The 144,179-nt window shown below is 38.2% G+C and overlaps 1 protein-coding gene across 11 annotated transcripts; it reads right to left on the bottom strand.

Moving 5' to 3' along the window:
- Nucleotides 1–67,097: 67,097 nt before the first annotated feature.
- On the bottom strand, nt 67,098–136,961 carry SNX13 (sorting nexin 13). Of its 11 annotated transcripts, none has more exons than XM_075143622.1 (26): nt 136,946–136,961; nt 114,708–114,820; nt 109,004–109,106; nt 103,882–103,971; nt 103,346–103,467; nt 100,786–100,907; nt 100,528–100,629; nt 99,837–99,925; nt 99,334–99,417; nt 96,716–96,854; nt 96,076–96,164; nt 94,844–94,943; nt 93,678–93,871; nt 91,976–92,080; nt 90,656–90,788; nt 89,866–89,903; nt 85,811–85,880; nt 82,961–83,133; nt 80,154–80,261; nt 79,198–79,308; nt 77,731–77,892; nt 76,426–76,497; nt 74,289–74,434; nt 72,420–72,488; nt 71,169–71,281; nt 67,098–70,681 (listed from the first exon to the last, which is right to left on the bottom strand). In XM_075143622.1, the coding sequence occupies exons 4-26, from the start codon at nt 103,957–103,959 to the stop codon at nt 70,434–70,436; spliced, it is 2,667 nt and encodes an 888-aa protein (XP_074999723.1). In that variant the 5' UTR covers nt 103,960–103,971; nt 109,004–109,106; nt 114,708–114,820; nt 136,946–136,961; the 3' UTR covers nt 67,098–70,433. The 11 variants fall into 11 exon arrangements, 10 of the variants coding, with proteins under 10 accessions (XP_074999723.1, XP_074999724.1, XP_074999725.1 ...); XM_075143623.1 differs by lacking the exon at nt 136,946–136,961 and adding an exon at nt 136,570–136,809; XM_075143624.1 differs by lacking the exon at nt 136,946–136,961 and adding an exon at nt 136,570–136,807 and having other exon boundaries at nt 82,961–83,100.
- Nucleotides 136,962–144,179: the final 7,218 nt, after the last annotated feature.

The raw sequence follows: 144,179 nt of genomic DNA, 5'->3' as shown, positions 1-144,179 counted from the left end.
GTAAGCAACAGTCCATCCTAGCATAAGATCACTGTAAAAATAAAATATAAAATCACTCCTCAGGACATAACTGTTCCAGAGAAATGCTGAAGATCTAAATTCCCCACTTACAGAAGTCAAAGGGTTCAATTTTTAAGCCATACAGTTCTACTTACTTAGAAATCAGCCTTAAAAACATAAAGATACTGCACAGATTTATAGAATGGCATGGACCAATTTTTAAGTTAAAGGAGACCATGCTGATTATCAAGTCCGATCTCCTGCAGGTTTTTTTGGAACAATGTTTTTTTAATAAAGGCATACTTCGAGCAATCTCAAGCAAATTCAACTTTTTGTTTCACACAGTGATATTAAAATCCAAAAATAAAGTTAAGAAAATTCATAGTTATAGTTTACATAATTGCAGCTTTCGGTTCACAGAAGACCAGAATGATGGCTCTCATGTAAGCTTTTTACATTTTTCTTAATTAAAATGGGTCTAGCTTTCTCATAACTCTCTGCTGGTGGTCTGGTTATGTGACCACAAACTCATTTTATTCTCTTACCTCATTGCTGTGAGTGCCAAGTAAAACTTGTTTGTAGGTCTTCTGGAATGCATATTACATTTACTGCTGGACTGCATAGTTTTTTAGTAATTAAATAGATCTCACAAAGCTCACTAAACCTGGCTTTGCAGCCAGAGGGAAAGTGAGTGGATGGCATGTAGCAGAAAATTAGAATGGCATGCAGCAGCCGAAGGAAAACTACGTAGAGCAGGAATGGGGGTAGGGCAAATGTTAGATAAGGAGAGAATATCAGAACATCAGCTAGGAAAGGGACTGATCCCAGAAGTCACAGAGCTGGCTGAAGATGGTAGAGAAACAAGTTCCCCTTGCTTTGAAGGATGTGTAAGCAGCAGATCAGACAGACCCAAAATGCCTCCTAGATCATTTCAGTAGGTATGTAAAAGGTGAAAGTTTAAAAGAAGTGGAGTAGCGAGATTTGTAAAAAGGACATAGAAAAGTTTAAGTCTAAAAGTTACTAGTTGTGACAGAAAGGAACAAGTCTGCTTCAGCTTACTGTCTGTAAACTCCCCAATACAATACAATATATAGAAGATTTATTATTGCCAATGTAATAAAAGATAGTTCCCTTCCCAATTTTGCTTTTTTTCCCCACCCACTTTCTTTTAAAGCCACAGGTTTGAAAACATGCAAAGTTCCAAAAACGAAAGACAAAAGCAAAAGTTAAAGATCATTAATATAATAATGATTATTAAGAAAATAAAGTACAATGTTAAATAAACATTAGGATCATAAAATGCAAACACACTTTCAGTAAAAAATTCAGATAGTTACTCTGACACAGAAGCAATGTAAAATGTTTTTTTTCTACGGGTCCATTCTTGCTTTTTTTTTTTTTTGCTTTCTTTTTTTAGTTTGAGTGATCTATGAAGACCCAGAGGAGCAATTATAAGATATAAAATAACTGCATGAAGGTGAAAACATTACATTTCTATGATTTAATATGTATTTGTAGACAGAACTGTTGAAACTTTTGGAGTTCATAGTGACAGGTTCAGATACCGTAAAAAGCTCTTTTAGGAGCTCATCAGCAAGAAATTTTTAGATTCAGCGGGTGAGATTCTGGTCAGCTTATTTCTGCCATCCAAGTCCAAGACACGGGTGAGCTGCTTTCCAAGGTTCTCTTTGCAGCTGAAAAGCGGCTGTATTAAAAATATTAACGTGACAGACATTCCTTCTCCTGCACTGCCACTAGTGACAGAAGTTTTTGCAGCCAGGCTGTGTAATGCCATCCAGCTAAGGAAATCCATAGCATTTTCATTTTTTTCAGTGGCTTCTATTCAATGTCATTGCCACTTCCAAGTGATTTTGGAGTTCTCACTTAAAGCAGAGCACCCTATTATAGAGAAATAATAGTTGTAAGTTCAGGCCAGGGCAATAAAGTAAATAACAGAGGACAAGAGCTACATTTAAGTCGCTGTGTTTTAGACCACGGTTGTTGCAGGGTTTAGCAGAAAATCCATACTTGTTTGACAACAGGATTAAAAATAACTACAAAATGCTGTGATACTGAGAAGAGATTGCAGGAAGGTATCTGATTTTTGAAAAGGCAGTTTGGGTCTTGTTAAATGTCGCCTCACATGTAAAGTTCTAAAACTGGCAAGGAGAAAGTTTTCACAATGTGGAAGCAAATGAATTCCCAGATCTGATCATCTCTGCTCCCTTACACTTTCTCAGATGACTCTTCTGCCAGTAGGCTCTCAACAAAATGCTCTCTGACACATATTTTAGTACTTCCAACAATCCCAGGATCTCTGCGCCTTAAAACTTGGTGCCCCTTTTTTACATTGGAAAGCGAGACATGGATATTCAATTAATTGTGTTTGCAGAAAGCTTCAATGGCAAAACCAGGAGAAAAATACAGACATAGGTATTTTTAGGCTTCTGCTACTGTTGCGCAAAACACAGCAGCGCAGCTTGCAGTACTTTGTGGGCCTGATCTCCTCGAGGGCTGCTGGCTGTTTCCTGCAGCTGGAGTTGTGGGTGCTCACCCTCTCCCAAAACCAGACCTATTTTTATGCCTGGAATAGAGAGTCCTCCAAATCAAAACCTTATCTCAGCTCTCTGTCTCCTGATCTCCTTCAATGCTTTGCATTGTCACCACTCCAGAAACGGCTTCTTGCTTTTGTGCTTAAAACCATTTAAACTTAATTGGGCTTTCATAGAGTGCCTTGACTGTGTGCTGACACTCTGGGCTCAGTTACCTCACGGACATATTAAAACCCAAACAAAAGCACAAATCTTATTCTCTTTAATTGCTAAACAAAACCACTCTCAGAGGAATTTTGAAGATGTTCACAGCCTTTGCAATTTGGGAAGGATGGACCGCCCATCAGCTTCTCTCAAGCCCGAATCTCTCTCTGACTTGAACACATGTGGGCCAGCTGGCTGTCCTCGACAGCAGGAGTTAGTTTTGCATCCACTTTCTATAATATTGGTTTAGATATTTGTCTGAAGGACATCTTGGCATCTGCAAATAAACATCACATTCAGGAAAGCTTGTGTGTACACAGTCTCAGTCGTTTATAGAAGAGCAGGATACTTCTGAAAAAAATGCTAAATTTAGACTGAAACTTCTCATTCACCAAAAAAAACCTATTCAAATTAAACTTTTTTTCCCCCAATCATTTTTAAATCTTTCCTTTTGAGCTTACCAAACCTATATGATTTTCTCCTTGGGCATAATAGCACAAATTTTTCATTCAGAATCAAAAAGAAGGTAAGCAGCAAATAAATATTCAAATTACTTTTTTTTCAGCCAAGATGTGTCTTCTATTAAGTACTTTTAACATTTCTATTGAATGCTAGGGTGCTTAGTGTTCTTTGAACTAACTTTGGTGTAGCTTTGAGAACAATTAAATGCTTACTCGCCAAACAGGTCATTCTAATGCCAGACTATAAAAATTAAGAAATAAGTCATTAAATGTACTACTAGATATGCATAGCTAACAAAGCAAAAAAGCTGCTTTCTTTGAAGGGAGGTTGTGTTTTTCATTTCTCTGCTGTACTGAAAATTTGTATTTTCTCACAAAAAGCTTTCCAGTTGATGTAGCACTATAACTGGATATTATTATGCTATGTGGTTATATTATTATAACTGGATATATTAGAGAATGTAAGCATAAACGAGGACAGATTTTGTGAGGAGAAACAGATGTTGGAGGAATAGGGAGAGGATGGGACCAGGTAGGTGGAAAGAACCTCTATATTATTTACGGAGAGAGTGCTTTTTGGAATCAGACTGTTCTGTCAGGAAAATTCACGTTGCAAAAGCATTGATTTTAAAATCATGCAAAATGTTAATATATGACATGCCATTGAAAATTTTGAAATCTTAGCCTCTATTATTAGGATGTAGCCCCACAGAAAGAAATTTTACATTTCTGTATGCAGTAATGAGTTCAAGAACATATGCATCTTGAAAAGCAGCAGAAGAGAAAGAGCTATGTGGTGCGTAGCATGGAAAATATCAGCCCTGAAGCTGTAATGGGGGAAGAACTATGTGCAACTGCTATGACCAGGTTGTGCTAATGCTACTGTACGATCTTCTCTTCATCTACTTGTCAGACAGAGCACGTCTTAATCCCTAACACAAAGTTCCTTCTTTGGGGTCTCTACACAAGCATGCAAAGCAGAATAAAATAAAGGTATTTGTTAGACCTGGAAACAGAAGGTACCAGTGCTGAGCGAGTTCTGAGAGAAGATTTTTTTTTTCATTCTGTTGCAGCTATCACTGGAAATTTTAAGTCCTTTATGTATTTATAAAGTTTCAGAATAACATAGTCCTTTTGATTCAATACATAGTACGGTGAAATGCAACACACTCTCCTTCCACTAGCTCACACAGATATAATCCAGTAAGTGAATGTCTTCTTTGCACTAATCACAGAAAAGGAAATGAATCAAGAATGTATTGCTGTTTCCATATTTGAAGGCTGAGACCAGTGAAGTTATGTAGCACTTCCGTCAAAAGTGGTCATTACAAAAATATAACCCCCCTACATATTTCTCATTACAAATAAGCCAAACAGTATAAATCTGCATTTCTGGAATGTATCATAGAGCAAGAGTCTATCAAGTCTGCCTCCAAAACAAGAAACCATAGTAGAAATTACAAATAATATTCCTCTGTTACTGCATGGCTTTTTTTAAAGAGAATTTGTTCTAAATATGTATAATAAGATCTCTCAGCAACTGACGTGGCATTTAACTTCTGAATAGTCAAGCCATCTCTATATTAATGCCCCAGGCAGCAGCTGTAATTTCATTAGGCAAAAAATAATTTTGTTTTACTGTCACTGATAACTGAGAATAATTCTAAAGAAGGTAAATGGACAAGCTGTCCTTTAATGAATGTATTTGTGTGATGAAGAGGGTAGAATTAAGTTGACAGATGACATGAAAAATACACTGATTCTTTTTGGCTAGGGCAAAACCTCTGCTACCCTGCCTATTCTTAGTTTAAAAGTTCTGAAAATTGTAAATAGTGACACGACATCTTCTGTAACAACATTCCTTGGAGTAAAATTTTGTGGTCTTGGTGGCGAGTGAATAGGTAGGATGGTGCCCACCTCTGCTTACAATGTGCAGACGTGTAGGCAATGGCATTGCATTGTGCCAGAGGGGTGAGGAGGAAAGGGCAGCAGCTGCACTTGCTCACTGTAGCTCAAGTCAAGGAGTGAAATAAATAGGTTTTTATCTACAGCTACACTGTGTTATTGGCTGGTGTGGTCATAGCTTGTTCAAATCTCCATGCCCTTATCTCAGAGGAGGGGTGCCAGGACTGCACTGGACCTGGCTTTGTGGAGTGATGGACTAGCGTAGAAGAATTCCGTTACGTTTGCCTTTCCATTTCCATTCCCATCTTGCACAGAGAGTCTAGAAATAATCTTCTTTCTTCCAGGTTTTGTTTCCTTGCTTATCCTAATCAGCCACCATAATGGAGATCTGCTGTTGTATTCTCGGAGATGATGAACAAAAATTTCCTCTCACTCAAGAAACCATTCACTTTCCCCATAACACCTCTAGAGTATCGGTAAGTTCTGATTAAAAATAACTCCATTTATTAAATCTAAGGTATAAAAATACAACGAAAAAAAGACTTGAACACAATTCTCTTGATGGTATTATTAATCATAATACAAATTTTCACAATGTTTTCTTCTTCTGGTGTGTGGGCATGATTCCAATCCTTGAAGAAATACTGCAGTTTGTAGTTAGGGATGCCAGACTTTTAGGAAAGCCATTGCATGCAGGGGAGTTTGCTTTCTGCTTTCATGTCTGTAATAGGAATTCAACTCTTGAGGCAGAAAGACTCGCTACAAGGCAGGCATCGCAATGCAAGATGACATTCTTGAGGAAAAAAGGATTCTCTCTGTCTTGTTTCACCACCTCTATCGTAAGTCCTGCCCTGTATATGCATAAAATAGATTGGGCTGAAATACCTATGCTCTGTATCTCTTGCAGTGGGAGAATGGGCCTTTAGGCCCTTTATAATCTGATGCTACTCAGAAAAGAAGGCCTAGTATAAAGTTTAATTGCTAGTAAAGCCTATAGTAAATATTTGCAATGTTCTTCAACTCCCTCCCCACAGTTCTGTACAACAAACAAAACTGTAGCAACCTCAAGATGCAGAAATACTGTCACTGAGTTAAATGCCAGATGTTATGGGTACCTGACATAGCGTCACCAGCGTGAAATTCCCTGTTTTAGAGAGAGATGGCAAACTTGCAGCTTAGTCCTCTGCTACCTGAAACACAATATGCTTTCCCAGTGACTTTGAAGGAAGAAGAATCTGGCTGTCATGACTTGATTCTGTATTATCTTAAGACCTGGCAACACTATTATCCTCAACATTTCATAGACATGCTTCAGACCTTGAAGAAACTGCTCAGCAGCTCTTAGCGTCAAACATGGCCATGTTTTTTGACAGCTAAACTGAGAAGCAACACATGTTAGGAACATATGGTCTTGACGGGTGCATATTCAGCCATTTTTACTTCCCAGAAGTATGAGATTGGCTCTAAGCTGGTAGAGCAGTGAGTTGTTCTCTTTCTTTTTTATTATGACAGACCAGGAGACATCCATGTTTTTTACTGTCTGGTGATAGTTGCAGTAACACCTAGAAGCCCCAGAAAGCACAGGAGCCTTATTCTTGTACAGCTATACAGATAGGTGTTGAAAAGGGTAGTCACATAATAATCAAGGCTTGCAATCCCACACCCCTAGTCTGAAAACTTTTATATGCACCTTGCCATACTGAACTTAATAAGACAGCTTACCTAAGCAATGTTATGGACATGCATGTGAACATGACTCACTCCTCTGATAGATATGTAGGTGGAAAAAAAATACCCTGAGTAAATAAGCCAAAAGGCTTAACAGTCAAAGGCTGTAGACCAGCCCATCCTCCAGGCCCTCCTTCTCTTTGAACAACTGTCATCATTAATTACAACGGAGCACATGGAACTCTGTTTGAACGGGCATGGTCACCAGCGTGGAGGGGGAATGACTGGTACCTGGCAGGGCAAAGCAGTGATGTCGTAACTGTGCCCATCATCAGGAATGAATCAGTAAATGGAAAAGAGAAGAGGCAGCATGAAGGCTTTTTATGCTGTGTGTTTTGGACATGTACATGACTCTTTCAGTACATCAGTTAAGGGTATGCTCAGATTGCAATGTCACCTTTATCACCTCAAATTCCTTTTAGGCTGAAACGTCATTAAATGCATTTCATTTAATAAAGTCACCAGTAAATATTCATTTCTCACTGTATTTTCACAAGCCTTCCCAAATACAAGGAATGTGCTTGAAAATGCTCACCAAAAAAAATGCTCACATTTGCACAAAAGAAGTCCAGAGAAAGCTTCCTTTGTTCATCAAATATGCCTAACTTTAAAAAGAAAAAAGCATGTTGTGTAAGATTTTTTTTTTTGCAGGAGAAGATGTTAAATGATTGTGAAATAGTCCATTTATGGAGCTTTAATTTTCCTTTAAGTAAAGAAACCCAATTTAAAGAGGCCTCTGTGTCAATTTATATACACCGTACAGGAGCCAGAGATTCCTGCGGTGGTGTGTGCTGAAGGGATTCTCATTTCGTGGGTGTTTGTGTGGACACAATGCAGAAAACAAAGCTGTGGTTATTTATTAAATGTTTCCTGGGTATGCAGGTCTCTCTTCTCTCCCTTCTTCTCCTTCCTCTGGCCAGGCAAAGGTCAGGAGGAAAACAGGCATGGAGTGGAAGAAGGAACTGTGGCAGTAGCAGCTGGATCCCCAAACAGGCAGAAACACTACAGTTTGCCTCAAAAGCCCAAAACTAAGGCAAAACCCCTTCAGGTCCACGCTAAGGGGGTGAGGAGGAGTGTTGTCCAGCCATGGTTTGCTGGGCAGGAAGGGCACTCAGTGAACAAGGAGTTTATTTGCTTCCAAGAGGAAAGCTACTGAAAACAAAAGCATCATTTTACTATGGAGACCGGGAGGCTGCGTCCTTCCCACACCCAGTTTACCCAGGTACTTACTCATACATGTGTACACTCACCTCTGTCCTGGAATATTACTAAAAGAAGGATGAAAAAAAAGACAGCCAAACAAGTCCCAGTTCAGCAAAGCAGCAAGCTCAGATGATTAAGCCTTCAAAGTAAAATGGGTGAGATGAACAGCCTTCGGCAAGGCACAGGCAAAAGGTTTTGGTGAAAACTATTAGTTTCAATTAAAAACCATATAATTCTTGGCATAAAAACAAACAGCAGACAGTGATCCTACCTTTGAGATATGGGAAATTAAAAAAAGAAAAACCAACCTGTAGGTAATCTTCCCTTTTGCCTTGTGGCAGTTCACAGGGAGCACAGCGTGTTGCTTTCCCACAGCAGCGAGCAGTCCCTCGCACGTTTGCTGTACTGGAAGGCCACACAGCGCTGCCGGAGGGGGAGGAAGCTGTGCTGAGATGTGGCAAGCTTTCAATGATGGACATTTTCCACACAACCCCGTCAGTGACTGTAGGGGGCTTAGGTTACTACGTGCTCATTTTGATGGGATACACGACACCATTCTTGCTTTAACTGATATGTTGCGTGTACCCACGCACTTGGAAGCTCTCCTGAGCTGTCAGATTGAAGAAAAATGGAAAGTTCATCAATGGTCCAAAAATGCTTTTTGTGGGCCATCGTTGTTTATGTTGGGCTGTTCACTCCAGGGGTTACTTTGGAATGTGCTTGCATTGGGGTTTGAGGTTTTTCAGAAGAAAAACCCTGGATTATATTTACGTTTAAAATACTCTTTTTTAGAAGAAAGGACAGAATCATTTGTTTTGTGTATATATATCCAAGATGCATTTTATTGTTATATTTTCAGTTCTTTATCCTGCTGTGCCATATCTTTTTGTTTAAGTCTTCGGTCTAAAACATATGGCATGGGCCACAGAGGGATTTTATTTGTCCTCCTTCTCCCACCTCACTCCTGCCTCCCCCCCCCCAAAAAAAATGGAAGTTGTATTGTCTTGAGTAAAGGTCCTGATCTCAAGGAAATGACAGAATAATGTGATATAGCCCCAGCCACCTACAGAATTATTTTTGGATCAGAAGACTTTAGAAAACAGTGAAATCAAGAATCAAAATAGTTTTCTTAGGAAAAATAAATTATTTTAAATACCATGAAAATGTTTGTAACATTTAAAATTATAATGCCATTTACCCAAGAGATTATACATCCCATTTCTTCACCAGTAAGGGACCTGTTTAACCTATGGACTGGAGTGGTATTATAGTTCTCTTGGTAAGTAGTAAGGAAGTCAGTGGGCTGTGATTCAATACAGACTTGTGGTCTTGTTTAGCAACAATAAATAAAAGACAACTTAGCCACTCTACAGCTTCTGATTCCCTGAGAAACAATTTTATGCATTAATAACTTTCATTTACCAATGGATACAATCTTTGAAGTCCAATATTCATGAGTTAATATATCTAACTACTGTAAGTAGAAACACAAATACGGATTTCAGGCAATCAGAATGATGCAAGTAGACTTAACAGTCATTGCTAAGTAATTACAGAAAACTTACGACTAAATAACATCCCTACTTGAAACCGAATGTTTCAAATTTTTACTTAAAAGATTAGAACTTAGAAAATGTGAGGGTTAAATCTGCTATACTACAGCTTCTCTAGCATTTCTGGTGCTGCAAAGAAACAAAACCCCAGAAAAATAGGAAGGAGCACAATATCTCTGTCTTGTCCACTTTGCAGCTCCAGTATAGAAGGCATGCAATGATCACGCTTGTGATAGATACAAAGTGTGAGGGGTATTCCTCTGTTTCAATGTCTTATGGAGAAGACACAGCTAAGCAAAATTTAGCAAAGCCCTGAATAAGGTTGTTCTTACCTATACTATGGGCAAAAAAAGGGGAGACTAAGAAGTAGACTAAAATATTCTTTTTCTACATTCTCCTCCGCTTGTAGACAGAAAATGACTTGGCCAGAGCAGAGGATCAGGGTCAGTGTATGCTTTTATTTTGACACAAAACACCATGGCCCATTTAAGCTTAGAGGAAAGACATCGCATTCAGATGGATTTTTAGCACAGACCACAGAAAGGCTATTCTGTACTTTAAATTAACAAGGACATGCATTCCAAATTGTGCTCTCATTTTGGTGTAGAGAAGAGATTTGTTGCTCCCACAACAAGGACTTATGAAACATTTTAATAAACAATAAGGCTTTGTCTGAAGAGAGAGCCTTGACAGCCAGTATGCAGAACTCAGATATATGCACAATACATTCAAACTGAATCGCCGTTGTATTCCGAGAAACCACGGCAGACTAGCGGATGAAATCCTTATTTGCACAATTGCGCACTTATTGAAGTGGCCTTTCCCATAGTACTTTCACAGGGGGTTTAATTCCATGCCAGTCATGTGTTCTCCTGTCTTCTATCCTGATGTGAGCATTTTTCACCCTTTAAGTAACAAGGGATCTTGTGTGGGAAAATGTTTTCTCATTTTACCTTGCAAAGAAAGGATCTCTCACTCTGAATGTTGTCATTAATTACTCTAATCCCAGGTTCTCTGTGTATGCTTATTCCAAGGAGTACTCCCAAAATTTTATGAACTGTAGTTTTTCTTTGTTCATGTTGCTGAAAAACTTCTTAGGAAAACATTTATAGTATAAAAACTGTAAAATTTTTTTCTAGCTCTTTTAATACAAGAGAGATACAATTTAGGCAACCATAAATTAATTTTACCAGACCTCTGCACCATTCTAGGTTTTGAATACCCACATCTCTGGCCATACTTGAGATACATCAGGCTCAAAAAGGCTGGAATGCAGAATCAGAGCTCTGGATACAACAGCATGGACATTTGCTTAATGGTTCACATATGGGGACGTACTGTGTCAGAAGACACTGCTCTCTATCTCGGCATTCTCCTAGAAAAGAAAAAAGTAAAAAATTTCTGCTTTTTACACTTAGATGGAGACTGAAGGACGTGGAGACTCCCTTGGAGTTTGATTCCAGATTTCATGACTCACTAATGGCGACTTTTTCATTTTGTTTTCCAAACTATCTCATTGTTTACTTCCACTGAAGTTGCAGGCAAAATTTCCATTGACTTCAGAGGAAGTCGGATGGCGCCAGTGAGGTTCTTACAGTTTAAGAAAGCTTTCCAAATTTGTCACTAGCTTTAAGAATTTGGTTTTAAAAGTCCTTTTATATGTGGGTTAATTACTGTGGTAATAAATACAGCCACTTGTATGTACCAAGATATTTTAGCTTCTCTTCATACCGTAATTATATGTATTATCTTACATCACTAATTAAGTTCAAATGCTCTCTTCTTAACTCTGTCATTAATAAACTGTAAAAAACCTGTCCAGAACAAAACTAAAGAAAAAATCCACTGTAAAGACCACTTGTAAGAGCATAATCTGGTTTTTTTTACTGTTGGCTTTCAGATACTGCCTCAGGGACTTCATTTGGGTGGTCAAGTAATTCTGCCTGATGAGTAATAAACAAATAATTCTACACCTAATTCTGTTTTATTCCCACTGAGTGGTAGCTCCTTATGCAAGAGGTTCCACTTCAGTATTTAGGCATGCAGTTAATCCTAGCTATTTATATGGCTAGATACCACTCCCTGAAACAAGGGATACAGTATTAGGCCATGTGTAAAAAAGTAGAAAATTGCCCAATAAACTGCAAAAAATCCTATGTTGAAAAGATAAACATTATATTCAGGACTCAGACACAAACTAATTACAATTTTCAGTTAAAAGTAAAACTTCTCAATATCATGTCTTAATGCACTTTTTTTTTTTCCTAAATTTGAGAGGGGCATTCGTAAAACTAAAAAACAGTTTTTTGAGTAACTTTTTTTTAATCGGCGGATTATCACTGCTGCCTCTTTCACATAGTCGGGTACTAATGTTAACAAGAGCTTTCTTTGGTGCTAAGAATATTTCACTGAATGTTAAGTGTTGTTTTATATTATCTTTGAGTAGTTCGCTTTACTTTTTTTTCTGGCAAAAATCACTCATCAAGAACTGTTTATGTTACTTCTGCTAGCAATATCAACCATAGGAGCCATAGGATACACAGAGCTTTGGGACACAGTGGTGTTGCAGGAACTGAATATCTTAAAGACCTGGCAGGCTTTGCAATTTCAACAAATTGGGAAAAAAAAAAAAAGACACCTTCTGGGCACTCTCTCCAAAACACTTTGGTGGAAAATCTAGAAAGAATTCCTTTATTAGTGGTTTAACTGAAAACAGAGTTTGGCAGCTGATGTTCTAAACATCTAAACATCATCAACTACTTTCCTCCTCCTTTGGAGCAAAATGTATGCCATACTTCAGAGAGCAAAATTCAGGATGTGAAATATGTATGTATACATTTTGATATATGCATACCCTGGCAAGGGTTTTTTAGAAAAATATCACTGCAGCTCAAATTCAATAAAAAACCAAACAGTACAGTCTAGAAGTTTTATCTGCTAGTCTTTAGGGGTGAGATTTGGACCCCTTTATTCAAGTTAATCCATCAGAATTAGCAGTGAGGTTTAGTCAGCATCAGAGAAAGCTGGAGCAGGCAACAGAGGCCCCTGGGTCAAAGCACCATGGAAAATGTATTGCTTGTTACCCTTGTAACCCGGCTGGGTTATAACTGCAGGTAGAAAACACAGTCAGCCTCACTTTACATAAATATTTAAGCATCACAAAAAGTGCTACATCTGAAGTTTGTTTCCAAACACTTCCCCATTTCATAGTGCATGCAGGCATACGCTTGTACACAGCTCCATGACAGTATACGCTGATACACAGCACAGCCTCAAAGGGTCCTGCTGCAAACTTCCTTTTGTTGGGAACACCTTTATTATTATTTTTTCAGATTTCAGGTCAAACCAAAGATAGTTTATTTAAGAAACAGAGATCCTTACTGCCACTTCTGGCAAATTAGAGAACAGCATCTTAACCTCTGATTTCACAATCAGCACAAGGAATTTTGGTTCAGGCAACTGCCTGTCTTGTTGAACTTCAGAGACTACATTCTCCTTTACCTATTCTCAAGCACTTTAAAAATTAAATTTGGAAAAGCTCATGCAGCTGTGCCTGGCACAGTTTTGGCTCTGCATTGTGAGACTGAGTGTTACCGTCTTGTCTTGGTTGCTTCTCATCAAAAAATTCCCAGAATAAATCTGAAGGACTGCCAGCAAGTATGATTTAAAAGCAAAATACGACAATATCAAAGGAAATAAGTATGTTTTATTGTCTTAAGATAACTTTCCGTCAGAGTAAATTTTTCAATATTCCTTTATGTTTCAGGGTAGCAGCAACTTTGAAAAATATACTATTCATACTCTTAATAGTTCATAATTATAATAATACAAAGATTAGGAATGAAGATTAGGAATAACAATTTTATGTCAAACATGATAAGGATAATTCCCAGGAAGAATATGCATTTGAGGACTACTGTAGTAACTGGCACCTCTGCATTAGCTCTAGAGACGCCATCCTCAGGCACAGAAAACACACATTAAAGAGACAGTGAACATCCTGTTTCATATTGCAATAATAAAGGAAGATAAAGTAAACCAATGACTCTCCACTGCTTCTGGAGACAACAAATTGTCTCAATGAAATGTCCTGAAGCTTTGGTAGTTTAGCTTATCCAGTGTGATTTCTATCCAATATTTTGAAAGTTTAAAGCACAGACTATGACCTATTTATGTGGCATTTTTTTCTCCCAAGTGTGAACTGGGGATGGGTGTGTAGAAAATCTTTCCTTCTCTAGTGCTCTCTTTTCTTGATGAATTCACTGGGAACAGCAGAAGTTCAGAAACTCTGAAAACAAGCCTCTGTTATTTAAGCCACTTAAACTGTTGCAACTCTGCGTCTTGTTGTCAAAGTACATTAATTCAAATTAGCATAATAAATTGTACATTTTGGGGTTTGGCCCAAGAGAGCCTTTAAAGTCTATTTTGCCTATGGATTCCTCAGATGCTAACTATTACAGTTTGTTTTCCTGTAATGTAGTCTATGAATAGAACAGGAATGAGGAGGGTTTGACAAGAAACAGAAGTATGTCATACAAAACACCAAAATGCTCACGTTCTCCCTCACCTCCACTAAGGGTTTCTTCTTTCTTTTTTTTCCCCACCCAAGAAATTAGAATTGTGGACCCAGCATCCACAGCCCTTTATAAGCTTGTCTATAAGGGTAGCAGTTGCTTCATTTAGGACAGAGAACAGAAAGACTTACTTTTTCCCAGATATACCCATAAATCTCAGTAGAAGGCATCAGTTCCATCTCACTGTGCCACAAGGCTGACTTTTGCATTTCGTTGGTTTCTTTGAAGTCATCTGAGCAGATGAGGGAAGTGATTTGGGACATAGCTGTGCCCTGTGATGAAACCCATTTTTTAAGAGCTCTGAAGGCATCCTCGCAAAGCGTGTGAACCAGTCACACCACTCTTCTGTTCATTTTAGATTGTGCTGCTTCTTTTAAAGACACTACTAACATCTTGAGTGATCTATTCTGACAATCTATTATTTTTCCTAAAGAAAAAGGTGCAAGGCATGAAATGATTTGAATTTTGATGTCCACACATATTACACAGTGCTGCTGTCAGCTCCAATGGGAGTAGAGCTGTTATAACCACACTGTTCTATGAAAGAAAGGCAACTCTGTTTTAAGGTCTATATGCAGAAATAAAAGCATGGCTGTACTACAGAAATAATGACATACAAACTAACCAAAACCACGTAGTTAAACGACAGGTATCATGCAGTAGTTTTATCTCCTGGAGATTCACTTGGGTGCTGTGGACACTAAAACATCACGTGATGTGGGTGCTAATGGAACAAAACAAATGAGACTGGGAGAGATGCACCCCACAACCAGGGTAAAATCCATAAATGAGCACCCAGCAAGCCAGATGCTATGTCCTAGCATCCTTTAATAAACAGCAAAAGGACAAGATGTAGCACATCATTACTAAGGACAATCCTGTTATATTGTCTGTCCTGGGAAGTGTACGATGTTAAAAGATCCATTTAACTACAAACACAGCTTTTTACCACAAGACATTATCCTCACAGAGAGACGTCCAAAAAGAAAGATGAAGGAAACATTTGCTCAGCTACTCAGTTTATCTGTATGCTTGATAAGGAAGAAAGCTCTGCCGTCCTGCACATAAATAAATAACAATCATAATCTGGTGCCTAAAATTCTGTCAAAATTATAAATATTTTATGTAAAAATGTTTCAAGGCAGGTGGTCCTTCATCTAAAAATATAAAATAAATGTGATTTTATTTCAGTGAGACACAAAAACGTAATTGAAGACATTAAAATGAAATGTAGAAAATAATTTGGGGAAGCTGGTTCAATTAGAATGACATCAAAGAGCCCATTACTGTATCTCGAGTTAAATAAGCATGCTGTCACTCTAACAGACTGGTTTTAATTTGTTCAAACCACTCTGTTGGGATGATTTATATTCCAGCATTTCTGGCAAACACATTTAGGAGAGTTAATTATCTTTCCTGAAAGGCACAACAGGTTTTCGTTGACTGAACTGAGGTGCAGAGTTATCTATATATATGTTCAATAACTTTGAACAGGCTATTTAAATGGGATATTCTAATTAAGCACCCCCAACCAAATCAGAATCTACCACTTTCAGTTTAAAAAAGGCCTTTTAACTTTCTTTTTTTCTGATCTTGCGTGTTCCATTCACTGCTTAGTTCTGGAGGAAATTTACGGGATGGAATTTATGGGATGCACTGAGAGCCATAGTTACCCCACAGGAACAAATACTCCGCGGTAGTTTGCTGCCCCTTCAACCACGCCAATGCAACCCTTTACGAGAAGGGGTTTTTTGCTTTGTTTGCTTTTTTTTTTAACTGTAGATCATTTCAGTAATTCAACTTACTGAGTAGCCCCACATGCTGCTGTTCTTGTGCAATGAGGATGAGGTTTCTCAACAGCTTAAACCAATCTAAACCGGCTTTGCCACCATCCTCCCTCCCTTTCTCTTGCGATCTCCACCCCTCTTACGCTGGCGCTGATGGTTCCCAGTGACTCGGAGCTGGTTCAAAGGGCTTTAGAGAAACCTATTAAGGCTTTCTGTAGGGTTTCCTGGTACTCTCAGTGCCAGGGGTAGTACAAGAGAGGCGGTGGGGGAGCCAGAGCAAAGTATTAAGATGAGACCATGGCTGTGCTGACTCAGATTGGTTTAATTTGTCACAGAAGTGCAACCTGAGGGTATGGTAAACGCTAGCATGGGGTATACAAGACGCCAGGGCAGAGAGGGGGACTGGAAACTTCTAAAGCCAGCTTTTCCAGCAATGTCAACATCTTGAGTAATTTCAGCCACAGGGCTAAGATTGGCATAGGTGGAGCTGCTCACAGTATCTCCTGTCACAGCTGGGCCCCCTGCATGTCCCCACGCTGCCTATTGCAGTAGGGGAGGCAGTGATGGGAGGCAGAGGACCGGCGGATTTGTCACCTAGCAGACTGTCCCCTAAAGAAAAACTCTATAGGCCACGTTCAGACAGTTTTTAGATCCTTTCCCTCTCTTAAGTTACAAACTTATTAAAGACACTGCCTGTTATATCACTTTACGAGTTGGGTTGCTGCTTGTCTTTCTACTCTTCCGCTCATTGCATCTGCAGTGTATTAACAAGTATTAACAGCTAACCCTATTACTTGGATTCTTTCTTCGGGTGATTTCTCACTGGGATCATTTTTGTGCCTTTTGCGAGCAAAACTGCAGATCAGAGTGAACATTCAGGACCCACATTCACCCAATAAAGGGTATTCGTTTTCAAGCAGAGAAAATACAATCAAGCCTGCAAGGGTAATGTCATGTCTGATCAGTGGAGCAGGACGACGGATTCCCTTTACAGACACAGCACTGTTAGAACTGATTCGCAATGAGGTTTTTAAACCCTCTTTTAAGCATTACATTTAAAAACAGGGATTGCTCCATACTGTAAATTTATTCCTTCGGGGATAGTGATTTGAGAAGCATTTCAGGATTGGAAGGGATTCTTGGAAATTTTCTAGACAATTCATCAGGGACAAAATCAACAGTATCATGGAGGAATTCAATTATGTTCCATACAAATTAATCTAAAAACATGGGGGGGGGGGGGGGGGAACACCAAAACCCGAAAAAATGGCACTTATATAAGTTGTTTGTTTCAGCAAGCATCCTGCTCTATGCAATTCCATAGGAGCTGCCAGAGAGTTTATGGAAGGTTCAACATTTTTATTTCAATCCTTTTGGCCCATTTCAGGGGACAGTGACTTGTGGGAAGTATTATGCATGCAGAAAAATGTCTGAAATACCACTGTACACTCTGGCTGTTCAAACGAGAAGGAAGAATGATTTAACTGCTGGCCATGACCAAACATGGATGACAATAGTTAATGTGGGATTCCCGTCCCAGTAGAAATTTACTTCAGCATCTACGACATTCAACAATAGAAGGAAATAGTGGAAACCAATAGCAGGATTTCCTTTGACAATTCACTTTTATTCTTTCTTCCCTTAAATCCCTTTATTCATGCCTAGTAAAAATTGTATATATCAGTAGCAGCTGCAGGGAATGTAACTTCAGGCCTGAAAACACTTCAATCCATCAGCAAAGAGGTGCGGCAGCTGGTCAGTCTGCTGTCACAGAGGAAGGAAGCCGTAGCCTTTGCTTTGAGTCACGAGAAGCAGCCAAGGAGGGAAACATCCATGCTTAGATGGTGGATACAGTAGGGTCAAGCTCTGGAGGAAAGTTGTGCATAGAAGATACCATCATGCAAAGCTGCTTTCCAGCAAACACCAATGTACATCTATGTTCACAACAAGAAACTGAGATACTGTCTGTACCTGCATTAGCAAGTGGTGGATTGTAATAGGAGCATAACATTAGAGAGAAAAAGTTGTTCCTGAGGACCCAGCTTTTCCACTTTGCTCATTACAGAGGATTTTACTGCAGACTAGTTCTAGTCTGGCCCAACAGGTCAGATGTGGTGTGAGCGCATGAGGAGCCTGGATGGATCTCATCTTCTGATTTGAAAGCTCTCCAGTTTGGTCCACATTGTAATGTGGTCCTGGAGTGAACAAACTGCAAAAAGTGGGCATAACAGGAGACTCATTTCAGAAGTTAACTCCTGATAAAAACTAAATAATGCTGGTGGTCCTATAGCAGCTGTTTTTCCCCTGCTTCACTAGTGAATGGGTTGTGAGATCAACATCCTGGTAACAGGGAGAAAGGAGATATGCTGACCTTGGAAAGGAATTACCAACGATGATCCTTGGAAGGATGGATTCTATCACTCCCCCTGGGGTCACATCAGAGAGGTGCCTTCTGGTGAGGAGTTGTGAGATCACAGCAAATCTACTGCTGAGTATACCCAAGCAACTACGGCACGACACAAGCTCTCCATTACAACCAAAACCACCTGTGTGAGAGGTTATGTAGTTTAACCACATAATACGTCTCCAGTGAAAGTCTCTCCTATCCATCACATTTACAAGCTTTTTGAAGTTTTTTAAGAATGAAAGCTAAAAGAAGTTTCACCAGACAAGAATATCATGTTCAGAGCTGCTGAAAATAAATACTCTCTCTTTGTTCCTTTTCTTGTCCAGAGCTTGTTGTGGTGCATCATAGTAGTACAGGCACAACCAACAACACCTGGTTGCCCAAGGAAGCCGAAGGATACTGGATCAGCTCTTGGTTGGCTGCCTGGCCTCCTCTGAGTTAGCAACAGGCTCCAAAGAAAACACTTTGAAGAGTTCAGAAAGACTACTGTGAAGAAAAAGATCACATGCAATAGTGTCTTCTACTCTTCGTCAAACAGTAATAAGCCCAAACCTTTGGAAATGCAAGTCATTTATCTTCAGAAGACTACAGGAGAAGCAGTGCTTTTTGGAGGAAACATGAAAAAGCAACGTGGCAAAACTCACACTGTGCCCATCCTGCTGACACACGCCATACAAGAAATAAAAAGGAAAAGAAATATCACACAAACAATGTTAGTCTTCTGGCTTTTATATAGATAGGCAGAGGAAATCACGAATTATGGCTGAAACTCCAGCCTCAACACATGCAGTGATACTCACTGAGTTCTTTTTTAAAAGACTTGGCATGCTTATATATTTAGGAATATGTGGGCCTAGTTAATTATAAGAAAACCATCCAAATCTGCATTTCCTGATTTAGCAAGCTCCTAAAGTCGTTGGGTATTTTTAATTTCATTTTTATGTAATTTTTTTTCCACACAGATAATCAGCTGACTACTCAACATCAGGGGGTTAGCTACTGTCATTATTTCTTCACTGAATGCATGCAAAGACACAGTTTTAAGTTCTTCATGCACCATACATTGGGGAAACAACAAAAAAAAATCCAAACCCCAAACCAGGGTCAACTGAATTTAGTACAAAACCCCACTGATTTTACTGGAGCTGAGATTTTCCTGTGGTCCAACAGCAGAACAGGGAATGAGACCAGGTCTTTCTTTTAGTCTTTTCTGTCTATCTTGCTGTGCCAATATCTTGATATTTGACTCTGTTACTAGTGTCTAATATGTTTCAACCAGCATGAGATTCATTATCATAAAAATTCTTATTTTAAGAGGAGCTGCTTATTGTTATTATATTATTATTTTAGTAAAAATCCATTTTGCAATGTCTATGAAATTGCGTCATGGTTCCCCGGCCCTTTAGAATTGAATGTTACTAAGACAATCCTTGAATGACCGTTCTCATTCATTTTAAACAAGAAATCTTTCTCTGTAATGCTACAGCTCTTGCTTTTGATCATTTCTATAACTGATGGCTTCTGAAAATTTCCAAAGTAAGATTAAGTAACTAAAACAGTGAACGTGTGGGTTCAATATCTGTTGAAAGAGACGTCTTCATGCCTTATCAACTTCAATCATCTTTCGAACAGAACATGGTGTTCTTGGTTTAGGAGGAAAAACGTGTGGAAAATTAGCACACTGACAGTGAATGAAGCCTGTGTACAAACATAAGCACACACTTCATTGTTAAGTCATCCTCTGCATTCTAAATTTGATTATTGAAAGCTGTTTTCTTCTATCAATGATCAGAGCTTCCATTAAAATTATATGACTTATGTAAAATTGGATGAAATCGCAATCCATAGCCTCAAAGAAAACCTCCAGAGGCGCGCGTGCGCGCACACACACACACTCACATGCACCACCACCTTCCAAAATGTTTCTAGCTGGCTGATCTCAGAGCAGATCTGTGGATATCTCAAACCTGATATGATTGTACTGAAATTGGACACTTCATAAAAGGGATTAGAATCAGCAAATGGGAACATGTGGCCCAACTCTCCTCTCACACTCGTATCAGTGCAAAATACTGGATTAATTTTTTTGACAAGCTGCAGAAGTTGTATGAAAGAATCCAGTTTCTGGGAAACCCAGGACTTTTGCAAATTTGTGTTTAGCCTGACAAAACATTTCAAACCGGAAAGCATTTCTGGCATTTTGCTCAGAAAGCATTTTCATTTTGAAACTAACTTTTTTAAACATTAAAAAAGTGTTAAATAAATCAAAAGTAAACACAAACTTTATGGATCATTTCTTTGTCCTTTCTGCAAATGGGAAAATCTTACATCAAGTTATCAGTTCCATTTCTGTGGTGAAAAATATAAAGGCAAACAGATAATTTAATGTAGTGCCCAAATCAGTTCAACACCGTCCTGACTGTACAAAAGCAATAATGCACTCTCTTTTCCATGGGTCAATTTTGCTTAAAACCTAAAATCAATTAATATTTTCAGTTTGTTTAATTTCACAGATCAGAAATGGCCTCCAGCAAATTTGATAAATTCCTTAAAGAGTTCTTGCATTTAAACAAAGGAAATTACAAGGAGCTTTACAGAAAATTCATTCTCATGAGCCCTGATTAAAGATAACAGATTCCCAGTTGCAATGAGTACACTTTTCATTGCTTGAACAGCACAAAGTAGTAATGTAAGGTATACTCAGTTCATTCCTATTTATCTTCACTTTAATTTTCCATCTCCCTCCTAGGAAGGGTCAAAGGGGTCTTAACATAAACTGTGAATCAAAACCTAAGTTATATTGCCATTTATGCTTGCAACAACCATTCAATAATATGGTAATGAATGTTTTGTTGCAAATAGAGCTCAGTGTACTCAGCCAGACCCTATTGGCCTGCATTTCCAGCTCTGACAGACTACCTAAAGTTTCACATCTGGCCAAAGGGGAGTTAAAAAGGCAATCCTTGAGTTAACTCCTTTTGAGTTGAATGACAATTTATTTTCTCTATTCGAGAACAGAAGCAGATGCCTCTACCGAAAACTGTGCTAGCTATGAGGGCAGATTTTGTGATGAGCCCATCTTTGCAACTACCTTACCACTGCAGACTCAGTTTATTTGCTCCATGTTGACAACTTTCAGACTTTTTCAGTCTAAGCCTGGTTTGAATTGGTAACAAAAAAGTGAACTGTTGGGTATGCAATTTTTTTCCAGCTGAGCTTTTTAAAATCTTCATAAGACTTTAAGATCTACTGAATTCTAGCCTCAAGATTTTTCTTCTTTAGCTTTAACTCCAGTTCTGGTAAGATACGATTTTCATACACTGACAGTTTTTTTACAGGAGGCTCACTGTGATGGCCTGGCCCTCTTAGTAATAATCATAATTTAAAAACTTCAAAAAGGAAAAATGTGTATGCCCAGAAGCTTACCAGGGAATCACACAACATTCTTGATTACTGAGGAGTTGTTAACATACAGGATTGATGTTGCTTGTACACATACACACCCACTTTGCCTTGTTCACTTGAGCAATCTTCAACACTATTATGACTATTTATCAGTATCACTTGACAGCCAAGATGATGTGGCCAGAAAGCTGATCCAGTGTCCTCTAAAGTCAACAGAAATCTTCCCACTCTTTGAAGGATTACTTCTTGATTTCTTTTTGTCTTCATAAAGTATTTGGAACTTTATCTTCTATGCTTAGTCTTCCCTGAAAGACAGACTTTTTAAGGGCTAAATAGCCCCATGAACTGTAGCATGGACTGCTCTCTGTGGTGTTTTAAAAGGTGGTAAAATAGCTCCTCCTACTGTGATTTCATTTTCTTAGTTATCTATCTAGCTAGGTTAGGCCAATAGATAGCTATCCAGATGAGACAAGGAGATATCTAGGACAGTGAGAGGGACAGAGTAAAAATATCAGTCCTAGATGGACAGGAGGAATTGATGGCGTTATTATTGGCTAAGTATTTGTTTAGTTTTGGCACAGGAAAAACACTTAAAAATCCTCTCTGTCTTTGGCGGAAAAGTTGAAGAATGACCACAGCTTTAAGATGCTAGTTGGCTTTTACCAGACAAATGTCTATAGAATATTGTCGTCACACAGATAAGTCACTGGGAAAAAGCAGGAATGAAGTCATAATGCTGAGTTATGTCTTGCCAGCTCTCGTAAGGAGAGAAAGGATATTGCCAGGCCACTGCCGTTAACAAGTTCTCAGACCTTTCCCGTACGCTGTGAAGGACTAGGTCATTGTGTTGGAGCTGCTGTGCATTTCCTTCCCAAACCTGAGGCAGGAAACAGGAGCACAAGGGAACAAAAGAAGAAAGAGAAGTCCAGAGATAGTTCCATTATAATCACATGTGACACTGCAAAATATTTCCCTTCTCTTCCTCCATAAAAACATCTAAATTAAACTAAGCTATGAACCTGGACAAGAAGTGGTCTTCAGTCCTCCTTGGAGTTGCCCTCTTTTACTCCATGTTCAAACTTTTGTCATATGGTTGGTATTACTTATTCTTTCCTTTCCTGCCCAGCAAAAAGCCTGAAGTGCTTGACTAGCCAGCCAGGAAAAAGACAGAGAGATTGGTAAGTTACCAGAAAACCTTCCTGATTAGCTCCCTCTCATTTTAAAGGGGATTCAATGGCTTTATTGCTTGAAAGTATAATTTTTTTAAAAATTGCTTTTCTTTTTCTCGTTTTCCCTGAGCAAAACATTAGTGCTCATTTTTTTCCTGGAAAGATATCCACCCTGGTCTAGCAACTGAAGATTAGTAAGTCGCTGTTATTGCTAAACCAAAGGCACTGGAAGAATGCTTGCACTGCAAGCCTCCATTGACTCCAGTAGGCTTTGTACTGGGACCTCTAGGGAAACATAATATGAGACTAAACAGGTTTTCCAGTAATAGCATTTATTCCTTCTTCCTGGTGCAATAAGACACTTCAAAGATCACTCATTATTAACCAAGATTTCCAAGTATATTTTTTTAGATTTCCAAATATATTTTTCCCCACTTAAATGCATATATAAACGGCTTGAGGGTACAGTTTAATAGTTCCCCTTGGTATTAATCATCAAAACACAAAAAAAATGAATTCACACTTACACTGAAATAATTAAATGCTGAAATTTAAAAAGGACCTTTCCATAACAGGATTGGGAGTATTACTTCTGGACTAATGCATACAGTAAAGGAAATTAAAAGAGGCTGCAAAGCAAAAGTAAAAGTAGAGCTGGCCTTTACTGAAGTCAATGGCAAAATTCCTTCAAATTGTAGTAAGACAAGATCAAGCCTCAGCAGCCTGGATTCACTGCAAAGCCAAGGGAGATTTTAAAACAGAAGTAATAAAAATAAGGAACAGCAAAACAATTATTAATACTGCAAAATTAGAAATCACACCTATTAATATTTAAAATACTCCTCCAAATGCACATTTTAGTTTGTTTTTAGGATTAGTATGCATGTTATTAATACAAAGCAAGGACCTATTTTCTTAGTCTAATTGTTTTTTTTTCTGCACAGCATACATGCAGCGTAAATGCATTTATATTTGTATATATCTTTACCATGTGTGCCTGCAGAGAGGGAAGGACCATAGTTACACAGGCAGGAAACAGAAAATGTTCCATTTTCCAAGCTTATCCTTGCCTTCAAATCATTACAATGCCAGATTTTATCAGGAACGCTGCTTTAAAAAAATTAAAGAGAATTTCAGTTCCAGATGGAGTCTACAGTGATGTTACAAAGATAATATAAGGAACAGAAAGTGGAAACAGATGTGTCATTTTTGCAGAGATGGATTACATTAGCTTAAAACTCTCCAAATGTTATGTGAGTTGTGACATCTGCAGCAATATTTTCAGACCTGGGTAGATCTCTTCCCCTCCCGCTGTGATTTCCTGGTTTGGATGGTCATTTCTTTCTTTACAGCTTCATAGATTGTAAGGGACCATCTAGCCTGACCCTCTCACAGACTGCAGGACTTCTCAGAATTAATTCCCAAAAACGGCTTGCCTTGAATTGCAGCAGTAGACAACCCATGACTATACCTGCTAGCCATACTAATGATTTTTTTGTTGCTATATTGAAAAGCCGAAACCAAACTCCTCAGAAGAGCCATCCTCAGAGCCCGCTCACAGGATTGTCACCACTTTTGCACAGTCATTAGCTCCTCTGTTGCATTGCTGCAACTTTTTATTCTTGGATGAATGACCTTCCTGTATGAAAATAAATTATTCTCTCTCTCTCTCTTTACATCAGTGCTCTGAGCCCTTTTTTTGGTATGGTTTCCTTCATACCCACTCTCAGTGTCCTCTGAAAACCCTATCAGAAATAATTTTCATATTTTCTTTCATATCAGTGATGAAAATGTTACCAATGTAAAGGCCAAGAACCACCTGTCCTCTTATTAATGACAACTCCCTGAGATGCTTACAATTTGAGACCTCAGGCTGAGGTTTTAATCTATGCTGTATTACTGATTGTCCCTTTCATGTCTTGACCAGAATGCCAAATGCCAAAACTATAGTGTCATTGCCTTTATCAACCAAACTTATCTCAATCTTTTAAAAATAAGATATCAAAAGCTGTTTTCTGTAAAACTATGTCAATTGATGCTGACACTAGGACCTTCCCTACATTTTTCATGTAAAAGTTCTTCAGCACCTTCCCACAATTCCTCCAGCTATTGGGGTCACCCTCTTGATCTTTTAAAATATTGGTACAGGATTAATGTTTCCCAACTCTAAACGAGAACAAATATTTAGAGGGAGGTTTATCAAGCTAGATGATTTTAAAATACGTAGTTTGAAAGGCATGTGTTCAATATCCTTCTTAAATACTGGATGACTGGTACGAATATCTCTCTTGGCTTTTTCTCTGTATTCAGGACATGACTACTTACTGAGCAGTTCTGCCCCTTTGTGTCATTATAGACAATTCTACCACTTTCTTTTAGCAATGAAGCAATACAATTGTAAGATTTCTTAGTATATTTTTAAACTTCCCTCTTTCACTCTAGAAGTAAACTGCAGTTCTCTCTTTATGTGCTTTTTTCCTTTTTTCCTTAACAAGTGTTGAATGATTGCTACCTTCTGACTCGTACTACTATCAAATTTGGCTTTCTTCCATTTTTATATAAATTTGTATTTTTCCTGTTTTGTTTTTTTTTTATGTGTTTCATATCTGCTTCCACTTTCCCTTTGAGTCAGGGTTTGGTTTTGTTTTGTTTGGGTGGTATTTTTTTTTAAAACCAATATGGCCTTCTCTCTCAATTGCGGCTTTTGGAGCGTTTGGTAAAATATTCCTAAGCAGCTCCCAATTATCATTCACAATTTTCTGTTTAAATGCTTTCTCCCAAATGATTTAGCTCTTAATTGTTTTCAGATTTATGAAACTGCTTTTTCAGAGCATTAAGAGAGGGGGTGTGTGAAAATTTTTTTTACAGTTTTTGCTAGTTTGAACACTGTTTTGCTTTCATATACCTAATATAATATTGCTGAAGATGTATAGCTACCATTAACTATAGTATTAACACTGGATTTGAATTTCCCTTTTACCTATCAAAGTAAAGTGCAATATTCCAGAAATATTTTCAGAATTAAGAAATGGGTAAAAAGAAAATCCTACAACTTTTATAATGTTGAAAATAAACATTTAAAACACCAGTCGTCATGGTCTGTCCTGTCACTTGGTGCTACAATATTCTTACGAGAAGAGCAAAATTAAAAACAGGGTTTGATTTGTAATTTGTTACCACATAAGTAGATAAATCTTCTTCCCGCAAGACTTGTCAGATCTTTTCAAGAGACATGCTCACCACTGCACTTCAGATTTCCACCATTCCTCTGAAATGTTCCTCAAGTATCATGATTTTTGCTGAATCTATTATCTTGACTTTTGCTGGATGCTTGGTGAAAAGACAAGTAGGCTTGGCTTTTCAGTAGAACAACCAATCTCTTTAGGGAGCAATCTTTTTGAGAGAGCGACGGTACATCAGTTTATATATTATATATTGTATATTTTTATTATATACATTTTATTATATATATTATATTATATATTCTATAAAAGCAATAAAGTTATATATTCAAAAGAAAAATACAATAAAAAGTTTGATTTTCAAATGCACTAATTGCTGCACTACATCTGATCAGCAGGTCAATAGTCAAGCTCTGTCATCAAGATGAGTTGACAGATGCTTCAGTTTGCTCAAAAGAATTACAGTTGGATGAGAATTTTTTTTTTTTAGAATCCATTCAATCCCAAATTTTTAAATCACTTCAGTGGTAACATGGGGAAAAATAAGAAACACTGACAAAGAATAATATCCTTCTTTGTGTTTGTAGTCAAAGTTAAATAAATTTGAAACTGATATTCATTGCTGACCCGCTGGAACAAGCACAGAAATTTCTCCAAGTATTACATAATTCAATTATGGGCTTTGTTTAATGATTCAGAGCACACTTTAGATCATTTTTCCAATGAGCTCCTTAACTAAATAATCACTATTCTCTTCTTAACAGGATTAAAAGATATGTAGTAACTCACATGAATTACAAGAGAATTAGTTGAAGTAGTGTCCTGGTTTTGGCTGGGATAGAGTTAATTTTCTTCCCAGTAGCTGGTATAGTGCTGTGTTTTGGATTTAGTATGAGAATAATGTTGATAACACACTGATGTTTTAGTTGTGGCTCAGTAGTCCTTACACTAGTCAAGGACTTTTCAGCTTCTCATGCCCTACCAGTGAGAAGCTGGGAGGGGACACAGCCAGGGCAGCTGACCCAAACTGGCCAGAGGGATATTCCATACCATATGACATCATGCTCAGTATAGAAACTGGGGTAGTTGGCTGGGGGGCAGCAACTGCTGCTCGGGAACCCAGCTGTTGGCTGGGCATCGGTCAGCAAGTAGTGAACAATTGCATTGTGCATCACTTATTTTGCATCATCATCATCATCATCATCATCATTTTTTTTTTTTTTCTTTTTTTTTTTTACCTTCCTTCTCTGTCCTATTAAATTGTATTTATCTCAACCCACAAATTTTAATTTTTTTTCCGATTCTCTCCCCCATCCCACTGTGGGGGGGAGCGAGCGAGTGGCTGTGTGGTGTTTAGCTGCCTGCCGGGTTAAACCACAACAGTCCTTTTTGGTGCCCAACATGGGGCAGGAAGGGTTGAGATAATGACAGGTCTGACCAGAACGTGTTAAAGGAAATTTGTTGTAAGCATTCATTATATTGCTTTAATAGTCGCTGGTCACAATGTTGATTTATTTGCTCTCAAAGTTGTCGTGCTAGCTCTCTTACTTGCAGTACATGTTCCCTGATGTGCTGTTTATCACCGCTCGGAGCTGGGTCAGGTTTATCATTTTGCTGCACTGTGTAACACCGGTTTATGATATGATAAAATTATTGGTCATGAGACTAATCTGGTATTTGTACTCAGCATTGCCACTATCTCTGTACCTCGGGAGCCACCTCTCAGAAACTGTTAATAATTACACTCTTTACCTTTTCTGCTCAGAGAACCAATCCATGGGAGAGATGGGGGAACACTTTCCCCCACTCCTTCACCTTCCCTTTCTCCTTCAGGTTATTTACAAAAGCTCTTGAATATCCTTGGGATGTTCAAACAAACATGTTCCTATTGCTATGTCTCCTGAATGTGGTTCAGGTGTTATTTAGGGTTAAACAACTATTTAAGAATACCATCCGGGGATCAACTGTGGCGACAGGCACTGCGGCTACTCAAACTCCAGCGACAGGCACTGCAGATACTCCAACCCCTGCGACAGGCACTGCGGATACTCAGATCCCGGCGACAGGCACTGCAGCTGAACCAGAGAACCAACCCATGTCGGTATCAGTCACCCCTATACGCAAGAAAATCAGCTCGTTTAGTAAGGGGTAAAGATGAATCAGGTCCATCACGAGAACAGGAGGAAGAAGAGGCAGAAGCCATAAATGGGATGGTAACAACCCAATCCCTATCCCTGAGTGAGCTGTGAGATATGTGAAAGGATTTCAGCTGTCGTTCAGGCGAACACATTATCACCTGGCTGCTCTGATGTTGGGATAACAGGGCCAGTAGCCTGGAATTAGAGGGTAGGGAATTCAAGCAGCTGGGATCCCTTTCTAGGAAAGGGGACATTGACAAAGCGATTGGACAAGGGGCACAAGTCCTCAGGAGGCAACTCCTGTCAGGCATGAAGGAAAGGTAGGTGAACCTTCAAGGAAGATGTTATATGTCACCCAGGCAAGTGGACCACCATGGAGAAAGGTATCCAGTACCTGAGGGAATTAACCATGCTGAAAAATGAGCAGTTATCCAAAGATCCAGATGAAGTCAAATGCAGACTTGCATTTGAAGTCAAATGCAGTCAACCCACGTGGCAGAAGTTTGTACGGAGCGCACCAGCGTCGTATGCAAACTCATTGGCAATAATGACCTGGAAAGATGGAAAGGGACAAACAGTGGATGAATTGGCTGGCCAACTCTGGCAATACGAAGAAAGTCTCTCTTTCTCCCTACAGGCCTGCATCTCTGCTATGGAGAAACTGTCCCAGAAGATCCAGCAACTTGAAAAGGATATGTCCTACTCCCCACCTATATGGACCAGTATCTCAGCCATTAGGAGTAAGCGTCCTTCTGCTCAAGAGAGAGGATACAGTGGGTACACATCACGGGCCATCCTGTGGTTTTACCTGCGTGACCACAGAGAGGACACGAGGAAGTGGGATGGAAAATCTGCCTCAATCCTAGAGGCATGGGTATGTGAGTTGCAAGGAAAAACAATCACAAAAGGGGGTTCTTCCAGGAAAATTGCTGCTCCAGTTTCCAGTGAGCAGTTCCATAGACAGAGTAGAAGGGCTGATTCCACTTCCGATCTTAATAAAAGGACTTTTGATTCACATCTACAAGAAGTGAGTAACGAATACTATGACCAGTGGAGCCCGAAGTCATGGACTAAATGAACTCAACGAACATTTTATAGGGATGGCCCATAGACTAAGGGAATTATATCTATGTGTATATATCAAAGGACTATTTTCTTCCCTTTCTCAAAAACTTCTTCTGCTGTGCTGCCCCATACAGTGATGTCATCAATGTATTGCAGGTGTTCCGGAACCTCACCCTGTTCCAGTGCGGTGTGGATCAGTCCATGGCAAATGGTAGGGCTGTGTTTCCACCCCTGGGGCAGTCAGTTCCAGGTGTACTGGACGCCCCTCCAAGTGAAAGCAAACTGTGGCCTGCACTCTGCTGCCAAAGGGATTGAGAAAAATGCATTAGCGATATCAATTGTGGTGTACCACTTGGCTGCCTTTGACTCCAATTCATATTGAATGGACAGGTTAAACCACAACAAGTAGTCACTTGAAGAGATCCAGTGTGGAATAGGCAGAAGTTATTTGGGTGCCAAGATCAATTTCCTTCTTATTGTACGGGAGATGATGCTTCTGAAACTAATGACACTGAATTGAAAGACTGTCAAGATTATACTGCCAAATAGTTTTAATAAATTAGTTGGAAGGGGTGAGGGATGGTCACTTATGGGAGACGTGCCAAAACAAGTAGCCTTCAGGTTTAGTGACATATCAAAAGTTCCAGACAACTCTTAGGTACATGGTTTGGATTCCCCTTTTGACATAATCAGCTACATCTCTCAGGGCTGACGTGTTTTGTCCGTGCCTGGTCAGTAATAAAGTTCATGAGGAGACCTGGGTGGTTGGGGGAGGGAAAATGTTTGTTTTACAGTGTAGGCATGGAGATATTTATCCTTCAGTGGCAAATACATTGACACATCAACCACTGTGCTGAATGTTCCCAGTCGAGACCTATTTCAAGAATAAGAGCAGACTTAGTCTGGTCAGCCACTTCCATTTCATGTACCAGAAGAAAGGCACAAAATTTTTCAAAGTGGTTAGTCTTCATTTCACTTATCATGGCAAGAAGTGAATGATTGAAACAGGTAAACAGAAAAGTTCAACTAATTGCTTTTCTCAGTTTGATGACTGATTTGAAGAAAACAAAACAGCACGGAGTAGTTAGAAATAAAAATGTTGTTCTGGCTGAAAGAAAAAAAAAATGTTTTAAAAAGAAGGTGTCACAGATTGAAAGGAAATTTTGATTTAGAGAGAGAGTACTTCCTTCAAAGTATGTGTAGTAAGTGCCTCGGAAACAAAAACTACATTTAAGGAAAATGATTAATGCTTTCCCCTAATAGCTTAACAAGTAAAATAATGCCCACCCTTATAGGGACTTTGGTTCCATTTATTAAGGAGTTTTAAATCTACATCACCCAGTTCCTTAATACATGTCTGAACAACCAAGTTGTAGACTGGTATTGGAGAGGGTACCCTCAATCTCTCATTGCTTTTCCTCACTTTATGTTAAAACACAAGGTAATAATTGGAAATAATCACAGATTGGAAATCTGTTTTCCCATCTCCCAAGGCAATGGACCTAATGATTAGGCTGGAAAGTAATTTTTTCTGTGCTTCAAAAAATATTTAGATAACCTAAATAAAGCATAAAGCAAAATACCACTGATAGAAGAGGGCAGCCTGCATCAGGATACTTTAGAGAAGATCACTAGACTACTCTTCCAAGTGCAGATTATCCATTTTATGTGTACAATAATGCTGTTAAAACCCTTTAGAGTTGAAAAGTGCTTAGGATCTAAATCTCCCACTTTCTGAAAAAGTCCTCCGACTTCTGGCTATTATTCAAAAGACCACTCAACCCCCTTCCCCCAAACACACACCCACCAGCGTATTAAGATGACTCCTACAAGATTACTATGTATTAGGAACCCTAGAAATCACACACCTAGAAACAAAACTTTCAAAGAACTAAGGTGAGGGGAAGTCTAATTTCTTGACCCCAAACCTCATTAAGCAGAAAGCAGGCTGCTGACAGGAGGTTAGTCAAACCAGACGAGCTTCTGGTGTTCACCCAGTCATCATCTCAAGCGACTGAGAATGCCTTTTTGCCAGTCATTACTGGGAGCTGTTGCATCAGTTATGCTCCCAGGGGTTGGATCAGATTTCTAGCCCTCCATCCTCTATATGTGTACCAAAATTGCAACTTAGCTACTATGGCAAATCTTGCCCACCATGCATTTATCTAAAGCTTTGCAGTTATCAAAGCAAATTACCCGTCCTGCATGCACAGATATGTTGAGAAAGACCCAGTAAAATCATTCAATATTCTCCCAGGCTTCTGCTGGATTTCCACATGCCAGCTGTCCACTGGAGCTCCACCTTACGCTGAGTCTCTCCGCTACTGAGGCCAAGCACAATGGTTGTTGGTCTTCTCTTCCTCCAATACCTACATTATTAACACCAGCTCAGGAGTTGTGCTTTACACTGTCCATTTCCATTTTATAGGTATTATAGGTCAGTCCCTAGCTGCCTGCATGCTAGATGGTGGTCCTAAGAATCTCAGTTTTTCAAAAAAGAGGAGTAAAAGGATGCTTTTAAGTATATTTTGAAGTTCCAGTCACCTCTTCAGTAACAGAGCAGCAGTATGATTAAAGACAGGAGAGATGGTAGGGGGGGGAAAGGAATGGAGACCTCCAATGATGGAGAGATACAAAGAGCAAAAGAAAAAAAATATACATACATACAGATATACATAAGGAAATAAAAATGGGAACCCATAAGAAGACAAAACAAACTGAAAATAGAAGCAATATTTGAAGAAATGGTAGTGGAAAAGAAAAAAAAAGAGCAACAAAGTATAAGAAACTGTTCAATCAATCACATTTTTAACAGTCAGGCTGAAATTAAAAGCGAAAAAAAAACCTTTTTCAATTAAAAAGTTCTGTTTAGAAAATGCTTTTCTGGGGAAAAAAATACGTTATGAAACTATTTATTTTTATTGCCTTTAAAAGGTATGTGTTTTTTCTTCTTTTCTCTTTTGTAAATAAAAGGCACTATCAAAAGGTATTAGAGTTTTTCTGTTGATACAGAAAAAAAGTCTTAGCTCCACTGAAGTGAATGGCAAAACTGTTTATGACCATTTAGGTACAGGAATGTCATCCATGCTTTTACAAAGGGTATAAGCAGAACATTTCCAATCTGATCAGGCCACTAAAACTTGAAAAGTTACAACAAATGGGGGAAAAAAATACAACAGATTGAAAAAGTTTAATTAGCAGATCCTGATGGATTGTGTCAGCTTTCCTTCGATTCAAAATTTAATCTGATGTAAATCTGAAGCTGACATGGATAGAGTAATAATGATTAGGAGAAAATATAGAGCAAATGCCCTTCTCATTTCATTCTCATTTATGTATTGTTATATGCGTCAGCTGGCTCTCAAACAAATTAGGCAGTGGGAGAGATTTAAGAGAAGTAGAAACTCATCTGAATGCTAGCAGTTTTCCAGAATAAAGAGGAAAATGCGTTTTATTTACAAAAACTCAGCTGCTTCAAAGTGGCAGAATATGTCTGCGAGAAAAAACATCTATGGTGAATATAGTTAAGAGACTGAAGCTTTGCAATTGGAAAAGCCTCCCCTTCAAATGAGTAAGACATATAGGAGATCTCTCTCCTCTGCTGGTAATAGGCACAGACAGCGATGCAGTGTCAGAGCTGCCCCTGCCCCCGTGCCAGTGACAGCAGTGATGCTGCTGGTGAAAATGAGATTTTCCTGGGTGCACATAGTGTCCGAAAACCAAATAGGAAGGGACAGTGTCAATGAGTTTTTAATAATCATAGGAATGCTGAGGAGATTGTCAGGGAAATGAGGGTTGTGGGGAGACAGACTGCATTGAAGACTGAAGGAGATGTCTCGAATTTCTGGAGTTGAGGGCAAAACTTCTCCTGGTGTCTGCAGGGCCAGGAGCTCACCCTCAATGTGTAAAACAGGGAATGCAAAACTTACTAAAGGGAGCAAATAATTTCCATATCAGAAAGAATTCTGTTAAGGAATCACTCTCCCTGATAAACCTACTATGATGATTTAAAAGCAAATCTTCTCGTTGCCTATTAATGGTGATGTAAACGAAGCTTAAAATGACCATGAGAAAGAAGCTTCTGAAATTATGGGATGCTTGATATAGCAGTATCTTAACTAGTGACAGGAGTCACAAGACCTTTCCCTAAGGCGAATAGTTTGAAATAAACTTCAGAGCACAACAGAGGTATGTCAATTCCAGTACACCAAGGGAGTTACTGTGGAAAACCTCCCTACACACCCAGGGACCAATATGGGTAACGGTTTTCCTATGATCTAACACAATTGAATAACAGATCTGTAGCTGGCCTTAGTCAGAATACACACATTAATCATCCTATTTTACCTAGTAACAAACAAAATCTGTAAGACGACAGTTAGGTACACCAACAACCCAGAAGAGAATTAGCCTGGATGAAAAGCTTACATCCCAGTTTCCAAAAGCTAAACTCTACCCCAGCCTCTTCCCCCTCTGCTCGTTTTCCTCTGCTGAAAAGTGACAGTGATTGATGTCTTCTCCCACCCAAAGTATGCTGCGGTTATTGCTCCTTATGGTTAGAATTAAGCTAACAGCCCAGCTCAGACACTCACCCATTTAGATGAAGTATTTATTAGCCACGAATCCCTCTGTTCTTACACCACCTCAAAGTTCTTGTGTACGTCACTGAGGAACACAAAGGGAAGGACTCTGGTGTTCGGTCGGAGGCTCCAGCACCAAACCCTCTAATAAGGCGAGCAAGCATGGAATGGCTCCGAAGGCCCAGATGTTTAAACCATATGAAGCTGCAGAAGAAAATAAAGAGCAGCTGAATTACAAAGGAGGGAAGGATACAATGTTTGTCTATGGTTAAACTACTGTAAACTTTGAAATCTGTATTATGGAATCCATTAGAAAACCCATAACTTTGATTTAAAAGTAATAGTTGTAAGATTCTTACTTTGCCATTATTTATGGTATAATGAGAAGGTATGTTACTAGAATCCCACAAACTAAATAGATGGATTTCATTAAAACTGTCCTGATGAAGAGTAAAATCGAAGGAAAAAGGAAATAACAATTTTTATTTGATGCCAATTTATTTTCATAGAGTGCTTTGCACAGCAGAAACCTAGGAAGATGAAAAGACGGGGAAAACTTTTCGCTTTCTTCCATAGCATAGTGGAGCTTTTTAATGGTATTTGAAGGGCGGAAATGACCTACTTCCAGTTGCTTCTATATTAAGAATCTGGCTACATATCCAAGACTTGCCTGAAGAATCAAAGCAATGTACAAATTCAGATCAGGATTGATTTGTCAACACATCGGTTAAATAGAAAATTTGCTGCTAAAGAATGTGCTGTAAAAACGAGTACTTGAAATTCTGCCCTGGTCGGGTCCTTCAGGGACACACCTCAGATGCTCGCCTTGCTCCCTCCCTGCTCCCTCCTGCTCTCCCTTCCTCTCTCCGCTATGATGGCTGTCCCGGGGAAGCAGAAATCGCAGGAGCGTCACAGCTTTGTGCCCCGCTTTCAGGTCGGCTTTTCACTCCAAAGGGCCCACAAAGTGAAACCTTGCGGTCACTGCACTTTTTGCGGGGATCCCCTTCCCACTGGACTCAAAGGAGCCCCAGGAGCTCACCCACCCGCCTCTGCCCCAAAACTGCTCCTGCCACAGTGGTTTTTCACAAGGCAGAGCTCTTCCAGGAAGACTACCATGACCAGAGCAAAGTGACCATCCTATTGCTATTTCAAAATAAGCATCAGGTGAAGGAGACTGGCAGAAGCCTGCAGGCCTTGACTCTTCGCTGGAAAACCAGCAGCGCGCCAAGGTCTGCACAGGGCGTGCAGCGGGAAGGCTGATCTCCTCTCCCTCTTTCCCAAGAACACTGCGGGGTGGTTTATACTCATGCTATCGTGAGACAGAGGTTATGTCACGCAGCATCACTTCTGGGGCTGCACCCACCCCATCAGAGTGCAGGTGGGAGAGGAATGAATGATCCAGCATTTGCATGTGATTATCTCATGGAGACACAGGAAGGACACAGGCTCTCCTGAACTGTTAACTCCAGTCTTGTGTTATAATTGAAGACACAATATAGTCTATAGTTAGTTTTACAGCAAATAGAGGGGGTTCTGTCCCGAAACTCCATCTCTCTACTTTCCAGCTCAAACGGCCACTTCCCCCTTCCAATTCTGTTCTGTCCCTTTCCTGCACCTAGATCACGTTTCTGGCACGCTACAGTTGGCTGCCCCAAGCATGCCAGTGCTTTTCCACTCCTGGCCCACACTCACCACCTCCCACGGCGAAGAACCAGAGCTGGGTGCAGCTTTCCAGGTGAGTGCTCAGCCAGCCTCAGGTCAGAGGTGCTAAAGCTCTTCTGGCTTCGCTGGAAAAAACTCTTCTGTTCTATTCTAGGCCATACTTACATTTTTCAATGACAGATTATATCAGCAGCTCATCAGTAACCACCATAACTCAAGTTTTCTTCACTTGTTGCCTACCGATGCACTTCTGGCTTACTGTTCCTAGGTGTGAGCCTTTGCGTTTCATTGTAATACGTATATCCCCTTTGGATGGTGGAGCCCCCACGCTCGTCCACCCTTGCAGCACTACGTTCCAGTTCTTACCCACATCAGCAACATTTCCCAAATCCGTGTCACCCACCCATTTTGTAAGGGGCTCCAGTGTGTTGTGCAGCCCAGTGGAAGCTGAAGTCTGCAAACAGACCACATCTCACTGAATACCTGGAAAAATAAATATTTTTGTTTGCAGCTTTTCATTAGGAAGTTGCATCCACTGATGCGCACATGTGCTTCTCAGATGTACCCCTGTGTGCACACACAGAATATGAACATTAAAAGGGTTTAAAACTGCTCAGTCATTTTGGTAATGTCACACTCTTAGCTATTGAACTAATGGCCTGAGCAGCTGAATTTTCTTTCGGATGACATGTTCTCAGACGGATTGTAAATTCAAATTATGAAGAAACTTTGATGCTCCCATTTCTTGTTCCTATTCTAATGTTTTAAACTGTTGGTGTTGATTTATTAGGAGTTAAATAATCATTGCAAGAAAATAAGAGCCATGAAGTCCTTTTCATTTGTTTATTTTTAAATCTACAGACTTTTTGACCATCACTGCCTTACAGTGACACCTTCTGGAAAAAGCTAGGAGAGAGGAAAAGCTGCTCCGTAGAGGAACGTGTGTGGGATGAGCATGAATCAGCACATATCAGCTTTGGAGCACTCATTCCTGGCAGACTTCTGATGTTAAAATACCTACACAGTATTGTTATAGCCATTCTACAGCTTCAGCTCTCTTTAAGAGAATTAATCTATTGCTAAGTAATTGATCTGGTGATATTTGTTTTCTTCCATAAAAGAGTACTCAAGTGTAGGACGGCAGTAGTATCACATACTGCTTAGCATTTCACAGAGGTAAAAAAAAAAAAAGAAAACCAGAATAATGTATTTTTGCTGGATAAAAATTTCTTCTGTTTCAAATCCTCTCTAAAAATGTTGCTGTATTTTGAGAGGGACCCTTGTGTTAATACTAAAAGTCTTTAAAGGAGAATAGTATTCGAAGTACACAGACTTCTAGCTTGGTTAGGCAGGAAAAACGGGAAAAAAACTCAAAATCCATTAGAGGAGAATAGCAGAAGATGTGAAAATACATTTTCCATTTCTAGACTGCAGTTCAGCTGCTGACAATCCACTGTCGTGGCACAGCTCCCAGTTTTATGCGCTGCTCCCTCAGTGTTTAACCCAGAAGGGAGTCACGCTGGCATCAACGGTAGTTTCTGAGGCCGCTCGCAATACACTGTCACAAAAGCAGCTCTGTTGTGTCTCACTAGACTTACAAACAAGAAAGCTTTGAGGCTGGTTGCCATTTAAGCAAATACAAGTTTTACAAGTAAGGTCTGGGATCTGAGGATGGCCACGTTTGGTTCGTTAGCAGCGCTACGCTGAAGCTTGTGCAGGAATGGCGTAGGAGTAGAGTCAGTTTATTACAAAAAGCTGAAATCTAACTGAAAGCAGAGCCCTAGGCCCCCTCAAAGAGTATGTCAGGGTGATTTTCCAAATTCTCAGCTATGGACGTCACGAGTAGGAACTCCAAAATGTCTCAACATCCTTACTCACGTCGTCGCTGATGACCCCAGCGCCATGAGCCTCCATCCATTTGTATAACAGTGCTAGCTGTAAATTTCCAGCTCATTAGTCAGTATACGTAAGCATGAAATCAGCACAGCCATACTGATTTAAACCAGATGAGGGTCTGACCTTTCGTTTGGACACAGGATCATGTGGGAGAGGAAATTGTATTATATGGGAAAGAGCCATTACAACTATCAAAACAAAGTGTTAGTCAGGTGAGCTTGGCTGTACTCATAGGGGGCTGAAACTTAAGCCCAAACCCACCAGGCTTGGCACTGACTCAGCCCAGAGCACAACACGCCGAGTGCTGCCACCGCCGAGTCCTCACCCCTGAGAGATGGGGCAGGCTGGCACCACGGTGTGGCAAACCCTGGCCTGATCTGCCACCTGTGCAGATAGGCTGTGCCTGGATGTACCTGACATCACAGATTTCCGATCTCCAGAGCAGTTCAGGCTGCACAATTGGACCAGGCAGTCCCAATGTGGAACCGGCACATGGCCAAAACCCACATTCAGGCTCAAGAAACTGAAAATCGTCCCAGTGCTGCTAGCAAGAAAGGACTTCAGTCTTCAAGAGTCTGCTAAATTCACAACAGAGATCATCTTCCCAATGACAATCAGCCCAATTATTCATTTATTTCCAAATGTTTCCATTATCCTCAGTGTTTTGGTAGTTCCTTTTTCTGATTCCATCCCAGAGGGGACTCTACCAGTCCCAAAAATAAATTCTACTTACATCACAAAAAGGAGTCGGGGAGACTTTGCTACGCAGACACACTTTCCAGAAGAGGAGAAAAATCCTTGGAGCAATAAAAAAGATCTCATATAATCAGGGTTGATCACAAATTTGGTCTAAAAACAATGAAATTTCCAGATTTGTGATTTCCATCCATTAGAATTGATTTAGTTAGGTCCTCCAGCCTCACCCAGAAGGTGAGGTCCTCAGGTGAAAAACCCCCAGCAGCTGGGGCTTTCAGAAATATCAGGTACTGTAGGATTTGCAATAAAGCAGAGTAGGCAACCCTGATTTTATTTCTACATAAATCTAATCTCATTAAGTCTGTGTTGTTATTCTCAAGGCTGTGCCCTCTTGTACCAACCCACTACGAAGGAGGTCGCAAGGTTGGGTACAATAGGTGTGTTACGGAGAGTGCAAGATGGAAGGAGACATGACATGTACTCACTGGAACTCAAGGGAGCAAAAAGGGAAAGAAGGAGAGGCAGCAGGAATGATCCGAGACTAGCGAGGAGAGACTAGTACAGTGATTTAAATGAAAGGGGCTTAGAGCTGGAATGCAAGCAGATGGCTATCTTAGAATTAGATTTTCTTTTTAAAAAAAATGGTAATCAGATTTGTCAATAAGCTCAGACCATTTTTTGAAGACTTGCAATAGCTGTCCTTGCTGAGACCCTAGAAACACCACTGCAGTAGAAGATTAGAGAAACTGAAAGAAGAAAAGGCTTTTGCAAAGAACAGGTTCAGACAGTGACTATGAGGTTTTCTTTTTCCCTCAAGATCTGCTGAACTTTAAGCAAAAATTATTTAATATACAAGGGATGTACACAGTTTCCACTGATAACTATGAGAGTCACATGACAAGAAGTTTATTTCAGCCTAAATGTAAACCACTGGTCTTGAAACCACAACATTAGAGAGAAAGAGAGGGAGACTGAGACACAAAGAGAACGAGAGAGAGCGTGTGTATTTGCAAAAGGACACAATATGCTGGCTGGTATTGCTCGGCAAAGGACAGGGAGCCTTCTGTACTGTATATATAGTTACAATAAACTGCCCCTCATAAAACATTTAAATGCAAGTTTCTTTTCAATTCAAGAAGCAATCTTCAAAAAGGACCCTTTTACTGTAATAGTAATCCATATTAATTTACTACAACAATAACAGAAGTCAGTTTGCCAGTTGGTGTTTTGCTTTTACTATAAAGTTTGAAATGGAAACTGTGGCCTTGATGAAAACTGTAAAATTCCAGTAAATGGGATTAGTCATCCTTTTGTGTGCCCCAGTTCCACATATCAAATAACAAGCAGTGACACCCTCAGCTACCAAGTTGAAGCAAACATACTTCAAAAAGGGAAAAAAAGCCACAGAGAGGATGAGTAACATTTGACATTTTCACGTCCGGAATTTCTGTAAATGTCTCTCTCCCAGAGGAGAAATATCTTCCAAAATATTTAGTTCATTGTGGTATTTCTCTTTGATAGAGTACTGTGAAATCCAGAGGCGGGAAAACTTTAATGAAAACATCTTAATATTTAATTAACCCTTAACAATCTAGGACAGTTTAAGGCATTTAAAATCAAATTAGTATTTGATTAGCAGAGGGCAAAGGGGAATGGATTTCAATCTAAAAGATGTCTGACAGTTGTGGAGAACTTCACTGCCTGCTCTCTCCCCATCCAATAGTGCCCTGAGGCTTTTAATTTCATCCTCAAGAGAAGAATTCCATTTAACATGAAGCTATTGATCACACAAATACTGTATGCCTAATCACTTTGGTTTTGATGTACTATGAAAGCCTTTAGAAAGGATTAATATTTCCATCCTAGAGCTCAACGTCCCCAGTGGAAACCCTATATATTCACTTTCTGCACATGTTGCTCACACAGTATATTGAGCCAAAGCCTGGTGCATTCTGCTGCTTGTGCAGTCCCAAGCAAGGCAACCGGATTGAAAAGTTTGCATATATAAGTTTCAGAGTTAATTGTCTGTTGTTATTGAGTAAAGCACCCAACTTTCGTAAGATTTCAGCATACTGAATGGATCTTAAACAGATTTCCAGCACAAACACACTGCCAAGCACGTTGTATAACAGGGTTTTACTATTCTGATCCATGGTCAAATTACAGGTCAATAAAAATACATTTTAAAAATGTAGTTACAAATTTCAGCAATTGGCTCAAAATGAAATCAACCGTAGCAAACCCAAATCCTTGCAAGTGCTTAGTGCTTTTGCTATTCTAACTTCATGCCATGGATCAGAAATAAAAATCCCAGCATAATACCTCACTAAAATCAGTTAAATCCTCACAAATACTGGTAACTCCACAGCATTGGAAACACCGTAAGTCATTTCTCTCCATCTTGCAAGAAAGCCATGCTCCACAGCAATCCCACTCTTTAGCCTGATGAGGGGTCTGCCTCCAGAGACTCAGCCCTGGATGCCTTCCCTCGGCAGTGTTGGTAAAAAAGCCAGAATGGGAGAGCTCCAACCTCCAGGATGCCCACAGCCCGTTTCTAAGCAGACAATTGAAGTTCAGAGAGTGGTATCTCTTCTTCTGCGATGGTAAGATGTAGTCATGAGGGGATACTGTGACATCACAGTCTTCCCACCCTGACCAACTGGCCCAATGGAGAGGTGCACAGGTGAGGAATGGACTAAAGCCCTCATAAAAACCACCTGCTCTGCTTCTCTTGGGCACCCACAACCATGGCAGTAGGTTTACACCTCAAAATGCTTTGTTTTAAATAATGGTCCCAGAATGGAGGTGATCCTGTCTTTATAGCTGATATAGACATTAGTTGCACCACATTCCTATCAGGAAGGATGAAAATTTACATTTTGAGGTGAAGGGGAGAATCCATACTACATAACCAAGTAATTCTTTGAACATTGCATACAAGCGTTTTGTGGACTTCAGGTTGAAATCCTCAGTATTTCACTGTTTGGTTTTCACAAGTTTATGCTATACATTTGATATCAGCTCTTTCCAAAGCAGCAGCAAGTTGAACGAAGAAAATTAGGTACCCTTCACTTCATTCATTCACAGACCATGCCAGGCAACGCCTGTGGATGAAAGGACAGCTGGCATAGGCTGGCCAAGGTAGTTTATACAACAGTAAGAAAAGGCTGTGTTCTACAGGTTCACAGCAATTACAGCAGAGAGGGCTGAGAGAGCACACACGTGCTGCAAACCCGAGTGGGGCTGCAGGCAGAGCTGGCAGCGATACCAGCAGAAAATCCCAAACGCCCTCAAAATTCTCCTTTTAAGCTACAGCTGGCTGCCAACTGTTCAACAGCTGCAGGGAAGAGGAGGAGGAACAGGGAAATTTTATAATTTAACAGCATATAGCTTTGGTAGGAATTATTTCAGGGAGAAATGCAGAAAGGAAGAAAATACATGAAACATATTGCCCTACTCCCCTATTTTAAAAGGAAAACGACATGGCCATTTACAAACACCAGGTTTCTGTACCAGCTGAAAGACCAGCAATAACAGAACAGCACAGACTGTACTGTTTGCTAGATGGGACAAGGTCTGCAGTTTAACTGCCCTACAAATATCCAAAGGAGAATCTCCCAAGTCTACAAAATACAAGTGCACAAACCCCAGAAATTTTGACATTTAATGAAAGCAAAGGCATATGAACAGATGACTCAGGACACCTGAATCAGAGCATGATTACCAAACGAGACACAAGACACATCGGCACACTGCTCTATGCTCAGAGCATCCGGTGATGAGAAGATGTATCATCCATTAAGCTAAATTAAGATGCACAAAGGAAGAGTGGCTTCTGGGAAAGAATTTCCAGTAAAGCCACACTGGCATGAGTAGCACAGACCACATAGTCTGACACAGAGCAGACCCACCACAGAATAAAAATTAGTATCAGAGCTTCATGGTTCCCCAGGCGGCCTGTTAAAGGAGGTCAATAGGTATGGCACAGAAGAGAAAACCTGGAGCAGCATGTTGCTGCTTTTTTAAACATATTGATATGGGAGATTTAAACTCATATGCTGATGATTTTCTCATTAGAACAGCGCCATTGCGCTATCTGCAGACTTAGTTACTACTCAGCATGTGCGCTAAGTCCCTAATCTGGCCCTTAATAGGAACATATTGATACACACTCCACCAGATGGAATGCATTAGACATTAAATATAAAAGTTGTTTTTGTTTTTAGAAGTCTATGTAACTTCACACACACAAAAAAAAATATCCCACAGACTATATATTAATCATGTTTATTGATCTCTGGAGAGTATTAGTACACTTTGAAGTTAGCCTACTGTGCCAAGGCTCTGTCAGTTGAAGGCATAAATTTTCTTCTTTGCTCCTTGTGTAACTTTTTCTTTCTCTCCCCACCCCCACGCCCCAATGAAGCAAGGTTAGATTGGAATTAGATGCGTTTTTATATTAGCCTGTAAGAGCTTACTAGATGTGTGAATGGGTGACTTCACTTTGAAGGTACGTGTTCTAGTACCCAAGCCATATTTTCCACCTAGTAACCTTCTCAAACAGGCATCTTTTTTGAATTGTTCTGCAGCAGAATGAAAATTTTTCAAAAGTACGACTCTACCCGTTAGCACATCATTAGATAGCCAAGCTTCAAACCTAAGGCTGCACATTACCTTTAGAAAGTAGTGATTATAAATAAAGCATCTGAGATACGGTTTCCCCCACCTTGTGAGGCATAGTAATAACACACCTCCTTTAACTGAATAGGTATTTTGAATCAGAATACAAAAAATGTAAGTTCCAGTTGAAAAAAACCCAGCTGCTAGAACGTAATGAAAAGATGTGCTGTTAAACTGAGGACGAAAGCCATACAGCATTTCCTTCCTTAAGACACAATGCCATCTAGCAGTGGAAAAGGAGTTCTCTTTCAGCCATCAGCTGGGGCAGGCACGCACGGGCACGGCATCAGCACGGGCATGGCATCAGCCATCCAGCTAATGGTCGATGTTCCCGGCACCTTTCTGCAAATCCTGGTACAGTGGGAATATCTCTTGAGAGTCTCTCAGCAAGAGTCCCTGAGAATTATTATGAATGCCGTGTATGAAAGCACTTACTGGATGCCAAAGCATAAGCACTGCTTGATAACAGCAGCTCAGGAAAGCCAGTCTAAACTATACATGCTTCCACCATTAACACCATCTTCAGCAAACAAGTAAATGCAATACTACAAAAACATAATCCCGTTCCTTCACTCAGAAGAGAATCACGGACTGCATATAAAAAAGAAAGGCACACAGAAATCTCAGCTGTAGCTAGCATACAAGTCAAAGTTAAGGAAGGAAGACAAATCTTCCTTGCAGTCGCATCAGCATAAGTGGTTATTTGTGGCTATGCATAGTCGATATCTATATCCATCTGCATTGCTTTTGAAAACAGGCTTCTGATTTTGACCCTCTGAACTGTACTGAAGCAAACTGGCTACAGTAGCCTGAAATCAGTGATGAACATACATGCCCCTCAGTGTATTTTTCATAGCAAAGAATTCCTTCAGTCACTAGTTGCCGTTTGACTACAGTTGTTTAAGATCAAAGATAGCTATCTCAGCTGGAAAGGACAACAATCAAATGGCCTTGAGAAAGCATATTGAGTGACTTTTTCCTCTGCCTTCCAAAAAGACAGCCCGCCCACAGCTAATCAAACAAAAATTGAAAGATGGAGTGCACAGAAAGCGAAAGTGCCTCTGAAGCTACCGATAGCACCAAAACTAACAAAACTGGCAAAACACACTAGAGCATTTCAAACATATTAACAGTTAACTTCATTTATTTATGTTTTTTGGTGTGAAGTGGTTTTTTGCAGAGCCAGTGTTAAAAGCCAACCTGCAAGAAGTCCTGGTGAGTGAACTTTCTCCTTCAGGATGGACCCAGACAGCCAAGCAGGGGAAGAAAGAAGAGCCACCCCCTCTGGATGGGGGAATCGTGAAAAGGCTCGTACTTGCCGAACGGGGTCTTCTCTACACAGCCATGGTGGGAAGCTGCTCAAACACTACTTTTCTCAACTGCTGGTAGGTTGGGAATGTATAACAGACAAGAATGGAGCACAGGAGGGCCACTTAGGACAGGGATGTGACACAAAAGATTGTCTCCTCACCCCCAGGAAACTATCATTAACTCAAAAACACCTGGAAAGTCATTGGTTTGACTCACCAGTGGGCAAGTATATGTCTTTTATTTAACCACGCAGCCAAACAAATATGGCCTGAGCATCTGACTCGTGTGATACCATGCCAAGGCCTGTGCTAGCTCTCAGAAAGAACAGATTTGAAAGTTATCTGTATCTCCATCGTCTTGGAGCTGTCTGTTCTGTGCTGTGCCTGTAAACAGTGGGTGCGAAAACCTTACCCTGGCCTGGGATCCTCACCAGTTTCTACTTTGCTTTTTTCCACCATTTTCTGGGGACAAGAACCTGAGATTTTAGTAAGTAATTGTTAAAATGTTAAAGAAAAATGCTACATTCATTTTGAAACTCTGAATAAATCTTAAGACTTTCTAGTCCCCTGTCTTCCCATCACACCCTAAACATTGAAGGGAAAAAGCTATATGAGGAGCACACCCATAAAATATATTAGTAGGTCAGACTAGTTAGTGTTACATGATTGTGTCATGAAAAATCCTGCTATCAAAACAAATGCACGTTATTCACAAGGAAGTATTATAAAGATAACACCAAGCCACTTGAACTCTAAATTCCCACTTTTTAAATTTATATCTGAAATTTAAGCTAGCAGGAGTATGATTTAGTGCATTAAACAGAATGGCCTCTTGGAAAAAAAATACCCACCGGCATGCTTATTGCTGCACCGACAGAAGATCTGTCTCCCTATTCTTAGCACACCCAGAGTGCACATGTTTTTTCATCCACAACCAACTATGGATAAAGATAAAAGATCAGAGATCCTTTTGAAGGCTTTAGAATTGTTTCTACTTTGAACAGGTTAGTTATCAGGGCTATGATACCATTCAGAGGCAGTTTTCTGATGAAGCTGAAATGGCCACTCTCCTGGGCTGGGAAAGGATGTTACTTAAAGGGCTCCATTAGTCACCAAAGCATTTTTCTCTTAAATGTGCAAGTTTTTGACCTTGGAGGTCAGCAATAGACTGTGCATCTGTTGTTGGTTGGTTTTCCTGAAGACTCGCATCTAAGCGCTCAGGCTGATGTTTCCCTAATTGCATTTCCTTTCTACAACAATTCGCCGTGGCCCCTTTCAAGAAGGGGTTCATCAGCCTGGAAGTGCTTTCTGAGGCACTCGAGACACAGTCTGCTCCATTATTTCTGGCTGAGAAAGACCTGCCAACCAGAGCAATCTCAGACCTTCACATCCTAGTAAAACTAGCCAAAGGGAGCCATTCAGAGCAGGGGAGGGAAAAAAAAGAATAATAATATACAACTAAATCAGAGCCATCTCTAGTCAGCATGTGCTGGGCCACAAGGGAGCTTTTATTTGCACTCAGCTACAGGCAGGGAGCTCCTAGCCTATGAACAATGGTATAAGAAGGGGAATGACAGCAATTTCTAATAAAATCAACAAAAACTGTGAGAAAGAAATAAAGAAAATTTTTTCCTAAATAATTCAAACAAATGGAGTAAAACTAGAAAGAAAAATTTCTTCTTTAAGAATCTCTCTCCTTGCAAAAGACAAATACATCAAAGCAGGAAGCAAGCAGTGTAACGCATCAAGGTTACTGATGGTAAGTGTTCTTGTTTCCAGTAACTATTTTGATCTCAAATGTGTGTTTCAGATGGCTTAAATAGAAGAAAACAAACAAACAAACAAACAAATAAAAAAAAATCCACTTCAGCCAAATAGAGAGAGGCAATCTTTTTTTCTTGCTTTTCCTTCCATATTACTTGAATGGCTCCTCTTTTTGCCTGCATATTTTAAAGCAAATACCTTCAAAAACCTGTTTGCATTCACCCAAGTTGTGATATACAAGAAAGGCAAAACATTGAGTATCCTGTATATATCTTCTGCATGTGTGTAAGACCTAATGCTTTACAGTGCACATCTCTGTGCAAATTTATACTATCGGGCTCTGATGGAGAAACTCAGTTTCTGTTCACCCTACAAGCTGAGCATGTCATTAGTAGTCAAGACAGCCTGAAATCACTCAGGATTTCATCATGTTTAAAACAGTCCCTCGAGGAACAAGCAAGCAGTCCCCCAGATCACCTTGGAGATGATGAATACAACATATGAATTAATATTTCGAATCAAAACCTGAGGTTTCAAAGTTCATTTTTCTTAAAAAAAACAAAACAAAACAAAAAAAAACCCACAACCAAACAGAAAAAAAGTCCAGCTGCACTTGATTTCCTCTTGTCATATCCTTAAACCCTGCCAGTGAAAATGTCACTCAGGAACAGCATTAAATGCACATGCTACCTCTGTGTGCATGCTTGAGCATAAAACAAGTTTATACAGACACAGAATGGGAAACTTTTCAAAGAGGTCACAAAAAATAACTCGCACTGGCTTTATGAGAAATTCCATATCTGAAAAAAAACAGTCCGTGATGTGATGTATATCACCTTGTGGCAATACTTTGCCAAATAGATAAGCCTTTTCACAGTAGTGTGTTAAAGTCCAAACATTTCAGGCTTGAAATCCAAAGAAAATATACTTATTTCTTAGAGCTACTTTTTTACATTTATGATATAATTGCAGAAGCTGTAAATTCATTTAGTGAAGGGTTGTAAATATTTGCTAATTCTTCCTTACTCACTAGGTGGCACTATCGGTCCGTCAGTCCTATGCGAATGAATTTAAAGCTCTTCGGCATTTTCATAGAACCGTAGGATCATAGAATCATTAAGGTTTTTCTCCTATATTGTTGCAAACGTCTGTCTGAAAAGCAACGTTATGTTTTTAAGCCTTCTTTAAGAGCTTTTCTGGGCGTTAACTTGGTATGTTTTGTCATCTTGAGCAGGAGAGAAATTTTTCAAGAAGGCTGTAGAAATTAAAGCCACAAAATGCAGCACATACATACATCACTTTATAACACTCCGAGTGGTGATATAACCACATAAAACAAAAGAACCAGTATGGAGGGCGAAGGAACAACTAATGTGTGTCTGAAGCTTCACTTAAAGTGTTTAATACTTTGCACAAGTTTCCTGTGAAGAAAATATTGAAGGAGGAAAAAAAAAAATTCTGAGGCAGCAGCAAATTTTATCCATTTCTAAATGTTCAGTTGTGGAGCCTGAGCTGTAATAATAATACAAGATACTTATTCTGTTTGTAGCCATTTGGTTATTGATTACTAAAACTTAAAGCAATAGCCCATGTAGTAGAGGTTTGCTGATCTTTATTGAGAAAACAATGTGAAAATGAGGGGAACTGAAGTTAGAGCCTGACTTTTCTTAATCTGAAGAGCTAATAATGTGGGACACAACACCCAGAGCTGTCCACCGAGGCCCATACACTAACAGGGAGGGCAGATGTGCCAGCCCAAGGGTTTCTCACTGAGGCGTGCAGCAAGACTGAGCGTGCAGTAAAACGCTCTGAGACCCGGTTGAGCCCTAACGTTGGTTTGATCAGTAAGTCAACGGTTCTCAAGGCATATTAGAAAGAGAAAGGCAGAAAGAGAAAGCTGATTTTGCTTTGATGGCAAAGGAAAGCAGCAGCCCCCGCTATGCCTGTGCTGTTTCTCGAGCACGCTTGGAGGGTTACTTTTCCTGGAGACCCCTGCAGCTTGTCCATGGGCCGCAGACACGGTAAGCACCAGCCCACAGAGAAGGAAAAGACAGAGGAAAGCCAAAATAAGAAACAGCTGTGGCACTCCTCAGTCCAAGTGAAGACTCGGTGGTTGCCCATGAAAGGCCAGTGCCCGCTTCTCGTGAGAGTCTTCTCCTTGATGTAAAAGTCACAGACAGATTCTGCTACAAAGCTGCTTTCCACCTGCACAGCAGAAAAGGCCTGTATGCACAAGGAACAGTTTTAAGAAGTGGTCTGTGCTCTGGCCGCAAAATAGAGCTAATGCCGCAGGCATTAGAGACCTGGAGAGGAGAGGCCAGACTGCCAGGGCAGGTCTCACCCAGCACCTAGGGAGGAGGTGCACGAGCTCTTGCAAGTGCTTACGAAGGCCAGGATTCATGTCTAACGGGTGCGTCACAGAAAAGAAAGGTCCACACACACATGTGTCCCAGACTTCCCAGAGGGCAAACTCCAGCCTTGCTCAGAGAGTAAATCGTGCAGCAGATTTCCAAATGACCAAGAGGCCTTTAGGATTATGTTTTCAAAGGCACTTACCAGTTTGGTTACCTCTGAAAATCTGGATCTCAGGCGATGAAATAGGAATGGGATAATTTGACTCTAAGAAGGTGCCAGAATCACAATTAGAGATGAAAATCCCTGTTAAATCATCCCTTCTGTATTAAACATATTTCCAGCATTTCCATGCAGAGCATGCATTTTTTTAAATCATATATTAATGTTCACAGGAACGGGTGCTTCTAAGTAATTCCTGAGGTCCTTTAAAAGTATTTATTTGAATGTTTTTCTTCTTCCAGTTTGTCACTTGCTCACATATCAGAAGCTTAGAAAAAGGCACAGAGCACCACTGTGCTCACAACCAGCTCCCTGAATAGTCCCTCTGCAGCTGTAACTCAGCAGGAAAGCTAAGCTGCTTGGATGTGTTAATTAGTTGGCAGCTCTCCTCGAATTTTCAGCAGTAATGCTTAGTGCTATAGGTCTGTCTCCAGGCATACACTTTTATTTTGCTGTTTCACCAAGCAAATCCTGTAAAAGGAAGAACAAGCTCTGAGCTTAACAGGAGTTAATGCATTACTTTACAAGCTCTTCATGGTTGAGAGTCTAAAGTCTTCCTTTCGGTGATGTAACCGAGACAGCTGCAAAATGCTAGTAATGACCTCCGCTAAATGAGTCAGTCGGTTCAGTCCAACTCCCAGCAGATAAATAACGGCAGATATATCTACCCTTCAGCTATTTGACTCAGCTTTGGGAAGGAAACAGTGTATGTGAGCCTTGTCCTGATGTAGCTCCACACAACCAGCTGTACCTACGTGAGCAAGCGTGAGGCTAACCCCGCAACTGCGACCTTGCAGCCACAGTGTGACTGGGTGTCCCTGTCACACAAACCACCGGAGAGCCTGAACAGCCTCCAACACGGCATCGGTTCATTAAACATGGAACCTGGGCAACTTTTTGTTCTGTTTCGTGCTGCGTCAATGGCTCATTGCGTCGCCTCAGCCAAATGTGTGATCACCCAAAATGGGTGATTTTGATCATGATTTTGATTTTGATTTTGATCATCATCCCCACGATCACCAGCTGGGGATTTTTTAATTTTTTTTTTTAAATGCAAAGTAATATCTGTGATGAACAGTTAGCTCAACTGATTCTTTTTGAAAGGAAGATTTTAAAAGTGCTTATTTTATACCTTTACTGAGTTAGTTTAAACACATTTTAAAGTATCATGCTCGATCTCCTCAACACTGAGAGCACTTTCAGACAGCGCATTACCCAGCACCTTCCACATGTTATGTGCACTGCAGGAGGCTATCTCAGTTTTCAAAACCAACATTAGGCAAAACCAGAGTCGCCTCTGAGCACTGGAAGGGTCCAGTTTCCAAAAGCTTGGGAATTTTCTTTTTCTCTGTTTCATCAATAAGCAGCAAGTAATTAGCACTCTCAGGATTATTTTTATCTCTGTTTTCTGGATGTCCTTAACAAAGTACACACTGAAAAGGTTTCTGTCATGAGTAGGTTTTCTTCTGCAGCTTTCCCTTATTGCAGGGTAACATCATAAGAGGACTTCAATCAGTTGTATGTAGTAGATGTGAGTTCAGTTCACTTGAAGTGACGTATTGTAACCAACAATCATATATGATTATTTGTACTGATGCAAAATAAATGCATGAGGTAAAAATAAAATATACAACACACTAACATATTCAGTGGTAAATGGAGTTTACCTAGTTTTGTTTGGATGATATGGCATTTAGCCACTTCTCATATACATTGGATAAGTGGATTTATCCTTAGTTTGAATGTATACAACTTCTATACAGTCTCTCTGTTCTTCCCCTACAGCTGAAAAAAGATCAGTGAAGCAAATTCAGGCTTCATAAATAATTCTGCATTATAATGGTATGGCAAAAGTGCCATTTCAAGTGGCATTTGAACGGCAGAAAACAGCTGAGAGTAAGTGTGGCCCTTCAAGGCAACAGGTCAGGAAGATAAATTTATGTTTTTATGCAAACTGTGCAAGAAATGCAAAGAGCCAAACACGTTGCTTGTCTCTGTTATTAGCGTCCCAGGGGAGAGATCAGTCACGGTGAGAACCAGTAGCCAAGAAACAGCACAAACGCAGTTCGGCAAGTGGGGAGAGGACCGGCCACTGCCACCCGTGCACACGGCCAAGGCAGAGGCAGCCACCGAGGCAGAGGACCGGCAGCAGGGCTCTCCACCCACTGTGGTCCCACCCAGGCAGCTTTGAAAAATACTTCCTTTAAAATTAGGAGGGATATAGTTAGTTTATAAAATACTGTGTCCTATGGTCTGTAGCCTCACTTTCTTCAAACTGACCTATGCCAACTGTTAAATATATGTCTTTAAAAAGAGTATCTGCAGTAGAGAGTAAATGTGGCGTTGCTTGCACCACTGGAAAAATACTAGGCTATCTGATCAGTGAAGCGATTTAGGTCTAATATTGCAGTTTCTGCTTTTTAAGGAAGTCACCTTTGGTTTGGAGCTGAATAGGACTGCAAGTGTTTGCCCATGCAGCCATACATTGAATACTGAGATATTATCACAGTGCTTAAAACAAGCACTAGATTCTTTTCCAGATTTGCTAGATTCATTTCCAGGCATTAAACTGGCGAATTAAAAAGAAATTCTAAAAACAAAGTGTTACTGGTAAACATCCACATTGCTCACCAAGAGATAGTTTAAAGAGATCAAATACGAAATATTTGTCCTTCTTTATCCCCACAGGAATATTTGAGGCACTACAATTCTTCTTCCATTTTTAAAGTGGCAAAGACAGCTCTAACTGGTTGCACTTCCCACACCTATAATTACTAAATATCTTTGAATTGTTTATTATGTATGCCCCTCTATATTCCAGAGCTTAAAAGGGGACACAGAGCTGGCTAAAGGTGATGAACATCCTTGCTGTGATTGCAGTGGCTTCCCTGCGTGATACCCCCCCTCCCCAGGGTATCACAGACTCGTCACGGTGGGGGAATTCAGTCTTTGACCAGCCATGCCGTTAGCTAGCACATAGCCAGAAAAGCAGACATTAATACTTACTGTCATCTTAAATCTGTTTTAAAAACATATCCCGAATTGCAACGCATCCCATTCAGCTCGGTTTCCAAGGCCTTTCCAGAAGGTGGCAATCTTGTTCCATATTTGTACCATTTCCAGCCAGACTCCCGCAGCAGGACTGCGACCTCTGCGTCTGCAGAATAAATGAAGAAAAAACAGCTCGATTTTAAACTGGCAACTACAGGCTTATTATAGGCACAAAATCAAAGGAAAAGGAAAAAAACCCTCATCTCTAGAGATAAAGATATTATAAAGTTGAGCATTTTGACTGAAAACAATATCATTTTTAAAAGCTGTTGGTAGGTAGAATTATTTTGCAACTGTCCTTTTATTTATAATTCCTTTTTAGGACTGAGAAACTGATCATAGGCCTATTTTTATAGGCAGAACTCTGTAGGTGGAATTACATGCGATGGAAAGCTTTTGTTTCTTTACTGGAGGTGCGATTTGCCTACCTCACAAAATGAGCACAGAGGAGCTCTGTAGGAGAAAGATGCCATAAATTTTGCTTCCTGGAAGAACCTGGAGTAATACAGAAGTAAGAGGTGTCTGAACACACAAAAAAGTTATTTGAATAGGTATTTTTAAAAAAATGAACACACTACAAAGCAATGGTTTGCAGAGAAAATGAGAATAACTTCCCACGAATAACGGGGAAGGAGTTACTTCTTGCCCAGGGCCCAATCACACCTGCGATACCTTACTCAGTGACGGAAATGGGAGATTTACCACAGCAAAGTCTGTGATCCCTGTTGAACTGGAGGAAACATGAGCCCAGGATGATTTTTCACTCCTCGGGTCTACTCTTCTCCCACAGCTTTTCTGTGTGTTTCGGGATAGTTTGGCCATTCTGCCCTTCCGAGGTCCTGGATGCAGACAGAGACACAGCCAGACACAAAAGTGTGTCACAGAAAAGAGTTTTACTGGGAACTTTGACAGGCGTCACAGCCGCAGGCCTGGTTATAACTCTTGCCAGTGCATGTGCTGTCTGGAGGGATTACTGTAGCACACGCAATACTTCACATGATTTGATATTTTGCACCCCAGAAATGTTCTCCAGACCAAGAACCTCTTGAAAAAGAACTCCCTCTTGCAAGCTGCCTATAAAACCCAGAGATCGATCTCTACAGAGGTCTAATCAGGTAGTAATAAAACAGTTCCGATGTTAAAGATTGGAAAACCTTTAGCATTAAAGGAAAAGCTTGTCCACAAACAGCACCAGAAGCTGAGGTTTCTCAGGGGCGTCCCATAATGTGCCCGGTGTCAGGATTTCCCATCGCTGTTCATCGGACACGTGCCGAGTCAGGCTTTTGCTGCATTGATGTACTTCTGCACCTACGAAGGTGGCAGCCAAAATGGGTTGTTTTCTCCGAGACTCAGCAGTGCCTTGCGGCAGATGCTTTTTCATCATCAGGTAAATTTTTTCAAAGTCCCTCCCTGATACTTTAAGTAGTCATACTTTAAAGGAAATAAAAGCACACAAAAGTCAAATAAAAGTATTCCTGGTTCTTTGAGGCATCATCCATTCAAGCCATGCTGTGGCTGCTCATCCCTGGCTCTGAAAATACTGCATTAATTGTTGACATGCAGGGGACATGTTTGTGCTGGTGTCTGTAAGAACATCAATCTCTCCTTCCTCTGTGAGTGCCCGTTGCTCTGGGCATCAATACAGCACAGTAATTGTACAGGACAGAAAGCAAGAATTAGGCCAATAAATTATATGTTCCAAAGCACAACAATCACTATGTTGTGCACAGACATTTGCAGTTAGCTTAATGAAGTGAGAGTGAAGGCCCCAAGACCAAAGGGTGTGGAAACCTTCAATCTCCTGCAGACATGAAATAGCAGCAACCACCCAACTCAACATAAGGCCAAAATAAATCACTAAGATAAGAGAAGATTTCTCCAGGAGACTGAAAAACACTGGAACATCTGGAAAATAAAAAAAAATTTAAAAAAAAAGAAAAAGATTTAGTTGAATGTGTCTTTTGGATGCTTTGTAGGAAAAATATCTGCAAGAGACTGTCTTGTCTTTAAGCACTGAACATTGAGATCCAGGACGTTTCCTGGGGATTAATAACTACCTAGGAGAGTTAATGACCCACAGAAAAGCTGAGGGTCATTAAAACCAGTCAGTCATCAGCTCATCAGGAAATGCCCTCTGCTGAAGTTTGTTACGGTTGTTGCTAGCACCCCTCCTTCTTGGTAAATACAAGAAAAGAAAAAAAGCAGCAGCATACTTTTTTCTGCATAGCCAGAAATCCCTGCAGCCATGCCTCTGCAAGGGGAAATGTTGGGGGGCACCACCATCGTGCTAAGCTTTCCAAGAAAGACGATAAAAATTCTCCCCTTGAATTTAGATTACATCACATAGTGACTTAAATAAAATAGCCCTTTTTGAAAGCATTCAGCTGACAAGGTACCGATGAGCTATCAAGAGGAGCATGTCACTAACAGTGCAGTATGTTAACGCATGACAGAAACCGTATCTCTCCTCGCAGTTAGAAGAGCGTCATGGGCCACAGGGAAGGGAGGGAGAAGAATTTCTGCCAGTTTTGTGTGTGTCCCCAAAAGTGAAAATAGCACGACTGAAATTATAGAGGAGTCAGGAACGGACCACAACAACATTTCTAGACCCGAGAACAGTTTCTCCCTCCCTTACTTTTGCTCAGCGAGCCGCTGCCCCATTCCCGCTTCAAAGCACTCCCTGGGCCGAGCTGTGCTGCCCATCAGCCCACGCGTGGGGGATCAAAGGGACGCCCCGAAGCCCAGGTCACCCCCGGCGGCTCCATCTCACCCTGGGATTACGGCACACGTGTGAAACAGAGACCTGCTGTGACACAGCGGGCAGAGCATGGGCAGGGGCACCGCCAGTAAAGCACCCAAACCCCCATCTAAGCCGTATAAACAACAGCAAGAAGGAAGAGTAAAAGCATCAGCTAGAATATATGGTGACAGTGTACATTTCTTGCAAAACTTCGTGTAACTATCACTTTCTTCTCAGCTCCCTTAACTCTAGAGTGGGGAGATGCACACGAGGAAAGGCGATGTTATGTTGTGAAAGAGATTGAATGCACCAAGTTAGGCAGCCAGGCAAATCTTTGCAAAATCAAGTGTTTCATCTGTAAAATGAGGTATGCGTGATTATTAAGGCATTTTACTAGCTTGCAATTTGGGATACATACAGTATCTTCATGTTTCAAACATGAAACGTAGCATTGCTATATCATATTTCAGTGCCTTTAGATTAGGTATAGTTGCACCTGGAAAGTCTCAGACATCTTTCAGTAAATGGTAGATATCCGTTAGTTTAAGTATTACTTATTTATGAGTTCTTTACATAAAATATTAACTTTTTAATAAGTGCACTTACAGTTATTAATAGCCCTTTTATCTGAACAAGGACAGAACAAGTTTCTGTTAAGGCACCCAAATATTATCAGTTACTCGAACTGTCTGATTTGGCAATGAACATTGGGAGAAAGGTGCTTATCTGAACAGTTCATTTGTCTGAGAGTTTGCCAGTAACAAGGACAAGTACAAGATAGGCAACGACTACAGTCACGTATTTCCTACCTTAGTTATACTCCCTGGTACTGTTGTAGGAGCCAGCAGCCAAAAGCAAAGTCACAATTGCTCTGGAAAAGATGTTCTTTCATGGAAACCCGTGTCTATGTTTAAGTTAAGGTAGTCAGCCATAAAAACTTGAGGCAGAAAAGTTTTCTTTAACAAGTAGATGTAGTGAAGCATGTCTAATCTAAAAATGCATTTTTACAAAACCTGAACAGTAAGAGGCAGGGGGACAAGTTTAACAAAGATAGCTTGAACAAACAGCAGTTATCAGGTACAGCCATCAAAAGACCTTAAACACCAATTTTAATTCTCAGCCATGCAGAAAGATTCAAGTGGGCATAGACAGTCGAGGCAGTGAAATAACACGGGCACTATATGACTGGGGTCCTCCACATTGTCCTTAAGGCAGAGAGCAGGGCAAGAACAACCAGGGACTGCCCAGGCCATCTCCTTCAGCAGCAGAGGCTTCAGATAATTTTCAGAGAATCATAGAATCGTTTAGGTTGGAAAGGACCTTTAAGATCATCGAGTCCAACTGTTAACCTAACACTGCCAAGTCCACCACTAAACCATGTCCCTAAGCACCACATCTACACGTCTTTTAAATACCTCCAGGGATGGAGGCTCAACCACTTCCCTGGGCAGCCTGTTCCAGGGCTTGACAACCCTTTCAGTAAAGGAATTTTTCCTAATGTCCAATCTAAATCTCCCCTGGCGCAATTTGAGGCCATTGCCTCTCGTCCTATCGCTTGTTATTTGGGAGAAGAGACCAACACCCACCTCGCTACAACCTCCTTTCAGGTAGGTGTAGAGAGCAATGAGGTCTCCCCTCAGCCTCCGCTTCTCCAGGCTAAACAACCCCAGTTCCCTCAGCCGCTCCTCATAGGATTTGTTCTCTAGACCCTTCACCAGTTTCGTTGCTGCTCTTTTGCTGCAGAGTAAGAGGTCTGCTGGGTTCTTCCCCCACCATGCTGGGGTGGACAGTGGAGCTGTGTATGAGCAATTTAAGAAACAGAGGGCAGGAGTTGTTCATCTCAGACAGAAACGTTCATTTAGATACTGCAGTATCTATGCAGTAGGACATTCTGTAACAGAGGGGCAATTCTTTTAGAAGTCTCATTTTATTGATTTATTTGGGTAAATTATTCAGAGCTGATAAAATAAATCTCTGTATTTTCTTCTGTATGAAATCTTGCTGCACTTTCGACTGGGAAACTTCCTTGCCTCAACATTTGGCTCCTCTCAAGAGAAGTGTTCCACCAAAGTTCTCTTCCTCCCCATCCCTCGCAGGAAAAGGATGCACCACTTCTCCTTACAGACTTTGTTAGGATGTTACTCCTCATGACTTTTCAAGATGTGCTGGGGCTGAAATACTCAGAATAGCAACTTCTCTTTTACCGCAGGAAAGGGAGAAGACTTATTTTTAAACGGTCCTACTTTTGAGCCAAGCACTTTAATCTTTGTTTTTTATTACAGAATTTCTCTGCACTTAGAAAAATAAAAGCTCGTGAGGAGGCAGAAAAATCTTAGGAAGTTCAATCCAGCCCACTCTCACCAGTGCTAATTAGGCAAATGTATTTCCCCAGTGTTTACTTCTCTTCCAGGCTTCACTTTTATTTTCTCTATCTCAGTGTGACAATCTTAGGCAGCAGCATCCTTCGTCAGAGAGAATAGAAGAGAAATTCAGCAGCCTCCACAGATTAACCCACACATGATGGAGTTTTACCAGTCATTTCTGTCATCACCAAAAGGAACACAAGTAAAATTATTTGCTATATCAGCCCTGTGATACCTTTTGAAGGGGTAGGGTTCAATGTAAGCGTTGAAATAAACATGGAAAAGTGAGGCAAGGGAGAGGGAAGAAAGTCAGAAATCTCTCCCAACATTTTATACAAACCTTTCACTTTCTGAGTTTAGCTGGAAATCTATCAAAATAGGTCCTTACCATCCGCACATTTTTGACTCAAAATAGTGGCAATCAGCACAAAACATAAGTAAATACAGGCAAACAAACAAAAAAATAGTCAACCTAATAGTTCTACTATGGCAAACCTGCAAGACTAGGAGAGAGGAAAAAGGATATATGGAAATGCAAAGCATAGATGCAAAACATTGAGAAGCCTTCCGTTTCATAATATTGTCAGATATCAGGGACTACATGAAAAGCGAATGTCAGCAAAATGAACCTTTATCACTCAGTAGATGGATCTCTCGCATCACACCAGGGCGGTGAGGAAGGCGATGCCATGAGCAGACCCAGGTCTCCTACCAGCCGCAGCAGCAGCCACCAGACTTCACCTGGGCAACAGAGTCTTTGCTCCGCATTTGCTTGAAGAAACATTTGCTGTACACAGAAAGTAGGTCTAAGAGGATATAAAGTAGTACAGCTGGGACAGTTTCTTGAAAAAAAAAAATCTACTGCAAATCAAAAGGCAGGGGTGGGTAATATCACATGCCAAAAACTGGCAAAGAGGACTTTTCAGACTTTGTTATGGGATCTCTCTGCAACCTAATTTTTCCTGCTACAGTTAGTGCTTCTACAGTTTCTGGGGGACTAAAAAGACCATGTACTCAGAAAACAGCTACAGCAGGAAAGCAGAAAATGATAATAACCTAAATTAAAAATATGGTCTTTGTGACAGCACTCTGAAGAGGTAAGATTGCACTTGTCAAGGCCAGGAGAAAAAGCAAGCTACAATAACCTGTATGATGATAGCCTTGACACGCGTTAAGTTTCAAGCTTCAAGCAGTAACCGGCTGTGACAAGAGTGACTTTTCTAAAAATTCCTCTTTAGTCATCATGTGCAAGCAGAGACTTACTAAAATCAAAACCTAAAGACTGAAAGATTGTTTCTTCTCAAATATCCATCTACATCCATGAAATCCATGCAGAAGGAGGGTCACATTTGAATAGATGTCGGTTCTCTTGCCCACCAGGAGCTTTTAGTCATACATGGAGGCAAGAAACAGAGAGAAGGGCAACAGAGAAAGACTTGCGGAAACCAAGTAGGATATCAGGCCGTCCTTAATACAAGCAAGGCAATTATTTTGGGGTTGGGGAAAATAAGAAAGAGTTTCTAGACCTTCCCTACACAGTCCCTGCGAGCTGGCAGGGCTGACAGCTCGGCCACAGTTTCCATCCAGGTCTTTGCCCTTTCCACCTACACGATCGTGTGTCTGATGCCTGCTCTGCAAACACCATCTGCAACCACAGACTGCGCTGACCAAAATTGTTTCTAAATTAAATGTTTTTCAAATTTTTCCCATGAAGCCACACACACACAAAAAAAAAAAACCTTCATGCAGCCTCTCAGTTTAGGACCCATTTTCAGAAATATGTTTTCGATCTCACGTGTTATTTAAAGACAACTGCTAACATACTCACTCTCTGGAGCAACTTACAGAGAGGAAAAGGAGCAATATCATTTAACATAGGTAATGTATTACTATACAGGGGTTTTCCCAAATTAAAACTGCAAAACGTGATAATAGCAGTCATTTTAGCAACAATAATAGCAAACTAGTAATAGTGATGATGAGTTTTGTAAGACAATGAGCTTATCAGGGTGGAAATATGCTGAGCTAACAGGTTTCAGTGGTAATCAGAGCTGGTAACTTAAATTAGCTTCTGTAGAGCAAATTAACAGCCTATTTAATAATATGCACCACCGCATACAAACGCTGTAATTTTTAGAAATTCACAGAGCTGACAGAAGACAAGAAACATTTGCTGAGGAAGAACAGGGCTGGGCAATTTTCTTCTTTCTTGACCTGGAACGCTGAGATCCTCTACAAAGGGAAGCTGTGGAGATAACGCTGGCTTCTGTATCTTGCAAATTCATCATCCTTCAGTCTGTCTGTTAATTTTGCCAGACAGCCATGCATCTTATTTTTGAAGATAGCTGTTTTAGAGAGGAAGGGTTAAGCTATCATAGCCTGAGGTCCAAGAAATTAAATTTGCTACTTCTCTGAACGTCACTTTGGGACTGCCTTAAACTTTTCTGGGGCACGGGGGTGGGATGTTGGATTTCTCCAGCCCTGCTGCTTTTTGTGTGCTTGCACATGGAAGGGAAGGAGAATGCAGCCCTTAAACGTGACACACTCACAGTACAACTGCCAGGCAGCCTACCCTTCTGCAAATACCATTAGGAACTTTTCTGTTCAAAAAAACAAACTTAAATCAACATTAGCACTGTAATTATTGCAAAGCTGCTGAATGGGCCACTCTGTTACCTAAAGTCCATTTTAATCCCAAAACAACATAGTTAGGATGGGAAAGACTTTTTAAAGGTATTTGAAATATGCATACTCCATTTCAAGTCCAGGGAATCGAATTACCAGCCTGTAAGTGAGATAAGGCAGCGAGAGAGCGCCGAGACCCCGGGCGGCTGCGGGACGTGGGTGATTTGCTCAGCTCAGTCCCTGGGCCGAGCAAAGCCCCCGGAACACCAGCTGGAACCTGTGCGCTCCAGCCCCGGACAGCTGGGAGGAGAAAAGGCCAGTCACAAATTAAATTAAGAGGTGTAATATGCTGTGAGAAGAAAAACAAATTGAGATTGTGAAAACAGGTGCCAACTGACATTTACTCAATACTCAGTCACACTTTCCTTTCTCTCTATGTGATTAGCAGCTAAGCTGAATTAGGATAGATTTCATGCTTCTGTGACCTTCCAGAACCCCCCTACGGAAAAAGAAAAACACCTGTAGCGAGAAGTTTTTTTCCAAGAGGGTAAAAGTGCCCAACTACTGTGGAGCTGGGCTGGCCAGACTGATACACTAAGGCAAAAATATATGTATATATTAGGCGACTGCAGCCAGATTTTTTTTTTTTCCAAATTATTCCAATAAGTAGCACTAAACACAGGGTTTTAAAGTCGCACCAGGCTGGCAAACTAATGGATTTAGTTATCTGCATTGTTCAAGGCTGTCTTAATAGTTGTTGTTCGGAGAATAAGCTGAAACCTGTGGGCACTGTCCTGAAGTTCCTGGGAAGGACTGAAGTGAAACGCAACGGGCCCAGTCGTTCCCCGCAGAGCCTCGTTCCATTTCTGTGCCTCTGGAAGCGGGACCCTGTCTTTTTCAAGCTCCGTTTGGGGCTCCTTGAAAGAGAGGGTTTAGCTGGGAGGGCGCAGGAGATCACCCTGATACCACTGAACATCATTCCTCCACCGGAGCTATAGCTGGTCGCACCACAGGGTGGGAAACAAAACGCTTCTTCCGCTGCCTGGGCAGCCTCTGCCGCTCCAGCACGGAGGCTCCCGCGGGCTCGGCACTGAGCCTGGCCGCTCTCGGCTGGAGGGCTCACCGGAGGTTTCTCAAGGCTTCTCCTGCTCAGTGCAGGCTCTACACCACCGGGTAGGGGGGAAGGTACTGCAGATTTTCAGCAAATCAACCTGCAAACAAACCGGTTATTTCTCTTGAGCCAATTCAGAAGCCAAGGAGGTCCCTGACACAAACAAAACCTTTGGTAGGGTAACATTAAATAGAAGATGTGCCAGGTCTAACTGCTAAATCCAGGACAACCTCCTTGTACAGCCCCAGCAATTTCAGAAAAGTCTCCTTTGAAACAAAAGGATCAACAGGTTGGTTAAGCAGAGAATGGCCACAGCGCAACTTTCAAAGCCGACATTTCTCTCTTTCCCAAAAGCACCAGAATTATCAGAACAAATTATTTTGGTGGAGCTTACCACCGGCTATGTAAGGACGTACCCATCCTGATCACGCTTGGCTTGCAGCAAATATTCAGCCCCGTCCTGTGGGGCTGAAAAACACACTCACTCCTGCCCCCCTCAAACCTAACTGCAAAACATGAACAACCCCCAAACAACCCCAAACATGCTACGATGCACAGATCCCAAGTGCTTTGGGAGAAAATGCTTCAATGTACACCTTGCACTCATTTTTAAGCTCACCGACTTTTACGGGATAACATGAAGTTTTGGGACTCTTAAGTGCAGCAGCATCGAATTAACATTTTTTTCTCAAAACTCTCCACAGCTGAACAGATGATGGCAAGCGCGTACCGTAAGACCACTTGGTGAAAATGTCAGGGGCCTTAGAAATAGTTCACATTCTCTGGCCTTCAGTTTCATGATCATTATCATAATAAAATGTTTTTGCTTATTCCTTGCACACCTGCTGTGTGTCAGTTTTCCCCCATTGCAGCTCCATTACCGCACGCACTGCTCCGACTGACGTATACAATCACTTTCTTTATACCGAGCAGATCTTAGGCACTGTTGGCCCATCACATACTGATAAAAACCACAGCACATAATACGCTTTGTAAAGAGAGAGGAATGTAGACCAGGGACGTGGTTCAGGGTTAGATTAAATGAGAACAGAGGTCTGGAACTTGCTGTCATGAAGTTTTAGATCAAAATTCATAAATATTTTTGAAGTATTTGTTTTCATCTCATACAACCAACTATTCTTGTGAAATGTCAGCAGCAAAGCAAGCCAAGAGACGGGCTCCTTGAATTTTGAAGCCATAAACCATAACCAAAACACTCTGCAGGGAGTGGGAAGGACGGATGGACGGATGGATGGAAGGGGTGTAGATCCAAGAACTGCCTGACTTCTTTTTAACCTCTACAATTCAAGGGGGGTTATATTTGGATTTTAAGCTCCTTTATCCCACTTCTTCCTAATTTTCAGTAACTTCATTGCCTGTCCATGAGTACCTTATCACGTGTCATTCAATGTAAACTTGCAGTATGCAATCTCCTTCAAAATAAATTGGTTTTTAGAAGCATACTATCTTGGTCATGCTTACAACAAACCAATCCAAGGAATAAACAATGGTTAAATATTGACTATATAATTGAAAGAGAGCACACTTTAAATAGTGTTTTATCTGGTTTAAATGTATATGGAACTGTTTTAAATTTTTTGTACGTTTAATTAGTTTAACAACAACCAGTCTCTCATACATATTCCTACACTGAGTAAACAATAACTGCTGCAGCAAAACCTACTAAGCACAAACAAGCCTAGATATGTCTGTTTTGCTTTAAATGCACTTAAAAAAAAATCAATAGCAGATTTTTTTTTTTTAACTTCATGTTACACTAAGCAAATGAAAATCTCAGGTAGTTATCCTCACAAGATTTTCTTCTTAGGTTTTGTGAATTGAAATGACCTAAAAGATGCAGCAGGCTATTAGTATTAAGCAATGGAATTTATTTTGCATGTGGAATTCTTAATAGTCAAGAGAAGATTCATTTAAATGAAATTACTCGAGGCCCGTAAGAGACAGGTCTAGAAATAAAAGTCCTAAATGCGGTTTCTTTCTCAATTAACTTAAGGAACTGCCACCATGTAGAAGGCAAAAGCATACATGGTCAAATCAGGTTCAAAGACAGTAAACTCACTCATTTAGCGTTTGCATTGTTTTGTTATCAGCTTCTGTTAGCCAAGATTTCACTATGTGTCCTTACCTGCATTTATACTGAAAAAGCATTCTTTAACAACTCGGGTGTTCCCACACTCTGAACATTCCCACGAAACACAATCTTCTCTGCAGACACAACCCCTCTACCTTTAAGCTAGTGCAGTGCTCTTGCAAGGTGTGGCACCACTCACCATAAAGTGCTTACGTTGCCCATCTTTCAAGAGCAACTCCATGGAAAACATTCCAAGTATCAGAAAACACTCAGTATCACTGAAAAAGACAGGCAAACGTATGCCAGTCTTTTTTAGCCACTTCTGATGTAAGGGCTAGTTGCAAATATAAAAAAGTACTATGATGAGATTAAAAAAACGTCAAGAAAACAATGGACCAAAAAGCAGTCTTCGAAACAGATGTTAACATTGTCACGGTTTTTATTTTTAAATGAAAAATCAGAAGCATAATTCTTTGCTTCCCCATATTCCATTTTAGAATGGTATAGTTCCTCAGAAGATTGACAGAAGGATGTTTGTACTTAATACTTGCATTGCAACGTATGTATAAAAAAAGTATAAAATTCTTATATGAAGTATTAAAAACCCTAATGTTATAAAACGTTCTAATGTGTGTATATTTTAGAACCGCTTGTTTTACTTTCCTTGGAAAAAGGAACATGGGATTTGACGATTGGAAAAAAAAAATTAATCAGAGAAAAACTGTACGTTACATCTGGCAATTCCGAGTGGTGGTACTTCATCCTTTTTGTCTTTTAACAAAAAGACAAATATTTTCTAGCTGAGCTGACTGGCCAGAGATTTAACTAATTTTTTATGTGGACAACAAGAGCAGGTTGCAAAGACTATGCAGTTTATTTGGAGAGTAATTCTCTCAATCTGTGATAAAACCTACATAACAGTTTATGGGAAAGAAAACAAGAGTACTTCTTGTGAAATAGTATTTCTCTGATGGGAAATGCTTAATGTGAAATGTTTGTCTCAGAACCACACATGCTCACAATATTAGAGATGCACAAAAAAATTAATAGACCAGTAAAGAAACTGCCATTCACAACCTGCAAAGTTCAATTATTTACAGTCTAATTGGTATAAGCGGTGTGAAAGCCAAAAGTGTTGGGGTGGGAAGGGCAGTTGGTGGGTTTTTTTGTTTAAGCTTCCGAAATTGAGGGTTATTTCTGACCCATCTCAATTTTTCTTCTGCACTGCTTTCTTTTCAATTTATTCAATTGTCTAAGTTAATGGAAACAGTGAGAATATTGCACTTCACAAGATGTTACTAAATGGGTACAAAGTTTTACTGTTTGTTTTCTGAAGAGATTGGTTAATAGATCCATTAAGAGAGCACATCTCTCTCAGTTCAGTAAACTATCACGTGACTCGGCATAAAAATAAATCATCAGCACAATAGTTATCAGTTAAAATAATTTTAAAAATTAAAATAAAACAAAGCAATCACTCCTCCCCCACATTTCAGACTGCAATAAACCCCCTACAATTTACACAGGCTCTATTTGTATTACAACATCCCCCATTATCCAGTATTCTCAATTAAATACGCTACGTAGAATGGAGAGAAGATGATGTGGTCATGCCATACTCTTCCACCTAGCAAGTAAATAATGAATCATTTCAACCAGCGCTCAATCAATAGTGGCAGCAACAGCACAGAGAGAAAAAAAATCTTTTCATACAAGTTTAAGGAGTCAGATTCTTGACAGTGGCATCTCTTTATGTACTATTTTAAAGAAAAACCGGTTATTCAGGCTTGGGTTTTTTTCCTGTTGGTGAGTTGGATAAAAATGCAGAAGTTTCTCTCTCCCATCACAGCCAGAAAAATTTGAGAAACGCTTTCTTGTCTGGTATCCAGCTGCACTCTAGTCCATACAAGCTAGTGATAATCTGTTACGATAGCCTGTTATGATTACTATGCCATTGATTTTAATGTTTGAATCATAGTACAGCCTTTGCCACAAGAAAAATCTTGTTGTATAAATATCATAATACCAAAAATGTAACTTAAGAAATCAAATGACTGCTCAGGTAATTCTGTTTATGTATTCTTACTTCAATAAATTACTGCTTTATTTGGAAAGAATACTATTTAATATCCTCTATAGTGTCACCCATGAATTCTACTCCTGTCGCCAACACGGTCAAGCCAAAACAGCCCACTTACACAAACAGCCGTCTACTGAATATTACTACGCTTCTTATGGCTCAAGAAGACACTCTCTCTAGAGACTATATTCTTGGTAATACCAGTACTATTGACAAAAAAATAGGATGGATTCTATAGCAAGTGAAGTAGTTGGCACAGATGTTTATACGTGGAATCACTTGGAATTGCTCAGGTACTGCAGCACTGGTGGGAGCCCCTGTCTTAGTCCTAAAGAACCCCCCTCAATAAAACCCACGCTTTTGCAGGCTGCATTTACCTTATGAGCAGAACAGTTAGGCCATAGCACATATAAAGACATTTAGCACAACTGTTAACTGGAAGGCTTAGCACCACTTAGAATCTACACATAAAGATAGCTTCGTTTTCTTTTTATGTATGTGATGTAGGAGAACCTTGGGCCTGTGTTTCCTTTACATAGCACTGTACCAAAGCCAGCAAAATTGGTGAATACCTAATTGCATGACATGCCAGTTTCACTTTGCACTAATATGATTACCCAAGACAGCAAAATATTGATTGAAGCTCCTACCCTTTTCTCCCCAAAATACCTCTTGTGTTTTTACATTAGGTATAAGCAGGCCTTGTTGGTTTGCAAGAATGATCTCAGGGATTACTGGCAAGCCAGTGATTTAAATCAACATAGATAATATAAAATTGAGCAGGTAAGATGTGAAACCAATTTTTTTAAACAGACTATAAAGGCATGTTTTGTATGAAGTCCTTGGAAACAAGAAGGAAAATGTTGTCTTTGATAATCAAATTCTAACTTCACCTTCAAACTGAAAAATAAGAAACCTGAAGCTTGCTAACATGACATGACTTGTGCAAAGAAAGTTTTGTACCTACCCTAGTACTGGCTGGCTATTTTAAGAAAAAGAACAAAAAAAGTAAAAGTTTCTTTCAAGTTCTGGCTATTCTGTGCATGGAATAACTAGGTAGCTCACACAACCATCTTCCACATGTTCTAAACGAAGAAGAGTGTTCCCAATTCTCACAATTTTATCAGAATCTCTTACTTCGAAATCCAGTAAGTTGGTAACAGAAAATTCCACCAGTATCTCTCAACTTAATTCAGAATTAGCATGTTTCTAGATCTCAAGTTGAGAAAATTCAGAACACAAAGACTCAAAAGACTACTTGGGACTTGCTTTTAAAACTGTTATGATAAGAAAGAGCAAGTCCATTTTTGAAAGCTACATTCCTTACTCCCAGTAAGCAGCTCTCGACTGCGAACAAATTCAATATAGTCTCTTTCTCTACTTGAGCCCAGCCTCAGAATTAATTTACGTACTATTCCAATTCCAATTCTAAAATGTCAAATGAGAATTCCAGTTAGCCCTTTCTGAACCAGATATCAAATAATTTAACTGACCCATGCAAATTATCCCAACCCCAACATGCCACAGTAATTCAAAGAGACATGGCATGGGAAACAGTTATTTGAGATATTTGAATATGAAAGTATTCAAGCATATTTCTGTGTGCACGGGGGGAGAAACTGCAGTGGCATAGATGTTTCAAGCATTTCATGAAAACAAAGCTTAATTTCTTTCAAAGTACTTAACAAAAGTGAACTAATTGTTTTCACTACATAATTTCCTTTCTTCCAAGAGATAAACCATGAAATTTATAGTTAAATAAATGATGCAGAGTGATGCCGATTCCTGAACTTTACAAAACCTTTAGCAATCCTCACACATTCAGTAGACATCAAAACCAATATAAACCAGGTAACGCAATAGACTGGAGAGTTGTAAAAGCCACAGACACATATTATCCTCACTTAGCAAATGGCAGGTATTTTTAAGACTTTTTAAAAAGTTTATAATGGAGTGGGTTTCTTGCCATGAAATTATCCTAGGATAACAGCTTCAACAAATAAGAACTTGCAAGCAGCTAGTGAAATTCCTGAGATGTGTCTATATCCTGTAGCAAAAGTGTGTAAGTTAGTGAAAGCCGTAAACACTTTACTCTAGGGTCAAAGAACTAACATCTCTGTAGCTCAGGACATCTTTTTGATGAATGTGAAACAGCTGGAATAAACATATCAAGGGTAGCAATTGTGCTCCCATGGCAGATCCAGCTGCTGCAAAAATAAACCCAGGGGGAAAAAGCCAAAGAGTAAAAAACCCAACAATATTAAAAAACTCCTACACCACACAATCCCACTGTTTCTGCATATGTTCTTTTAAAATACAGGACTCTGCAAATACTGGTTCAAAATGAATGTAGAGATTAATTTGTTAAAAGCGAAACCAGATATAAACTGTTTTAGAAAAAAAAACCAAGGAATGACTGTTTTACTTAAACAGCACTTAATGGCAATATTTTTATCTTTATTGATTTTTTCCAGAGTTGAGGAACATTTGTATCTGCTAGCAAGAAAGTTATTTTAAAAATAAACAGAGACTCATAAAAATCCTGTTAATACTTTATTAGTGTAATTTTTTAGCTTTCTATTGGACAGAACATAAATGCAAACTCCAAAAAAAAAAAAAAATCCAGAGTCCTCTGCCATTCAGTAGAAGTGACCATGGCAGCCTGTTTCATGTTCATTCTTTGTTACGGAAACGAGAGGAGGGGGAAGGGAGGGAAAAAGCATCAATAGAACAATTAGGCACACAGCTGACACTTACTGTACAATGATATGCACAAGTGATTTATAACAGCTATATTCATGAGATGTGCTCTTCAGATTTTTCCCTTGTAATAGATGAGCTTTGCTCAGATGAGCAAGGATCATTGAGAACAAGGGAATTGAGAACAAGGGAATTAATGAAGGAGTAACAAATAAGACTTTTAAAACAAGTCCTTAAATTAACTAACGCAACAACAGAATGCAAAATTGTTCAGCTGAGAAGACATTTTTAACCTAGACTTCAAAACATTAAAAATTCATTTATTTTACAATTATTCAAATACACATGCATTAAATGAAAATATTGCACAAAATTAAAATTTAGATTGTGGAATTCATATATTTTTATTTTGGTACACATTCTGGTAGCACTTAAAATTTACTGTTTAGTTCTAGCAAACACCAGCAGCACAAGCTTGAGGATGAACCAAATGAAAAATTCAATTGCTCATTTTCTCTTAAAAATAATTAAGGCTAAAACAAGTGCATTTGTTGACAATGGCACAATTTTCAGCGGCCAGTCACAGCACCCAAAGGCCAGAAGATACACCCAGACACTTAAGTGCTGTATATTAACATTCAGTTTTGGAGACTTTCTAGGATAATAGGCTGCATGGCTTGACAGGACAGGTATTTTAAATCGACAACAGGAAACCCATTTAAATAAAGACACATACAAACTCTTTTTAACAAAAAGTATTCATTTCTGATGATTCTTGCCAGCCAACAGGCACCACTGAATTAGGAAGCCACATTCTGTAATTAAATACAGAAGACAAAACTTCAATACATATATACATATGCACACACGTGTATATAAATGTGTGTATAGGTATATGTATGTAATAAATTCATTAAGTAAAATGACTAATAAACATGGTGTATTATGTTCAGTTCACATTCCTAGAGATACTATTTTATTTTTGTACAGAAATGTACCAGATAATTAAAAAAAAAATCCCAAATTTGCACATGATCACTATTCTCTTGAAATTTTTCATGGTACCTACAGATAGATAAAAGGTTCCACAGATTTGACAAAACAGTATTTGAACTTTCCACTTTCATACTGCATACCAAATTCAGTGATTTAAAAGACATAAATTAGATTTGGTAGGATCAATGATATATTTACTATATCGCCAAGAACAATTGCTGAACGATCTTTCGTCAGTCAGATGTCAGGTATGCTTGAGCACCCTGACATCAGAGGAAGATACAGGCATGTAAACAATAGGAGCTGGCTATGTTGATTACTTCACACAGAACTCAATATTTTGTTAAATTCAACAGCACTTAATCATCACGCTTCTACAGAACCTGCAGAGAGGAAGGGGGAAGGGTTCTTACATATTTACCAACTTGTCTTCCTAGGGATTATAAAAGAAAGGGATTTCATTTACAGTATTTAGTTCTGCAATAAAGAAAAAAAAAACAAGTGCACTTGAGCCCATGCATACTGTATGAGACTGTTAACAGTACAATATGATCATCATTAAATAGTATGATAAAAGGCTACATTGCATTAATAGAGTCCATGAGAAAAAATGATCTATATAGAGGCTTCGGTCAACTTAACTAGGTCCTTTGAGAGCCTTCTATCTTCTCTTAGAACGCTTTCATAGAAGGTCTATGTTCCTCCCTCACATAAAAGGATCATTTGTTCCCATTAAGACACAAATTACTGTAAGGATCCTTGATCAATAGCTGTATCTTACCCTGTGTTTAGCATTCAGAAAAAAACCAGACTCTATAGGATTACTTTTTATTCACCCGGATAGTGGTGCTCAAACAGTTGGGGACTATGAAAAAGAAAACACAAACTGAGATATGCTGTGGCCAAACAGGATTATTCAGTTGTTACTTTATTTTTAATTGGACAGAAATTCTTCAATGAAACTGAACAGATGGATGTGGGGCCTTGATGTCAAATTTTTATTAAAATTTTACACTATGCAAAAAATAAAAAAAATATTTAAAAAAATATTGTAGTTTTATCTCCTTTTTATTTTCATATATACACTGAGATGCGTTCAGGAATTTCCAAGTATTTGCATATGACTAATGAAATCCTTTACCTGTGAGGAACCAACTAATTCTAATATTTTTCCATATGAGGCTTACACACTGAAAGGTAAGGAATCTTTCAATTAAGTAGGACATAGCCTTTTACACCCAATAGAAGTTTCAAATTTTAGTGGGGAGTTGTGTGTAAACTGTGTCTTAGTGCAATTTCCTCAACTTCTAACATGATGTCTATGCTCTTTGAAACATGTACCCCCTTCCTTCTACAACTATCAACTTGACATATGTTCAAATACGCCAATTGAACATAAATATGATGCCCCTTCTCCACTGAAGTTACATGCAAAACGTATGCCAGGTGCTATAAGAGCAGAATATGGCCCTTAAAGCTACAGATTAATCAGAATAGGGGGTTTATTTCTACTGCACCTCTGCCTTTACTAAGCCCCCCATTAGATCTAACATTGATTTATTTTTCAAAACATGAAAGGTGACGTAAATGTGGCATAAAAGCCACTTTACCTCAACTTTTCTTTAATAAATGTACTTTTATGATGGGGTGATAACTATTTCTCCCCTCTCCTATGAACCTGCTATTCCAGAGACTGCTTCTCCCGTTAGCTCAGCCATTACAGGAATGTTAAAAGAGCCCTACAGAGCCTCAACAGTCATAATGAAGAACAATTCCACCTGATTCTCACACATTGCACTATCTCCCAGTGCCAAAACATCCTTTTCTTCCATTGTATCATCATAGTTGTGCTTTACTTGAACAGTCTGGCACTCTTCATTGCTGGCAAAACATCGACTCAGGAATGGAAGGAATCAGCATTCTTACATAATGGGCCAGTATTCTTCTCAATGTTGCATGAAGACGCACCAAATCATTTAAGACACACAAACCCTTCCGGTAGTGGTTGAATTACAAGTGAAGATGAGAAGATCCACAGGTCTTACAGATGCATTAATAATCTAATATGTGACACTAAAAGACTGGTGCAGAAATAACAGCATGTGAGTTTGAAGCCCCAGAGAATCTGCCCAAGTAATTAGTCCTGGACAAACATACACCAGCTTAATAGGTTTGAAGTGTCACCTTTTCTGCAAGGAAGGCGCTTGAGTAGAATGTAGTCTCTGCTTATACCTCTGCATCTGCTTTGACCGTGAATGCAGTTTGTTGAAGAGCTCATGGAACTTATTTTGTGGAAATAAGGTTTCTAGGAATCTCTCCAGAAACACGTACACCATTCTCTTATTCAGTTGAGTGTGCTGGAACATTTCAAAGACCCGAAGAATGCCTTTCCGTGTTGTCTCAGCGCCTATGATGTGCTTCAGTTCATCTACAAAAATGAAAGTTACACAGAAGTTTAAACTAAATTCCGCTTCTGTGTTAACAAGAAGTCTTTCAAATTACATAGCTTGGAATTTGAAGTAACAGCGCCTCTATTATACATAATATGTTTAAACTAAAAGTTCTCTTACAGCAGTTCTCTTGCAGCAGAAAGGATTTCTGAAAATTACTTCACTTTTACACTATACATGTGGAACCATGTTATTTTACATGAAATTATGCTGTACTGGAATATAGGTATTTCATGCACTAAACTTAAATCCCCTAGTGAAACTAAATACCGGCTTGGTTCTAAGAGAATTACAGTTGCGAAGTCACAGTACGTGTGAAAATGTTCAGTGCTTTAATAATTAAAAATCTTTTTATTTAAATACAGTTCATATGTCAACATTTCAACAATCAACAAGAATACTGACATTAACTCCCGTAGCGATATATGGTAAGAATTATTAGACTTCAATCCCAGACTCACTTACCTGGCATTACCTCCAGTAATTTGGTCTTCCCTGCCACTCTTGTTCTCATTCTAATAGCTTTGTCCCTCCGTGGAACAGTCTCTGCTAAAATGCCATTGGGCCAAAAAGCATCTCTGTAACAAAAGCAAATCTGTCAAAATACATTAAAATTTTATCAAGTGAAAGGCACTTTTTAATCCCTCAAAGCTATCTCATAAAATAAATACAAGAAAGTAATTTGCACACAACCTAACACACACTTCAAATATTAGAAAAGGGAAAAGGCGAAAAAGAAGTCAAAAGCAAGTACAATACACTTAACCTATTAGTAGCTACCATATACTTTTTTTAGTACAAGAATCAGATGAAAGAAAATATTACACACCAAAACCATTCAAATTCCACATAGTTGTTACATAAAATATACCTACGATTTGCTTTTACCAATCAGTTTCTATTGCCACTGAAAGAGTCTAGGCTTAGGTCTATTAATTGCTTCATCAGATCTCTGACAGTAGTTAACCTATCAACAAGCTAAAGCTGAGATGAAGTAGTTTCAGTGTAGTATAAACCCCAATGCAAAAGACATGCCTCTGTCTAAAAACGTATTTTGCCTCAGTGAATGACATATTCTTTTTCTGAGTAAGAAGCGCATATTCTTACTCGGTTTTATTAAAGAATAACAGAATATCTGTAAAGTATGGCCCTTTGGCTAATATGTTATCCTACTTTATCTATTTCACCCTATTTAAAAAAAAAAAAACCACAACAAAAAAAAAAAACAGGCAAGGGGGGTGGCTCTCACTCAACAACACTGCAGAAGCCATTACGACTTTTAGGAAATGGCACAGAGCCTTTGATACTTTCAAACTCAGACTTCAGTTCTGTTGTATCTGCCCACATGTGAAACATACTAGCTTAGAGCTAGGGTTTTTTTAGCAATAATTGTTTGCCTTTTAAGGCAAGGCATGCACATGGCTTCATCAAGGTAAACACGACACTTCATTCAGTAATAGGATGAAATTCATGAGTACACCCATACACTAGCTCTTCTAGACTGCTTAACAAAGAACTTTTTAAGGAAGAGGAGAAAATATTCTTCATGTGACAATTACTTTCTCTCACTTAACACACAAAAAGCAGTGTATGCTCCAACTGGAATTCTGTACAGTAATAATAATTTCCTCACATAAAAAGAATAGGAAGGATACACAGATATTAGACATCAATTGGCAAGTACTTCATATTTAACATCTATGATAAAAGACATACCTGAAGCGTTTCACCGCATCTGCTACTTGCTCAGGAGATGTCATCCAATCAACATGATCTACTATTTTTCTAAAATCAAAGCAACAAGTCTCTCTCAATTAACTTTTAAAACAGAGAACAAATAAGTATAGCATTTTAAAGAGCACTCTAGGGCAAACAAAGTATAATTTCAGCTTTCTCCAGCTCCATAAGTACGTTCTATAAAACTGCACACTGGGAAGGCAAACACTAATTCTCAAGATAAAAATCTAAGCTCACTGATCACTCCTAAAGCTAAAGCCTTTTTCTTTTCGAGTAAACGTACGATGACTAAGCAGGCTGGAAAATTGATGTTGCACCTCCCATCAACATTAGATAAATGTTCTGCTTGTAGAGCGCTGCTCTTCATGGAGCGCTTTTCAAGTTCTGCTTCTGTAAGCAAAGAACCTACTTAAAACTCTCAAATTACCACACTGATGTATGCAGTTACTTCATAATCTTTAACAGGAGATACAGACTGATCATAAACTTTGACCTTCCTTCATCAACACAAACACACAGCTCAATATCCAAATCTAGTATTGTTTACAGAAATGATATACGCATCTGTGTATCACCATAATCCCAGGATTATTTCCCTAACCATAATTTGAATTTAGTTTTCTAAGAAACATGAAAACACAATTTTGCTGCAGAATGCATTAAATCCCAAGAATCTGGTAAGACAAGGTGTGTCTGCTGAACCAGACAAAGCTGTGAGTATCTGGAATAGCTCCAAAAGCAGAAGCAAAATAGTTCTGCACACATCTCTGCAAAAAGAAAGCAGCAGCCTGTGCACAAACTGAGCTAGTTATACTACAATCTGAAAACGGCATAAAATATTCAGAATTGTTCAACAGGGCAGCATGTTTTTGGAAGCACAGGACTCAAGATAATTGTCACCTGGCCATGAGGAATTACTTCAAAAACATCTACTGCTACTATTATTACATGGCTGCATCACTACTGGTACCACAAGAATTGTCTTTATGTTTAACAGTGATGATGAAAACATCAAAAATATACTTATGAAGGGTAAAAAGTAATGATACCGGGAGGAATGTCCTGAAAAAGTAATAGGAAACTAATTCTCACCCGCCAGAAATTAAGTTTTTGATTCATGGCACTAATCCAAAGTGACAATTTAGTGTCAATCCTGCTTCTAGAAATTTTTTTGTTCTATATTTTTATTTACATTTCAGAAACAAATTACTAGAACGGAAAGCCTGGAAACAGTAGATTTCTAAGCTGAGTGCAAGAAACATTACTTATTTAGCACTACTAATTTGCTTTGCATTTGCATGAAAGAGTATATGTGAATTACAGAGAACGGGGGCGGGGGGGGCAGAATGGACCCATAACAGTCCTTTCCCTTCCCACCCCCACTCCACCTTTTAAAGTGAGAGCAAAAACTTAACAGAGCAACTCAGTACAGTTCACGTAATTTGATAGTGCCAGTGTATAATTTGTGGCATCAAAGAGATGTAAACAGAAATAGTGCGGAAAGTAATAAATAGTATTAACAACAAATTAACAACAAAGTAAAACGCAGGGCAAAAAGCATAGACACCATCAGTATTAAGTTACATTCACAGAAATGTGAACTCTTGTTGATACATGAAAGTTCTTTTGGAAGTTCTCTGGCATATAAGAGTTACTGGAATTTGTCTTTCAGCAATGTTTTGTGTTTATCTCCATTTTACACCACATTTGTACTTGGTTTATTGATCCTCTTCAAAGGGGAATGCATGCAGATCTAAACCACAATAATTTAGTAATACCAAAAAGGATTTATAGACACAGTCTACATAGTCTCACTCACACGATCGCTCTATATCAGAAAAGCGGTACCTATTAATTGTGTCACCATATGTTGCTCTAATAAGTTGCTGAAGCAGATTTTTTATATTTCTTCTTAACCATTGATTTCTTTCCTTTAAATCAAAGACTTCATCCATAAGGAGGAGCATTACTCTCAACGGAATATTGTCATCCACCTGATCAAGCAAGTAAAATTATAATCAGTAAACTTTTATTTCAGCTCAAGAAAGCTACAGTTCTAGTAGCTACTTCACAGGTCAAATGCTTCAGTGTAAGCAGAACAATGACAGAAACGCTTTGCTCATATTACTGTAATATGAAATCTTCCCTAAATCTTCTATAACATCCACCTTCTATAGATGGTGTACACTTGCAGTAACTGTCAACATTTTTTCAAATATTAAAATTTGAGAGAGAGTTTACTAAATTCTGTAGTATGAAAGTATTAGATTTTCATCTTAGTTGTTATTAATGTTTCTCTTATAGAAAAAACAGCAGCTTCTCCTGGCCTGCTTATATGCCAAAATACAAGCCTACATATTGTTAAGCTATTGAATAAGACGACAGCATTTGGAGTTACAGTTGTATTGGGCAAGAGACCACAAATGTTTATCTCAAATACAACAAATGAACTTGATTTTTTGACTGATTCATTATTTAAACTTTGTATTTATTATTAAAACTTTATACAATAGCAAGCTAAAATTAAAATCTTACTATATCCTCAGCAAAATTTATTTGAAGATTGAATGCACCTTCTCTGTTTTTATTTTTTAGTAGGATTTTTACATTCTAAGTGTAACATTCAGAATTTTGTTTTATATTTGAAATCTGATACAGCTCTATCTCAAAAGTAGTAGTTTGCACTGTATTGTTAATCCTATGACAGAGAAGCAGCAAGATCTCACAGCTATGTGGACTTTTTTTGGTGGACTACACAAGTACATCTTTATATACAACTGAAACACAGACAATGGATTCATAATCCAGCTGGAGATTCTACAGATCCGTGCCTCACTCTTACAGTACTGCTTCTCCACGTAAAATTCCATTCAAACTGCCATATTTTTTGTCTGATTTAGTGACTAAGTTGTGAACAATGCTTCTTAAAAGAACAGTTGAGAGTTGAAAGGTTTTAAAACATCTGAAATCTGCCTTTCAGAAACTTGGTATGTTAACTTAGAAGTTATCAAGAATTGTAGCTTCTATTAATTTTACAGAAGATCAATGAAATATTTGCAGAGAAGCTGCTCATATACTTGAATGATACTATTTTGTTTTGCCTGTGCAAAACAGAAGCCTCAGGAGTATCAGAGATACACATTTGTAATTACAAATTTATGGGGAGAAAGAAAACCCAGAAGAACTCAAGGCTATGTTATTTGAGCAAAAATACATCTACCAAGCCATCATAGCAGTTATGCACAGGAAGACAAACTGGAATGCTTTGATGTGACCAAAAAACCTGAAACGTGAAGGGCAGAACAGGTGCAGATTTATGAGCATAGCAAATCGCATATAATCACTGGTAATCTTATGTCCTTTCTGTCCTACTTAGAGACAAAAGTTTTTTCCAATTGTTTTCACATATATGATCAATGTTTCAATCAAAACAATAGCAAAATACCATAGCTTATGATAACATCAAGAGTTTAAACTTCGCTTTCAAGTTTCTAATATTACTACTTTATACATTTTAGGTATCCAGATACTAAAAGTTTATTATTTAGGAGAACATTCTGAAGGTTTTTTCCATAAAAACATAGCAAACACTACTTCTGATCCATTAAACAAATACCCCCTAAAAGGTGACATCAGAAATCAGAATCCATAAAATGCCAACGGAAATGATGCTAACAGTCTGGTACCATACTATCTTTGAACAGACAGAAATTGGAGGGAGGAAGGGGAAAAAAACCTCCAAACAACCCCCCACCCACAAAACACAGAAGCAGTAGCATTCCACTGTTGTGCAAACTATTTTAGTACTAACAAAGATGTTAATCTTAAAAGGAAGCATGTAAGTTTCTTTTTAAAAAGCTAAGAACTGTTTGTAAGTGCCTGGTATAATATCAGAAAACAATAAATACGTAGTTAACATAGAATAAGTAACTCATTAATTTGGCTTTAGAGGAGTCAACTTTGAAAGAACAAGTGTCAGACTCACATTGTCATCAATTGGTGCTGCAACACGGCAATGGTCAGGATCTGAATAGGTTTTCTGGATCAAAGGAGGCACCTACAATGAAAAAAATGTAATGTTTATAAGTAAAAAATACTTTAGAATACCAATAAATCAGATCAATTTTCATAATCAATTTGGTTATGAAAATGAAAACCAAACATTTGATCAAAAGTCAGTTGCATACTACCGCAGATAAATACACAGTAGTCCTTTTATCTTCCAACAAATCAAGCCTGTAGGTATTCTCCTATAGCTATCAAAGTTATGAACACCTTTAAGACAATCCACATATATTTTCTCAAGTGCCTAATGCTTCAAATGAAAAAAACCTAGAAATTCATATGGGACTGATATTTCTTCTGGTATTTCCTCTTGATCTTAAGTCCTGCCTAGTCGCGGACTTCCCAGTGAGTATAACTGCAGATATATTGTTAGTCACACACCAGGGAAGTTACCAGCAATGAGAAAGTCCAGAGCCAATCATTTTATCTCAGTAATGAAAAAACCACACAAAAAAAACCCCACCCCACTCCCCATTTTTAGATTTTAAGATTTATTAATCCCTTTCATGGTTTAAGAGTTAACTCATCTTGGTTGCTGTTCTACATCTGCCACATATAACTGTTTTGGTAACACAAAATGGAACAATCCCGATCACAGACCTTACAGCTACACACAAAAAGAGGAGGGCAAGGGAAAGGAAGGTAAGATAGACACGTTAGGAAGGTAACTACTTTCACAGGACTTTTAGATAGTATGCCATGCTACCATTCCACACCTCTAAGGTATTACATTTTAGGAATGTAAGAGATGAGGAAAGATGGCAGGAAAGACAGAAAGAAAATTTAATTAAAAACAGAATTCAGCAAGGAATAAGCAGAAAAGAAGCTATCTCCTTTTTCTAAGTTTCATAATATATGGGTTTTTTTTCTAATGAAAGCAGCAGATGCAGCAAACTAGCTTTATGAGAATGGGTGGTAAAAAAAAATAAGAAAATCAGTGACACTCTCATTCTTCTCAAGTGGCTGCATTGAATTAAGTGAAGAAGGATTGCTGTAACAGTCTGTAGATGCCATCTTAAAATGTGTTACTTAGTAGCAAAGAGAATTCCATGTTTGTAGTATAATGACTGCTGAACCTTATTAAAAGGGTATAGGTATAAAACAGATTGCTTTCCTGTCTAATGACTTGACTCTTCGTTATAGTATACAACATAAGTTTAAGTGAGTCAATAGCTAATCTCCTATTAATTCACTAGTATGTATTAACTACCAAATATTTTCTTACCTTGAAAAATGATTGCTTTATGTCTTGTCCCAATCTCTCTGACATTTTACCCATGTTGTCTGACATTTTAGTCATTCCCTCTGCCAGGCTGTCAGGGAGAGACTTGACTGCATTTGATACATTTCTCATAGAGTTACGCAGTGGGTTTACAAATGTGTCCATCTGAAGGGGAAGATGTTTAACCAGAATTGTATAATCTATGAGGACACCAGTATATTAATACACTATGAGAAGTATCACACTGTTCCAGAGAACAATACAAAGAACAACTCAAATTGCTTAACTTCATTACAGAATGCAGAATAAAGTTTTAGCTTCACTTTCATTTATATTTCTCATTCCTTACAGCCCTACTGTAACTATTTTCATCTTTCAATAGATCTTTTTCCTGAGTAATTTCCATTTCCCATCCCTCAGCTTTTCTTAACTTCAATTTATTTTCCTTTTCTTCCTCATTCAATGCCATTTCTCCCTTCCAAGCTTCCTAATTCCAGATGTTTCACTTCTGCTTTCAACTCTTCATCTTTGAAATATGCCTCTCTTAAACAGCACTGGAGTAATATGCTTTAATATCATGGCAAGTATAATTAAAAACATAAAGTAGTTCCATAGAAACTGTTACAATTTTTCTTTCAGTATATACTCTAAATTCAGTCCAAACAGAGGCACAAATACTAGTGTGATAAGTTTATGAAGAACCTTATAAGCTGGAAATCAAATCTTACTCAGTCATTACATAAACCTTGATAAATATATAACTGTTTCACTGTTAAATATTTAAGGAACATAGGTAGTACAACAACTTGATGTGACAATACAATTGTAGATGCTTTTTATATCAAAATCACTAAAAGTTTAGAAATAGCTATATTTGCAAAGCAGATGCCCACACAAACTGGTCAACTGAACAAAGAATCACTTGGCTGAAGAGAGTTCTGGTGGCTTAACAAAAAGGATGCACAGCTCAGAGCTCCGAATTTGACCAATGACTCTGAATGGTTAAAACGGCTAAATACGTAACAGCTGCTTTTGAAGGGAAATGCATTCATCTTTTGAGCTGAAGAGTGGAGAGCATGGTAACAGCAGCAAATCAGAGTAAAGAACTGAAAAAAGAAATTAGAAGGAATGAGACTACGAAAAAAAAAATCACAGATGTCTGACAGAAAGTAACTTGCAACGAACACACTTTTAAAGTAGTCTTGGTGCTGTGTCTGATACACTGTGTCTGATTTGAAAATTTTATTTCCTTCTCATACAAATAAATTTGCCTATTATAAAAATGGTACATTTTTGGTTCCATATGTCCTCAGATACTTTGCCACTCACAAAGTATTAAAGCAACTCACTTGCAAGTTGTTTTGAAAGTGCTATATAGCTGTTTAGTATCAGTTCAACATCTCTTGTTTAATGCAATCATTGCACTAACGAATGCTCTAAAGTTCCCTTGACAGCGCAAAACATTCTTACCTTCCGTGCAAAATCCCCCTTCCCTTTGCTGTACGCTTTATTCTCCAGGAAGTCATACACATAATGGGCTAAAGCTGGAGAAGCCTTCATCATTTCAGGATTTAACAAGAGCTGAGTAAAATAATTTTTAAAAGGTGCTTTTTAATAAATAATGAAAAAGGCCATACCATTCATTTAGTAAAAGTTTACCACACACAATCAAAGACACTACATCTTGCAATGTATTTTCTCATTCATTCTCTAAATTTTATTCCAACATTACACTATTCTCAAGATAGAAATAACATGCTTCTTGATAATTCTCATAATTTTAACTAGTACATTAATTATAGCATCTCACAGAAAAATACACACCTTTATGACCACTCAAACTGCTTCTAAAACTCCAAGGGGAAAAAAAAAAAGCTGTGACTGAAAAAAATATTGCTATTAAAAATGGGGCACATATCACACAAAGGAAAATATATTAGCACTCTAAACAGAACAATCAGATTTGCCAATGTTTTTTTCATCTTCGTTATTTATTGTTAACATGACCATTGAGCTGGTCAACATATTTTAGTGCTAAATGACCAGAAAGTCCGTATGAAGTAGGACAACTGAATTCCTTTAGTTGGGCTGATACAGGCCTTATCTGAATGGAGAAGCTGCGTGGTTGTGCTACACCGCCGGAGCGAGTGCCAGGCCAATCCTTATGCAAGATCACAAGAGAAAGTAACCACAAACATGAGTGCAACGGAAGAAAGTTAAGTGGCATAGAGCTCAAAACCAACACAGATGGAACCTCATCAGCTCAGAGGAGTTGGGACAGCAAAGAAAAGGCAAACTTACTAGATAATATGAAGTTCTTATGGTATACTATTTAGGATTGCATACCACCTACAACACAGCAAGTTTTCTACCTCAGAAAAAAGAATTCCAACCTAGAACACAAACAAAAAAACGTAACAGCTTACCTGCAAATATGCATTTAAATCTTTTTTCCTCTTTTCCAAAAATTCTCTGTCCATATTGTTAAAAGTCTTTTTGCCAGGAAGTTTCAGTATATTTGCAAGGTTTTCAAACTAGGAAAAAGAGAAGATTTTTTGTTCTGTTTTCAAAAGAGTTTCAAATCACCATATAAGCTCAGAAATCATAAGAGTCACTATATTCACCTATTCTTATCTACCACGTAACACCTGACAAATAATTTCTGCATCAAGCCCAGAATCAGATTCCTCGGAGAAGCCAAAGTGAAAGGTAGGCCATCAAGGACAAATGCATGAAAATTCTCAGGAGACTGTCAAGGACAAAATTTAATTTCTGAACACACATGGGATACTCACTTTTGAAATACAGACTAGTAGAGTGTGCAAATTATTCCTGTCATCACACCTGCTCAAAAAAGTTTAGGCTCAAGATTTATCATTATTATTTGTGCAGAAGTTAGTACGGTTATGAGACTACATCAAGAGAACTTGCAAGTCTTTCTAAAACATCTTCCCTTTCCTCTCCTGATCAAACCTACTAAGGAAATGATTCCCTGCAGTGGATGGCAGCGCCCAGTTTAAACTCAGGTTATCACACCATGCTTGATATGCCATCACCTGTGCCCTTTCTCCAGGTAATGACAGTGATTAGCACTGGTTGACATGTCTTCCACTGTTCCAGTTTTACAGAAAGAACTGGTGTTCCAGGGAAGCAGCAGGGAAAGAAGAGGCCCTAACACTTAAGAACGTTGAACATATCTGCTACAACACACAAAAATAAAAAAGTGACAAGAATACAACTTGAAGAATCAGGATTATCCACATATAGAATCCAGACCCTGCAAATAATAAGTAATATTCTAAAGGGGCTAAAGAGAGAAAGGTATAGTATCCAAGCTTTATGAAACAACCTGGAAAAGGTTGTATCCTTTTCTCTCTAGAAAAGACCACGAAATTACAGATTTAATGAGAGATCAATTCCATTCAGTCCCTGCAAGCTGCCTTTTTGCAAAGACATCATTAAACTTTGGAAGGTCACAATGCTCATATATAATGGCCTGAGGAAGCACCAAAGAATAACTATTTCCAACTTCACAAATCCCATTCCTTTGCAAATAGGTCATGTGGGAAAATAACTGAACGGAAGATGGTCTACTTTTTATTTGGATACTTGTATCTAAACAGAAGCAATGTAAGCAAAGAACAGCCTCTGTTTTAAATATAGGCCTCTATTTCAAATGGTATTTGTTACATTACTGACTAAAACTGATGCGAATCTATTCAGTACTTTAAGGAAAAAAGCTCGTACAGACACTATACACAGCCAACTTCAATTCCATTTTAAAACAAGTACCTATTTTCTGTGAAAAAAAACCAAAAAGTAATCCCTGCCCTTCCTTTTAAACAAAAGATTCTAACCTTTACCCTTAACATGTCAATAAAAGTGTCTCAGACAAGCACACAAGAAGGGTGTTCAGTTTATCAGTGACATTCCTGTGCCCATAAACTCAGTAGGAATGTCTATTTTACTGTCAAAACAAAGCAAAATTGTTGAGAGTTTCTGAGATGAAGCACAGGAATTTCTTTACTTTTTGCCATCTTCATGTTGGAGGATAACATTTCCATTTTCTGTAAATTCAAAGAACTCAGATTCAGCAATAAGAAATTTCTGAGCTTTCATATTTTGAAAATTTTTGCGTCTGCCATTTTTTTCTAGTCATTTACTGATAGGTCAGTTTTAAATGACTGCCCCATATCAGCAGAACATTAACTCACTATAAGGTCAGGGAACCCACACCTGTTTCAACTGGTCAGGGATTCCTCAAAACAGTGAATTAATTAAAAAAAAAAATCAATTTGAAGACAAGTACAAAAATTGGTATTTCAAATTTATTGACAGCACACTAAGACAATCAGAAATTCAAAGGAAAGTGAGACTTTGTTTATAATTAATACAAATATTCAACACAATGTTTGCTTTTTTAATAAAGCCTTTTCCATTTTTACTACTGTTATGACTTTACAACGCTAACCTACCTTCACAGAATTTGTTCTCTATGCCTCTCTATTAATAACAGAGTAAAGGGATGCAATCCAACACTTCTGACTAGTTCAAAGGTCATGTAGTCAAATCTGACTTCTCCAAAGGCTTGGTTTAAAAGCGTTTCACCCCTCCCCTTTTAAAAGCACTGCATTTTCGACACTTTTTCATGTCAGCAGGTTCTACTTTGTACCAGCTGGTGAATTACAAGTCTCTATTTTTTCTTCTTTCATTTTAGGAGGGTAAAGAGTCTGAGAATACAAGTACAGCAATAAAAGACAGATTGTCTAGCAGTACACTGAACTGCCAACAGCTGTCCCTTTCGAGACCCCACCGATTCTTAACGTTTCACTTAAAACCTAAATACCTATTTCCCAGGCTCAGTTTTTATTTCTTAATCTCTGCGACAAATATAAAAAATGAAATATGCCACTGTTTGAGAACAATAGCACTTCCATACAAACATTTTAAAGTAAAATTAAGCAAATGGGGGGTGGGAGGGGAAAGCTTTCTAAGTTCCATTTACTTTTGTTAAGACAATTATATAGCCATCAGGTACTAAACTATATAAACGTGCACCTGTAAACTGCTCAGTAGAAATAATGTATGATAAAAACAGTAAAAAAAGTACACTTTAGTGGAAAATAACGTAGTGCTGTAACTCCGCATCTTAAAGCCAATACTCATGCCATACCATCACACAGAAAAAGCACCTTTTGAAGAAACCTTAAAAGATTTTTATGAGATTAATTACTTGCTCAGTGATCCTCATGTGAAAGTCATGGAAGTCACTGTAGCGCCGATATGTCTTCCATGTCTCTTCGCTGTTTGGATTTCGCCGATGGACTGTGATAGCATACAGTGCATATGTCTTGCCGTGGTCATTACACACTCCTGCCACAGCATATGGGTCATAGTCAGCATAGACTAGTAGTTTAAAAACAAAAATAAAAAAGGAACAAACAGAAAGAAGGAAGACGAAAAGGACACAAACGTGAAGTGAAGAAATGACTGGAATGACAGACCTGAGACAAAAATGGACATGCAAGTAGAAGAGTAAGCCATCCCTTTATCCAAAACACTGTGTAGGTGATACCCTCCAGAAACTTATTATGTAAACTTAAATATAGAGATTAAGCAGCCTCAAAGTTAGACAAGTTTCACCGACATGCAAAACATAAAAAAAGAATAGAAAAGGTTTCAACTTTTAAGAATAGTGAATAGATCTTTTAAAAAATAATTTTAACCTAAAGAACTCAAGATATGGGTGAAAGACAACTGTGAAACCCGAAGAAGTTCCAGTCTGCAAAGTACTCTAATCATATTGCAAAAGTTTGTCCATCAAAAAATCTGAAAATACAAAAGACGGTGCTAGCAAGCTGTAAGCATTCAGTTTTGCAATTAACATCAGCAGTTTGTTATTAATATAAGATAAAAAATATCCCCCACACTATTCAAGTCAACAGAAACTATATATACGCACACACACGTATGTATTGCGTATTGTGTGTACATATATAATGTATTCTGTGCGTGTACACACACATGCACACATTTTATGGAGAAGTCAATTTATAAGATAATTATCTGTGTTCTCTCCATTTAAACAGAAGCGAACAACTTTTTTATTCTCCACTGAATATTTGAGTTCTCTTGGACATTCCTCCATCACCGAATTCCTCCCAATATAGAGTTTGTTTCAAAAACTTCCATTTAATCTACAGAATAACCTAGAACCAATATTGTTTACACTGCACGCTGTTTAAATTGATAACAGGTTGTATCTCTAAGTATTAAACCAATATTCAGTAACCACAATTTTCCACTGGCTAGATGAAAATACTTTTAAATCAAATTCTGTGAATTTCTCAATGCACCCATGCTTGAGAAATACACTTTTCCTGAAAAATCATCAGCTCCAACCTCTGTTGTGCTTCCAGCCTTGACTTCTCGCAAGTATAATGCGAAGGTCTAAGCAGCCAGGGATCACCTCTAGGATAAGGGTAGCTGCTGACAACGTAAGAATTACTCACTAGCAAGGTGCACAGTAGGCACAGAGCATCTTTTCTTTGCCTTCTACCCTCTAGGAGAAGAATATTGAGAGCTGAACCCCAAGAGAAAAGAGTGGGCAGCCAGGATGCCCAGAGTCAAGACTGCCCAGAGAATGGTAGATGCTGAGCAAGCCCTATCCTCTAAACTCAAGTTGACCACTCTGCTGTGCAACCACCATACCACATCTCAAGGGCGCTGCTAAGCGGCACCATCAGGAGTAGCACTTCAGGACAGGAGTGGCAGAAAAAGAAAGAAGTTGTCCCCGACGCCCCTTATGTCATAGCCTCTTAATCAGCATTTATTTTCCAACACAAGACAAGGTGAATCCTCAAAGATTATGGAGAAGATCTTGTATACACCCCACAAGCACATAAAAGGTAGTAATCGGCAGAGGAAAGGAGCCTGCACACAGATGCAAGATGCACCTACTGCCTGTAGCATCCAGAAAGCAGGCACTTGTATTTCTCGTTCAAACATGAGATGAAGAGGAAGGAGATGTCCAGTTTAATCCTATCTTACAATACGAACCTGTACATATCCCCTCGTTCAACTGGAGTATTATGGATTCACAGAGTCAAGCTGATAGTTATCAGTACACGCTGCCATAAAGATTATAAATTTGTGTGGTTCTAAGTTTACCTTTTTTCTTAGATCAATACAAGGAAAATTCTAAGTTTAACTCAGAAAAAAGTATCACATGCTATTTTAAATAGAAAAGCAAAATTGCGATTCTTAACTTTTAAATGATTTTTCGCCTTCCCTAAGGACTGACTACATGAGACTTGGGATTGCACGTGCTCTCACACTTGGTTGGAGTAACAGAGTTTAATTAAAATGTCAAGTAGTTGAATTCTTGCTCACAGCTCATGTGTCTGCTATATAAATGCATAGATTTAAATTCTATTGCATAGTAAAATTTACCAAAAAAAAGGATCTGAAGAATCATTCACAATTTAATTACCCAGTGCAATCTCATCTAACTAGAATATTTGCAAGTAATATCTAAGAAGTTTGTTATTTACTCTCACGTAATAACAATTTTTAATTTATTGCTAGGCAAATTTTTTCAAAAGATAACTAAAAATGCCACCACTGTAAAGACTGAAGTCACTAACTTAAATTAAGCTCAGTCAAGTAAGGAAGCACAAAAAATAGGGGAAAATATTATAGCAACAGAAGTAAACAGTCAAGTATTAGAATTGTGTGACTAGAAAAAAAGAGATAGCTTTTACAATTTGTTCTTTAAATATTTGCTAAAATAAATGCTAGTCAAGATTAAGTTTCATGAATGATTCTCCAGAGACAGGAAAAATAATAATACCATAAACAACAAAAATTAAATCACATTTTAAGTACATATATATAGTCTACACCTACGGCACCAATTCTGTAAGGATTTCCATTACAAGGACTTCATGGGAAATATGAAATCAAATGTTTTATGATGTTAAAAAAACCGAAAGGATTAGGATTTCAAGGGCCTGTAATATTAAAAAAACTCAAAATAAATGGTGGAAAACAAGTAAGCAACCATCGTAACAGATTCACTTACCAGTATCTGAGATGTATGCATGAAGTTGAACTGTCTCATCAGAAGGGACATTTGAAAGGTCATCTAAGGACTGTAGGAGGGGGAGGGGAGAGAGGGGAGAAGGAAGAAAGAGGGAAGAGAGAATAAGATCACAGATAAATTTCATTTGAGAGATGCTTTTTGATTAATCTATTTAATTTTCAAACTTTCAGTTTACTACACTTACAGAATAGCTTAATGCACTGTAACAATGCAAATAAGTGTGTGTATTACCTGGTTACTAAATCCTGTCTTCTACACAGAGTGTAGGGCCCTTCATTCCCCTACCAGTTTCGCATCGTTTTGTGATCACTGGGATCCCAGCTACTTTATATATTTTATCCCAAAATTCTAAAATTTTTCAAAGATACACATTCAGAATTAATATGCAGCTATCTTTTATAATTTAACCAAGCCAGTTTAATAGTGAGTTGCCACAAAAAGTTACCTAGAATCGGACCTACTGTGTAGCAGTGCCATACTTGTGTCAAACTAAAACCTCAATATACATCAATCAAGTTTCTAAACTCCTCTGTTTCCTTAAACTTAAACCAATCTTATGTGATTACAATCAAAACAAAAAAAATAGGTTGGACTTGAAAACATAAGTTAAAGACTCTGCTCTTGCCCTTTCTTCATCTGAATCTCCACGATATCTCTACATAATACTCCACTCCTTCCTTCTCAAGCTCTGTAGAGAGAACAGCTCTTCTCTGCTTCAACCACATCAATCAGTCTCTGCCTAAATATCCACCATGGAAGGCGAGGGGAATAACATTTCTGTTGTAAAGTCTAGATACTGAATAAATGGCATTGTTAAAAAGGTCTGAACACACTAACTATGCTTTAACGTGTATTGCAAGTAAGGAGTCTCCTAAATATCGTATGACACAGCTTGTAGACTCACAGTACAAAAGTCCCAGATTGAAAAAAGGTAGAAGAAAGAGGAGCCCGTTTGGGAAATATGTTTTGCCACTCCATGCTATAGTGCTAAAAGTTTGTCTGTTCAATGGTAGAACAGATGAATTCATGAAAAAATATTTTGTGAGCAGACATCATCTTTACCTCAAGAATTCCTAAATCTGTAAGTAACTGGATGCTGCAGAGTATTCTGGTAAAGTATCACCATAAGTGGACTGTTACTATAATCTTCATTAGACGCTTGCTTTTGGTCGTTGTTGGATATAGGGCTGGACTTTCTCCCTAGTCCATTCCCAAGCAAGTCACCCTTGAACAGCAATAACCCTGTAAGGTGTGCTTATTTAAGAGCAGAATATCACCTGAGACTGATGAACGGCAGGAATTTGTGGAAGCTTGGATAAGTGCTTGATATTGAGAGCTCCAGGATTTGATTATCAGTAAGATGGAAGGGATGTTATTAAAGAAGACAACTGCTCTAATATTTTGTTTGCTATGAAACACTGACATTAAGCTACTGTTATATTTTTTAAAAGGCATCATTATTTCTTGTTTTCCCACCTCCCTCCATTGCCACCCTAACAGTTCCGTTTTCCTCTTGATAACAGAATGGGGTTCAAACTGACATGTACTAATGACTGCCAGAAGTTCCACCCAGCCATTTCTGCTGCCATTCATGGTCTTGGATATGTAACACCTGTGTAACTCCTTTTATTTACTCAATGCAAAAGCAATATGTAAAGCTCACATTATGGATCCATTTAGACGGAATCTGCAAGAGTCTATAAATATTCTAGAATGGTTTTATACCCCCTGGTATACGCCCTTATATGCCCTTATATGCCCTACTGGTTTAATATAGTAGACTAACGTGTCAAATTAAAAGACAGAAATTAAGAAGATATTTTTGTAAAATAACTTTTCCTCAAAATAGTTTTGAGCCTCTCTTCCAAATAATCCTAAAATGCATTCTTGCAGTGAAAGTATAAACTGCAGGAGATGTGTTTTATAATGGAAACTTTAGGAAACAATCAACCGCTGTGGCAAGGCACTATACAGCAATAATTAATACAAGTAAATGAAATGGTTGAAACTTGAACAGGTAACACAACAGACAGTTTGTATTTAATATGACCTAATATCTTTGATATCACGTATATTCAGAGGAACACAAGTTAAATTAAAAAGCAAAAATATCACACCACAACCCAATCTTATTTAATGCATTGTCATTAGCTAGAAGTACAGAAATTCCCTGACCTTTGAAGTAACCTTTCCAAGGTCTATTTTTCTTCATGTAACTGACTAACGCAAGGGAGCTAAACTATGTGTACAGAAATTTACTCTTGACATGGAATTCAGCCAGGAAAAACTAATCTACCAGTATTCAAACACCTGTAAAAGCAGTGAAAACCCCGAACAATATGGACTACAGAAAGCAGAAGTCCTTCTGCATAAACAGAGATTTATTATGCATTTCTGCTAGAATGTTCTTCACTCTTTGTAAAAGTAACAAACGTCGTATTCTGCAAATATACTTTTCACAACAACAAAAATCAAGACTTTGAATTGTCCTGTGCAAATATCTATTTGTATTGCAACAGTGCTTGATAAAGGCTTTAAGGTTTTCTAGCTTAGTTTGGAAGGGCCACATGAAACTAAGCAGCAGATAACCGCCAGCCAGATGAGCCATTGCAATGGCAAATCCCCATCTATAGATTAGGAGTCAGAACATTCGTAGAAAAAGTACTTAAGAGACATTTGAAAGATCTTTTTAAGAAATTAGTCAATTAAAAGAATATCTTGTGAAATGTCACCAAAATTGTATGTAAATTTGTAAAAAATATGGCTAAATTAAGTTTTCCTTCTGCATCTAATAGGCATTTGTGTAAATTGTATCAGCTGACCACCTCCCCTTTTCTTCCTATTTCAAAATGTAAACGAGGAAAACGAGGAAAACAAATTCCAGTTTTAAAAAAAAAAAACAAACCAAAAAACAAACCACACCACCACAAACAACCAACCCCCACACGGAAACACATTTACATTTATGCTAAATGTATTCCTTTACAAAATAAACTCTACTCCTCTGAGTGCAAGCATGATCTAACCAATGCATTAGAACTCCTAAGGAGCTACAGCATCTTCCAAAAATGAATTAGAAGGGCCTAGGAATCACATAAGCCAGGAAATTGCATGCAGATTGCAAACCGTTCTAAACCTAGAAGATTTGGAAAAATACTCTTATATGCACAATTGAACCTTGCATATCTTGAGGCTCAGCTACATATAGTCTGAAGAAACAAGTAAGAGGGAGGGGAGGAAATACATCAAAATTTTTATGATTTTTTCTTTTTAAATAACTGCAGTTTGATTTTTAGTTTAAAACATTTTAAACCTAATAAGATCTATGTGGGACAGATTATTTGGAAAAAGTCTGGTAGAAGTATACAGTTCTCTTCATACATATGCAATCACTAGTACATGCAGAAGCATATTTCAAATATTTACGTACATTCATGTAACAAAGAAAGGGTTCTGACAAACTGATCCAGTCAAGAATTGCTTAAAAAAAACCAACCAAACAAAATAAAACAAAAATTGAACTTGAAATTGGTCAGATTAGAAAACAAAGACTCATATTTTGAATAGATAAACTCTAGATACTTTTATGTTTCCAAATCAAGTCCTAACTAAAAAAAAAAACAAACCTAATTAAATGCTTCATTTACAGTTTATTTGAATTTAAACCTTTGAGATTTCAGTTTCAAAGGATTTGTTTTCACCTATTTATTACCTAACTCCAAATTTATGTCTATTTAAAAAAACAAACAAGGATAAGAAAGTATGCTTTGCATGAATTAACTATAGATTATTACTGTTTCTGTGAAAAACAATGCAAAATTTCATTAAACACAGAGGAAAGTACAAAAGGGACAGGTTTATCTTACAGATTAATTGACACCTTATGTGTGTTTCAATTTGATTCAATAATTTTTTCAGAAGTTTAACTGCAGTGAACTAAAACCTCTAAAGTACATAACTTAAACTGTTTTATAACACTTTCCCTACTGTTGGGGAGAAAAAATAATAATTTTTTAAAAAATCCAAGCTCTTACCAGATTTATGCTGCCAGTAGGAGACCCATTAAAAGATTCTGGGAGCAGTGAGGAAGGGAAAAGGAAAAAACAGGTTAGAAGATTTTCTCCAATGTAGGGCCACACACAAGAAATAAAAATGCAAAGACAAACCATTATGGAAAATAATGGACAACTGTGGCCATTGGGCAAAATGTTGCACCCAACATTTAAATACTTCAAGTTTCCAGTAAAGACACCTAAAGGAAAATGTGTTTAAGTTTATACAGCTATAGATATGAAATTAATACTCCAGAAAACATTCCTGCTTAAGCTTGTATCACCACATGAAATTGCTTCATTAAGGAGTCAGTTTAATTGTTAAATAATTCCTATTAGATTTGTACTTCAGTTAACGAGAAGAACAATTTTAATTGCTTTAAAAAGCCACATTTTCTATGTACTTTCAATTTCTATTTCCAGATGAAGAATATAGTTACATATTACAACAACCCAACATGCTGAAGAACCTCAAATATTTTTGAATAAAAAGTGAGAATGAAAGAGTCATACACTTATTTTAGCGACACACTTGTTACCAAGCCTTGACAAAAAACGTACACGAGATTAATAAATATACTACAGAAAGAACTATTTGACTCCCAAAACAGTTTACAAAAAAAGCACAAGGAGGAAACATTAATTTAAAAATCAGAGATAGTACAGGAACTTTTTGATTTCTCAAAAACAGTGTGGATAATTTTCTTATTTTCACTTTATAGCAGAAAAAAGAATGGTCCCAGGTAATCCCCCTTACAGATACAGAGCTCACCTCCTTCACCATCGTCTGATCCTCTGAAACTAGGATCCTTCAGCATATCCAGCTCAGCTAACATGCGCACATACAACACATTCTGCTTGAACGAAGGGTAGAATCTTTCATCTCGCAGCATCAATTCATACACCTTATTGAAATAAAAATGCCAATCTTAGAAATATTTATTACATTTTTTATTTAATCAGACAAGCTTTCATAAATTCTACTTGACCAACATGTATCTGTGCATTCTATTATGTGTTTCTGGGTTTCCATTAGGGTTTAAAACCCTAATGCGAGTTTGTCAAATTTCAATTCAGGCTTACTCTTAACTGAAAGGTTAAGTGTGCTACAAGTATAATACAGTGTCAGAAAGTACCTTTCTAACTAGCGAGACATGCACGTATAAGGAGGGAAGTAGCATGTTAACTGTAAATGTTTCCTTCCTCTCCTCTTAACCCTTCCAATTGCACTATAAATATATTTGGTCTTTACCCATTTCACAACAGGTTCTCTCTCTGAGTCCTTCTTTGTTGATAAACTATAAACATAGACCTGCAAACACTTAGGGGGAGAGGTGAGAAGAGGGAAAGGAAGGGAGGAAAGACACCGCATACTCCTTGGTGGCAATGTCCCTCCCCCGCATCCAATAGAGGATGGAGATTCTCCTTTAGCATTTAGGATGAATGAGAACATTCAGTTAATGACCTAAAAATAAAATGACCTAAAATAAATAATGACCTAAAATAAAAATCTCTCAGACTAGGTATATAATTTTAATAATTCACTTTTTTTTCTTAAAAATATATATATATTAGACTTGAGTGATAAGGTCTATGTATGCACATAATAAAAAGACTGTTTTATCTTCAGTACTTGCTGCTTCTGAGTGCTACACTGTGCAGGTTTGCAGAAACAGAACAGTCAAATTAACTTCTGGAAAGAGATATAGAAATGGTAACACACTTACATCCACCTTTGAAAAAGAGAGCTAAAACCCGACCAAAGTTGTACTACTTAGTTATTCTACACAGACACTTTTCTTAAATTGGTGCATAAACACAAATAATAATCCCATAATTCTAAATTGTGCTTCATAATTCGTTTCATACAGGACACCTACTCTTTCTGTCTATTGCTTTGAAATCCACGGGCCATGTATGGCTAAGCAAAAGTTGTCAGTTTAGAGTATGATTTTTATAGACAGGAAAATGTTAAAACAGGTTTTAGGTTTCAGATATTTGAGTTCCTTCCTCCTTTTTCAATGGCTGTAGTGACATTTAATACTCTATAGCATTAACAGTTCTTATGAAATACAGGATGAATAGAGTATACCTTTCTCTGAATGTCATCAAAGATTTCAGGTGTTGGATCCTCATGGTTCAGTGTTTCTGCCAGTTTTGCTACTAAGTTGTCATCAATATTTACTCTTGGAGATGCCTGTCATAGAGATCTAAATCAACTTTTGCAGCATACAAATAAGAAAGCTTCTATTTTCACAAATAAAATCCAATACAATTCTGCAACTCTCTAAGAAAACTAAATTTCTTCTTGATGAGTATCTGTAGAACTGTCTAGAACACACAACAGAGTCAGACTCCCTGCTCCCCCCAAAATTAAGTTCAGAGTTTGTATTAAAACTCAGAAGTTTCAGGATTAAATACTAAGAATCACCTCAAAACCAAAGTATTTTGAAGCAATATCTAAGCCAGATTTACTCAGTCTTAAAAATAGATTTATTTATGAAGAGAAAGATCGAGATTCAGAAATTAAGAAAAAGCCAGTAAGAAAGTAAATGGATGGAGTCCTGAAGCATCTGAGGAAAGGCTAACAGTTTGTCAACTCTGCCAATTTCTGGAGAGATTACCAGTAGCTGTAATCATGGTAGCTTTTTATGCAGACTCTATTACACCTACCAGCATACTAACTATATCAGCCATCAGATTCCCAGTCATCCCTTGGTATGACATATTTTAAACCACTGCCCAGTAAGCATTCTTTTAGATGGGCCCAAGTTCACACACTTTCCCCATTTTCTGTAACAGAGACAGGGAGCCAGCACTGAACCAGACCCAACATAGCTCACTTGATAGCATAGCTGAGAGGCTGAGTTCATCGGCTTTGGAATAGCTCCAGTGTTAGCTGGCTTCTGACTTCAAACTGGTGAGCATTCACAGTCAGCTCAAAAACCCATTAGAGCAAGCTCTGCACAGTCCACCGTGTCGACAGACTATTGAGGTGAAAAACCCATCAGAGCAAGCTCTGCATAGACCACCATATCGATAGACTACTGAGGTGAAAAACCAAAGTGAAAGAAATGATGTGGAAAGAGAAGCATTACAAGATATTTGTGGGATAACTTGTTGAAGGAAGCTTTTGAGTGAGTTGAGGTGTGATTTTTATGCATACGCAAATTCAGAACAAAAATGCTTTGTTAACACAAGTTGACAAGCGTTACCCTTCACAGAAGGCTCTGTTATTACAAGACTACTGGAAGCGTTCAAGCTTAGCCTTGAAAGACACCCAATGGTGATATTTGAGCAATTTATACAGACATTTGTAGAGAGGCACAGGAAGTTATTTCATCTGAAAACCCAATCTTAATTCAAGTTTGTACAAATATTGGGTTGCATTTTTTTAAAAACATTTCTTCTTAAGGGGAGGGGAGGGCAGGGTAAAAGGAAGGGAAAGGGGAAAGGACAGCATACACAAAGGGACAGAATTTCTTATTGTCTTCACATTTTCTCTAGTTTTTCCTCTATTCTAGAAAGTCAGCTTCTGAGGAACACATTCAGTGCATTTGACAGCATAGTCAGTGCCAGTATGAGCCTTTTTAAATAGGGGGAGGGAATGAGGAAGGCATTTTCTTACTGCTTGACATAAGCAGAGAGAAGATACACAACTAATAGCTTAAATGTCAACTTGTAAACAACTTGTATTACATCACATCCATTTCATATTAATGTAGCTATAACTACCAAAGAAGGATCTGCACAAAGAATAAATTCCAAACAATGCAGAAATAAGTTATTCCTACCTTTTCTGATAAATATTGCTCATAAACTCCAAATGCAGCTGCTCTTAATAGACCCTTGGTTTGATTAGTCTGATGTTTTCCATCTTTCTGCCTGCTTTGAAGTACCTCCAGCTGTTGCTGTGCCGTAACCCTGTATCCTTCCACTGTCATCCAGAAAAACAGATGTGCTTGGCCACCAGTCTGCTGCATGTAATCTACAGAAAACAGCCACCACACAACCATAGTTATTGTTGTGCATCCTAGAATGAGAATTCTCTATGATGTTAACCACATATGGAACCCTAGGATCTGGTTATACATCTGGAATACTTGTCATCTAGAGTCAAAAAATAAAAAGTACTATATACATATTGGTGATAATCAGTGAACAAAATTGGGAGCGAAGTCTAGAAACTAAGCACTGAATCCTAAAATGCACATGTAAAAAGTGAATCCATCATTACTGTGTGGATAAAACAGGCTTGTACAGCATGATACAAGTTGAGAGGAAGTTCAAACTGGAATTTTAACAAATCACATGCATCTACTGCAATAAAAGGACTATCACCACCAACTAAACTGATCGATATTCTTCGTGATGATCAGCAGCAGTCCAATTAATTCACAGAAGAGAGTCAAGCATTAGAAAATATTAAAAATGAATTATAGTTTAATGCATCTATCAATTTCTCGATTATACGGTAAACCTAAAATAGTACATAAATTACTGCTGTATTTTAGCTTCTCAAACAACCTTCAGCAGCCTTGTAATCCTCTAAACTTCAATATATAGTCATTAGCTTCAGTAAGACCAGCAAAAGTAAGACTAACGATTGTGGTAAGTTTCAGAGTCATTCCAGTCATAAACCTCTAAGAAATTCTTACAATGATTCTGTTCTAAACAGAACGAACTTGTTAAGTGACGGATTAAGAAACATTGCAAGATCAGTCTTACAGACAGATCAGTATTGAAACAAGCTTGATACAAGCTTTCAGAAGTACTAAGTATGGTGCTCTGAACAGTTAATTATGGACTGATTTGCAAAAAAGGTTTTGGTTTCCTCTGGCAAGGGGCTTATACACATTTAGCTCTCAGTAGACACCTATATTCAGTGATTTCTAGTATACAGTCCTGTGAGTTAGCATATTCTTTATAAATAAAAAAGATCAGATAAATTAACACTTACCCATAAAAAATTGTAGTGCAACATTGTCTACCAGAATATGGTCCAGAGGGACTGTGCAAAGTTTTCCAAAGTTTGCTGCCAGTTTCACAGTATCTATTTCCTGTAAGACATGTGTTCATAGGCTTTATTTTTTTAAAATTAGCTTTTAAAACTTGCACTTACCACAAAGCAGACGTAATAAAAAGAAATTTACATTATAGATAATAAAGCAGCCTCTCAAAGGTGCGTTATTTTCACAATCACTAGTAAGTGAAGATCAAGATCATAAGGTCATGTTCTCATAACTATTTGCCTTCAACATGGATGATTTCTGCTACCTGGGAAGCTTGCTTTTAACACTGTAGTACTATACAGGTCAAATTAACCCCAAATCCCTCACCAATGGTGACAGTAGCATGAATTAACACGACGAACTAATTTCAGAATTTGATGGTGTGCAGGTCACCACAACTTAAATTCACCTCTGCCCAACTTTCTTCTGTTAATATGACATTTCTTGGTATTACAGTAATGCTTCTGATCCAGCTGTAGAATACTTAAACATTTTAACATAACAGTCAATATGCACAAGATTACATTATCTTGGAGCCACATCTAGGTCCAATTAAGAGAGTCAAGAAACTAAGCAAAGTCAAACATACTGATTCTGTCAGCCTTAAAATATAAAACAAAACATAAAATAAGCAAACAGAACAACATTACGTTTTCAAATTTAACACCCAGTTTGCCTCGGCCTTTTCGTTGAACTAAAGAGGTAAACATGTCTGACAAAAGGCAATACATGGAGTCTATAAGGCATTGCAAAATAATCAGCAAGTGTTACCTTTACCAACAAGAGAGATCTCTGCCAAAGACTAAGTGTGAGGCACACAAGGTATGCACTGGAGTAGCGAAAAAGAATGGAATCTAGGTGTATAAATACAAAGATGCTTTGCATCTATGTAGTATTTTGGTTTAACTCTTGTATTGAGAAGGTAAGAATAGTTTTAAGATGTATTGACATACCTAAACTGCTAAAGCCAGAATCCAAAAAACTCTAAACATGTGAATCTTCAGAAAATTTTTCCATATTAAAACTGCAAATACAGGACTCACTTCAGTTGTATAATGTATCCCTATAACTGCATAATTCAAGTTGTGTTTCAAAATGCAGTAATTAAAAAGCTAGACCAAACTAGTAAGTCATTTGCAACTTCACTCTTTCGGAACTAAAATAATTTGAAAATACTTACTTTTCCTGACTGCAATCTCTGAATTCTTGAATCACATACTTTAATTACATATAATAAACTGTTTATTTGATTTTTTATAGTGTTGATATCTGAAAGCAAAACCAAACAAGATTAAGCAATGCAGATGAGTAAATAAACTCTTGTTCTGAAATGCTCTAAAAATATCATACAAAAAGTGACATACCACATAGAAAACACATCAGCTTTGAAGAGAAGGGGTTTTTTTCAGTTTAAATACCTTACTGATGAAAGTGAACAAGAAATATTTTTCTCATTCCTTTTTCAGATCAACTGTTAACTGACTACCCATTAATACCTAAAGTATTACTGAAATTCGGAACCACCAGTCAGGCAAGTTTCAATTCAATGGATGTATCTATCTAACCAATTAGTCTATATTAAAAACAAACAAACAAACAAACAAAAAAAAACAACAACAAAAAATGAGAGACATACAGGAGGACCTGTTTTTCAACACATAAGAAGATTCAAGTTTTAACAATTTACATTTTTTTTTTAAATAACAAAATATTTTATACTATGTTGCATCAGAGTTTGTATTTTCTAAATTTTTTTAATCTTCTTCAGAGATCGTGCTGGCAAATGCATTTCATATTTTGCACAACAATACAGTACTAACCATCTCCCGCTGTATCTAGAGATCGAAGATACTGCAGTTCTTCACTTGCTTTATCTTTCACTGCTTCCAACTCTCCTATATTATCACTTAATTTAATAATATTCATAAAGGCCTCATAGTTACAGTTGGAATCACGAATCTGAAACAGAAAATTTTACAGTGTGAATAATGCAAAACAGGTAAAAGCAGATGACGTGATTTTTTTCATTAACTGAATTCTTTTGACATAGCACTGCAAAGTGGCATTTTGAAAACACTTTGATGCTTCTAAACCCTCCTCTTGATACTAAAATTGTACATGGACCAAGAAAGAGGAAGCATGCACACAGTCAAAACCTATTTCACGCCATCATTTTCTGTTTTCAGGAAGTACAACAAAGACACACGGAAAGTATGTCAACCTACTTAATAAAGATCTTGTCCAAAACCAAATCCACCTCCTTCTGCTACTACCCATGTCCTTAGCTAAGTAGGCAGAAACTGGTGAGACTACAGAAAAGCCTTCAGCTTTACCAAGGTCCCCTGCAAGTGTACATGCTCCCAATGTAATGGCTTCTTAAGATACAGAATTACAACAAGAATTACAACATTCTACAATGTAACCATAACCTACTGGAGAGAAAAAAAAAGGAAATGACCGAATTAATATCCTCTCTGAAACCCTAATTACCTCTTGTAAATACTACTAAGCTATTTCAAATACATACTGTTTTCCCAGTACTGGCACAGGGTGAACCTGCTCTGGGGACTCAAAGGAATTTTTGCAAGTGAAGGAAGCCTGCTGTGCTGCCGAGGTCACTGGAAACCGTTGTGAATGCAGCATGGAGATCAGGGGACGTTTGGCAGCTTTACCGCATGTGCACGCAGGTGCAGAGGGTTCAGCTCTAATGCTGCCTTTACCATCTGAAGCTAAAAAAAGTCACTTCACCCACATCCTTCATAAATGCTCACTTTGATATGGAAATGTAATAATTGGTCTGTACTGCAGAGGTGCATCGACATGAGCTGCACGAGCAGAGAGAATGAAGAGTGAATACCTGTGACCAAAGCTCATGGAAAAATCTTCCTGCTTTTAAAAAAGTAATAGTACAAGTAATACTTGAACTTCAAACATTTTGTAAAAATGTGAATTTCACAGTGAAGAGACAAATTTGGATTAACTTCTGATTTTATATTGAAGCTTTATATTTTATTGCAAGAGAATTAGTATTGAACTAAGGTGTGCCTAGAAACATGGAACTGAACTTCTCATTTTCAGAAGTCAAGTTTTTTTATTCAAATCTGATTTTATGTCAAAGGTTCCAAAAGGAACCAGAATTTGAGTCATCTCTACTTTTGACCTTAATTTCTGCAACAATCTTCTTTTCATAAGTCTTGTATTAAATTTTTTAAAGCATTTATTCTTCCTCACCTTTCCCGCAGCACATTTACTTCCTCATCTCAGAAAGCAATTATGAAAATTAATATTTGGGACATCACCATCATAACAGAAAGCTTTATAAAAACCTCAGAATTCTATCTTTGGATGCAGCCGGGGGCAGTGCTCAGTAAATAAAGAACATGCGTAGGAGGAAAGGGGAAACAAAAATTTAAAAGCTTGGTCCGTATGAGCAGCAGTATTTTTTCATATTAAAGCTAGGTTCCTGTAAGAAAAGCAGCGTGCAAACTTTTACATAAAATGGAGGTGGCTGGAGTGAATGAAACATTGCACGTGTACACTTGAATTCATTCCATATGCAAGAATTTTTACTGTGAACTCCTGAGGGTGTTTTCAGTGTAGTATTTGAATGCACGCTCTAAGGCTAAAATATATGGATAAACGTAGAGAGAATGTGAAGAAAGGAAAAAAAAAATTAAAACTTGACTCATGACCTACAAAGGATAATAAACCGTACGAGTAAGTTTCAACTTGCTTTGCAAAAAATCAGTAACATTAATTAAATATTCTATTTATGTTAATTTTACTACATATTATTTCTTTAAAAGTGTTTTTTTTTTTTGCCGGTGCGTTACAGAGATATTGAAGTAAAGACTTTGTTTCTTCCCATTCAGTTAAATTATTAAGAGCTGCCACAAATATCCCTAAAAAACCCCACCCTGAGATTCCTTAGCACAGACAAAAAACAAAACCAAAACAAAACAACAACAACAAAAAAACCAAAAACAAAAAAACCACAACATTACTACTTTTCATTCTGAAGGCCTCTTACGCTTTAAGGGACACACTGAAAAAACAGTCAAGGGAAGAAAACTTTCAAGGTTACTGCCATACTTCCTGAACAGCTAATTACAACATTCAGAGGACTCAGCTTTACACTTCGCCATACATCTGTCCTCAGTCAGCCAACTTTTGCCAAACAACCACAACACAGAGTACAGATAATACACAGAGAGAGAGAGAGAGAGAGAGAGAGAGAGAGAGAGAGCGCAAGAGCGCGCGTGTGTGTGTGTGTAAAAAAAATTTATGGCTGCAGCCATAAGTTCACTATCTCTGCCAATATATCCATTAGTAACTTTTCTACCAGATATCTATCTGCCATGATTACAGGAAACACAAGTAAAGCTTTATATGAACATATTCTGGAAATATCATTCCTTTTCAACATTATAAATCTTACCATCCATATGACATACTGATTAATATAATCAGGATCACTGAGCTGGTTTATTAATGGAAGAAGAATTCCTCGGGAGAGGATTTCCTGAAAAACAAAATATAATATATCATTTTTATACATTTATTCATAAAGCTAAATACAACTGCAACAATTTAAAAATTACTGTGTAGAGGCTAAATAAGAAAATGTGTAATTACAAAAAACATTCAAAAGGCACTAGCACATTCCCTTCCAATTAGAATTAAAGATGTTATATCTCAAGAAAAACAACCTCCATTTTATTATGCTTTTCTAATGTTGCTAGAGCTAAAAGAAACTTCAAAAACATTTCACACAAACTGTTCTCTGCTATTAAATACTTTTCAAGATTGTACTGCATTTAAAATAGTCTAATATTGAATTAGATCAATTTTACAAATTAAAATAAGACGACCAGCTCAGATCTATAATTTTTGACAGTATTAAGCTAAAGATTTGGGATAGCGTTTAGAGTTCGTACTTACCCTGACAAAGTATCGCATGATCTTGTTCTGGAAGTCTCCAGGAGGTAGCAATATATACAGTAAAACCTCACACAGATCCCTTAGGAATCCTAGGGAGGGAGTACAAAACAAAACAAACACGTCACGCCAAAAAACCCTCAGCACAATTTTATATTATTTCACATCTTATCTGATACCATAAAAACCAACAGATAAATCCTTAAAATGAAATTCAATTACACAGTCACATATATTCTTATAGTTCAAGCATCACAGCACTGATGTAAACCTGAGACAGATCTAGAGTCTCAAACCCAAGACAAAAGAAAGCCAAATTCCGAGAACCAAAAAACTAACTCCAACGTATTTTCCTTATTTAACATATACAGGGTTATTTTTCCCCTTCCTTCACACTTTGCCCAAAAAGAAAAACTGCTTTTTTTAATGAAGACTATGGAGTAGTGATAAGGAAGGCAGATCTAACAAAAAGCATTAAGAATCTGCAAAGCCATCCCTTGCCTCCCAGAAAACATATTTCTACCTTAAAATTATTCCAATTAAAAGAGGAATAGCTACATAGGTACATAATTATAGTATAGCTTTGAAAGTCACATGCTAAGATTTCAGTATATTTCATATCGTTAACACAATTGTTAGTATTTTAATTTAGTCTGCTAAACTAAAATAATTTCAGAAGATGGTATTGAGAGACCTTCTTCATCTTTGGGAGAAGTGCAGACTAGATCACGACAGACTTCTTTCTCCATTTCAACTTCAACCTCAAAGAATGTATCTACAAGTTCCTCAGCTTGGTCTATACAAAAGAAAATAAAAAGAAACATACTTTTTTGTAAATATCGGAAACTTGAGAGTAAACTTGAATTATAAAATAAAGCTAAGTATATTTCACACATGTAAGATACCTGCCTACTCAGACTCAAAGCAAAAAATACTTAAGTCATTACATTACCTTTCATCTGATCACCTTTCTCTGCTATTCTTTGCTGAGCTTTTCTGAAAACTCGAAGATGAGTGCCAAAGTCATCAACAAGTCGTGTAGTGAAATAAGGCTGCCAGTCTGTTTCCTTTGACCTATCAGAAAAGGGCATCCATGAAAATAAATTATTTTATCCTGAATACAAAGAACAATAATAAATTTCTACTTTTCCTTCATCTCTGCCAAAAACCACACTGATAATAAACATGGAAAAGCAAAGAAATAAATCAGTCTCCTAATCACTTATTCACTGAAAACAAATAAAACATTCTAAAACACCAGACTAACACCACATTAATATTTATGCTTGATTTACTTTAAGGTCAACATTAATATCTGGAAATAGTGTTCTGATTCATGATATTGTCAAATATCTGTGAAAAACCCAGATATAAATAGTCTATGAGCATCTACAACCTAAAACTAAAATACTCCCCAGGTCTTTTCCAGCCATATTTTCTATCATTTTGGAAGGCACCTAAACAAAATAATATTCTTCTGAATTTGCAGTATATGCATGAGTGAGAAAGCACACGTTTCATTTGAAACTACGAGCAACCTAACATTATCAACAATTGATTCTGCAGCTTATGAGAGGTTGTTAGCGTGAACAATACACATAGCTTTGTGTCAGAAAATAGTCACTCTGACATTTGCATAAAACCATTTCATTAGTAGTATGAAAAAGATGCAGAGATATTCTTATGATGTCCATGCCTTACTAGCCAAATTAAAAAGGCACTTGTGAGCTATAGGTTTAATCAGCTAGGTGTTAGTGATGACTTTTACTTTGCACTAAGTAGTCCACTACCTGAATCCTCTCAGATACCTACTTTGCTACAGCAGAATCCTTCTACACCACTTCTTTTTTTGTGTTTATTCCCTCACCTGCTTTTTTCCCCCCTCAAAAAGAGAGGAAGGGATAAGGAACTCGAGGAGAGAGAGAGAGAGGCCTACTGCAAAATCTAGATGTGGAAATAAGAAGCGGAGCTGTGTCAAAGGGCAGTCAACCAAAACCATCAATAATCCAGATCCACCATCCGCACAATCAACAAATCATATAAACACACTAGATGGCAGCCTTACATCATTCTTCCAAATGTGCAACTCTCAAGGAAAAAAAGTATCCCGCTGTACTCATTCTCTCCAGAAGCTCACAGGGTATATGAAGTTAGAGATGATGGCACTAATCTAAGACTGCTACAACTATATCCAACTACAATCATTATAAATACACTAGATCATTTTCTCTTAACAACAACAACAATCAACTGCTGCAGCCTTGTGAAACCGATTTGATTTGTACAGAAGAACACAACTGCACAGGAGCAGTGGCTATTTTTGAACAGCTATAGTACTGTAGGAAAAAAAATTAAGTTGGCTATAGCTTGATCTGCTTTGACACAAACCCAGTGCTTGATACTGTTCAATGAAGTAGCTTCACCAAATAGACAAAACCACCACAGCCAGGTGGCAGGTTTGGGCAGCCAGGTCCATTTCACGTAAGCACAGATTGCTTGCTGTAATCAACTGTTTATTTAGCCTAGTTTTCACTATTTCCAACACTGTTTCCTAGGATTTCCATTATTTCACAATCAAGACGATTTTATTATAATTAATTTTTCCTAGCATTAAACCTCGCTCTCCATCTTTGACCGTTCTTGCCAGAAAAGCACACTGACCTGCATTTTCAAGTCAATAGAGGGAGGGGATAACACCACACACTCAAAATTACTAAGAGGTTTATTATATTTAGGTGACCCACAATCTCTTCTGAAGAGAAAACAGGTAACAATCAGCACAGTGGGATGAATACCTGAAATCATTACTTAATAAAGAAGTTGGATATAAAGTTATGTGATACCTTGGCTAAGAATTCAGCCATATCAAAGAAGATAAAGAATCTCGCAGACAAGTTCCCTGACTTCCTGCTTCTTGATTAAGCAACAGCAGGAAAAACATGGGACAATTAAAAAACTATCCATTTGTTGTGAACCAAATAACTCTATTTTTAAAAAGAATTACATATGTGATGTATCATTTCATTCCCCAGATTACTATTCCTTTGAAAATACCCATTGTTCTTACATACTGAATAGCAAGACCACTTTTAGCAGTTATCTGAGCTGACATAGATATTTGAATTAAAGGCTTTCAGATTGACTTGCGTTGGGAATAGCCCTGCTGTTTTTATGAAACAAACCTACATATAAAAAGGTGATAATTCATGCAACTCAATGTTTAAGTTGCAGAAAAAGAGCTATTCAGTACTTTTAGACATTAATCAAAATTTTGAAAAGGCCATTTTGCAAAAGACCATGACTACAAACATCATCTCTGTTCATTCCTTAAGGACCCGCAAACGACCGTAGTTCTTAGATTATGAGCTCAAAATTTTACATGTTCTTTCTGTAAAATGCACTGCACTATGCCAATAGATAAAAGATTATGTTTATCTACTACCATACAACCCACAGAAGTTATTTGTCCACTTGCTTAGACAGTGTATTGATGTAAATACAAATAATCTTACCTGGCAGAAAACTGAACAAGTGCATACTGAAGAGCCTGCCTGATTTCCAGAAGAAACGATTCATCATCACTTAGTGTGTAATACCAATACTGCACATAGTCTCGCAGGGAAAACTGGATTACCTGAAATTGGAAAGGAAAAAAGAAGGATGAACTAATGAACAAAAGACAACAAAACATAAAATAGCTTTTTGTGCCTGATAATGCAACAGCAGTCATCTTAAAAGGCTAACACAGTGAACCATACTTCCCCTACCATTATGAAACTGAGAGTGAAACAATGCAAGTCACATACTGAAACCTCTTTTTCATATTGGTTTACATGCATTCATCACTGCTATGCTGAGAAACTATAATATACAGAAAACAGACTCAAACATTGCCCAATATCCTGGCCCATTCTCAGTGTTTTTTCACTTACCACTCTCAAATATGATAAAATTTCTCCACTTCTATTTGTCTCTCAACTACTTAGATATTACGTAGTCAATACTTGCAAAAATAAAAATAGATTAAATAGTCCTGGTTAGAACTTACCTGTTGCAAAGGCTCATCAATTATATTCGCACCCGTCAGTCTTCTGTCAATCTTAATAGGTCTGGCTTCACGTTTCATTTCTTCTATGCACTTGAAAGAGATTAGGAAATGTAACTTTGCAGGTTTTAGCTATAATTAAAAATCAGCTCTACTGTTTATGATATATGTATACTTCCAGTAATGACTTTATACAGCATTTTCTCTATTATTATAATCTATAGAGTAGATAAGATAGAATCATAGAATGGTTTGGATCACCATTAAAGGACCATTAAAGGTCATCTAGTCCAACCCCCCTGCAATGGGCTGGGACAGCTTCAACTAGATCAGGTTGCTCAGAGCCCCGTCCAAGCCGACCTTGAATATTTCCAGGGATGGGGCATCTATAACCTCTCTGGGCAACAATAATATCTGTATTTTTCACTATATAGTAAATAATGCTGAAAAACTAACCTGAAAACCTACTTCTTGCTTACTGTAAAGGAGCAAGTTTGCTAAAATGCTAGATCAGAAGGAAATAAAACTCAAATAGTTATAAAAGGAGGGAGGGGGGGACACGACAGCAGCACAAGGTAGTTTGTGGGTAAGACCCCAGTGTCATACTTGATTATGAACTTCTTGTGCAGGCAGGTAATTGTTCAGCTCGGGGGGTGGGGAGCAGTTCTCTCTGTTTCTTTATCCATCTCAGTTTATTCTATACGTCAGAAGAGAAATTACTCTTTTTTTACCATCACTACTTGACAGATGAGTCTTCAAAAAATAATTGATGAGGGGGCAAAAAAATTATTTTATAGAAGGACCTGCAACTCAGTGCAGTTAACTCCAGGAATGACTTCATCAGAGCTGACTTTTTGGCAAGTGACATACTGAAAGAGAACACCCTTTATCAATGCTTCTCTGAGTGGACTAATACAGTGTCTACCTACAAACTTAAGACGAAATCTGCAATAAACCCCTTTATTTTTACAGAAATAACCACCCAACAACCTACACTATTGTTCAAAAAAATCAAGTTATTTTATTCCTTGATCTAGAGAGAAACTTATGACTATCGGAAACACAGAAGAACTGCCAAAAACCATAGATGAAAAAATTATAAACCATATGTCCCGCGTTTCTATTCTACATGATTCTCCCTATGTGTCTCTCATTCAAACCAGTTAACAGTGAATGGCAGAAAACCTGAGGCCAGAAAACATTCCTTGTCCTGCTTAACCAACTCTGTATCACAACATAGTAGTATTTTGTTGCAAAATTCTGCATATTTTTTAACTTTTAAGACAAGGGAAAGGTTCAATGCCACTTTAATATGAATAAAGTTGACTCATACTCAAACAATACTCCAGCTATATAGTAATGAATTTGCAAAATATTTCTGTCTTGACAGTGTCAAAAATACCAAAAAAATAAAGAATGGAATAATTAAATATTTTTACTAAGCACAGCATAGTTCAAATTGCCAAACAAAATTGTTAAAAAAGAGTTTTGAAGTTTGAGGACTGCATGCATAAAACCACATTTGGGAAACATAGAAGAAAAGGCAGCAGCAAAAAAAGCAGCAGCCAAAGAAACAGAGAGAGGGACACACAGAGAATATGCAAGGTTACTTGGTAAAAATCTGAATGTTCATAGGCTCAGGTTTGATTCAGGTTTGGGTCTGGACTTCAGGAAGTCCACCCTCCTACTCAAAGCAGAGCCAACTACAAGGTTAGACCATTCTTTCATATTCTTTTTTTCTCCAGTGAAATGTTTATGTACATGCAGTATAATTTCATTTGCTTTTGATACATCTGAAAACATCTAAAATTTAGAATATCTGCTTTTATTTCATTGCAGCTACAACAGCTGACCGTAGTTCTCACTTGGAAGGCATTCCCCATTTTAAGCCTGGCCTTCCAGACACTGACTTAGAAGACCAACTTAAAGGAAGGACCCAACTCAGATGAAGAAAACTGTCCTATTTGACTGTCACTTCATACACAATGTTCGTCTGACACACTCTACCAGTATTAAATCATTAGTTAGGAAAAATGAATATCACTTGTTATTGCTAAATTTGCTTAATATTGCTAAATATTGCTAAATACTTACTTCATTTTAAGCAGGTAGGAAGCACTTATGACGAACGTGGGACACACACTCCACAAAGTGAGATGCAGCACAGTGTAAAGAAACCCAGACTCCAAAAGCACATAATTGCAGTGACTGAGTATACTTCAGACTTTTGCTGCACTAACAGATAATTTTAAAGTCCTTTTTTGTAACTATGCTAGGTAACTGTTAAATATGAAAAATGCCTCCTTTGGACCATGCCACTATTTCCCAAATCACATATTTGCGGTCACAGGCTTTCATGAGTGGACAAGACACAGGGGATTTACACTTCTGCGTCAAACCCATAACATAGCATATGACCAACTGACTCAAAATAAAGAGATTCAGAGACTAGACAGGGATCAAATATGCAACTAGCGCTTATAAGTTGTTATCGCTGTTATCTTATAGTAATTTGGCAATATTGTACCCAGCCTACAGAAACTCCTTGTCTTTTGGATGAAGCAAAAGAGACATCAATTATGATAATAACTGAACTTTCCACACTTCTGTTAAGGTTGGACTGAATCTATAATTTTTATTGAAAATAGCGTTCCAGTTAACAGTTCAGAAGGCTCTAAACTTACCTTTCATTCAAACATTTTTTAATATAAACCTGCAGACAATTGTGTATTTTACAGAGCCAGTACATTATGGCATCATCCAGTACATTCCTGACACAGAAGTTACATAAAACAGACTTGCAAAAGGAAAAGCAAGTCTAATCCTAATTTTTAAACTTCCCTGTGTGTATGCAAAAAAAAAAAAAGAAAAAAGGCAGAAAGGTAAATAATCTTCCATCAAACTTACATAACTATTTTTCCTTAATGTGAGGCCTTCATTATATATTCGCTAATAAGTATAACAAGCAGCAACCAAGGAAACCTATCTGCACCAAATCCTGTGTTGTAACTTAGAGTCTGGTACATTCTACACATTATTTCCATCCAGTATTTTGGTGCTCTGAATTATAACTGATTTCTTTAAAATCAAGTATTTGAACATTCATCTTGGCCTAAAAAATTCCCCAACAACAAAAAACCCTCAAAACAATTGATAAAACTCTGACCGCCTTTGGGGAAAAGAGCTTCTTATAAAGAACCTGTATCATCAGATTACTTTTCAAAACACAGTATCACAAAATTTAATATTGAGATGAATTCAGTTTGTAGTTGGTTCATGGAGGAAGCATAACCTATACACTAGCCTATCGTCACTTGAAAGAATATTCACTGTTCAAGACAGACCCCTTAGGGCCACAATGGTTTTAAACATGAAAACAATTTCAAGTTAAAAAATATTACTTTCCAATAAAGATAAGTCAGCAGAAATTTAATACAGAAATGGCAAATAGGAATCCCAAGCAAACCACACATTTGGTTTTAGTTAGGACTCATCTCTTCTTGCACTGCAACTGAAAAGCTCAGCTAAACTAGCTAATACTATTTTAATACAGTGGCAAAAAAGAAATAAAAAACACTATTGTAGAAGACAAACAGATTTTAGTTGGAGAACAACTTCAAACAGCAGTTGGTAAGCCAGCTAAAAATAAATACCTTCGTACTACAAAATTTAAATCCAGAGATTAGTCAGGATAGGTCAGTTGAGAAAAGTGATCTGTCAATAATCCACACTCAAATCATAAGTCAAACTACTGAATTTGCAAGGATTACGCAAAACACCCCCCCCCCAACATTTTATTCTTTTTTAAAGCAACCAGAGCATACATATGTACTGAGCTCAAAAAAGTAACATTAACTTAAAAAAAGTTTCAGCAATGTAGAGGAAATTTTAAAAAGAAAAACTTCTTGTAAATCTTTTCTCAAAACGTGAGACATAAGCAACACTCCGTAATCCATATAATATAAGCACTAAAGTCTATATAGCACCAAGAACCTTAGTCCCCTAAAATGAAGTTTCATTAATGGAACAGAAACATTAGTTGATTGCTGACTTGCCCTTTTTCAGCCTTAAACTTTATATTTTTCATTTGGACCAGTGATGTTACTTTATGGTTTAGAATATACTTAAGTTCCAGATTTCTCTCAACAGATACAAAGGCTTAAGTGAAAAGGCCACTTACCAACTGAGCTATGAACCAGTCACAAAAAAAGTTTTGTGATTAGAAAACATACTGCTGAATCACAAAATAAATTTATTTCTATGTGCTACTGATAAGAAAGTTGAACACCTCCCCCGCTTTCACAGACAACATGAAGCATAGTGACCTGCCATTCTGAGCTGCCAAGATATATTGGTTCATAAACCAGGAATTCCTAGAAATTCTACCTCTTGGCTCTTAAGAATTTATTCTGTACTAAACAGATGCAGATTTATCCAATTAGGAAACCTGAATTTAGGTCCATCAACAAAAATGATGTGCCTGTTAATAATTCAGAAAAAAAAGAAAAGAGTTGAAAAGGGGATCCTATTGCTGCTCCATATTTATGTATGCCTTTCCAGGATTTTTGCTTGGTCTTAAAGATAGCCCAAGATAACAACTTCTACATTCCTGATGTACTGTAAATCTAGACTTTATTAACAATTTAATCTTCTTAGTTAGGCAAGCAACTTTCTGATCACAAACAATCAAAAGAATCAAAACCGGAGAGACTACAGATCCAGTGATGGAAGAATCCTAAATAGTCATGACAATCTTGCAAGAAAAAGCAAGAAGGAGCTACCACTCTCCCCAAAAAAAAACAACACACACAAGTAGTCTAGAAAGGAACGGTTTAGTAATTCCCTCACAGATAATATTAGCAAGTTACATCTCACTCATTTCTCATAATCAAGCCAGAAATAATACTTGAAACAAACTTTCTATACATGCTTAAAAAGCTTGTATTTCAAAAAGGAAAAAAATCTTGCATTTCATTTGCACATTGCAGCTGACTCAAAACATAAAAGCAGGCTTTTTTACCTTGGGAAATGGGAACAATTCTTAGATTAAAACTGATTAGTGTTATTCTAATTTTCAAAGTTATAAAATCTGATCTAGAAGTTAAGACCAGTAAACTCTCCTTACCTTAGGGATCCCAACTGATGTACAAGGAAGAAATGAATGTTCACACTGCTCAAGGTATTTTTCTGAGTTGCTTTTTCCAAATAAAAGAGTAACCACAAAACCCCTAAAATGGAAAAAGAAAGACCAGCTAGAACAACAGTCACCTTCCCCCCCTGCCCCTGAGAAAGTATTTCACAGCAAGTTATAAAATGACAATATATGACAATTCTGTTTACTCCCCTAGTACAGTGCTCTTTCACAGTGTAGCATGCTGCTCAAAACAACCGACACCATACTAACTATGAAGTTTCCCAGTCTTGTATTCAGTCTTGATATCACATTGCAGATCTATATAGCACAGTCTATACTACACGGTCTGCTGCATGAGAAGAACCTGTGATGACACACTGCTCACAAATATTAGTACACGGAAAAAGGGATACATACATAAGCTGCTCTGGTTGTATTTATACAAACATTCCTTTACTTCAACACTATGAAGAAATAAACTCTTTAGAGAGACATTTAGGCCACTGCATTGTGGCATAAGCCACAAAAACACAGACCAGGAAGAAACTAATGTAGTAAGTGTCGTAAATAAATACTGATTACATATGTTTAAACAAGAAGTAAGAAAATTTTCAATTGGGAACTTATTTTAAGCTGCAAAGAAAAAAAAAAAAACCAGTAGTCCTGCCAGGCTGTATAAGAACAGAGTCAAGGAAAAAGTCTAGAGGATAACTGAAGTCAAACACAAGATGTCGGATTTTTTGGGGGTTATGAGTTTTTTGGGGGTTTTGGGGGTTTTTTTTGTTGTTGTTTTGTTTTTAATTAATTCAGCATATAAAATGTAAATAAATGCACTCCTGGACCATTTATTTTAAAAGAATGTTAGATCAGAAATTCATTATCTTCTTCCCTCAGAATTCTACAGCAATATTTAAATTATGACTTATAGTTAAGCAGGACAGCAGTTAATTTTATTATTGTTTTCTTTATGATATAATAAAGCCATAAGGGAGAAAGCAACCATTACAAAAGGTTCAACCTTGCTACAAACAGCAACAATTTATTTACAGCTTATGACACTAGAGCACAAAACCACATAAACATAAAGCTGGTTTTACTAAAAAAATAGATGAAAACGTAAAGACTCTGCCAATTATAGCATAACCAAAGTATGTAGCCTTTGAAAAATCAAGCATTGGGCGGGGGAGAGGGGGGAGGGGAAGAGTATGAAGTTACTGCTGCTCAGACTAGCCTTAGGATGGCTAAACATGCATAGCTTTTTACACAAATTTCAAAGCATTCAATTTAAAGGCCAGCTGACCAACATTTGTGACCACAGGAACTCACAGTTATTCTAGACTTGAAATGTGCTGAAATAATACATTCTTTTAATATAGATTGCTGTTGATATATGATACTCTTACTTATATGATTAGGATAAAATTCCTAACTAAGGTAAAATATGCCATTGAAGGTTTTAATTCCCAAACTGGGAACCATTCTTCTTAAGTACTCCAGAGACTCAGTAATTCAGAAGCAGGGAGGTGGTCATTTATACTTGAACAACTCCAGGACAAAAAAAAAAAACAAAAAAAACCCCAAAACAAAACAAAACAAAAAAGCTACACAACATTATTACTGGTAACTCGATAACGCATAAGAAAATTTCACTTGATACTCTGATTCCCTTACAGTCATCTTTATCTGCCAACCACGTGTACTTTCTACATATGAGGACAAAAAATAAAAGCAGGTCTAACTGCTCTTCTGCTCCAGATACTTCCAGATAGCTTTCAAATCATAACACCAATGGTGCTAATAGCATCATCATTCAGTTCAAGGACAAAAACTTGCTTAGAAAAATCTCAGTATTAGGTTCACTATGCTTAAAAGTTAACTAATGTTTTGGCTGGGGGGGGGGGGAGCAGGGTTTTTTTAATTATTAAAAAGTTTGGGTTTTCTTTTTCTTATCTACTACTTTTCTGTAAGAAACCTCAGCCTTCTTTTAAATAAAACAGTATACCCAAAATGCTTTTTTTTTTTTTTTTTGCCAAAAATCAGTTTTAACTTCAAACATATATCAGCAACTTGGGGGGCAGAGGCAGGGAAAGCAAGGAGGGGAGAGTTCCTTCTTTTCTTTTATTCAAAAGGACTGAAGCCTTGGAAATAACTAGCTATAGATTATACATCTGTTTTCTCTCAAATGTTATGACACTTTTAAAGTTAATGACTAATTAAAAAATATTAATATGCTACCAATATAGTTTAAACATATGCTCATCTTAGATGCCTTTAAGTAATTTCATTTTTAAGCTAGAAATACTAGAGGCTTCTGCCTCTATACCAGAAATTAATACATTTTATTCTCTTATTTAAAATCTTGTGCACATTAGAGAAGGATACAGCCTGACCATTCAGGCTGTTAGCTAACCAGACACTTCTAGTGTAAATGCTTATCTAATTCACCAAGAGGATATTCAATACAGTAAATGAGAAGTCATTTTAGTCTTTTCTCTAAATGAATAGACCAGAAAAAGGAAGAAATAGTATTTGACTTAAATTTTTATTGTTAAGTTTTTCCAAAGGTTATTGGAAGGCCAGCTTTTCACAGGGACAGATTAACAACAGAACAAAGACGAAAGATAGAAATATGAAGACTACAGATTTATCATTTTCCCCTCAAGTCTGAAAAGTAACAGCCTCAGCTGAATGCTTTGTGAAAGTCAAAAAGCAGCTTCAGAACCGTTCCCAATTTGGTCAGCAGTTCGAATCATCAGTGTAGGCAGCCAGTCACATATATGGATGTGATTAAGTATTGATAATTATGTTTTTTGATGACAGAGCAAATTCCTTTAAAGGCCAAAGCAACTGATGGTCCAAGAAATTTCAATTCTCACACCACCAGAAGCCTAAGGCTGTTGGCAGAGCTGCCATTCACATTATTTTTGTTTTACTTCCTTAGGATTGAAAGAGGGAAGGAGAGAGAATAAGGTAAGAAACATACATGGTACAAAGAAAAGGCAGACAGTAAGACAGGCCCAGTACCCCCAGTTAAGGGGTTTGCACCAATAGTTGAAGTAGAGGCAAAAAATATTTCATTAACACCTTGTAACAGTCTTGGCTACACAGGTTAAAAAGAAACAATATCTATCTTTTGCCTCCTGCTTTTGGTGGAAAGAGCTCACTTCCCTAAGCGATGAGTTACCAGATCCTGAATTGAAGAGGGATGTACTACAAAAGAAAAAAGCTAACATTTTATAAATCACTCTTAAAACAAAACAAAATTAAACAAAGACAACTCTTGATTTAAAGCTTTTATTCATACACACAAATGGTTTCAGTATCCTCCCATGCACACAACAACAGTACACTTACTACAAGCTGTGTAAGAGGAAATGCAGAGTTAAGAGTAAATCAAAAAGAAATCATTAGATAGCACATAACAGAAGTGAAACCATATAAACAGATTGATTATCTTGATACAGCTACGGCATCAACACTGTTTTCCTTCACAACTCATTGGGGCGTACTTTAAATGTTTAGGTCAATACTAAGGGTGCAACCAGCCACGATTCAACATTTTCTTTTGTCTGAACTGCAAAATGGGACAGAAGTGGACTCGCGGCTAGTGGAAGTCAGAACCTACTGATACAGGCCACTGTTTTTGAGCAACTATAAAAAGAAAACTGTGTGCCAAATTGGATAAGAACTCCAAGTTTCAATATAAAATTCTACTGTAAAAATCCATGTCCAAAATTGTTATTTTGCTCCAGATAAGGGTACGGTAAGTATTAAGGAAACTACTATAATCATGAACCGAAATCAGATTTTTATTTTCTTAATTTATATAAATGATGTTACGATATATAATTGCTAATCATAAGTGGAAAAGTTACTTCACAACATTAATTTCTGTTTTTTTCTAAGAGAAAGAGGACCAAGTATTTTGTGTAACTTCACGGGAATTAATTCAAAAAGAAAAAGAAGGAAAGAATAATTTAGACATAAATCTATTTGACCTAGTTAGCACTCACAGATGTGAATGCTGAATGTCAAAACTTAAAGTAGGTGTTTTTCAAAGCGAAAAACTTTGAAAAAGATTAACTGTGTAAAAAAGGGGCCAGATCACAGTCTTAGCCAAGATGATGTATATCTTAAAGTAATGAAGTAATGACATTCTACTGGAAGGGCTAAGACCTCGTATCTATTTACATAAGTAAACACATAATAGGAAAATGGATACAAATTCTGCTTTAACAGATACACTACCACAAAATGAATTTATCCTTAAGAAGATCAATGTTCACTGACTAGCTACAAAAATGAATCAAAGCAGCAAAAGAATCAGAGCAAAGAGATATCAGGGCTGACTTGAGAATGAGCGAGCTCAGGCACCAGAGGCAGTCTCACAGTGGCAAACTGTAGCTGACTTCAGACATACTCCATGAGAGACTGCTTTGACTGTTAGCTTTGAAAAGCCAAACAACTGAAATTGAGCAAGAAGGAAGGATAAGCTGTAAAAAAATTATTACATCCCAGTTATTTTTCATACTGCAAATACTAAGGAAGTGGTAATACAAAACAGTAACTGGACAAACTCTTGCCCTTTGGACAAGCTCTTTGCCTTTTGTCCTGGACAAACAACCAGCAAAATACGCCAATCATACATGTATCAAGACTTAATAAGACAAAAGCATTTACTTAAAAGTTAGTTTTACTTCAACTAAATCCTCGCTTTAGTAGACTGACTATCCTGATTTCTCAGAGATGGAATTTCAAGTTTAATACAGTTGAAACCCAAGCGTAGCAGCTCTAATTCTGGCCACTAAACTCTTGTTACATTTTTTGATGAGACATACAGGAATATACATACATTCTGTACCGTATCCAGTAAGAAGGTTAAAAGGGTGTTTCAAAGGAAGGAAAAAAAAATAAATATTGAAGATAGCCCAAACACCCCATTAGAAGTCAAGCAGGTCTTGGAGAGCCTAGAAATGTTACTGTCCTGCAGATTAGTCTTATGAGTGAGAGGAAGGAGGAATATCCCACTAATACATTTAGACTTGGCATTAAAAATAAAAGTTTTAATGGTTACAAGACAGACATTATCACATAAAATGTAATAATGGTGCTAAAGACTATAAAAACATCACCTGTTTGCTCCCTTCCTATCTATCTAAAGTATGAAATGTCTACAGCTGCTGAACTGATCTACTTGTTCAAGATGTAGCAAGATGTAGCATCATTTCCACATGCCCAGGAAAACACTCACTCACTTTCCTCATGAATGAAGTATCTTGGATAGGAAAATGAGATTGTGATAAGAAAAGGCGACATAATTATTTAATAAGTACCTGGAAAAAGAACTGACACAGTAATAGAAAGTATGAACTGAGGTTAACATTGGTTTTATGTGAGCATTTGTCCTCCAACACCCGTTATAAATAGCTACCTTTTTTTTTTTTTTAAATCAGAAATCTTTTTTTTTTTTTGCCTGGGCAAAGGTAATATAAATGCTATTCAACAGCAAAAATAATTACTTTTGATAAAATTGAAATTTCAAGAAAAAAAATTTTGCTCATAAAGAGCTGCTCAAATGTGGAAATGTTAATTACATAGAAGTCACTTCAGGTTTTCAGAGCAAACTATTTGCTAAGATACACATTAAAATTTACTTTCATAGAAAATTATACAAAACACTAAGTAGTATACTTACCCACCCACAAAGCAGAGGATATAAAATGCAAAGTAAAATATAGAGAAGAGTCCAAAAGTTACTAGAAAAAGCACAACGGCAAGACTTCCCCATCCCCATATGGAAAGACTGGTCTGTAAAGAAAAACACATGGAAAATGAATAATTAGTATGATATTTGAACAACTTTAAATCTCCAAAGCAATATTTGTAGTTTCTACAAAGCTTAATACATTTTAACTAGATATGAAATAAGTTTTGCTTGATGAAATAAAAATTATCTTTATTTTTTAAAAGTATATTGTGGGATAGTAGTCCAGTTTAGCCAACATTAGAGCATTTTGCTTTCAATATTCTTACTCATCTCTCACTTCAGATGCAACTATCACTCTTTAAAGCATCATTTCTTTTTCTTCTCTATTCTCGTTTTGTGTGTTTTTGTTTCTTGAGATCCCTTTTTTCCCTCCTGTGAAATTCTCCACTACTTCCAAGAAAAATGCAGGCTTTGTAACAGAACAGGGAGAGATGAATACAATCTCTTTTTACACAACTAAACGTGTAATTTTCCACAACCAAGCAATGCTATTTCTTCCCTAGATCAAAGCAGTTGCAAGACCAAAAAAGTGTCCCTTCCTCCCGCCAAGTCACACATAGGTCAACAGGTGCACCAAATATTTGGTGCAAGTTTACTTTTATTCTTCCCTCTAAATAAAAAAGAGGGAAACTTAAACTGATTACTAACAATTTTTACCACAGAAATCAAGAGCATTCAGACAATTCCTTGAAATATCTAAACCTGTTTTAAAATCAGGAAATTTAATATATATATTAAAAAAAGAGAGAGATGCCAGATTCACGTTTTCTCCACTCAGGCATGATCACGTTCTTAGAAGAGATCTGGCTTAGCAGGCAGGACTGACACTTCAGCAGTGGCAGGGAGTCAAGGGTTGTTTGGAAAGCCAGTGGTGCAGCTAAAGTCAGCCACAAGAGCATCTGTGGGGCTGGCGGAATTTGGGGGCTGATGTCCTACATAACGCATCTGGCAAAACTTCATCTGCGCTGGCGGATTCACCAGGAGTATGAAAAAAGCAGTAAGATTCAGGTTATTGTGCCGATACAGGTTACAATATAAGTGCATTCATATATATACATACACATTTGATCTATGTATATAGAAAAATAGATGGGTGTACGTACATGTATATACATATATGCAGGGTAATCTAAAAAGCAAGGTAGTGAAAACCTGACTGAGCTGAGCTATAATAGTTCTGGACCTTCACAATGCTGCAATGCAGTCAACAAAGATTATATAAATTTAATTCAATCTCATCTCTAGTTCAATATGGAAAACATGTTTCAGCCAAGTCCCAAGAGTGTGAAACCGATGATGACAAGTATTTATAGGCTAACAAAACTGTTCCAGCTCTAAGGTTCTCAACTTTTCTTTTTTTTTGTTGTCTAATTTACACCTTTCCTACCAGTCATCAAATGACACCCTGATGGGAACTCAGACAACTGCTATGTCAACAAGTAACACTAAGAAAGTATTTAAATAAACTCGTCTTGCAGTTTGACATTTAGAAAACAAGCAGAGATCGAACACCATATTTGCAGAGAGCCCTTTTTTAGCTTTTATTATGGAGGACAGGGGAAGCTTGCCTACAGCTCTTATTTCTTTAAAGGAACTATTTAGATTTCATCTTTCCATCTTAGGCATGGGATTCACAAAAATCAACTTCCTGACAAATAAGTTTTAAAAATCCTATAAACAATTAAAAATAATACAAAATAAGGCTCTTGCATAAAACAGCTTTGATTCTTTTCTGAGAGCAAGACATCAGGCTACCCAAAAGCAAAACCATAGCTCTAAGGAGAGAGACTGCTTCACAGATGTAAATTGTCATCAGAGTAATTTAACTCTTCCTATTTTATAAGTTTAATGGAAATTGAGAAGAAATTCTATTTTCTTCCTAGTTAAAGTTTGTTAGCAAGATATGGAGAAGCTATATTGGCTTTTTTCTTGGTGTTTGAGGCTGGAAAAAATTACACTCATCTACATACTTATGTGTTTAATTAAAAGTGCTGCAATTCAAAAACTGGATTGCAAGTGATTCAATTATCTTTAACCTGAAAAAGTGCTTTATTAGATTATATTAACCATACAGTCCACACAGCTAAAATGCTGAAGAAAGGTGCTACAGTAAAAAAAAATCTTGGCCACAGCTGAGAAGATTTTGATGATTCATAATAAGTAAATGCAGTAGATAAACTGCTCAGGGAGTGGGGAGGAGACCGAAGGAGAGGGACACCAATCTAAGAAAAACTGGCAAATACAACAATTAAGTAAAAAAGACATGAGCTCTCATTATAAATCTACATTTCAATACACAAAGACTACTCCTCATATTCATGCCCTCAGAAATATATTTTAAAACTTCTTCAGAGCACTACAAGCAACAGGAAGATACACACACAGAAGATAACATTTAATTGTGGTCTTTTTTGGTCAAAAAAATCAGTATGCTTAATAGCATTATTCAAAAAAGTTTAAGTTCTAAATATGGGATAAGCACTCTAAATGACTTAACAAAACTTAATTAAACTGGATAGCAGGATGCATATTCAGAGTTGGATGAATGCATAATTAACAAAGAAAGTTCTATAACTGTAATAGATAAAACAGTGACCTTTTGTCCTACGCTCTAGTTTTGCAATTTAGCATATGGCTACAGAGATTCAAATCTCATTTGGTATTTTAATAGGATTTCTTAAAACTCGCACAACTTGGTACACTACAGTAAGTACAACAGATACTGGCTCAATTCTTGTATACTTTAGATGAGTGGTTTATAGTCTTACAGATTTTGAGACATTCAAAGGGATCTAATCATCAGCACAGTTCCCTTTAGACTGACTGTAAATAAAACTTCCCCTAACTTCACACTTCTTGAAGGGACTTCAGCAGCATAACTCCCAGAAGAAAACGAAAACTTTGTTGAAAGTTCCTTTAACACGTCAAAATCAACTATTAAAAGCAAACAAAGTCCAAGTATTACATAAATATGACTATGCAGCTGGTCAGTATGGAACTAGCTCAGGTATTTAAATTCAAACCCTACTACTTACACCTTACTTCCAAATAAATTTTATTTATAATGTCAATTTTTTAGAAGATTCACAGATTTACTGAAGCTCTGCCTAGCTTTACTACAGTTAACTGTACGGTGAACGCTTGTCTCTCTCGACAGAAAGAACAAGCCAACCTTCTGAAGAGATGGTGTAATTCTGCTGTTTAAGTAGCAGCTATCCAGACCCTTTAAAAGAAGCTGACATGCCCTATGCTGGAAGGGCAAACTTCCAAGCTGAACTGTCGTACTTTATGCATACACACATGTGCACACAGATAAAGGATCTTTATTCCAGATCAACAACTGTTTCACTTCATCTGTTTTAGCCACTTTTGCTTACCATCACTACACATGCCATATGTTAGTCCCACTATCACCAATTCTTATTCTTCATGTCTGAAGTCTTACAAAGAAAGATTTCTGCAGCGTATTAGTAAGGTCATTAGCAAAGAGCTAATGTAGCATCATATTCACACACAGTAATTTTCTTCCCATCATATGGAACTGCTTTAGCAAAATAAACTGCAATTGAAGTAAAGGGCTGCCTCTAAGCCCAAACAGGGTACTGAAGAGCTTCATCAGGTAGATGAGACACACCAAGGTGAATACTCACATGAGCTTGATTCAGCTGTTACAGATAACAAGACTATCACCTCTCAATGACACCTGCTTTTTTTTTTTTTGACTAGGCTTTGTCCATTTTTCCCACTGAATGTTTTTCCCACAGTATACAGCCAACTACTAGAAGTACATAAAGAACTAACTTTCTTATATACATCTCCTTTTCCTTTCTTTGGCTTCTGCTTTCTAATTAATGCAGCATTTTGATGATCCCTGTTGCATGCTGTTACAGCTACCAGTGCCGAGCTAAGACTGACTATGCAACTTAACGTGACCATTCATATGGGAGCTTATGTAAATACACAAGATTCACTGCTTATAAACTGTATACCAAGGCCACACAGACAGTCTTAAATCAACAGATTAAGAGAAGAAAAAATCCTGTTATAATTTAGTATGCATGCAGTTATGAGTAATATAATTTACTACTTATGAATTAGCTGAAGTATTTTGCAGGCAAATCAATGGGAGTGTGGCAGGGATTTAATGTACCAACCACAACAGCAGTAAGTTACTCCAGTAACAAATACAACTGTGTCTTACTATACTTTGAAGTAGCTTCAACAGGTTTCTTGTCCACTTAATCCAACTGACAAGCTTTCAGAGCTTTGCCTCTACCCCATCTTTAAGCAAAATCCTCAGCCTTGATAAAGCTTTCACTAAAATGATTCACTGAGTAAGTAAAGGTTTGTTGTTTGGATTTAAATTGATGCTGTCAATTTTAGCTTGCAACTGGCGGTAGGATCATAAGTGTTTCTAGTTTAGTGCAAAAACACTGCTACACCAGAAGTCCAGTCAACAGGTAGTCCTTTTCTTCCTATCATCCATCTTCTCTGCCACCAAACAGCAAGACACACGTTCCCTCTCACAAGGGTCTGGATGCCACCATCCTCCCACTCCAGCCAGAAGCTCCTGTTCCAGGCACTTGGCTCTCTTCATGATTCTCCCACACATGCTCAGAGTAATCGTGGTTTCAAGTTTGGAGATGGGGCAGGAGGGGAAAGAAAAAACATCCGTACAGGAAGGCTGGGCTCTGGAATTATCCACTTGTCAATCTTAAAACTTCAGCAGAATACTACTTAAATCTTACAACTGTAGGATCCAAAAGGCCTGTACCACTTCAAAAGATTGCCATTTATGATTGTTTTCAACTTTAATGGTTGCAACAGAATAATCTGAACATTAAAAGAACAGAGTCATTTAAAAACAAAGACATGCTTCTTTGCCCACAATTCTTTTACTGTGTATATTCAATTACATTTGTCCATTAATATTTTTAAAATGGCAGTAGCTAATCTGTCCCTAACTAGACATTGATAAGCAAACTATTCCTTGCCATTTGGGTAAACATTTTTTTTTTTTTTTTTAAAAAAAGGATGTTTTGCCAAATGTATTTAATGCCACCTCTGGGCTCACATTAAAAAAATTGTCTAGGATTGCATATACAGTAGATGTCGAGTTTAATTTTGTTAATTCTACACATCTGCCTTTTAATTTGACTTCCATTTTGAGTGTAAATGGAATGTGTTCATGTATAACCCTGCTATAATTAAGGTGAGTGTCATTTTTGTCAAGTGATTAAAAACATTATTTTAGGATTCAAATTACTATCTCTTCACTAGCATGACAAGTAAAATTAGAAAGCTGTATCAACTGGAGTGCCAATTTCATCTGCAGTGAAATTGTCATGTTACACTCTAGGAGAAACATTTAACAATTGTGAAATAAAGCATTAACATCTTTGTAGTTTCACTTGATTGCTGTAATTTTGGCAGATAGGAGAATGTAAGATGTGGGGTTTTGAAAAAGAGTTCTGCATATCCTCATTTTCTAACATCACTAAAGGTCTCTTTTTAACCTCTTCCTTCTTATCCTTCTGCCCTTTTCCTTCCTTAGCCCAAAAAAGCAAGGCAAGAAAAACCCTAAGCTCCATTCCTACTTCAGACTACATAACAATAATTGCAGTGAATCTACACAACAAATTACTGCAGTAGTCACAAGAAAACTCTTGGGAATTTTTTTTTTTTTGTTCTAAGTTTAGATTTATTTTTTCCAAAGCAAGCCTAAAATATTAAAGTATATAAATATACACCAATCATCTTTTAAATAAAAAAAAATTACACAATTAATGTTAAGTTTTAACAAGTCAGGCCAATGAAGTTTCTTCTGCGTAAGTGCAGTATTCCTGCTGATCCCTCCTGGTTACAGAGGCTGGAAACTCTCCTCTCCTTTGCTAAGCAAGAGTCCATCTGTCCTCTCTCTACCTTGCTGCCTCCTCTTCCACTCAATACATGCTTTGTCTGTCAAATGGCTTAACTGGTTAACAGCTGGATTAATTCAAGTGCAATCATGTCTAACTGCATTTAGTTTGGATTTTCCTGCTGCTTCTCACACTGTATGAGAGAGAAAAGCTTTTGGGATCACTTTCCCCTGCCTTCCCCCCAGTTATACAAGGTGGTCTAACAAAGCTCTTATGGACAGGTAATAACTTTTCATTTATATTCTAAAACAACAATTACTGCACTGTTTTGACAATTCATGACGTTCATTTTTAAAAGTGCAAACCTTTAAATGAAAATATATGCTAACATTTTCTTAAAGTAGATAACATCCAAGTACAATATGTAACTAAAAAGTTCATAAGCTATTGTGCACAGTACTTAAATTTCAGTATTCATCCAGAGAGCAACAAATTCCATTACTCAAATAAAACCTGCCTGTTTGCTATAGTCAGAATATTACTACTAAAATAAAAATAGAAAAATTATGTTCCATGTTTTGATACAACTGGTTTGTTCAGTAAAGCTGCTGAAGAAAAAGAACAGTCTTCTGATTAACACTGATCATTGTTCTACCAGAAATGGTAAATGTTTTCAACACGAAACTTTTCTTTTCAAGTGAAAAAATAAGAGTAAAATTCAGCCTGGATTCAAGAGTCAAGATTTCCACACACCGCCCCCCCACCTGCTCTGCCAACATTGCTGATCACAACATGAATTAGTAAGCGGATTTTTTAACTTTTAAACCAACCTTCATTTTACTAACATTTATTTTCAGTGCTAACAGCTATTTTATTATACAGCAGAATCATCAGCAAGGGACAGAAAGCCTCATTTCATGTTGCCTTATTTTGAAAGTGGAATAAGTATTTATCTTACTACAAAAAACAAGAGGCCACCTTCACAAACACACACACTCTTTCTAATCACATGCTTCCATTAAAACCCACTCTGAATTGTATTCTAGTTTAAAAGATTACAAAGTTTTGGTCAAGTTTAAAAGATTGAGCATCTTGGATAATGATGGGAAATACAAGATGCAAGCCCAGTTTCAGCTACTTTCTTAAATACAGAAGCCACATACTGAAACTCATTTTTAACATAATTTCAATGAAAGTGATCTTTTTCCTTTGTAACAATCCATATTGACTTGTATCTAAGCTAGTTTATCCATGTGGACAGAAAATAGACAAAAACAGATCAACGCATTTTGGATCACCTTAGGTGATACAAACAAGGCCAGGCTTATTGCTTGACAGAATCACCTAAGGTGATCCAAAGTGAGAAAATAAAGTAATCCCTCTAACTCTAGCTTGAATTCAAGCCAATGAGATAATCTAGACTGTTCTACGTTCAGCCTCTGGATAAACAGATTACATCTATTTCAAGTTTTGCTCCTGCAAAACACTGGCAAAGGGAGAGAGGGAGAAGCACCCAGAATCTTTATCAAGTAAAAAAAAAAGTCTGTTCTCCTAAATGTCTAAAAATAATGAAGTCACATGTTCTTTAGTCAAGAAACTGTTATTGCATATTTCATTTGTGATTACCGCTCAAGTGGCATTTTAAACTTTTTACTTTCTTGCCTAAAACTGCAGCAAGGAGTTATTTAAAAGTTCCTTTCACCAACGTTTTCCTTCCTTCACTGCTAAAGAAACCTGATCCCACTAAACAAATTTAAAGAATCATCAACTTTGCTAATAGAACAATTTCTACCACTTAAGATTCCAAATATTTATCTTGACAGAAATACATTACATCAGTCTCTCTCCATAAGAGTCAGATCTAGTAGGCCATCTCTTTACGTTCCATCTAATTCAAAACTTCTAGGAAGAGCTCAGGGCTATCGCAGAAACAGTCGCACAACACACGTTTTTAAAAAGGTTTCTTCATGCCTTAACAGCTATGCTTTTGGAAGGTAGAAAAGAAGTTTCTTTAGTTTTAAGCTCATGTTCCATACTACTTCAACTCCAGTTCCTTCTACTGAGCATCCTTTCTGCAAAGCAATAAGCAGCTGCCTATTCCTTGAACTCAAATCTCCAATACACTGCCCAATTTATGCCATTACCTATATCAGGTCATACTTACTAAGAAAATATATATAAAGATTATTTATAAATAAACGGTTTGGGACACAGCCTTCTGTTCAAAGGCAACCCATTCTTGTCCATGATCTTCAGAGGGAGGAGAAAGTGGAAAAAAAAAGTGTTACAAGAGGTCTAATGAACAATTACTACTTTTCTTAAGATAAATCCATTATTTCTTCTATGGAGATACCACACAATTTCACAGCAGCCGCTGTGTGCAAAATAGTTTGTGTAATCTTAAATTGACAGAATTAGCCTTAAAAAAAACCCACACAAGACATACAACGATGCTGTATCTACTTTAGGAAACCTCAGAAACTTCAAACAATGACAGCCTCATAAAAATAGAAAGTGAAACGAAGTGAAAGTGCTTAGTTTTTGCAAATACAGAACTGTCAAAGACATGAAGGTATGAAATAAGATAAATTCCATAAAATTATGAACATTTTGGAACTGCACACTGCAGCAGCAGTTATTGTGCTTTTTTTTTGCTTCTTCCTAAATAACTTATCACATGTGAAACAGCAGACAATACCTTCAAATTTTACACTGAAAAAGAACAAAATTTTTGCTTCTACCACTTGATGACTGGCTCAGAAGCACCTATATGCAAATAATTATTCTCAAGCAAACTCCTTAAAATCAGTAGTTTCTTCTAAAAAGACTGATAAACCATACATTTCAATGACGTATCTCCAGAATGTGTGATTTTTTACTGAGAATTAAACTTATTATGTGTGTTTATATATATTTCATATATACATAAATATGATTTATATACACACACACAAAATCCAGTACTTAAGATTACTGTAGAAAGATTTAGTCATTAACTTCTGAATAATCTTTTCGTGCCCTAGCTTCCTCAGGCTATATAATTAGTCACCTGAGAGTTTTGGTTATTTCTTTAATCCACTGGTAACATTATATCTGGTATTTGCTACTCGCAGCACAATTTTCTGAGTCCTCTACACTACAACATTATCCCACCAACCTGAAGATTAAACCGCTTTAGATGCAGTATAGTATTTTATATGTGTTTTTTCCATTATTTTAAAAATACATACCACAATCTAAAAGTTCCAAAATAAGCAACACTCCTTATCTAAATGAAAAAGTTACTTTAAAAATACTAAGTCAGCAACATAACTTTAGAAGATTTTTATCCGAGACTGGACTAAATATAAATAAAGAGAAACTCTAACTGCCTTATTAGGTCAGGTTACAAATGTGAGGGAATACAAGTGGAAGAAGCTAATTCACATTATCTATCATAATTGCCAGAAGGAGTCCTCCAGTAACAGACACGCTCAGCAAGACTAAAAATTAATTTCCACATTGACCCTAGTGATCAAGGCTGCTGTCTCTAACTACCATCAGTCATGTCACATACCTTTGTGGAGTTATTTTGGTAAATGAAATAATGTGATTAGAAGATCCCCACTACCCTTCTCTACCCCTGAAAAAAAGTCATTTTTTTCTTTATTAAAAAGGAGGAAAAAAGCTATAAACAATAATGTAGGGCTCAGAAAGGAAAACCACATTGAGTTTCTCTGCTGTAATGTCAAATGGCACCTTGAATACAGGCAGTACTGCAACCGGTTTTATGGAATCCGGAAAGCCAAAGCTCCACAGAAAGCCAACATAAATGATTTCTCAAATTATACTGGCAGCAGAAGAGGATCTGCAAGAAGGAAGGTCCGAGCCAGTAAGGAAGGAAAATACATGCCATTCAGCCTCACCTCAGTCCCTAAGAAGGCTGTGAACAACCAAAATCGATTTACCAAGTGCAAACAATGTCTGACCAACCCAAGTGCTTTCTACGATGAGGTGACTGATGCTGAGGACAAGGAGAGGGGCTTAGATGCTGTGTACCTTGCCTTTAACAAGGCCTTTGACACAATATCCCACAGTCTCCTTATCACAAAATTGGTGAGGTATGAGCTGGACAAGTAGATGATAAGGTAAGTGAAAAAATTGACTGGGTTGCTGGACGTAGAGACACATGATCAGTGGTGCAAAGTTCAGCAGACAGCCAGTAACTAGGTGGGAACCTTTGAGGATCAATAAGGGGACCAATGCTGTTTAATGTCTTCATTAATGACCTGGGTGATGGGACAGTATGCACGCTCAGTAAGTCTGCACAGAATACCAGGCTGTGGTGAGTGCTCAATACACTGGACAGTACAGCTACTGTTCAGAGGGATGTCGACAGGCTAGAGAAATGGGTGGACAGGAACCTCATGAAGTTCAGCAAAAACAAGTATAGGCTTGCATCTGGGGTAGAATAACCCTGGGCCACAATACAGGCTGGAAGCCAACTCTCTGGGAAGCAGCTCTACAGAAAGGGACCCAGGGGTCCTGGTGGGCAGTAAGATGAACACAAGTCAGCAGTGTGCCCTTGTAGCAAAGGCAACCAACAGCATCCTACCCTGTATCAGCAGAAGTGTCACCAGCAGGTCCAGCAAAGTGATCCTTCTTCTCTTATTTGGACATGTAAGACCACCCTTGGAGTCCTGTGTCCAGTTTTGGTCTCCCCATTACAATACAAATCCATCTGGAAACCAATGTGCAATATCCAATTCCACCACAAGGGATTTTGTGCCAAAACAAAATACTCCCATATACGGAAGCCACATACTGGCTACATTGGCCACCAAGGGAACAGTAGATTTAAAAAGTTTATTGGTGCTCCAAATTAATATTCTGACCCCCCTTTATGTCACTGGGAAGTAACACAACTTTTAAAAGTATTAAGCCCCTCCTCCACCCCCTGGTGCTCATCTTTATCTTCAAAAATAAACAAGCAAGAGCAGTAGTCTCCTACACACCTACCACCCACATAATAAAAGGCATCTACTGCCTAAACATTGGAATCTGAAGAAACAGCTACCAACATTATATTCATTGATTTTAATACGTTGGGGGGTTGTTTTGTTCTTTTAATTCCAAGACCTCAATCAGTGCCAGCACCATGAATTTAGTTGCAGTTTGGACTCCTACTTGCAATGATCAACCCTTCACTGTATCTAACTTCTCTTCTCAAAAATTTAGACAGTTCCCCAACATTTTTTTTAAATTATGTAGTGCTTTTTAACCAGCATCATAATTAACAAACTACAAAATGAAATGGATGTAAAAACAGAGGAACCTCAAAGATCAGAGTATGCACCACAAAGAAGCAAGTTTTCAGCAGCCAAACAACAAATAGATCCCAAGTTGCAAATACAGTGCATTTTTAAGAAGAAACTTAAATCCACTGACAGAATACTAGCACCTTCCTCTGAAGATTGTGATGTTACTCCACTGTTTCCTTCTTAAGTTTAAACTTGCTGCAGTTCTTTAAGTGCCGTAAGTTTTCTCCAGTAAAAAAATACAAAAAATCTGATACAACACTATTTCACTACAAATTCCCAGTAATCTCTGAGAGTACATCTGAACTCCTACAAGGCAGAATCTCCTATGAAGCATCCTTACTGGATGAAGACAAAATAACCATGAAAAGAGATGTCGTACAAAATCACGAAAACCTTTACAAAGCTAAAGTAAGCCTCAAAACTTCCAGTTCCTTGCAACTGTTTTTCTGGACAGAATATCATCTAGTTGCATAAAACAAAGCAAGAAGAAGAGATTAGTTCAGTGTCTCCAAATTATTCAGTAGTCCACAATATCAAAAGAAGATTGCAACTTCTTTAATGAGCAGTTGATGCCTAACTCTTGGCAGAATGGACAGTGCCAACAAGAAAAGCAGCACTTTGAGCGTATGGCAAAAAATGCCTTTACTTAAGAGGGGAAAAAACCAAAAAAAATGTTTACATATTATTGCCATTTTCCAGTGGGATAAATGTAATAGGAATATTAATAAAAACATTCACAATCTTTCCTCTTCATGTGTTTAATATCCCCTTTCCCAATCCCTCCTTCAGTCCTTATTGCTTGTCTGCTTTACCCGCTCACTTCCAAGAGATCTTTGGTTCACCATCCCTTTTGAGAAAGCATAGTTAGTCTGTGCATCTCTTTCACGGTCCTCTGTGTCCTTTTATCTTTTACTGAATACCGTTACCGAGAAGACCATTCTGCCTGCTGCCTTCAGAACCCCTAAGAAACTTCACAGGTTTTATCCAAGTGATTTGCTACGTAACGCTGCTGACAGGGGCTGCAGTGTGTAGGTCAGAAGCAGATAAGCGTAAGTAGAGTGGAGCCTCCTACAATTTCTTCCAAGACTCTGTTCCATAACATCTGTCCATTTGGCCTCTCTACGGAAGCCAAGAGCCTGCTGAGGCTAAAAGATTCATCTAGGATACTCAAGTAGTCTTCCTCTCCTTCCTCACAAAAAATCAGGGCCCAGAGTTACCGTGCCAACTACTCCCTGGATATCTCCCAGGTGCATATACTACCTCCTGTCCACTGCAACACTGAAGAGGGAAATCAAGTGTGAACATCTGCAAATACAGTTTACATAGAGGCACAGTTCTATGAACTCGGTGGAACACTTCATTCTCAAACATCAGGGATGGAATATTTCCAACAAATTTGAATGAATTTGGAAGGGGAGGAATGGAAGGAAACCACAGAAATGATGCATCAACTCTTGCCACTAATACTTCAAGATTATAGACTGAAACTAACTATAGATGAAACTAATTAAAGTCATTTGAGTATCCAGCTCAGGGCACGTTTACAGACAGTATCTAAAAACCTCATTCATTGCCACTTGCCCAAGAACATGAAGAACAAAAAAGAAACCTGACCAAAGTGGAGATAGCTAACCTTACTCTTAACTTTTTCTGGAGGCAGAGATGCATTCAGAAGTCACAAAAGGAATGATGACATTCCCTGTTTTCAAAAGGACAGGAATTATTTTGGATATTGATTCACTTTAGATCTAAACAGAAGAAAATGCAGGAAAGCACTATGTACTTTCCTCGCACCGGACCATGCAGCTGCTGATTTGGCAACTTCTCTTGTGTTCCCCACCCTCACACCTCTCCAGAAGGCTGGTTCACCAAGACGAAACAATTCCTCATGCAGCTGCTGCTCAGCTGCTAGACCTGATACAAGCAGCAGCATCACACCAGTTTGTTGGGAGGGAGAAAACCTCTTCAGTAGCAGCCCAAACTAGACCAGTTAAGTCGAACATGAAATGGCACTCTTAGCATCCTAAATTCCTTTCTGCATGCAGGATATCTAAAGAAAAATGTATGGCCAACCCAGTGACAGCAGCAGGAAAACAAAGTTAAATATATAAGGAAGAAAAATAAAGAAGAAGGAAACACATGAGAGCAACAAGTAATAAACAAAAGAAGAACCATACAGACAGCAAGGTAGAAGCATTCATAGACTAACCCAGGTATACTATTCCACCCAGCAGCAACACAGTTACTTTGATCACTGGAAAACAGAAAAATGCTTTGCATAATGCACCAAAAAATAGAGATTAAGAGAAATAACAGTTATGGGCAAATCTCTAGAAATCCAGAGAGAAAAATTAAGAAGAGTGTAAGCACAATGTTATATTGAGATTATTAAAACAGAAAAATAATTTCAAATAGAAAACAAAAGAAAAGAGGGAAACAGTAAGAAAGAGTAAGAAAGAGTAAGAAAGAGTAAGAAAGAGTAAGAAAGAGTAAGAAAGAGTAAGAAAGAGTAAGAAAGAGTAAGAAAGAGTAAGAAAGAGTAAGAAAGAGTAAGAAAGAGTAAGAAAGAGTAAGAAAGAGTAAGAAAGAGTAAGAAAGAGTAAGAAAGAGTAAGAAAGAGTAAGAAAGAGTAAGAAAGAGTAAGAAAGAGTAAGAAAGAGTAAGAAAGAGTAAGAAAGAGTAAGAAAGAGTAAGAAACAGTAATGGGCAACAGCAGACCATCCTTAATTGGAGAATTCAATAAAGGAAAATACCCAATAAAGTAATGCAAGAGCTTAGAAACTTTCATAAGAACATGAAGTTTGCCTTTGGTCTCACTGTTCCTAACTTGTGATCTTCTTAAGAACTCTTTAAGAAGCTGTAGTAGAGCAACTGCCAACTGAAAGATAGAAGACCAATACTATTTAAAGTCCAGACCTTAAAACCAACATAAATAAATAAATAAAACTTATTTCAAAGTTTTAGTCACACATGCAAGTCAAATTAATGCAAGCATGAAGCACAAAAGAGAGAATGCAGTATGTAGTTCTAACACCATAAAGCAAGGTGCTAGTACTAAATGCTTGTACACACAAAGCGAGAGTAAATTATGTTTAACACAACTACTACAGAATACTCAATTTAGAAAACAAATGTTGACTGTGAAAAGGAAAACTGTGGTAAGGTTGTATTTTAAATTTTCACTCTTATTCCCCTAGCCTAATGTTATAAAGAAATATCTTATCAAAACAATGAAAATTATATTAACACAAAACAATTTGTTGTCTGTAAAAACTTAAAAATTATATATAAGCAATAAATGAACCGTAATAAGTAATCCCCATTTCGTTATACGTACCATCACATTAAATCTGTAATTGAGACCTTAAATCACAAAATTTAAGATTTCCATAGTATATGATTTTACTTTATGAAGTTAATGAAATTTCAATTTGTTAGCATTGTGATCAGAAATACTAATTTGAGTATATAAACTATAAAAAAGTATTTTTCTTCCAAGTATGTTAAAAGAGGTTAGCTACCTCAATCAAACATAGATTTCATTAAAAATTAAGACATCTATAAGTAACAAATATGCCAAGATATACTGACAAGAAAACCCAACACTCGGCATAGCGGGGGAGGGGGGGAAGGGGAAGGGGGGATCATACACCAAAATACAGACACCATTTCAAGCACAAATAGTTCCTTCAGTGGATAAGGAATACATATCATTATTACTGATCCTATTATTTTCAAGATATCACAAAAATCATTACATATGCTTCAGAAAAGTAAGATGATAAAATACTACAACATTTGGGAAAATTGGAAATAAACAAAGTTTTGAGTTATTATAAAGGACATAGAATGCAAAGGTTTAAGTGAAGAGGTGCCAGGCCTCACACAGAAGAAACGACCCGAGACTCATCAGAGACATCTCTCCTCCGTCTGCAGCAGCATTTGTTACAATAGCAGCATGGCAACAAGCAAGGCTTCATCATGTCTCCAAGTCAAACAGTTCCAAGATCATTTTGACGATCAGCAAAACTTTAAAGCAATCATTCTTTCTACAGTTACACAGGTTGGATACTTATTTCCTAAAGCATATACACCACCAGATTTTTAACTCATCCGTGCAGTCTGGAATGCCAAATGCTGAATACAGGATGTCTGGGAACATCAGGTACATTCTTTGCCATTGCTTTCAGTACCTATTAAGAGCTCTGAGAGAAATTATCCCAAGTTTGAGGCACTGTTTCATAATCAGTTAGTTAGCTGTGGCAAGAATTTTGCAACGAACTTCTAGAGTATTTTCTACTTGGCCTTGTCTGATAGCACCGACAGGAAGAGTGGAAATGCAAAGCATCCTACAGGATATGTAGCAATTCAAACTTCCTGGGTAAGTTCATTCCCTTACATCACAAGAAATAGCCTAACCTACACTGCCTCAGAGGCACCAGTAGAAGTCTTGATAGTTATTTCTTAGAATTGCAAAAATATACTGAAGAACAGGAATACATGATCTTAAAATAGCAGTATTTATGAAATAATAGCATTCTGACACAAACAGATTTGATTAAAATAGAACTGGGATCACCCTGTTCCCCCCAGAAGCATGGGATTATGGGAAGAAAGTCAGAGGAACAGACATAAAAAATAAAAATAAAATCACACTGTAACAAAAGCACAGCTGCACTTAAGCAGCTAATACTCTTCAAAGTAAGCCCCAAATTTATGAATGTTCTTCAAAAGAAAAATGTGTAAAGCTCATCTTCCTGCCCAAAACTCCAACTACAATAGGATACTGAATTAAGCATTTTAGACATCAATGTTATAGACAATAGGTACCTGTGAACTTTTAATTAGGCCATATTACCCCTCACTTCAATGAACACAGCGCTATTTCCACCTGTGAAATAGGAAGCACTTCTTGATACTTAATATTTCTGATAATCAAAAATTCTTCTAAACAAGCCAAGGCACAGAACGGACATCAAACAGGCCATTTGATGCAGGAAGGGACTTAATGGAAAATAAGCAAGCAGAGATGAGTTTATCTCCTTCTCCTGCTGGCAACTGGTGGACTGACTAACTGGTGAGGTTCAAATCAAATTGGTCTTGTGCTTACTGTCCCAGAAAATATGCAAAGCAGCAGGACTGAAGAAGTTTAAGGGCCACTGGTGAAATAGCTTCAAAATAAAATACTAACCACTATGGTCAAACTCTGTATTCTGTCCTGGGAAATCCCTGGATTTTCAGAGAATCCCACTTGAACAAAACTAGTTAAAAATTTGTGGGCCTTTTTTGATGTTTGTAAAATGCCAATGTTAAAACACAAGAATAAATTTGACTCATGCTGTTTTAACTGCAACACTGAGATGGCATCCCCTTCCATACAGAAAACAGCCAATCGACACTGCAACTTCTTCAGAAACCCACCTCCACTCTCTGAGGATTTTACAGCTACTTCTGCTTCAGAGCAAGAATAAAATCTTTAACAGGTATTCCCAAACTCTGACAGGATAGGAATTGACCTCTTTCCCAAAATAAATGGCAGTTATAAAAGGAGTCCCCTAGTTGAACATACAAATCATCTATTTTACTCACATTAAAAATAAATGCCCTTTTTACCTCATACCTATAATCACAATTGCACAGTCATCATTTTAAGGTGTAATACTAGAGAAATTATGTAAACAAGGTTAGGGTATTCTTGTTAAAACATTTCAGTATCATTACATCATGAAATAATGCCTCATTTTTTCAATTCAGAAATCAGACATTACTTATTGGGGGAGGAGGGGAAAGAGAACAAGCAATTAAGCCCAAAATGATGATGCCTTGTACTTCTTGAAGTTTCTCTCTCATGTAACTGCAAGTGCCAATTGCAATTGATTTTGCTATTATTCCAGCCTTGGTACTCTCAGCCAAGCAATGGTGAAAAGTGCTAATGGGACTTCAAAATATTAATTCTTTAAGTATTGCCAATAACTTACACACAACACCAATGGTTTCTTGTTTCTAATAATAGCAACTCTCTTAATGCTAGTTCAAAGGAAAACATGCTTTGTCATCTTTGTAAGGGTGGGGAGAAAGGGACAAACATATTTAAAACAGAGATAATTCCCTAGAGCGCAACCAGACAGAGGAAATCATCATTTGGAGCTCCTTCAGCTACCTAACCAGACAAGCTATTACTATTTTTATTGAACTAAGGAACTTCACACTTTTCTTCTTCCACGCTGTTTTGGGGAATGGTCCAGACTGACATTTTAGAGTTGTTGCAGAACTCTGCATTCAGTCTCAGCAGTTTAGGCCCAACGGTAAACTGTAAGAATAGTCCTGAGCAGTTAGACACTATCTTTTACTAACAGGCAGCAAAATATTTAAAAACAAATACGAGGAACATACGACATCCATTCTTTGTAAAAGGTTAATTTTCCTAATTTCACCATTCCTCTCGTAACTTTAACTGACACTCCACAGAATATGGAGTTATTAAAAGAGCTGTCATAGCAACAATTAGGGGCACAAAACAGACCAGCAATAGGGTAGACTTCGTTTGCAGAATATATTGAAGGAGAAAGAGAAGCTTTTTACCTCCCAAGGGCTTGCAACTGATGCTCCAGCTAGATCTCATCTGACAAAACACTGGCACCAAAGCAAAGCCCCAGTATGCAAGTTTCACAAAAGGACAGAAAACTAATTTCTTTCCACACCCTGCTAATTATCTACACATTTGAAGCTGTCTCTACGAGCAAAACATAGTTCAGTCACATGAAGCATCAGTGCAACCTTCCACAGCCACGTATCAAGGAACAGAAAAAATTAACAATGCTAGAGTATATCAAGCAGTTAACTGTGTTCTGCATCTTTCAGAGCTGGACTAACATATACATTACAATGTGCTACTGTTCCAGTAAGGCTAACTCATTATTATTCTAAAGCAAGTTAAAACAAGCTGCTGAGTCAACCTTTATTCTTAAAAATTAGGCTAATTTGCGTGGTTTTGCTCAAAAACAGTTCTCAGTGGTTAGTAGCTATCGAAGTTTAACGAAAAAGTTTGTTAAACATCTCTTATAAATAACAAATAGATTGTTTAACAGAAAGGAAATACTACATGTAGTTAGAGAATTATCTTAACCGGTTGCAATAACAAGAAATATCAACACGACAGAGCTCATTTTATATGGCTCATTTTCAGTTGTGGCCAAGAAAAAAAAATTTCCTATTTTGTCAAATTTCAAAAATCTTCTCAACCATCACTAGTACTGCAACAAAGTACTCTTACTAAGCTGAGAATTAAGCTGTCGAAAATTTAGCTGCTGATAATTCGGAAGGAAGTCCTCACTAAGCATCTCAAAGCAGTTTAATGAGCAACTGGAGGAAAAAAAAAATGGAAAAAGAAATCTACTCCTCACTTTTTCTAAAGTGCCTTCTTTAGAGGCAACACTGGCTGCAAATGCAGACAGCACAGGCCATCAATTTGAAAGACATTCTAAAACTTCTTGTAAACTAAGTCCCATCAAAATCCTCTTTAATGTTTGTTCCCATCAAAATTTAAAACACCATTGACCAGCAAGAACCAGACTTGTAAAACACCAGCTGCCTCGCTGTAGTCTGGGCAGTACAGTTGCTACCACACAAGAAACAAGAATGGTGAAGACAGTTGTCTGAAAACACAAGAGACAGACCATTGCAACTTGTGTCCATCATGGCCTCATCAGACGAGAAAGTGCTGAAACAGTAAGTCACATGGAAACAGGCCGCACTGGGTCTTGAAAAGCAAAGGAGACATCTGATGAACACGAAAAGGGGAACAAGTGAAAATACACAGAAAGGCCAATCCAGCAGAATGATCACTGCCGCAGGACTCTGAACGCATGCAGACAGAATGTATTCAACGTGACTGCAGAAATAAGTGCCGACGGCCAAGATGATGAAAAATTGGGGAATGGTGTTTGCTAAGTAGGTAAATAAGTATATGTGCTTCCCATCCAACGACATGATTTCTGATGCAACTGAAATAAGACGACCTGCAGTAAGGGCCAAATAAAAAAACACACCCGGTATTTTTTCCTGACGGGAAGTGCGATCTTCCCCTGAAATTACTGATTGCAAGGTCCTAATCCTAACTGCATCCACACAAAACTGGACTGAATCTGCTGGGGTCTGCATATAAGGATACAGTCAAAAGATGTAGGAAACTGATCTTGAGAAACTCTAAGTTATGTTTTAACTGCATGATAACAATACATGTAGAACCAGATTCTGCCTTTCCTTCATGCTTAAATATATTTAAGAATAATATTGTCTACATTGTTAAATTATAAAACTAACAGTTATACTGGGGGAATGTTTCTAAATTTTTAATGGCTCAAAAAAAAAAAAATGACAGTGATCTTGGCCATTCTAGACAGTAGCAAACTATACAAGTCCACAAATATCCACCGAACTTCTTTTATCTCATTTCACTATATGTAAAATAGTTATTCTAAGAGAGGAAAAAAAACAGCAGACTGACTAGCTGTCCAGCGCTCTCCCTCCTCAAAGTTATTAAGATAAATCTAGGCAGCCTACAGACATGTGCAGTTTTCACTATTGCCCTACTCTAATGTCAGTCCGCCATACATTCCACCTCAATTTTCACATATAACGCAAAAAAAAAAAAAAAGGGAGAGAGATTTAGATGTTTATAGAATACTCTACATATACCAGTAGGCTTGAAGCAATGTGCAACTTTTTGCAAAGTGTAGAAAGGATTCATGGCTATGAGTGCATGCAGTTTTCACAAGGTGTTTTAGCTACCAAGTCACCATGGGAACATCCAAAACGCTGGAAAAGACTGCTTCCAGTTCACATGTCAGGTGGGTCCTCTGACAGCCAAGAGCCGTCTGGTTGTTTGAAGAACTCCCTACAACTGCTTTTCAGGCAGGCAAGCAAAGCTGGCAACTGCTAGACCCCCCCAAAATTTAAAGTCATCTCCTTGGCAGAGACCAAGCCTGGAATACTTTACCCTGAAGCATCTTGTCTACAAATATTTTATATACAGAAACTAGATGTAAAGTACATCAGTCCTCCAGACACCAAGGCTAAGGTCATCACACACATCAGTACTAGGTTTTACCTCAAAAAGTCAATGGAGCAAGTGTCATCCACGCTGCTACATCAGTGCTATTAGAAAAAAAATTTCAATTCCAAGATGATAAAGTGTCTTGGAAGGGCACATACAGCCATCATCAAACAGAACAAATAGTCCAGTATGAGGCACCGACCCAGAACATTCTAAGCCACCCTTAAAGTAATCTAAATTACTATGGTTAATGCTTACACATCACACTCACCAACACTATTTAATGCAGATTATTAACCATGATCACCCACCAAATATCCTTCATGCAAAAACAGGTCACGTATTTTTACAGGTTTAACTCACTCGGCAGATTTTATCCTCCCGGGGAAATCTGAGAGCTCACAGCACTACAGAACCACTTTCCTAATGCTCTGAAACTTTGAACTGATGCAAATTGAAATCTTCAGGATACTTTTTTAGCTATCATTCAGGAAATCAAAGCTAAATTTTTCAGATGTCAGAAAGCAAGCCTTCACCCTTCAAGATTTAAGCCAATTCAGTTTTGGACAAATAACCTTCACCGCAGGATAAAATGACAGATTATAAAACACAGGCAATGCAATCATCATGTTGGAGAAGTATCTGTATGCCAGACACCTTGCTGACATATTAAAAATAGAAAATCAATCGGTCTTTGTAGAGAAAACTGAGTAGGGGGAAATTCTCACTTCCAGCAACTAGGAAACACGGTCAGATTCCCCCTTTGAGAACATCTTTGGACACAGTAGCCATTTCTAGCCCACGCTGATCCTCAAATACCTGCTTGCCTCACAGCTTAGCTGCCCAGCTGCTTTGGGACAGAAAACCCCTACCAGGGACAGGCGAACCGAGGCAGCTAACTTCTACCAATTACCTACAGCCACAAACTCCTGCAACAGCAAAACCGTTCGGTTTAAGCCGTTCAAGAAGAAAGCAAACACAGAGCCTTTACGAAGCTACCGCAAAGGAGGAGGCCAGAGGGGATGAAGTCGGAGCCGGCGTTCGGGGCCCGGGCGGGGACATCTCTCCGGCGAGGCCTAGGGCCGAGGCAGGCCGCCTCCTCACCAGGTGTGCTCCTCCAGAAACGGGGCCTGCCGCAGAGGAGCGGCCCCGCGGCCCCTCGCCGGGCGGGAAAGCCCAGCCGCCGGCGGACCGCGAGGGAGGGCGGGCCCGCCCCGGCCGGCGGCCGGCTGCCGCACGGAGCAGGCACGGCGGACCGGCCTCCGCCGCGGCGCTGGAGCGTCCCCCTCCCGTCCCACCCTGACGGCCCCTGACGGGGGAACAGCGCCCGGCCGGGGAGGAGGGAGGGGTGACAAAAGGGGCCCGGCGCTGCCCTGGGCGAGCTGGTCGGCGCCTCTGCCCTCCCCGGCCAAGAGGGAGGCTGCCTGCTACCTAGGCAGGTCGGAGGCCCCGGCGGAGAGCAGAGCCTCCTCTCGGCCGCGGGCCGCGGCGCGCAGCTGCCCGCTCCGGCGGACGTAGAGCCGCCCTCTCCCCTCCCCTCCCCTCCCGCACCCCGCCGGCCGCGGCAGGGCTCTTACCTCTGCTAACATTATTACCCCGCTGCGCTGCGGCGCCTCGGCGGCTCTAGCCCCGCAGCATGGTGAAGCCTCGCGGCCGCGCGGAAAGTTCCCCCTCACCCTGCGGGGAGGCGAGGCGAGGCGAGCGCCGCCAGCCCCCTGCCGCCTCCCTCAGCGACCGCCCGCCGCCCCCAGCCCCGCAGCCGCCCTCGCAGCTCGGTCCGGAGAGGCCGCCATCTTGGGAAAGCTACGTGCACCGCCGCCGCCGCTCCCCGCCCGGCGCGTCCGCCCATTGGGGCTGCGGGACGCGGGGCCGCCCCTGCCGGGGCCGGCTCACTCCCCTCCCCGCCCCGCCACGGCCGGGCCCACCGTTCTCCTAATGCGCGCAGCTGCCCACCTGGGCCGGGGGGACCATAACCTGCACAGGCGGCCTTCTGCCAGGGTCCGGCCCAGGCCTGCGGTGTGGCGGCTGGGCAGGCGCCGGGGCCCCGCGGTCTGGTAGATCCAGGCGTCGGGTATGGCTCGGGGGGTGTCAGTGCCGTAGCCGGGGCCCGTCCCGCGGTGCAGGGGCCCTGCAACACTGCGCAGCCCGAAGGGAGAAGTTGAGGGCAGCAGAACTTGAAACATTGTTGTCAAAGCCGCTCTGCTGTGGGTTTTTTTTGCCCTGTCTCCCTTGAGACGCTGGTGTGCCTTGTCTCTGAGCTCTTGGGTGCCAGGCAGCTATTCCGAGGACGCTAATTGAAATATTTTTTAAATTTCTGACCAAGCAGCATGCCTCTCATCCACCAGTAACATATGCAGCACTGCATGTCTTTACCTGCTCTAGATGTCAAGAAAGAGAAATCTGTAAGTCTGTTCCCCACAACGTTGTTAAGTAGTGGCGTAAATTGTGGAACCGAAACACGTCTCAGAACCGGAGCCGTGCCTGCACCAGACCAGCGAGCCCTGCTCACCAGGCGACGTACCCCCACAGCTCAGTGTTGAATTCACGGAAAGATTCCTGTCTGAAACTTGTTGTTTTTCCGTTAAACACTGTTCAGTGGGTTTTTGTTTGCTTGCTTGCTTTTTAAGTAGACTTTAAAGTTACAAAGATAACCTTAGGTGCATTAGGAGAGTAGAAACAAGATGGGGTTTTTTACTGCATTGCCAATAATAGAAAATGCACACTAAAGTAGTAGTAATGATTAGCAATAAAGATGGAGGAAAAACAACACTGCTATTATAACGTGAAGAAAACCAACCTTCTTCAATTTTTTCTCCCCGAGTAAAAGCAAAGCCCCTTTTCTTGCAGAGGTGCAAAGGGCGTTAGGCAGCCCTTAAGGCTGGTGGGTTTTGTAGAAGTTCTCTAATTTTCCCAGGGATTGTTAAAGACTTAGCACTTCAAGGTTGCCCACTTCTTAGTTTTATTGGTGAGGATTACGGAGTTTCGATTTTACTCATACAACTGTTTTTCCCCTGACAGAGACCCAGCTGTTAGTCACATGGATCACCCTTTCAAAAAAAGCAGACCGTCGATATTCATAATAGTTTATTTGCCTTTTCTAAATAATCCAAAATATTAACTTTTTTTAAGTATCTAGTAAGCTTTGTACTTCTGAGTCTGTTTGTGGATGTTTCTTGTTAGCATTACTCTTTCCTCCAAGCTGATCCCTGAGAAAATCCAAATCTCGCAGCACACACAACTCTCTTTTAAACAATAGGTTTAACAATAACAGAACCATGCAGTGGTCTTGCACATGGTATTTCACCATCTTGATTAAAGATTAAATTAAAAATTGTTCAAAAATATTGAGCAATGTGTTGTGAAATACCAATTCCATTGTATTGCTTTGGTCCCCTAATATTTATTTACAGCATTTTGTAGATGCTTATTTGGAAGACAGTCATACATATACACAGCTGTGGTTCTCTATTCGTGGCTTTCATCACGCTTCCATTCAGCCAAATAATGCCCTGTGCTCAGGTCTGTGGTAGAGGAAACCCTGAAGGGACCCATAATGTAGCAGAGTGCTCAGTAAATCATCAGTTGTGTAATTATGCAAAAACATCAACACATACTTAGCTAGGTAGGAAATAGAATCAAAATACTTAAAAACACCTGCTGTTTGCCGTGTCACTTAGTCATACATACTTTCTCTGGGCAAGGCACAGTATCGTGCACTGATAAGATAAATGACCCAGCTTATAAAATGTAAGGGGTAAACAGGAGGTAAAAGTATCATGATATTTATGAATCTATATAAATTATAGTAGTTGAAGCACGATCATGGTCTAGCAAAAGAAACTGTCTCTTGGCACATATTTCTTTACCTTGTATGTTTAGATATATTGGGTAAGGTTTTCAAAAGAAGTAATCACCTTTGAAAACTACTGCAAAGCTGTATACATCCTAAGTGTGCTAGATGTAAAAGATGAGCAAATCTTATGCAAATCTCACAGCAAGATGAAGTCACAATTAATACTTTATACTTGAATTTGAATTTGCCTCTACTTCTGCTTGGGATTTGGCAGCGCAACAGCATACTAGTCAGGGAAGCACCTTCCATTCTTGTACTGCTGGAATAAAACTATGAATATTTCTACTGAAAACTGTTCTCTGATTTTACACCTGTCAGCACAGCCTTAATATTGTTGCAAAATAGTTATTAATGTTATAATCCATTGTTCTAATTTTTGGTTAATACCATCTCAACTTCAAAAGGGAGAGGTATTATAACTGCAACAGCAGGAATGAGGCTGTGAGGAAGGACTGAACTACACAAAAGTAGACTCAAGGCAGAAGAGGAGGCAGCATCATAAGAGAGAGCTGAGAAGAGGCAGCAGCTTGGAAAGAGGATGATATGAGGGACTTCTTGAAAAACTAGTCTGCTGGGAGTAGCACAAAGAAGGAAGAGAAAAGAAAGCTGCCCATCACTGAGGAATTAAACAGTTATGTTCCCTGTTCCTGAAACTGAAAACATGTAGGTACAATTTTTTTTTTTTCTGGGGAGGAGGGTGTTTCTAAATTAGTATGAGTGGGTCTGGAAACAAGGCTTCAATTGTGATTGAAAGGATTATCAATGGTAGGCCAGAAGCACTTGAACACTTACTTGTTTCCCTGAGCCCATCTTCAAGTGACAATAATGCTATTAGACTTGATGAGTCATCCATAAGAGAGTCATATCCCTTACATTTTATCCTTTTGCATTCGTTACACATACAGCTTGGGACTGGTGGTGCAATCAGCCAGCATACTTAGCAGAAGCGGTGCAGCCACATTAACACCGTGCTCATTCAGGCAGAGCAGCACATTCGTTATTTTCTTGCCACTTCCACAAACCTGCAAGCACTCTGCGAAGAACACTGTTAGGGCAAATGTATATATATGTAGTCAAATGCAAACCTGGCAGAAAGTTTTTGCACCCAGTCCTTAAAATACTCAGAATTTTCTTTCTCATAGGCCCAGAAAAATACTTAATTCAACTAGGAGAAGTACCTTAATGCTGATGGCTGCAAATACCTTCATATTTATAACACAACTCTTGCCTGTTGCCAAACGTCTTAGCGTTCTTTGCATTTATTACAGTTTTCAGTGACTATAAGCAAAGTAAGTTGTCTGATGGTCTAGATCCACATTTTGAAATCCCACTGCAGACACTGGAAGCTGCAAGGGTACCTACTGAAATTATGGGTGAATGCAGCGTTCAAATCTGAAATAGAGCAGGAGGAATTAGGGATAGCACCGGCAGGCTCTCCATCCAGAAGTTTATAAAGATTTTTGTAAAGTGAAGCATAGTGAGCGCACTAAGTTAAGAGGCAGGCTCAGAGACAAAAGTATAGTTGTGAGGGGGCGGACGCAGCACACACAGAAGAAGGGGCACAGGCAAGGTTTAGCGATAAAAGAGCAACTGTGCCAACTTACAGCGAAGCACAAAAGAGCGCAAATCATTTTCCAGCACAGAAAGGAGGGCAACCCTACAACCTAAATAACTGTTAGCTCACCAGCTTATGAAAAATGAAATCAGTGACCTAATTGCCATCAAGATAACCTCTGAAACAGCAGTAACCTGCATTTGGAGGGCAAAAGGATGTGTTCTCTCGGCGTACCCAAGAAGACAAGTGAAGACTAAGGAAAGGGGAAACAACAGGCAGGGTTGGGGGAGGGACAGACTGAGCGAACAACAGACCAGTTTTGCTTTTCTAAGCAGTTTCATTAGAATGGCTACTAGACTGTTTCTCACTTCATCAACAAGCCTGAACTTTTGTACCTTTCTCTACAGTCTAGAAAAGATCTTTTACAAAATTATTTCTGTATACTATAAATGAGCTCTGATTGTCCATAACCAACCGATGTAAACCAAAGTTTGGCTTCTGTTCTCTTGTTAAGTTGTTTGTAGCTCAGGCTGGCCGTATGGTTGGAGTTTGCATAGGGTTGTTTGGTTTGGGATTTATTTTTGGGGGGGGGGAGAAGGCAGGATGGAGGAGTTCTGAAGAATGTGTAGTCATTAAAGATTTCAAGTGTTCAGCCTCACTGTTTAAAAGCAATTCTCTATCTTTATGGTTGAATTCCATGGCATTTCCAGTAAGATCAGATGACCCCAAAAGTCTGCACAGCAACATGATTGAAAGGGGAACTCAGAGTGTCTTTTATGTGTGAAATTTGAATATTCTGTTATTTCAGGATGTTGCCTATTCTAAGCTCATCGGTGTGAGCTGCCTGATCAGAAGTTTTGCTTCTGATCACGATCACGACTCTATAATTTCCAATTCTGATTTCTCAGCGTACATCTGAGATGCAGCACAGACAGAAAATGCAAGACTGTATGTGAAAGGGCCACTCTAGACAATATGATGTGAATGTTGGGCATTAGATAAATAATTACTGAAGAAGCATCAGGTGTAATTCCTGCTTCATCCTTTGCAATATCTGCCCATTCTTCATCTTCTCAGAATTGTTTACTGGAGGCTGAAATTCCTTTTAAAGCTTTTGCCAGCTTATATTTCTTCACTGTAGTGAACTTTCTGCTATTCAAACAGCTGTCTCCAGCTAGGACAGACACTGTTTGCCTTAGCAGCTTAATCCTAGTTGTCTAAGCAAGTGTTAGAATAAAGATAAACTATATTTCTTAATACAAAGGAAACAAACTGTCTCAAAATTGCAATGGCGTCTCTTTCAGAAGTCTATAACGACATGACTAGAGTAATCTCAGAATTGTAACATAGGTGTTCGTCATCAGCTGCTTAGCTTCTGGCTGTGGATTTTCTGTGAAAACAATGCACACAAACAGAAGGCTTCCTATGCTATTTGCACACTGCTGCTACAGAGGGGAGCAAAATAGAGCATAAAGAGCAAAACTCTTCAGCAGAGTCATGTTAATTCTTAAAATTCATTTGGAAGCAACCAAAGCAATTCTTTATCTGGATTATACACTAATTTGAAGACAAAACTGTTAAATGGAATGCTTATTCTGCAGTATAGTAAATGATCCCATTCCCTCCTTCCAAGTGGGTCAGGAGTCATGAGAACATATCCCTGTGGTTTGAAGATATTTCTGTTGCTCTTCAGAGTATTTGCTCTTACCCATGCTTGACCTGAAGACAGCAACTACCTGTTGCAAAAGGGTTTGGATGGTTTCTCTTCTGAGAGTTGAACTCCTGAATGTGTATGGCAGGTAGATCAGCCTAAGTGATGGGCTCACAGGTCTGAAAAGTACCTCCTTTTGATATCTTCTCAAGCATACATATGGCCATTTTTAGAACCTATTGCAAACAATTTGTGTACATGAGTTTTAGTTTTGTTCAGTGCTGGAGACCCAGTGGACTCAGTTTACTTTTCTGGTAAGAAGAATTTGTTTGCATCATTATATCATGGTTATCCTTCCAGGCATTAGGTGTATGTCCTATACATAGGTGAAGCAGATGAAGCATGGGCCTGAATTTTCAGGTTACATACTGTTTAATAGTGGTTACAGTGATAGTGATACTGTGATAAAGTGTTACGGTGATACTGAAATTTGCCAGTGACTTAAAACCAAAATGAAGATATCCAGTGCATGGAGAACACAAAATGGGTTATATCCAAAACATTTTGGTAGAAAATACCCACTTAATAAGACTGACAGCTAGCAAAAGAAAGACAAGTAGGAAGCAAAGCTATTCACTATGCATTAAAAAAATTAGCTCCATTTACCATCTTTGTATTCTGCAAAATTAGGATTGATGGTGTCCTCTTTACATAAATCCAGATGAAGATGTCATCCTGAGAAGTCTGAGAAATCTGACTAACTCTACTGCAGTTAACACATGATATGAGAGGTTTTTTAGTTAGGAAATATATTTAAAAACCAAAAGCTGAGCAGAGGATAAATACTCTTGTAGTTTAATGCATTATCTTGGGGAGGGCGAGGGGAATTAGAAGAGATTCTAAAACTTTTTCCTTTTTTTTTTTTTCTTTAGGTGATGTTTTCCACTGAGTCCTAAATGCCTAATCCATAATGAACAAATTTTCTAAGACAGTTAATCTGCTTATGGGGGGCAGATGGGGGCGGAAAAAATGAGAAGAATGGAATAGCTAAGAGTAAAATAAATATTCAGTCTGCAGTATCAGCAACCCCAGGTGTTCAGAGCCATTAGCCAAGCTCTAAGAATCATGACACTAGAAATGAAAGTTGTTTACATTTCCCTGTTTCCTGAACCTCTTATAGCAGTTTGTTCATAGCAAAGATTGATGCAAAAAACCCTACAAAATGTAGAGATTTAATTTAATCATTGAAAAGAGCCATGGGAAATCCAAACTCCTGAAGTGAAATGCTGCTTGTAATGCATTAGGAAGAGGACAATACAGAGGAGTACAACAATCATTGCTTAGTTGAATGACATTTCCCCTGGTTTTGTTAAAAACAGACCCAGAATACTCTCTCCTATGTACTTTACAACATAAGTCAGTTGCTGTTCCCCTGAAGGAGGGTTGAAAACTGGTCCTATGTCAAGTCCAAATTGTTTTCCATGTATTACAAGGACTACAAGGTCCCTCCTTCACCAGAAAAACCTGTTCCTCAGGCACTCCTCTTCCTCATAGGTAGGCGTATAGTCAGAGAGGCCATTATGAAGAATCTTTAACCGGGTGGATTTTATATACAAAATGTGTCCTTGACTAAAGATTTGATACCTCTGACTATTTCTATGGTTTGTTTGGTTTATCATTGAGATTCTCTTTTTTTACCCAAGTTTTTCACAGGATTTTTTTTTCATGTTACTTTTTGAAAAAATTTTTTTTCTGATTGTAACACTCCCTCTAAAAGGTAGGAGACCTTCTGCAAGACCACTGCAAGCCATTTAGGATTGAATTAAGGATCATTACATTCTTAACTTCAACTCCTACTCATGTGTTGCCAGTACTCCCCTTTCCCTTAACACACAAGAGCATCTCATTAATCAGCCTGTGCCACCTAGACAGGGATGCGTGAGGTGGAGCCCAGCTTTCCTGTGTGGGTTCTTCCTTCATTTTACCAGGAGGACTAATTACCACTTGTCTGTTCTCATAATTTACATCCAGTTCCCAGAAAGACAGACAGGTTTCTCCACGGTTTATTGTGAAAGAATTGGAACAATGTATGCTGCTGCTGCTGACATGAGGACATCAGCAATACATC

This window comes from Calonectris borealis, chromosome 2 (genome assembly GCF_964195595.1).
Source record: "Calonectris borealis chromosome 2, bCalBor7.hap1.2, whole genome shotgun sequence".
NCBI classification, from domain to species: domain Eukaryota; kingdom Metazoa; phylum Chordata; class Aves; order Procellariiformes; family Procellariidae; genus Calonectris; species Calonectris borealis.
The sequence above is the reverse complement of the archived record's forward strand: the minus strand, read 5'-3'. Positions and strand labels throughout refer to the sequence as shown.

Bases quoted from the DNA above. Each gene is read 5' to 3' on its own strand.
- SNX13 (XM_075143620.1), bottom strand. From the start codon at position 136,054: ATGTCCCCGCCCGGGCCCCGAACGCCGGCTCCGACTTCATCCCCTCTG. The intron at 77,893-79,197 runs GTAAGAATGTTT...CTTCCCCTTCAG, and splicing joins AGGGGGATTTTGCACGGAAG to ATGGACACATTTGTAAACCC. The intron at 71,282-72,419 runs GTATGTCTTTTA...CTTTTGTTACAG, and splicing joins GATGCGGTGAAACGCTTCAG to AGATGCTTTTTGGCCCAATG.